Below are 144,179 nucleotides of genomic sequence, written 5' to 3'. Positions count from 1 at the left end.
GATGAGAGAAGTGCTACACCTGGTGGAGAGAGAGTGAGACAGAAATAGTTGCTTTATGCAGCAGTACGTTATGGCATGATACGTCACGATGTAACGGAGATTCAGTGTTTTTCAACTTTTCTCCAATACTATAGAGCCATTACCATGTCGATCAACGCTTGAATAGAAACCTAGTTCCCACCCCCGATTTTTCGCTATAGTCCCATTAGTTTTCTTTGTAGCCTCATTTGAATGTTGCACATTTGTACGGAATGGGGTGAGTTTACGTTAGCCAGACAACTTATTTGTCCATTCTGTTAATGAGTCTGTTTAGCAACCTTGCTTGCTAGTTAGCAGTGTCTATTAACATAAACTTAACAGTAGCTAACTTTCTCTTGTCACTTTCCCTTCCCCAATTGTGTGCACTATTGTGTTTGGCGTTACTAATTAAAATGAGAAGTTATTCTACTCTTACTGTAAACAACAGAACAAGCCTGAAAAATTATTCAAAACTGTTAACAAAACAATTGCACATGAATAAAGAAAGGTAGTTGTGGTTCAACGACTTGAACCAGCACTGAAATTTGAGCAGTGAGGTTAATTTCTTCCCCCTTGTGTCTGCTTGTTCCAGGTTGAAGAACATCTCACCCTGACACCCTGCAGATGTAAAGAACTTGTCTGGAACCTGACAGTCACCAGGATAATTACCATATCTCAGGATATTATTTAGGAGTGTGCAATATCACAATGTTAGATAGAAATAGATTCACCCATGTTATTGTTTATCATCCAGATTTGTCAGGACATTGTCATTTATGAAGCTCATTCTAAAATACAGATGTGATTTCTGTCCCAGGGGATTTCACTGTGTGCAAGTCTTCAACCTAGATCACAATGAATTGAAATGAGCTTTTAGTAAAGGGCTGGAACAAAATCTTGTAAACTGCTGTCCTGTGTATAAACCAAACCTGTGGCGGCCACAAGTACATTTGTTCTCATGTACTGAACAAGCTTATGAATGTTGGAGGTTCATCTCCCTGGCCCTCATTTGCGAAGGACTTATTTTCTACAATGGCCTGTGTTTTAAGGACTCATGCACAGATACAGGAAAACTGCTAAAAAATGTTAACATTTATTAAAAATGACAAGTATCTCCACGTTTCAGATTTTGAGGCTTGGGCACCTGGTGCCTGATGTTAATTTGTCTAAACCCCTGCAAGGAAAGACAAAGGCATCAATATTACAATGCTGTATTCATTTCATTGAATATATATTCTTGTTTGATTTGCATTTGTATAATTATATTGGACATGTTATCCTTTATCACATGCCAGTATTTGTATCCAATGCATTTAGCTTACATTAGGATGAAGTAGCCTAGGCCTTCTAATCTAGTTAGATCGCTTCGTATCTCCTTTCAATATTAGTTGTCAAAGAATATAAAACCATATTATGTTGAACATTGATGTCATTAAATAACATGCACGGGTGTGATATGTCTATGAATGAATCCAAATCTAAACCTACTCGCAGAAAAAATATTAGCAACTCTAATGCAATATTAGTTTCACAGTGAGACGTCACTATTCTGGCTAATAATCATTCTTAAACTATCTACATTTTTGATCCTGTATCATGCATGCAAGCTTACCTGTCATGTCCACAATGATGGAGCAGCAGACCAAGCAATATGTGAGAGGAGGACCCCATGCCGTAGGATAATTATGCTGGTCTGTGTCAGCTACATTCATTAACAGGCACTGAGGAGATCAATTATGTTACTTCTTATTCGTGTCAGATATCTTCCTGTTGGGATAGTTCCATTTTGGGAATTGCTAGCACTAGTTGTTCATACTGCTACAGTGGCTACAATGTAAACAAACGTCTCGTGCTCGGTGGAATGTGAATGCCGTTGTCATGTGATGTTGCCTTCAAATGTCCTGCAAAAGTGTTACCTACTAAGGTAGGCAGCTTTGGAGGCAGGTAGACAGCAGGCAGCTGCCTTTGGATTGGGACACAGCCTTTGTCAGTCTGTGTTTGTATGTGTGCACTGTGTGGGTGGGGAGGTGAATATTACAGTGTGTCAGACTGTGTTTGTATGTGTGCACTGTGTGGGTGGGGAGGTGAATATTACAGTGTGTCAGACTGCGTCTGTATGTGTGCACTGTGTGGGTGGGGAGGTGAATATTACAGTGTGTCAGACTGTGTTTGTATGTGTGCACTGTGTGGGTGGGGAGGTGAATATTACAGTGTGTCAGACTGCGTCTGTATGTGTGCACTGTGTGGGTGGGGAGGTGAATATTACAGTGTGTCAGACTGCGTCTGTATGTGTGCACTGTGTGGGTGGGGAGGTGAATATTACAGTGTGTCAGACTGCGTCTGTATGTGTGCACTGTGTGGGTGGGGAGGTGAATATTACAGTGTGTCAGACTGCGTCTGTATGTGTGCACTGTGTGGGTGGGGAGGTGAATATTACAGTGTGTCCGAGTGTGAGTGTATGCGTGTGTATAAGTGGTGTTGAAGGGGTGGATGGGGTTGTTTACACTCCTGCGCCCTTGGTCCCATTCGTCCCTCTCTCCCAGCATGCTCCAGGTGTCCCCCCACTTTGTAATTTCCCATGATGCCACGGTCAGCTCCCTGTATGATTAACACACACACAAGCACATATGTGTGCTTATGCTTGTGTGTGTGTGTGTCTCTGTGTGCGTGCCTGTGTCTGTGTCTGTGTGTACTGCACTGTGAATAAACAAAATGGTAGGACTTTACATTACAGCACAGAATTAATCTGGTCATTTGACCAGATTATGGTGTTTTAGCTAAAACTATGTGTGACTTAATTCAATGTCTGAAAAGCAGTGACAACTAAGACATGGGATCTAGTTACCACCTCAGCAATATAAAGCATTTAGCATTACGCAGGTGTGACCCATTGGGCACAGATGCCAATGCAATGTCTATTCCACGTTGATTCAACATTATTTCAGTGAAATGACATGGAAACAACGTGTGTGCCCAGTGGGGGGGTGCATGTGTGTGTTTGTGTGTTTATGTGCGCGCACGTGTTTGCATATACGTGCGGTGAGTGCATGTGTGTGTTCAAACGTGCACGTGTTTGTGTGTGTGTGTGTGGTCAGAAGGAATGCACAGGGTGCAGTAATTGAGCGATAAGATCAGTGCGGATGGCTGAGGTGCTGACAGACACTCAGGAGGAGATGAGGCCTGAGAGCGAGAGAGAGAGAGGTGGGAGAGAGACAGAGAGACAGAGAGAGGGGGGAGCGAGAGAGAGAGACAGAGAGAGGGGGGAGAGAGAGAGAGAGAGAGAGAGAGAGAGAGAGAGAGAGAGAGAGAGAGAGAGAGAGAGAGAGAGAGAGAGAGAGAGAGACAGAGAGAGGGGGAGCGACAGAGAGAGAGACAGAGAGAGGGGAGAGAGAGAGAGAGAGAGAGAGAGAGAGAGAGAGAGAGAGAGAGAGAGAGAGAGAGAGAGAGAGAGAGAGAGAGAGGGGAGAGAGACAGAGAGACAGAGAGAGGGGGGAGCGAGAGAGAGAGAGAAGACAATGAAGGGGAGAGAGAAAAGAGGAGCGAGACAGATGGACAGTTGTTGCACCCTGATAGTGGTGTGGTTATTGACAGTTTTGTTGAGGACACAGGATATCCTGCTGGTACCAGAACACCTGAAACCTGTGGTGCTGTGGGGCTACTGGCCCTATGGCTGAGGCAGCACTGAAAACCTCTGCAACCCCTGCTCCCCAAACTTCACCACTCATAAAGCGTCAACCTTAACAAGTATATAAGTTTGTATTGCTTCAGTTACTTGTGTGTGAGTGAAAGGTGACACCAGAGAGTGGAGGTGCTGTAACTCTGCTCTAATGCTTCTCTCCATCACACTCTCCTTCCCTGTTCGCCCCCCCTTCGGAATGTTGGGGAACTCAATCTTTCCTAGGATCCATATTCCTCAGGAACCCCCAGATGGAGCCCAGCCATCACCATGGAAATGGGAATAGCGGATGTGAGAATGGGGATAGTGATTTTTGAGTGGGGGTAATGAATGTGGGATATATTCACAGGGGGATGCTAAAAGAAAGGGTTTTACTATGGAGCTGCACAATTCCCTACTTAAAAGACCCATAGCAGCAGTCATGTGTGTCTGTGTGTGTGTGTGTGTGTGTGTGTGTGTGTGTGTGTGTGTGTGTGTGTGTGTGTGTGTGTGTGTGTGTGTGTGTGTGTGTGTGTGTGTGTGTGTGCGTGCGTGCGTGCGTGCGTGCGTGCGTGCGTGCGTGCGTGCGTGCGTGCGTGCGTGCGTGCGTGCGTGCGTGCGTGTGTGTGTGTGTGCATGCAAGTCCTGTGGGGGTGCTATGTTTAATAAGGCCTGGGTCAGTGCGATGAGGGGTTATGAAACCCAACGTGTGGTTGCCATGTTCTCAGATTGGAACATATTCATGTTCTAGACACGTTTCATTGGACATTGCAAGAACATTCATGTGTCCAGTTTTCTGAAGGTTCGGAGAATATTCCATCAACGTTCTACCAAACGTACACAGAACATGGTTGCATGTCTCAGAATATAAGATATTTTTCTTGACTTGTTTCATGGGAACAGTGCAAGAACAATTCTCTCCTTAGAATTGTTAGCTGGGGAAGGAGGTACTGTGAGGACTTGACCTGGGAAGAAAGGAGGGAGGAATGGAGGGGTAAGGGGGAGAGAGGGAGGGAGGGGTCAGACAGGAGGGAGAAAGGGATGAAGGAGGGAGGTGGGTGTAAATTGGTAGGAAGCAGGCAGGGGGAATGTTGGTCTTAATCCGTCTCCTCAGAGCTCAAGCTCAGGTGTCTGTGTGTCTGAATGGGCCTGTGTCACTCTGAGTATCACAGCACACACACACACACACACACACACACACACACACACACACACACACACACACACACACACACACACACACACACACACACACACACACACACACACACACACACACACACACACACACTCGACTACCAGAGAAAGGGAGAGAGGAGAAAGTTGGAGAGAGAGAGGGAGAAAGAAAGCGATTGGGAGATAGGGTTGAGAGGCAGTGTGTTGGTGGCTTTCTGAGCATTCATAATGCTTCTTGTCTCTTTAGATCTTTGTGTCTTTCTATATTTGTGTGTGTGTGTGTGTGTGTGTGTGTGTGTGTGTGTGTGTGTGTGTGTGTGTGTGTGTGTGTGTGTGTGTGTGTGTGTGTGTGTGTGTGTGTGTGTGTGTGTGTGTGTGTGTGTGTGTGTGTGTGTGTGTGTGTGTGTTTCTCTCTCCCTCTCTCTGGTCTGTCCTTCCTCACAGGCATCTCAAAACAGAGCAAGAGACAATTAGTATTGAATTAGTTTTCCTCCTTTCCTTCCCCCTCCCTCCCTCCATCCCTCTCTCCTCTCCCCCTCTCCCTCCCTGTGGGTCTCTAAGTGTGATTCCAGGCTGACAGTAATGTGCCTTTGGCGTGTTGTCATAATACCAGAGACCCAAACAAGTCATAACACACACACCGCAAATGCAGGGGGAGAGGGGAAAGGGAGAGGGGAGAGGGGAAAAGGGAGAGGGGAGAGGGGAAAAGGGAGAGGGGAGAGGGGGACGAGATGGAGGAGGACAAGGGTCTGGAAGGAGCTGTTCCTCTGTTCCTCTAATGAGTATTTGGTACATGGGCTTGGAGACTGTGCTGGGTCTTGTATACTAAAGGTTAGAGAAAGACCAACTGGAAAGATCACACTCACCAAATTCCCAGCGAGAAACCTAACCCCACCCTCCATCCCAACCCCTCTCTCTGTGTGGTGTGTTACTAATTACACTAGTGCTGTCTACAAAACAGCTCCCTCATTTTTCACCTGCAGACACTTACATTCTTACCTGACACACACACACACACACACACACACACACACACACACACACACACACACACACACACACACACACACACACACACACACACACACACACACACACACACACACACACACACACACACACACACACACACACACATTGCTGTCTCCCCTCTCCACTGCCTCTCCCTCCCTCTCTCTGTAACTCTAGTCTGATGGAGTGATATCTATCTGATCCTAAACCAGTCTCAGGTGTCCCTCAGCAACACTCACAACACATCAGTCATCCCTAAACCTGCCCCCAGCCCCAAAAAAACACACACACATGTCAATACCTTAACCAACCAAGAAAACACTGGATTGGTTAACACTAGAAAGGAAAGCAAGATGAAGCAGTGATGTACACACATTTTAGGGGGATTCCCTGGAGCTGGTTGGACCACACACACACGCACACAAACACACACACTAAGGAGAAAGGAGAGCGCAGACCTAACTAATGTGCGATCCAGTTCAAGTCTCTGGCGGAGACAGAGCTTTATTTTCCCATTTTTAAGAACATTGTTGTGCCCTTTTCTGAGAATATGAAGACACTACCATAAGGTTGGTCAATACTATTCAGCATTCCAGTCAACAGGTCTGGAGGTTGTAGAAGCTGTAGATGGAGGGTTTGGGGAGAAATTGTGTCTGAGTGAAACAGTGCCTGCGGGTCTATCAGGGGGGTCTGAGAGGGGGCAGACAGGTAATTCCATCCTGGACCCTCATAGTGACCCCAAAACACAGACCCCTGCCTCAGGCTGCAGAGGACCCAAAACACACACACACATTCACTCTCCATCCTACCCTTTAGAGAAGAGACACACCACGAAAACGAACACACACAAGTGGCATAACACCTTCAAAGATTCTAAGGACGTTACCATCAACCATCGACATCACTGCACAATTGGCTAGCATAGACTAGAACTAGGTTATCATGCTGAAGTGTTTTTCATTCCAATGAATGTGCTGACTCAGAGCCTGTCTGGGATTGTTAACGGTTCTCATCACCACAGTTTAGACTAAAAGGAGCAGAGAGCTGGCGGACAAGAGGGGTCAAAACATTTTATACAAATTAGAAACTGATTATTGGAATAGATGTCACCATCAAGATCTCATGGTTTTACCAATTTGACTTCAGATTCTGACATTTATCCCTCTTTCTCCAAACGTCAACTTTCGAAATTGCTTCAAACATAAAATGCCAAAGTGTTTTTGACAGCTTGGGTTAAGTCCTAAGTGTCATGTTTTGTCTTATATCATCTTGTCATTTTGCTTTTCCTTCTGTTCGTTTCCCCCTGCTGGTCTTATTAGGTTCGTTCCCTTTTTCTATCCCTCTCTCTCCCCCTCCCTCTCTCTCCTCTCTCTATCGTTCCGTTCCTGCTCCCAGCTGTTCCTATTCCCCTAATCATCATTTAGTCTTCCCACACCTGTTCCCGATCCTTTCCCCTGATTAGAGTCCCTATTTATTCCTTTGTGTTCCGTTCCTGTCCCGTCGGTTCCTTGTATTGTATTCACCATGCTGTGATTGCGTTTCGCCCTGTCCTGTCGTGTTTTTGCTGTGATTGTGTATCGCCCTGTCCTGTCGTGTTTTTTTTGCCTTCATCAGATGCCGCGTGTGAGCAGGTGTCTCTGTCGACTACGGCCTGCGCCTACCCGGCGACCTGCAGTCTGTGGCCGCTTCTCCAGTTATTTCCCCTCTACAAGTCTAGAGGATTTCTGTTATTCCCTGTTTGGACTTAAATAAACTCTGTTTCTGTTAAGTCGCTTTTGGGTCCTCTTTCACCTGCATGACAGAAGGAACCGACCAAGGAATGGACCCAGCGACTTCAGACGCTCGTTACACTGCCGTCAAGATCCAAGGAGCTATGCTCGGCAGACACGAGCAGGAATTGTCTGCTGCTCGCCATGCCGTGGAGAACCTGGCCGCTCAGGTTTCCGACCTCTCTGGACAGTTCCAGAGTCTACGTCTCGTGCCACCTGTTACTTCCTGGCCTGCCGAGTCTCCAGAACCTAGGGTTAATAACCCACCTTGCTACTCCGGGCAGCCCACTGAGTGCCGCTCCTTTCTCACGCAGTGTGAGATTGTGTTCTCTCTCCAACCCAACACATACTCTAGAGAGAGAGCTCGGGTTGCTTACGTCATTTCACTCCTTACTGGCCGGGCTCGAGAATGGGGCACAGCTATCTGGGAGGCAAGGGCTGATTGCTCTAACAAGTTCCAGAACTTTAAAGAGGAGATGATTCGGGTTTTTGACCGTTCAGTTTTTGGTAGGGAGGCTTCTAGGGCCCTGGCTTCATTATGCCAAGGTGAACGGTCCATAACGGATTATTCTATTGAGTTTCGCACTCTTGCTGCCTCTAGTGAGTGGAACGAGCCGGCGCTGCTCGCTCGTTTTCTGGAGGGACTCCACGCAGTGGTTAAGGATGAGATTCTCTCCCGGGAGGTTCCTTCAGATGTGGACTCTTTGATTGCTCTCGCCATCCGCATAGAACGACGGGTAGATCTTCGTCACCGGGCTCGTGGAAGAGAGCTCGCATCAACGGTGTTTCCCTGCTCCGCATCACAACCATCTCCCTCCTCTGGCTTTGAGACTGAGCCCATGCAGCTGGGAGGGATTCGCATCTCGACTAAGGAGAGGGAACGGAGGATCACCAACCGCCTGTGCCTCTATTGCGGAGTTGCTGGACATTTTGTTAATTCATGTCCAGTAAGAGGCCAGAGCCCATCAGTAAGCGGAGGGCTACTGGTGAGCGCTACTACTCAGGTCTCTTCATCTAGATCTTGTACTACTATGTCGGTCCATCTACGCTGGACCGGTTCGGGTGCTACATGCAGTGCCTTGATTGACTCTGGGGCTGAGGGTTGTTTCATGGACGAAGCATGGGTTCGGAAACATAACATTCCTTTCAGACCGTTAGACAAGCCTACGCCCATGTTTGCCTTAGATGGTAGTCATCTTCCCAGTATCAGATTTGAGACACTACCTTTAACCCTCACAGTATCTGGTAACCACAGTGAGACTATTTCTTTTTTGATTTTCCGTTCACCGTTTACACCTGTTGTTTTGGGTCATCCCTGGCTAGTATGTCATAATCCTTCTATTAATTGGTCTAGTAATTCTATCCTATCCTGGAACGTTTCTTGTCATGTGAAGTGTTTAATGTCTGCCATCCCTCCCGTTTCTTCTGTCCCTACTTCTCAGGAGGAACCTGGCGATTTGACAGGAGTGCCGGAGGAATATCATGATCTGCGCACGGTCTTCAGTCGGTCCCGAGCCAACTCCCTTCCTCCTCACCGGTCGTATGATTGTAGTATTGATCTCCTTCCGGGGACCACTCCTCCTCGAGGTAGACTATACTCTCTGTCGGCTCCCGAACGTAAGGCTCTCGAGGATTATTTATCTGTGTCTCTTGACGCCGGTACCATAGTGCCTTCTTCTTCTCCGGCCGGGGCGGGGTTCTTTTTTGTTAAGAAGAAGGACGGTACTCTGCGCCCCTGCGTGGATTATCGAGGGCTGAATGACATAACGGTTAAGAATCGTTATCCGCTTCCCCTTATGTCATCAGCCTTCGAGATTCTGCAGGGAGCCAGGTGCTTTACTGTTGGACCTTCGTAACGCTTACCATCTCGTGCGCATCAGAGAGGGGGACGAGTGGAAAACGGCGTTTAACACTCCGTTAGGGCATTTTGAGTACCGGGTTCTGCCGTTCGGTCTCGCCAATGCGCCAGCTGTTTTTCAGGCATTAGTTAATGATGTTCTGAGAGACATGCTGAACATTTTTGTTTTTGTCTATCTTGACGATATCCTGATTTTTCTCCGTCACTCGAGATTCATGTTCAGCACGTTCGACGTGTTCTACAGCGCCTTTTAGAGAATTGTCTCTACGTAAAGGCTGAGAAGTGCTCTTTTCATGTCTCCTCCGTTACTTTTCTCGGTTCCGTTATTTCCGCTGAAGGCATTCAGATGGATTCCGCTAAGGTCCAAGCTGTCAGTGATTGGCCCGTTCCAAGGTCACGTGTCGAGTTGCAGCGCTTTTTAGGTTTCGCTAATTTCTATCGGCGTTTCATTCGTAATTTCGGTCAAGTTGCTGCCCCTCTCACAGCTCTTACTTCTGTCAAGACGTGTTTTAAGTGGTCCGGTTCCGCCCAGGGAGCTTTTGATCTTCTAAAAGAACGTTTTACGTCCGCTCCTATCCTCGTTACTCCTGACGTCACTAGACAATTCATTGTCGAGGTTGACGCTTCAGAGGTAGGCGTGGGAGCCATTCTATCCCAGCGCTTCCAGTCTGACGATAAGGTTCATCCTTGCGCTTATTTTTCTCATCGCCTGTCGCCATCTGAGCGCAACTATGATGTGGGTAACCGTGAACTGCTCGCCATCCGCTTAGCCCTAGGCGAATGGCGACAGTGGTTGGAGGGGGCGACCGTTCCTTTTGTCGTTTGGACAGACCATAAGAACCTTGAGTACATCCGTTCTGCCAAACGACTTAATGCCCGTCAAGCTCGTTGGGCGTTGTTTTTCGCTCGTTTCGAGTTTGTGATTTCTTACCGTCCGGGTAGCAAGAACACCAAGCCTGATGCCTTATCCCGTCTGTTTAGTTCTTCTGTGGCTTCTACTGATCTCGAGGGATTCTTCCTTATGGGCGTGTTGTCGGGTTGACAGTCTGGGAATTGAAAGACAGGTTAAGCAAGCACTCACGCACACTGCGTCGCAGTAACCTCCTTTTCGTTCCTGTTTCCACTCGTCTGGCTGTTCTTCAGTGGGCTCACTCTGCCAAGTTAGCTGGTCATCCCGGTGTTCGAGGCACTCTTGCGTCTATTCGCCAGCGCTTTTGGTGGCCGACTCAGGAGCGTGACACGCGCCGTTTCGTGGCTGCGTGTTCAGACTGCGCGCAGAAGAAGTCTGGTAATTTTTTTTTCTGCTTCTGCTCCTGGTCTTGCTGGGTCTCAGTCTGTTCCCTGCCATCGCATCTCTCCTGTTCTTGTCCCTGCCCTTGCTGTGTCTCAGTCTGTCCCTAGTTCTCATTTTTTTTTTTAGAGTAGTACCCTAGTTTCCCTTTTATCGTTTTTTCGTTACGGTCCTGAGGAGAGGAGTTGGGTTCTTTCTCGGGACGTGCTGGACCGTTTGATCTATGATTTCCTCCGTTGCCGCCAGTGTTCCTCCTCGAGAGCGCCAGGAGGCGCTTGAGTGGGGGGTACTGTCATGTTTTGTCTTATATCATCTTGTCATTTTGCTTTTCCTTCTGTTCGTTTCCCCCTGCTGGTCTTATTAGGTTCGTTCCCTTTTTCTATCCCTCTCTCTCCCCCTCCCTCTCTCTCCTCTCTCTATCGTTCCGTTCCTGCTCCCAGCTGTTCCTATTCCCCTAATCATCATTTAGTCTTCCCACACCTGTTCCCGATCCTTTCCCCTGATTAGAGTCCCTATTTATTCCTTTGTGTTCCGTTCCTGTCCCGTCGGTTCCTTGTATTGTATTCACCATGCTGTGATTGCGTTTCGCCCTGTCCTGTCGTGTTTTTGCTGTGATTGTGTATCGCCCTGTCCTGTCGTGTTTTTTTTGCCTTCATCAGATGCCGCGTGTGAGCAGGTGTCTCTGTCGACTACGGCCTGCGCCTACCCGGAGCGACCTGCAGTCTGTGGCCGCTTCTCCAGTTATTTCCCCTCTACAAGTCTAGAGGATTTCTGTTATTCCCTGTTTGGACTTAAATAAACTCTGTTTCTGTTAAGTCGCTTTTGGGTCCTCTTTCACCTGCATGACACTAAGGTTTTGAATAGGGTTCAAACATAAAATGCCAAAGTGTTTTTGACAGCTTGGGTTAAGTCCTAAGGTTTTGAATAGGGTTCAAACATTCCGTTTAGGTATTCATTCCAAATGGTTAAGTTAAGGGTTAAGGTTTGGGATAGGGTTCAAACAAAAAAAGAAACATGTGTGTCTACCACTGGGATTGACCACACAAACTCCTGACCCAGAGACATGGGATTAAGCCTATCCCAGTCCACAATACCCTAGCAAAACCCAAGTTTACTTGATGGTAATATCGCTCACTGTTGCCCCTAGTGGCTGGTTTTGACATTTTATCAAACATTTTGAAGTCAATCTTGAGAGATCTGCCTGGATGTCACACTCTGGCCCACCTCCACCTCCACGTTTACTCTCACACTGCAGAGAAGGATGACGTTTCCCCTTGATACTGATCTACGGTCAGTTTGTTGATTTCACCCTGATTGTCAAAGCGAGTGTACGCTGATCCTAGATACAGTAACTGCCTAATGGCATGGCAACTTCTATGTGTGTGTGTGTGTGTGTGTGTGTGTGTGTGTGTGTGTGTGTGTGTGTGTGTGTGTGTGTGTGTGTGTGTGTGTGTGTGTGTGTGTGTGTGTGTGTGTGTGTGTGTGTGTGTGTGTGTGTGTGTGTGTGTGTGTGTGTGTGTGTGTGTGTGTGCCTGCATGCCTGTTTGCCTGCCTGTGTGTGATGTGTGAGTGTGTGTGTGGGTGTGGCTGGTGAGTGAGAGGGCTACTGAGGTTTTACCATTAAACTCTTCTGTCAGTCAGACTCTTGGCTGGTATGATTTTATTGGCTCCTTGTTGTTTTAAGTGATGGTTGTTTTAATCCCTGACTCTCACTCTTCAGATGATGTGTTAAGTAAGCCCCATGCAGAAAGCGTGCGCGTATGCGTGTGCGTGTGCGTGTGCGTGTGTGTGTGTGTTAAGTCCCATACAGGGAGCATTGGAGTTAGTTTAGCTTGGCGTGGAATGCTGAAATGAAAATGGTAGAAGAACAAAATAAGCTGAACAATTAACACAGCCAGAGCTCCTGTACGCCTGTCAGAACCAATCACAGTTAACAGAGAACAATATGGGAGCTCAATTACACTAGAGGGAATGAGGGTGGGAGGGGGAATGAGAATGGGCGAGAAAGAGAGAGCAAGGAGAGAAATGGAGAGAGAAGGGGGAAGAGAGAGAAAATACAGAAGCAAGGAAAGAGAGTCAGAACCCCAGATAGAGGGTGGGGTTTGGGGGTTGAGTGGTCAGATAGAGGGTGGGGTTTGGCGGTTGAGTGGTCAGATAGAGGGTGGGGTTTGGGGGTTGAGTGGTCAGATAGAGGGTGGGGTTTGGGGGTTGAGTGGTCAGATAGAGGGTGGGGTTTGGGGGTTGAGTGGTCAGATAGAGGGTGGGGTTTGGGGGTTGAGTGGTCAGATAGAGAGTGGGGTTTGGGGGTTGAGTGGTCAGATAGAGGGTGGGGTTTGGGGGTTGAGTGGTCAGATAGAGGGTGGGGTTTGGGGGTTGAGTGGTCAGATAGAGGGTGGGGTTTGGCGGTTGAGTGGTCAGATAGAGGGTGGGGTTTGGGGGTTGAGTGGTCAGATATCTTAGCTGTAGGTGGCCTCAGAGTGGTTTGGTCAAGGCCAACCTCAAAACAACAGAGAGGAATACATCCATTAATCTGACATCAGGGTATAGAGGGCAATAAGCACAGCCAGCCAGCATCAGATCCTGCTTATCCTCCCCAAGGAATGAATCCACAGCACATCTGCTCAGCATATGACCCTTCTGGGTTGCACTGGAGCAGCCAAACAATATTTGCGAAACGTTGCCATGGCGTTGTCTGATGGTTCTGGTCAACTTTTTCCACTAAATGAGATGTATGGGAGTTTGAGTTTTAACACACCTTTATTTTGCAATTAGCGGAAAGGGGAATGTCAATTACTCCCACTTTTCTCTATTTTTTAAATCTTTGTCTCTATCTCTTACCTCTCTCCTCTTTTTTTGTTCTTAACTTTTCCCGCTCTCCCCCCAGGGGTCTAAATGAGTGCCTGATGTACGGGCAAGAGACACACACTGGGAGAGGGACAATGGGATCCAGATGGGTGATAGATGGATATAGAGGATAAGCAATAAGTGATTGTAGTTTAAAGTTACTGTCTCAGGTCCATCCACTGGCTGTGTGATTAATGATGCTTTACTGGCAATGAGAGTCAACTTTTTCCACTCACACAGACACACACATACACACAAATAATCCACACTTGTACACCCTCACAAAAAACTATCACACCACCACAATCTTTTTCCCACTATCACACCACCACGATGCTAAACTGTTGGGAGGCTTGGGGCTGAAGAAACAAAGGATGATGTTTGGAGACAATGGTGTGATGTAGGGACTTTTATTTATTTTATTTAACCTTCATTTAACTAGGCACGTCAGGTAAGAACAAATTCTTGTTTACAATGACGGCCTACACCGGCCAAACCCTTCCCTAACCCGGACGACGCTAGACCAGTTGTGCGCCGCCCTATGGGACTCCCGATCACGGCCGGTTGTGATACAGCCCGGGATCAACCAGGGTCTGTAGTGACGCCTCTAGCATTGCTAGGATGAGGAAGGATAGCAGATTGATCCTGCTCTCTCCAGTAGATCACATGACCACAGTGTGTCAGATCCCTGTGGATCAGAGAGAGATCACACATACACATCTGGAACACATCTACAACAGGAAACAGAACTCTGAGACGACGGTGTTACAACGGCATCCCAGTGCTTACAAAGCTATGATAGGGCTCTCAGAACACTGCCTGGATGCTATAATGCATCACCTCTCCATCACACATTGCTGTCCTCTATCCTCTGTCCTCCCTTTCTCCCTCACCAGTTCAGCGCTCCAGCTCTTTTCTAGAACCCGTAGGGAACACAATATGTGGTCTATACTTTGCATGTACGTTTATAACTTATGGGTGGTGATAGTGGGCAGGGTATATGCAAATTAAATACTGTAGTATTTATTTACTATAGTTAAAAAAGTGTAGCGTTTTTGCGGACATTACTGTAGTATTTACTGTAGTATTCTACAACATTATATAGTAAGTACGACACATGATTGAGGGATACTACAGTGTGTAATGTACTGTAGTAGTATATAGCAACATTTATTTATTTTTTAATTTGGAATCTCTATTTGTCTATGTTGTCTCTCTGTAGCTCGATGTAATGTGAGACAGAGATGAGGACAGTCTAATGATGTCCCAGTGTTCAGCACCGCCAGGGTGACTGTCTCCACCCAGACCACACCACTCCTGAACCTCAATTCCAAATCAACCCCTTGACCGTATACCCTTTAGCACTTCCTATATCCTATATCTGAAAGGATTGGTTTATCCAATATGGCGAAACCTTCACCTAGTGTATGCTGGTGTATCAGAGGGTTAGAGGGTTAGCGGCTATGGGTAGTTTTGGAATTCAGTTCAAAGAAATCAGTTCACACAATGCTCACCAGAGCCCAGATCCAGACCCAGCAGCTGGCTCTCTCCAGCTGGACAGTGAGGCCACACATAGAAAACAGCTCAGTGAGTTAACAGTAAGTTCCACTGCATAGCTGGGATTGGTGGGGATCTCAGCACATCATCATTCCTGAGTCAACATACTGTAGCCACATACGTCCTCTCAAAGGTACCTGTGGAGTTGGTTAGCCTGGTCCCAGGTCTTTTTGTGCTGTCTTGCCAACTCCTACTGTCAGCACAAACAGGGACCAGGCTAGAAGCAATCGCTTTTCTCAAAGACCGCCAACAAGGTTCCAAGTGCAACAAATTCCCAAAATACACGTCTTCACGGTTGAGATTCAGACGCAGAATGGGACAGGAGTGGCTTTGTGTCAGTATCCAATGTGGCCATAATACGGTTGGCGCCTCCTATACAGCTTTAGCAGAGAAAACACATTTTTGAAAAGAACACCATTTTCAATGTGCTCACCTCTGGAAGACTGATATGACTTGAACAGCTTCTGATGTGTTAATGGTTTTAACATCAGTTTGTCTTAAAGGGGCAGTGCGGTTAAAAACGTGATTTACCCAATAACCATATTTCCATTCAAAGTTATTATGCGAGTAAAGTCATAGCGTATAAAAAAATGTATGACAGCTGTGATGGAAACAGGAAGTTTCGGTACAATTTTATAAATGCAGACAGATCATTTGTTCATTCGACTTGGTGGTATAAGGGCACAAGGCAAGACCCAAATGCAGACACAGGAGGCAGATGGTAGAGCTCCAATATTTATTATAACAAAGGGAGTAGGCAAAGGCAGGTCGGGGACAGCCGAGAATTCATAAACCAGGGCAGAGTCCAAACTGTAACAGATGATAGACAGTCTCGAGGTCAGGCCAGGCGGGGGTCAGAAAGTACAAAGGGATAGGCAGGATGGTAGTCAGAACAGGCAGAGTGGTCAGGCAGATGGATTCAGAGTCAGGACAGGCAAGGGTCGAAACCAGCAGGACTAGAATCAAACAGAGACTGAGAAAAATAGGAGCAAGGAAAAACGCTGGTTGACTTGGCAAACAAGACAAACTGGCACAGAAAGATAGGAAAGACAGGGATATATACACACACCGGGGATAATAAGTGAAACCTGGAGGGGGTGGAGACAATCACAAGGACAGGTGAACCAGATCAGGGTGTGACAGTACCCCCTTCTCTAGGAGCGCCACCTGGCGTCCTACCTGGGCGCATACCTGGTTGACTGGGGTGTCGGCGGTGGAAGTCGACAAGGAGGTCTGGATCCAGGATGTCCCAGTCAACCAGGTACTGGAAACCCCTGCCCTGTGGTCGAACACCCAGGAGGCGTTTTACCCTGTATGCTGGATGGCCATCAATGACACTTGGAGGGGGCGTGGGCCTGGGGACAGAAGACTGTGAGACACAAGCTTAATCCTATACACATTGAAAGTAGGGTGAATAAGGAGGGTATGGGGTAACAAGAGATGGACAGCAGTGGAACTAAGGACTCTAGAGATGGGTAAAGGAATAATGAAATGCGGGGACAGTTTGTGGGACTCTACCCGAAGGGGCAGGTCCCGTGTGGATAGCCATGCCCTATGCCCAATGTGGTAGCGGGGAGCTGGAGTCCAGCAGCGGTCCGCTTGTTGACGATACCTGGAGTTGGTCTTGAGAAGTGCTACCCGAGCTCTTCTCCAGGTACGTCGACAGCGGCGGATGAACATCTGGGACAAGGGTACGTTGACTTCCGGTTCTTGTTCTGGGAAGAGTGGAGGCTGGTACCCCATGGAGCACTCAAAAGGGGAGAGTCCCATGGCTGAACAGGGAAGGGTGTTCCGGGAATATTCCACCCAGACCAGTTGTCAGCTGCAAGTAGTGGGGTTGGTTGAGACCAGGCATATTAGGGTGGAATCCGGAGGAATCCGGAGGATAGGCTGGCCGACGCACCAATAAGGGTGCAGAAAGCCTTCCAGAACTCAGACGAGTACCCCGGTCAGAAACCATATCCACCGGGAGTCCATGGTTCCGGAAGAGGTGCTGCACCATGAGCTGGGCTGTTTCCTTGGCAGAGGGAAGTTTGGGGAGAGGGATGAAATGATTGAGAACCGATCCACCACCATCAGAATGACAGTGTTGCCATCAGACTGGGGAAGCCCAGTGACAAAGTCCAGAGAGATATGAGACCAGGGACGATGAGGGACCGGTAGTGGCTGAAGGGCAGAAGGAGCTTGCCGTGGTCTTGTTCTGAGCACACACCGTGCATGCGACGACGAAGGCAGAGACGTCAGGAACCTATGTGGGCCACCAGAAACGTCATCGGAGGAATGCTAGGGTATGGCGGGAACCTGGATGACAGGTCAGCCTGGAGGAATGAGCCCATTCCAGGACCGGACTAAGTTGGGGACAAACAGCTGGTTAGCCGGGCCCCCTTCAGGTCTAAGCTGGGAACATTGTGCCTTGCAAACCAGAGTCTCAATCCCCCAACCCGCTGAGGCTGCAAGGCATGAGATAGGGAGAATAGTTTCAGAGACAGAGATTGTGGCAGAGGAACTGTAGAGGTGGGAGAGGGCATCAGGATTCACATTTTGGACCCTGGGTGGTAAGAAATGGTGAAGTTGAATCTTGTAAACAAGAGCCCACCAGGCCTGCCTGGAGTTAATGCGATTGGCTGTATGGAGATAATCCTAATTTTTATGGTCGGTCCAGACTATTCTGCTCCTTCCAGCCAGCTCCTCCACTCTTCCAATGCCATCTTGACCGCCAGGAGTTCTTGGTTGCCTACGCCATAGTTCCTCTCTGCAGGATTGAGGAAATGGAGCAGGAAGGCACAGGGATGAAACTTTTGTTACTGGGTAGATTACTGGGACAGGATGACTCCCACTCAAACATTAGAAGCATCAACCTCTACCACAAATTGACAGGACAGGTCCAGGTGGACAAGGATGGGTGCTGTGGTGAACCGATGCTTCAGGTCCAGTAAAGCTTAGTCGACAGCTGGAGACCATGTGAACGGTACCTTGGGAGAGGTGAGTGCAGAGAGGGGGGTCGCCAGGGTATTGTAGCCCCGAATGAAATGGCGGTAGAAGTTAGCAAACCCCAGGAAACGTTGTAACTGCACCCTGGATCTAGGTTGAACCCAATCTACCACTGCTTTCACTTTTCCAGGATCCATTTTGACATTTCCCTCAGCGATGTCATATCACAGAAAGTAGATTGTCGAGCGGTGGAACTCACTCCTCACCTTTCACGGACAATTGGTTCTCCAGGAGGCGCTAAAGGACCTGTCTGACATAAAGAACATGTTCTTGGCAGGCCAGGAAAAAGACAGGATGTTGTCAAGGTAGACAAACACAAAACGGTTTAGCATGTCCCGGAGCACATCGTTTACCAGAGCCTGGAAGACAGCGGCGGCGTTGGTGAGTCCGAACGGAATGACCAGATACTCCTAATGTCCGCTGGCTGTGTTGACAGCTGTCTTACATTTACATTTACATTTAAGTCATTTAGCAGACGCTCTTCCACTCATCTCCCTCATGTATCCGAACTAGGTGGTAGGCATTCCAAAGGTCCAGCTTGGAAAAAATGGTGTTCCCCTGGAGAGGTTAGAAAGCCGAGGAGAGGAGTGGTTAGGGGGTAACGATTCTTAATTGTAATGACATTCAGACCCGGTAGTCAATGCATGGACGCAGGGTCTTGTCCTTCTTCTCCACAAAGAAAAACCCTGCGCCAGCAGGAGATGCAGACGGACGGATGCCTCCAATAGCGAGAGACTCCTCTATATACTCCTCCATGGCCTTGGTGTCCGGCCCGGATAGAGAATATAGATGACCATGAGGTGGTGTGGTGCCTGGGAGGAGATCAATGGCACAATTATAAGTACGGTGCAGTGGAAGAGAAGTAGCACGTGCCTTACTGAAAATTTCCAGGAGATCATGGTATTCAGTGGGAATGGCAGAGACATCCAAAGCCTTGCTATAATGCCCTAAGGAGGACGTCTCGGGGACGGCTGTGCTGCTTTAAGACAGTGGGAATGGCAAAATAGGCTCCAACCAAGGATGGAGCTCATGGTCCAGTCAATAACAGGGTTGTGATTTTGGAGCCTGGAAAATCCCAAGACAACAGGAACATGGACAAGACTCAATGAGGAGGAACTGGGTGGTCTCACTGTGGTTTCCTGAAACCCGTATATGAACGGGCACTGTACTATGACTATTCCAATTGAGCGGCCGTCCAGTACCCTTGCGTCCATGGGGACAGATAGAGGTTGAGTGGGAATACCAAGTTCAGAAACCATAGTCAATGAGCACTCAGATTAGTCTCCCCAGAGCAAAAGCACAAAAAAAGGATTACGGGTGATGGGAATTAGGGAACTCCCAGTCTGGCTCCCCAGAGTACTTGTACCCTCTAGAGACAAGGGTTTCCTAACAGGACAGGTAGCTATATAATGTGGTGCCCCTCCACAGTACAGACAACAGTTTGAACTTGCCTATGTGAGCGTTCCCAACCGATAACGTAGCTCTTCACAGTTGCATAGGCTCAGGAGTATCCAACTACCCCTCATTGATGATTCTCGGGGAACCTTGTGTGTTTTCAGTTCTCCTCAGAAATACACCTCTTGGGACAAGTGAACATCATCAGAAGAACGAGTGTTCCCGAGGCACAACCTTCTCTCACACCGGCGTTCTCATAGATGGCCATCAATCCTAATCAAAAGGGCGATAAGGGCATCACGGTCCAGTGGTATTTCCCGAGTTGCGAGCTCGTCCTTTATCCTCTCTGACAGTCCGTGGAGGAAGGTGTCAAATAGAGCCTCCGGATTCCAGGAACTCTCGACGGCCAATGGGCAAAAAATCTACTGCGTAGTCTGCCACACTGCAGGATTTCTGATGTACCTGCAGTAGTTTGAGCCTCCTCCCTCCCGGGCACCGGAGAATCGAAAACCTTCCTCACTTCTGCCATGAATTCCTCTTGCACACAGCAGATTGCTGCTCCCACACAGCTGTTGCCCGCTCTTCCAGACTTTAGCGTGATTAAATCAGTCCGACGGGAATGAAGAGGGCTGGAGTTCGAAGACGAAAGAGAAATGGGAAAGGAACGCCCGGCAGGTACCAGAATCGCCTGCATCACGTTCCGGAGGTGGTATGCGGGGCTCTCGGGGTAGGTTACTGGGTGGTTGGAGGTCTCACATGTGGCGTACTGCCTATGAGCTAATTCACTGATTTGCTCCATTATTGCCTTCAACTCTTGGTCGTGGCGCTCCATCAGGGAACGAAGCCCTTCCAAAAGGTCCCAAAGTAGCTCCTCATGCCTTCCAATGGTGGCTCCCTGCAGGGAGACAATGTGACGGAGCTGGTCCAAGTCTGTTGGGTCTGTCATGGCCAGTTCGTACTATAAGGACACAAGGGGAGACCCAAATGCAGACACAGGAGGCAGATGGTTGAGCTCCGATATTCATGATAACAAAAGGGGTAGACAAAGGCAGGTCAGGGACAGGCGAGAGTTCATAAACCAGGTCAGAGTCCAAACAGTACCAGATGCTAAGCAGTCTCGAGGTCAGGCCAGGCAGGGGTCAGAAACTAGATCCGAGTTCAAAACAGTACAAGGGGATAGGCAGGATGGTAGTCAGAACAGGCAGAGTGGTCAGGCAGGCGGGTTCGGAGTCAGGACAGGCACGGGTCGAAACCAGGAAGACTAGAAACAAACAGAGACTGGGAAAAATAGGAGCAAGGAAAAATGCTGGTTGACTTGGCAAACAAGACGAACTGGCACAGAAAGACAGGAAACACAGGGATATATACACCGGAGATAATAAGTGACACCTGAAGGGGGGTGGAGACAATCACAAGGACAGGTGAACCAGATCAAGGTGGGACAGGTAGGATCTTTTATTGTGTCTGTAAAATTGCAGTGGAAACGCAACATTATTTATATAATAGCCATCATATTGAAGTAAAGTTGGAGTCACGCGATGATATGATGTGTGGTCATCCACTATGATGGAAAGCATGCAGTTTATTAAGGTGGTGAAAGTGCGATGAGCTTGATGCTCTTATTCTGTTGACATGATGATCCATGCTTGACTGCCATTTTACAAATCAAAATATTCTTGTTCTTATTCATAATAACCTCACCATGTAGACTATACCCTTACAGCCTACCTGCACTGTATCTGTGAGCTCCATAATAACCTCACCATGTAGACTATACCCTTACAGCCTACCTGCACTGTATCTGTGAGCTCCATAATAACCTCACCATGTAGACTATACCCTCACAGCCTACCTGCACTGTATCTGTGAGCTCCATAATAACCTCACCATGTAGACTATACCCTCACAGCCTACCTGCACTGTATCTGTGAGCTCCATAATAACCTCACCATGTAGACTATACCCTTACAGCCTACCTGCACTGTATCTGTGAGCTCCATAATAACCTCACCATGTAGACTATACCCTCACAGCCTACCTGCACTGTATCTGTGAGCTCCATAATAACCTCACCATGTAGACTATACCCTCACAGTCTACCTGCACTGTATCTGTGAGCTCCATAATAACCTCATCATGTAGACTATACCCTCACAGTCTACCTGCACTGTATCTGTGAGCTCCATAATAACCTCACCATGTAGACTATACCCTCACAGCCTACCTGCACTGTATCTGTGAGCTCCATAATAACCTCATCATGTAGACTATACCCTCACAGTCTACCTGCACTGTATCTGTGAGCTCCATAATAACCTCATCATGTAGACTATACCCTCACAGTCTACCTGCACTGTATCTGTGAGCTCCATAATAACCTCATCATGTAGACTATACCCTCACAGTCTACCTGCATTGTATCTGTGAGCTCCATAATAACCTCACCATGTAGACTATACCCTCACAGCCTACCTGCACTGTATCTGTGAGCTCCATAATAACCTCACCATGTAGACTATACCCTCACAGCCTACCTGCACTGTATCTGTGAGCTCCATAATAACCTCACCATGTAGACTATACCCTCACAGCCTACCTGCACTGTATCTGTGAGCTCCATAATAACCTCACCATGTAGACTATACCCTCTATACCCTCACAGCAGTCTACCTGCACTGTATCTGTGAGCTCCATAATAACCTCACCATGTAGACTATACCCTCGCAGTCTACCTGCATTGTATCTGTGAGCTCCATAATAACCTCACCATGTAGACTATACCCTCGCAGTCTACCTGCACTGTATCTGTGAGCTCCATAATAACCTCACCATGTAGACTATACCCTCGCAGTCTACCTGCACTGTATCTGTGAGCTCCATAATAACCTCACCATGTAGACTATACCCTCGCAGTCTACCTGCACTGTATCTGTGAGCTCCTCCATAATAACCTCACCATGTAGACTATACCCTCGCAGTCTACCTGCACTGTATCTGTGAGCTCCATAATAACCTCACCATGTAGACTATACCCTCGCAGTCTACCTGCACTGTATCTGTGAGCTCCATAATAACCTCACCATGTAGACTATACCCTCGCAGTCTACCTGCACTGTATCTGTGAGCTCCATAATAACCTCACCATGTAGACTATACCCTCACAGTCTACCTGCATTGTATCTGTGAGCTCCATAATAACCTCACCATGTAGACTATACCCTCACAGTCTACCTGCACTGTATCTGTGAGCTCCATAATAACCTCACCATGTAGACTATACCCTCACAGCAGTCTACCTGCACTGTATCTGTGAGCTCCATAATAACCTCACCATGTAGACTATACCCTCACAGTCTACCTGCATTGTATCTGTGAGCTGTTGGCTAGAGTTCACGTGCCAAAACCACAGTAGGTATTATTGCTATTTAACACAACAGTTTTTGTGACAAAACTATCGGTGCAGTTGAAAAAGCGATGGAAACACATTGAACTTTTGATTTTATTCGGTACATGAAAACTTAAGCAAAAAATTCAATTTTGTGTGCACTACGTCATCATGGACTGAGTTTTATCCACATCAAGTCAGTTTGGTGGAAACATCACTTGAGGGAAATTCTGCATATTTTTTTACACAGATTTTTGAATATTTGCATGGAAATCTGTCGCTAATTGGATTGAAACCTACTTCATTAGGTTGAAATAACACTCTTAAATTGTGAAAATTATTATAATGCCCTTTTTGTGTAAGAGCTGTTTGAAGAAAATGCCTGTTCAGGTGGGCTGGAACTCTTGGCCCACATCATAATGTCACAATGTGATCTGATTATAATAGACCAATTATGGTTTATCTGGATAAGGTTGTGGGCTCTTGCCAATTAGGGCTGTGTATATAAATATCAGACTGAGCATCTCAAGGGCCAAAGGACGCTCATGGAAATAAATGTAAAAATATATATATTTTGGAGATATTTTCATTAAATGAACACACACAGTGATTTATTAGACATACAGTGATTATTTAAAAATATATGATTACAAAGACTGCATGGAGGCATTAACGTTAATACCTTAAACAGGTTCTAACCTACCTGTTTAAGGTATTGATCTTCACTCTTGGAAAAAAGGTGCTGTCTAGAACCTAAATGGGTTCTTCCATAGAATAATCCTTTAAATAACCCTTTTTTGGATTTAGGTAGATTTAGGTAGAGCCCTTCTGGTTCCAGGTAGAACCATTTTGGGTTCCATGTAGAACCCTTTTCACAGAGGGTTCTACAGTACCTGGAACCAAAAAGGGTTCGTCAAAGGGTTCTCTTTTTGGGACAGCCGAAGCACCCTTTTAGTAGTATCTATTATTTGAGATCATGGAAGGATGAAACAGATCATTTACTGTGAGTGTATGTGTGAGGGTTTGATCTTTGATCAGTGTGCGTCAGCAGCATATGTCTCTGTCTATAAGCATAGTGATGACTCATGCCTCTCTGCCCACCAACCCCTCTCAACACACACACACACTCTCTCCCCCCTCTGACATGTCAGATGTCCTTAGTCCTGCCCTGGCACCTCTCTTCAAGCCCCAATTATGACCACTCTTGTCCAGAATGGAGACACAAACAGACACGCAAAAACACGCTTACACCCGTACCTACACACGTGCAAACACGCACGGACACACATACACACATACACACACAGGGGTTTAGGGATCAGGTGCCTCAGACTGCATTCCCCTGTGTGATTAGGCTTAGTGAGCCATCTCCCCTCTAGAAACCTGTCGCCCGTAGCTCTGCAGCATGCTTAACACCCAAGCACTGTCTGTGGGTGACCACCGTGTGTGTGTGTGTGTGTGTGTGTGTGTGTGTGTGTGTGTGTGTGTGTGTGTGTGTGTGTGTGTGTGTGTGTGTGTGTGTGTGTGTGTGTGTGTGTGTGTGTGTGTGTGTGTGTGTGTGTGTGTGTGTGTGTGTGTGTGTGTGTGTGTGTGTGTGTGTGTGTGTGTGTGTGTGTGCGTGCGTGTGTGTCTACAATCTGTGTGTGTATATCCATGGTGTGTGCTTATCTGTGTGTCTATCCACTGTCTGCGGCCCCTAAAGCCATGTGGATTAGAAGCAGGACCCCACCAGAGCATGACAAAGTTTTTATCCCTGGAGCCCAGTGCTTTTACAAGCTGTGTGAGCGTACAGTACCAGTCAAAAGTTTGGACACATATACTAATTTTAGGGTTTTTCTTTATTTGTACTATTTTCTACATTGTAGAATAATAGTTTAGATGTCAAAACTATAAAATAAAACATGGAATCATGTATTAACCAAAAAAGTCTTAAACAAATATAAAATATATTTTAGAGTCACCTCTGTTGCAGAGGATAAGTTCATTAGAGTTACCAGCCTCAGAAATTGCAGACCAAATAAATGCTTCACAGAGTTCAAGTAACTGACACATATCAATATCAACTGTTCAGAGGAGACTGTGTGAATTAGGTCTTCATGGTTGAATTGCTGCAAAGAAACCACTACTAAAGGACACCAATAAGAAGAGACTTGCTGAGGCCTAGAAACATGAGCAAAGGACAGTTTATTTTTTTATATATTTTTTTACATGTAACCTTTATTTAACTAGTCAAGTTAAGAACAAATTCTTATTTTTTATTTTTTAAACTTATTTTTATTTATTTCACCTTTATTTAACCAGGTAGGCTAGTTGAGAACAAGTTCTCATTTACAACTGCGACCTGGCCAAGATAAAGCAAAGCAGTTCGACACAAACAACAACACAGAGTTACACATGGAGTAAAACAAACATACAGTCAATAATACAGTAAAAAAAAGTCTATATATAGTGTGTGCAAATGAGGTAGGATAAGGGAGGTAAGGCAATGAAGGCGTACCGGGGATTTACAATGACGGCCTTCTGGGGATTTACAATGACGGCCTTCTGGGGATTTACAATGACGGCCTTCTGGGGATTTACAATGACGGCCTTCTGGGGATTTACAATGACGGCCTTCTGGGGATTTACAATGACGTCCTTCTGCCGATTTACAATGACGGCCTTCTGGGGATTTACAATGATGGCGTACCGGGGATTCTGGGGAACAGTGGGGAACGGCCTTCTGGGGAACAGTGGGTTAAGAACGACAGATTTTTACCTTGTCAGTTAAAGGATCTAGCAACCTTTTGATTACTGGTGCAACGCTCTAACCACTAGGCTACCTGCTGCCCCACTAGGCTACCTGCTGCCCCACTAGGCTACCTGCTGCCCCACTAGGCTACCTGCTGCCCCACTAGGCTACCTGCCACCCCATTAGACAGGTGAAAATCTGTCCTTTGGTCTGATGAGTCCAAATTTTAGATTTTTGGTTCCAACCATGTCTTTGTGAGATGCAGAGTAGGTGAACAGATGATCTCTCTTTGTAACCTGGATCATTACAGTAGTGAGGGGCGGCAGGTTAGCCTAGTGGTTAGAGCGTTTGACTCGTAACCGGAAGGTTGCAAGTTCAAACCCCTGAGCTGTCGTTCTGCCCCTGAACAGGCAGTTCCTAGGCCGTCATTGAAAATAAGAATTTGTTCTTAACTGACTTTCCCGGTTAAATAAAGGTAAAATAAAACATGTGTGGTTTGCTCCATGAAGCATGGAAGAGGAGGTGTTATGGTGTGGGGGTGCTTTGCTGTTGACACTGTCAGTGATTTATTTAGAATTCAGGGCACACTTAACCAGCGTGGCTTCCACAGCATTCTGCAGCGATACGCCATCCCATCTGGTTTGCGTTTGAGTTTATTTTATTTTTACAGGGACAGTGCACATTAATCAACATTTCAGTAAAAGTGCCGGTTTTAGCCAGCCGGCTAATTTATGACCGCAGTCCCTGGGCAGGTTATTACAGTAAGTGGGGGAGTATCATAGATTTGAAGTACAGTTTTGCTACTTCTGTAGTCAAACAATTTCTTATAAATCGGAAATTAGCTAGGTTGAATTTGGTTATTTGAATTACCTTTTACACATGCTTTTTAAAAGAGAGGTTGGAATCAAGTATGATGCCAAGGTACTTAAAATCAGGTACCACCTGGACCTTCTCCCCTGACACATAGACATCTGGCTCAGTAGCAGCTGTTGCCCTCTGTGAAGAACATGCAAACAGTTTGTTTCACATTGAGATGCAAACGCAAGTCACTGAGCCACTTTGTAACCTGGACCATTACAGTAGTGAGTCACTGAGCCACTTTGTAACCTGGACCATTACAGTAGTGAGTCACTGAGCCACTTTGTAACCTGGACCATTACAGTAGTGAGTCACTGAGCCACTTTGTAACCTGGACCATTACAGTAGTGAGTCACTGAGCCACTGTGTAACCTGGACCATTACAGTAGTGAGTCACTGAGCCACTTTGTAACCTGGACCATTACAGTAGTGAGTCACTGAGCCACTTTGTAACCTGGACCATTACAGTAGTGAGTCACTGAGCCACTTTGTAACCTGGACCATTACAGTAGTGAGTCACTGAGCCACTTTGTAACCTGGACCATTACAGTAGTGAGTCACTGAGCCACTTTGTAACCTGGACCATTACAGTAGTGAGTCACTGAGCCACTTTGTAACCTGGACCATTACAGTAGTGAGTCACTGAGCCACTTTGTAACCTGGACCATTACAGAAGTGAGTCACTGAGCCACTTTGTAACCTGGACCATTACAGTAGTGAGTCACTGAGCCACTTTGTAACCTGGACCATTACAGTAGTGAGTCACTGAGCCACTTTGTAACCTGGACCATTACAGTAGTGAGTCACTGAGCCACTTTGTAACCTGGACCATTACAGTAGTGAGTCACTGAGCCACTTTGTAACCTGGACCATTACAGTAGTGAGTCACTGAGCCACTTTGTAACCTGGACCATTACAGTAGTGAGTCACTGAGCCACTTTGTAACCTGGACCATTACAGTAGTGAGTCACTGAGCCACTTTGTAACCTGGACCATTACAGTAGTGAGTCACTGAGCCACTTTGTAACCTGGACCATTACAGTAGTGAGTCACTGAGCCACTTTGTAACCTGGACCATTACAGTAGTGAGTCACTGAGCCACTTTGTAACCTGGACCATTACAGTAGTGAGTTCTTGTGCAGCTTGTTGTTTGCTCTTTGCATGCACATATATCAAATCAAATCAAATCAAATCAAATCACATTTATTTATATAGCCCTTCGTACATCAGCTGATATCTCAAAGTGCTGTACAGAAACCCAGCCTAAAACCCCAAACAGCAAACAATGCAGGTGTAAAAGCACGGTGGCTAGGAAAAACTCCCACACACACACACATATATCACTGTATCATCTGCATACATTTGAACTTCAGACCCAGTACAGACAGAAGGTGTGTGTGTGTGTGTGTGTGTGTGTGTGTGTGTGTGTGTGTGTGTGTGTGTGTGTGTGTGTGTGTGTGTGTGTGTGTGTGTGTGTGTGTGTGTGTGTGTGTGTGTGTGTGTGTGTGTGTGTGTGTGTGTGTGTGTGTGTGTGTGTGTGTGTGTGTGTGTGTGTGTGTGTGTGTACGTGTGTGTGTGTGTGCGTGTGTGTGTGTACGTGCATGCATGTGTTCTGCGTTTTGCATGTGATAGATTGATGATAGATAGATAGATATGTTTATTAGTCACATGCACAGGGTCGCAGATGTAATCACAGGGTACAGTGAAATTCTCATGCTCCGAGCTCCAACAAGCAGGTCAAGGAGAAGTGAATGAGACAATAATACAACATAATAATACACTGTTTATTTGACATGTTATCGGGCCACACGGAGGGCCTTGAGATAATGACAGACAACTGTGATAATCTGATCTACCCAAAGGGCCACTAGACATCTTTAAAATCCTTGAAAGATAACACTATTCTGGTAGTTTAGAGGTAAATGTATACATTTTCCAGTAATATTCCCCCCCTTTGTAACCTTACCAGTCACCACTACCCTGGTCTCTGACCCTAGCCCTGGGTGGGTGGGCCTGTCTGTGTTCTCTTCATCGTTACCTGGAGACAGCAGTTTTATATTACACTAACATTTTTATGTTGACCCCATGACCAGTCTCCCTCCTACTCATCCATTCCTCTTCCACTTCCTCACCCTCTCTCATCCTCACTTCATCCTTTCTCTACTCTCACTCCTCTACTGTTCACCTTTCAACTCCGCCCTACTCACCTTTCTGCCTCACCCACTCCTCTCCCTAGGTGATACTGACTAAGCATCATACACCTCTTTCAGTCCTGCAGTGGAGAAGATATAGGATGATGTGTATGTGTGAGGTCTCTCCCTGTTGTCTGCTAGGCTGGAGACAGACAGACCCTCAGTCCCAGGGTGCTGCTGGTAATTAGGGATGGCTGGCTGGATCGGAGCACTGTGGTTTTTCCTAAAAGTCCTAGTCCAATGGGAATACCAGAGCTGTGGCCTCACACTGCAGATATCCCTCTCTATCCCCTATGTCTGACATGTGACCAAAAATAAATAAGAGAGTGGGGAGACAGAGAGAAAGAGAGAGAGAAAATGTGTCACACCAGAGAAAGCGAGAACTTTCACTTAGTCACTCCTCTCATTCTAAAACTTACTTGTGCTGTGTCTATAAACTCTCTCGTTTTCTCTTTTTCTCTCTCATGTGACTACAAACACAAACACACACCACATTAATTAGGGCAGGGGGTAAATATAAAACATTCTAGAACAGGCAGATCGCTCAAGATTGACTTCGAAATTGAACATCTGTCCACGACCTGAGGATGTCGGGAAATGCCTCAAAACCAGCCACTAGGGGCAACAGTAAACACTACTACCATCAAGTAGGCTTGGGTTTTGCTAGGGCGCTGTGGACGGGGTTGGCAAATAGGCGTATCTGAAGGTCATGTGTTCAATAACAGTGGTAGACACTCATTAACCCTTAACTTAACCATTCGGAATGGATGCCTAAACATAATGTTTTAACCCTATCCACAAACTTAACCCTTAACTTCAAAATTTGACGTTTGGATAAATGTGGCTAAACGTCAGAATCTGAAGTCAAATTGGTAAAACTGTGTGACCTTGTTGTTCTAGTGCGGCTGGGAGGCTATCAGGCTGGGAGGCTGGAGAGGGAAAAGCCTCACCACAGGACTCTTAAAGACATCCTCTCTCATTCCTGCTCTCCACTCATTCCTACTCTCCACTCACACTGCCACTCATGCAAGTCCCTAATGTCCGGCCATGGGTGTGTGCGTGCGTGTGTGTGTGAGAGAGAGAGAGTGTGTGTGTTTGTGTATGTATGTACGTGCGTGCGCGTGTTTGTGTTTGCGTGCGGCCAGGGAGATGTCCGCCGTAAATCCGTCTGATTGAGCTGCAATGACAGTGAGGGGTGACGCGGTTCAGTGCCCCCAGAAAACAGGGGAATAAACCAAATTGAATCCAGCTGTGTGTGTGTGTGTGTGTGTGTGTGTGTGTGTGTGTGTGTGTGTGTGTGTGTGTGTGTGTGTGTGTGTGTGTGTGTGTGTGTGTGTGTGTGTGTGTGTGTGTGTGTGTGTGTGTGTGTGTGTGTGTGTGTGTGTGTGTGTGTGTACAATTTTGCATATGTCTGCCTGTGTGTGTTCGTGTTTGTGCTTCTGCGTCTGTTTGTGTGTGTGTAGCAGATAGCTCTCCAAACAGGCCCAGTGATGCTGGCTTGGACCAGAGAAACACAGCGAGGGAGGCCAGGCTGACGGGAGCTCGGCTTGTGTTGTTGTTTTTACGCTGACTGTGGTTCATGCCGAGAATACTTGTGCTAACCTTCACAGCTGGAGACAACTTTGTGATTTCCTCTCCATGAGATAAGCTTCTGATAGGTGGCTGTTCTGTATAGTCAGGAGGAGTCAACACTATATAGTCTACAGACTATTGTCTTTGGGAGGATGCCAATCATAGATACTACAGTATTTTCCTCCATGTTGGCACCAGATGTCACATGACTATAATGTTCTCATTTGCATCCCACTGGAACTTTTCCATTGAACATTTGGTGCCAACATGGCTCCCATTGAAATGTTTTATGTTAAACACTGTGTTTGCGGAACTTGTTGAACTCCGTACAGTTCCAATCAAAAGTTTGGACACACCTACTCATGCAATGGAATTTCTTTCCTTATTAATGTGTTTGAGCCAATCACTTGTGTTGTGACAAGGTAGGGTTCGTATACAGACGATAGCCCCATTTGGTAAAAGACCAAGTCCATATTATGGCAAGAATAGCTCAAATAAGCAAAGAGAAACGACAGTCAATCATTACTTTAAGACATGAAGGTCAGTCAATCCGGAAAATGTAAAGTACTTTGAAAGTTTCTTCAAGTGCAGTCGCAAAAACCATCAAACGCTATGATGAAACTGGCTCTCATGAGGACCGCCACAGGAAAGGAAGACCCAGAGTTACCTCTGCTGCAGAGGATGAGTTCATTAGAGTTATAAGCCTCAGAAATCGGCAATTAACTGCACCTCAAATTGCACCGCACAGATTTCAAGTAACAGACAGGTCTCAACATCAACTGTTCAGAGGAGACTGCGTGAATCCGGCCTTCATGGTCGAATTGCTGCAAATTACTAAAGGACACCAATAAGAAGAAGAGACTTGCTTGGGCCAAGAAACATGAGCAATGGACATCAGACTGGTAGAAATCTGTCCTTTGGTCTGATGAGACGAAATTTGAGATTTTTGGTGAGGAGGAGGTGTGATGGTGTGGGGTGCTTTGCTGGCATTGTGCAGTAATACGCCATCCCATCTGGTTTGCGCTTAGTGAGACAATAATTTGTTTTTCAACAGGACAATGACCCAAAACACACATCCAGGCTGTGTAAAGGCTATTTGACCAAGAAGGAGAGTGATGGAGTGCTGCATCAGAAGACCTGGCCTCCCCAATCACCCCACCTCAACCCAATTGAGATGAATTGGGATGAGTTGGACTGCAGAGTGAAGGAAAATCAGCCAAAAAGTGCTCAGCATATGTGGAAACTCCTTCAAGATTGTTGGAAAAGCATTCCAGGTGAAGCTGGTTGAGAGAATGCAAAACTGCCATCAAGGCAAAAGGTGGCTACTTTGAAGAATCTCAAATCTAAAATATGTTTTGATTTGTTTAACACTTTTTTGGTTGGTACATGACTCCATATCTGTTATTTAATAGTTTTGATGTCTTCACTATTGTAGAATGTAGAAAATAGTCCAAATAAAGAAAAGCCCTTGAATGAGTAGGTGTGTCCAAACTTTTGACTGTATGTCTACAGCTATAGTCTAAACACATACCTGTGGCCTATGTCATTACTGTAACAGAGTCATGGCCAGTAAAAGTGGAGAGAGATGGGGAAGGAGAGAGAGGGAGAGTGAGAGAGAGAGAGAAAGAGAGAGAGAGAGAAGTGAGAGAGAAGAGAGAGAGAGAGAGAGAGAGAGAGAGAGAGAGAGAGAGAGAGAGAGAGAGAGAGAGAGAGAGAGAGAGAGAGAGAGAGAGAGAGAGAGAGAGAGAGAGAGAGAGAGAGAGAGAGAGAAAAATGCAGAGCCTGAGAGTTCTTGTCGAGAAAAGGGTTGTTTAATACCTTTTATGTAACCCTCATTTTCCACTATACACTTTTTCCTTGCTCCACCTTCCCTTCATCTTGTTGTTAAATAACCAGATTTGACCTTTGGAGAGTGGGGTCACCAGGGAGAGTGACCCAGGAAGTGAAAGGCTTCTCTGGGGGTCACTGGAACCCCCCTCTGTGTCAGAGACCTAAAGCAGCGGCTGGGGGGGAGGTGTGTGTGTGTGTGTGTGTGTGTGTGTGTGTGTGTGTGTGTGTGTGTGTGTGTGTGTGTGTGTGTGTGTGTGTGTGTGTGTGTGTGTGTGTGTGTGTGTGTGTGTGTGTGTGTGTGTGTGTGTGTGTGTGTGTGTGTGTGTGTGTGTGTGTGTGTGTGGAATGGGGTGGTGACTTCCATTTAACAATGAATGAATGTTTGTGTGAAACTGTGTGAGGGAGATTGAAACCCCACCTCCACAGTGACTGTGGGACCATCCCTATCATCCAAGTTATGTACTCATTATTATACCTATATGCTGCTATCCAGTTGCTGACCAGTCCCTTACACCAGTTTGAATAGATAGAGAACCATAACCAGCCGGACCCTGGTTCTTAAAGATTGGGAAACCCTGGTGAAAGCACCTGTGTGTTGTGAGGGTCTGGGGATCAGGATCAGGCACACTGACAGAGCAGAGAGAGACAGCAGCACAAAGAGCAGGGTCAGAGCTACACACAATCCTATTACACCCTATTAGACCTGGACCTGGGCAAAAGAGGAGGGGGGCAGTGAATGGGGGGGGTTGTATGAGGGGGTTGAGCACAGATCATGCACAATAACCTTCAAGGAAAACTTTTCCTGAAACTCTGTGAAATGCATTTAGTGTATCTGTGGACAAATCTTTAGTAACTCTTTGTGAGTGTTTTTAGCTGCTAGATCACACCAGATAGACTTCAGTTTTCAACGTTTATCCAGGTCCCCAAGACGTCAGGAGATGCATTCAACACTGTCCAATAGGAGAAAGGTGAGGACGTATTACCATGAACCGCTCGCTTCGGCTTGGAGGATCGTGGGTTCAATCTCGTGGGTACACTAATTTTTATGTTTTATGTTTTAACCTTATCCCAATTCTTAACCCTTACCTTAACCCGTCATAATTAATGTCTAAACTTAAGCATAGTGTTTTATGCTCAACCTTCAAGTTATTCCTGTTTTATCAACCTTAACCCTTACCTACTTTCACTTCACCCATAGATGTTTACGAGACTGTGAGATCTTGTTGGTTTTAAAAGGGTGTGTGTCTGTGATTCTATTAGTGATGTTGGCACATAGCGGATGGTTGGATGGATGGATAAGAGTGTTGGCTGGCTGAAATAAGCCAAAGCTGCTCCAATCCCCTTCACAATGAACCAGCAGGGAGATGAGACTGGGTCAGGGGGCTCAGTGTAGTCCCATCATCACGCCCCCCCGGCCCTGAAGAAAAGAGTGATTAATCTGAGACCAATAGGATGTAGAGGCCACACTCAGCCCTTATGAAAGGCTTCAGAGGGCTTTAGGAGGAGGACTGACGGACAGACGGGGGAAGAGGACTCAGAAGATTCTGGAAAGGTTACAGAGGGACAGCCCTCAGAGCCCAGTCAGGTACTGACTCCCCTTTGTCTGCCATCAGGGCACTGTGCGTGTGTGTGCATGTATGCGTGTGTGTCTCTATGGGCCTCTGGGGGTCCACTGACTGACTCCCCTTTGTCTGCGGGCCCCTCCTCTCTGTCAGGGCCCTTTGTTATGACAGTTGGGCCGCTTTTATACCGACTAAATCACAGCACTCAGCTGTTCATTTACGGGCCTAACCCCTGACACCCCTCTATGCTCCTTCACCCTCTCCACTTGCTCCATCCAGCTCACCCCACTAAACTCATGGACACCATCATCACTTCATCCCAATACCTGATTCCTCTTCTGTAAATATACACCTCCTGATACAGAGCCATACCAACTTTTTACCCAGCTCCAGTGATGGTGTTTTCCACCACAGATCAGGACGTTGTTGTTAGTCTGATCTCTGGACAGAACATAGGAAGTGGCCGAGCTGCCCCCACACAGAGAAGAGAAGGAGGGATGAGTACAGGGATACGGTCAGAGAGAGGGAGAGGGGGAGGGGGGTTGACCTCTTGGCTGGGGCACAGAGGGGTCAGGGGGAGACAGAAACCGCTGTTACTGAGTAACCAACCACCTTCAACAGGCAGTGAACAGAGAGAGAGAGAGAGAGAGAGAGATTGTTTTGTTTTGAAACTTCTGTATGTGTAATGTTTACTGTTAATTTTTATTGTTTATTTCACTTTTGAAAATTATCTACCTCACTTGCAATGTTGACACGTTTCCCACACCAATAAAGCCCCTTGAATTAAATTGAGAGAGAGAGAGAGAGAGAGAGAGAGAGAGAGAGAGAGAGAGAGAGAGAGAGAGAGAGAGAGAGAGAGAGAGAGAGAGAGAGAGAGAGAGAGAGAGAGAGAGAGAGAGAGAGAGAGAGAAGAGTGAGAGGGAGTTCTGCTCACATAGTATGTGAAGAGATCCTCTGCTGATGTGGTGGAGGCACAGTTCAGCTAGGTCATGGTCATGTGGTTGTGACAGTCATGTCAAGATATAGCATCCAGTCCTGAACCATGCAAGTTGCAACCTGACACCCAAACAACTACTACACCACACACACTGCCCTGAGAGAGAGAAACATCCACAAATCTACCCAGTTGTAAAGTACTTAAGAAAAAATCCTTTAAAGTACTATTTAAGTAGGTTTTTGGGGTATACTGTATGTACTCTACTTTACTATTTATATTTTTGACAGCTTTAACTTTTACTTCACTCCATTCCAAAAGAAACAATGTACGTTTTACTCCATACATTTCCCCTGACAACCAAAAGTACTTGTTACATTTTGAATGCTTAGCAGGACAGGAAAATGGTCCAATTCAAGCACTTATCAAGAGAACATCCCTGGTAATCCTTACTGCCTCTGCTCCGACAGACTCACTAAACACATATGCTTCGTTTGTAAATGATGTCTCAGTGTTGGAGTGTTGGAGTGTACTCCTGGCTATCCGTAAATACACAAAACTAGAAAATGGTGCCGTCTGGTTTGCTTACTATAAGGAATTTGAAATTATTTATGCTTAAGTATATTTTAGCAATTACATTTACTTTTGATACTTAAGTATATTTCAACCAAATACTTTTAGACTTTTATTAAAGAAGTATTTTACTGGGTGACTTTCAACTTACTTGAGTCATTTTCTATTAAGATGTCTTTACTTTTCGCAAGTATGACAATTGGGTCCTTTTTCCACCACTGAATCTAGCACGGTCAATATTTGCAAGTGTGTGTGTGTGTGTGTGTGTGTGTGTGTGTGTGTGTGTGTGTGTGTGTGTGTGTGTGTGTGTGTGTGTGTGTGTGTGTGTGTGTGTGTGTGTGTGTGTGTGTGTGTGTGTGTGTGTGTGTGTGTGTGTGTGTGTGTGTGTGTGGAGGGGAGAATGCCCACTTAACCTGATGCGATCTTAGATAAGAGAAAGACACTTTCCCTCGTGGTCCTGTGTGTGTTTAGGGATGTGTGTCTGCGGGGGCCTGTGTTTGTGTCTAGCTCAAAGTGAATCAACCGGAAAACAGCACACCCCTTACAAAGGCTGGAAAAGAAACAGGGACTGATTCCAGAGAAATAATCAATAAATACCTGATCTCTCCTCCTCACCTGTCTCTTGCCCTACCTTTCTCATCCTCCTTTCTCGCTTTCTTTAGGCAGCAGGTGTTATGTGAGACTATGAGACAGACGAAAAGAGAGAAAGACGAGAGAGCGAGAATAAGAAAGAAAGAAAGAAAGAAAGAAAGAAAGAAAGAAAGAAAGAAAGAAAGAAAGAAAGAAAGAAAGAAAGAAAGAAAGAAAGAAAGAAAGAAAGAAAGAAAAAGAAAGTGTATGAGCAACTGAGGCTTCTATAATTATAACTCAGACAGGGTGAAGTTAATGGCGCTGGATGTCCAGACTATTGTAGTGTGTGTGTGTGTGTGTGTGTGTGTGTGTGTGTGTGTGTGTGTGTGTGTGTGTGTGTGTGTGTGTGTGTGTGTGTGTGTGTGTGTGTGCGTGTGCGTGTGCGTGTGCGTGCGTGCGTGCGCGCGTGCGTGCGTGCGCGCGTGCGTGTGTGTGTGTGAAGGTTCCAGTGGCCAGGGTCACTGAGGACAACTTCCTTGGCTTCCTCCAGGAGGAAGGCTTTGGTCTCTGGTCAGACTGGCCGGACCTCAACGACCTGTACAACTGGACTGGAGCAGAGCTCAGGTAGACACTGACTGACATGCAAACTGAGCCAGTGACTGCCTTGAGGCTTGTGTCACCCATGATGGAACATCTCATCCTACATCCAGGACAACACTCCTTGGTACCAGATAGATGCAGCCACTGCAACACTGGAATGGCCTGAGGCCTGACCAGTCTCCCAGTCCATGTACAAGAATTCTGCCATTGGCGAGGACATTCTCACCTTTACTGTGAAGGCACAGCTGCAAGTTCAACCAACAACATATAATCTAGCACTCTGCTACCTTGCAAACCATGTTGATGATGATGTGTTTTCCTGTGTGTCAAATACACCAGATATTGTTGTTGTGGAGGGAGGCCAGGGGGAGGAGCTGATTTTGTAAGTGGGCTGCTCATTGGACGGCTACATGGTGCAGGCCTTTGCCTAGAAGCTGTTTAAGTACCAGTCCCTTGTGACACGCTGGGACATCCTCGGGTGGAGGTGCAAGATGGTGGCATGGATATTCGGCATGTACACAGGCTTGCAGTGTGTGGCCTCCAGATTCTGGGCCTGACAAAACTAGGGCAAAGTAATTGGCTTTGGTACTGCTCTGTTTCAGCTGTCACAGGCAGCCTAGTTGTTTGGAGAAGGTGTTGATTATGTACCCTTGAGTGCCATGCATACAGGGACATTTGAAATGTTTGGATCCTTTTTTGTAAATGTGATTGGTGGATTCAAATAAAGTATTTAAAATGTGTGTGTGGTGTGTTTGGCATGGGACAGGGTTGAGCAAGACTTTGCCAAGAAGTGTGTGTGTGTGTGTGTGTGTGTGTGTGTGTGTGTGTGTGTGTGTGTGTGTGTGTGTGTGTGTGTGTGTGTGTGTGTGTGTGTGTGTGTGTGTGTGTGTGTGTGTGTGTGTGTGTGTGTGTGTGTGTGTGTGTGTGTGTGTGTGTGTGTGTGTTTGCAGTGCAAGGCGCCACAGTGTAGCACAACGCCAAGGTCCCTGCTTTCTCTGGTTACTCATCAGCTGTGTGTGTGACGCCCAGGGGTAAATGTTAAGGGGGTCCTGTGGCTTTGTTGTTTCCAGGGTAACGGGCCAGGTGTGTGGGCCGAGACCATATAAAACCTGTCCTCCCAGAATACCTTTGTGACGGACGGATGAGCCAGCTCATGTTGCGATGGAGAAATGCTGCAGAACTTTCTCCCAGGACCCCCTCAATTAGCTTCATCACACACACATTATCTTTGTCTCCGAGTCTCTCGCTTCCTGTATCTTTCTCCCTTCTCTTTCTCTCCATTGTTATCTCTCTCTCTCTCTGCTCACTCTGTCTCTTTCTCTCATACACACACGCACACAGAGAGACATGTGAGTGTGTGGGCTGGCAGCATGCTGGGTATAGCGAGGGTCCTTAGAGGAAAATTGTTTCTTTTCACTTAAACACACAGCAGGAGACTGGCAGCCACTTACAACATATTTACCCATGTACTTTACATAGACACAATCACACACACAGTACTGGAGGGGAGGTGATTTAAGGGTAATGGGCTGTCTGGAAACACCCCAGGGGGCATCAGATGGACACAAGGACACACACACACACACTTGCGTTATCTTGGGTAGAGTATCCCTAGGCCTAATGGTACTGTACTGTTTGGGTTTTACAGTTTTCATGGAAGCCATGTTGGCACCAACGTTCCAAGACAGTTATGTCCTCGTAAGAATAGCAATAAGAATGTACCATAGAGGACAGTTGTACGTTTTGACTCTGGTTGATAGCCTACTAGAAGAGGGGATAAATAACACACACACACAGACACTTTCACAAACACACCTCATCCCTGGCGTCTGCAGGAAAACCAATCACATGTGTATTGTTCCTGTGGGATTGTGGTATTGTCCCACGGCCAAAGACCAGTAAATCAGTTCAGCGCAATAGAACTCTGGGTAGCTGAGTGTGTGCGCGTGTGTGTGTGCTCCAGTCCCCATTACGATCCTGATCTTCAAGCAACCTCTCAACATTACTCACTGTCCCCCTCTGTTGGCCAGTCTGTTCAGAAGCTGAACGATGATCTTTCAGTCTGACTCATTTACTGCACCTTCTCACATCCCAGGTGCTGCACATGGGTTTAAGTTTTTCTAACAATGTAACCTGATCAGGAAAAACCCCTGAACCCTATGGGATGTACACTGAGTGTACAAAAACATTAAGCACACTTTCCTAATATTGACTTGCACACTCTTTTGCCCTCAGAACAACCTCAATTTGTGGGGGCATGGACTCTACAAGGTGTCAAAAGCGTTCCACAGGGATGCTGGCTTCTTTAACCCGTCTCCTCCCCTTCATCTACACGAATTGAAGTGGATTTAACAGGTGCCATCAATAAGGGATCATAGCTTTCATCTGGTCAGTCTATGTCATGGAAAGAGCAGGTGTTCCTAATGTTTTGTACACTCAGTGTATAGCCGATGGTAATTCTTAAGTACCCATTGCAGGCCGCCGACATGATGCTTGTTGTAGCCTAAATCCTCCCCCAACCCGGACGACACTGGGCCAATTGTACGCCACCTCATGGGTTTCCCAAACATGGCTGGCTGTGACACAGTCTCAAATCAAATCAAATGTTATTAGTCACATGCGCCAACTACAACAGGTGTTACAGTGAAATGCTTATTTACAATCCCCTAACCAACAATGCAGTTTCAATAAATACAGACAAGAATAACAAATAAAAGTATCAAGTAATTAAAGAGCAACAATAAAATAACAATAGCAATACTATATACAGGGGGTGCTGGTACAGTGTCCATGTTAGTTGAGGTAATATATACATGTAGGTAGAGTTATTAAAGTGACTATGCATAGATAATAACAACAGAGAGTAGCAGTGGTGTAAAAGGGGGGGGCAATGTAAATAGTCTGTTTAGCCATTTGATTAGATGTTCAGGAGTCTTATGGCTTGGAGGTAGTAGCTGTTTAGAAACCTCTTGGACCTAGACATGGCGCCGGGATCAAACCCGAGTTCGTAGTGACACCTGAGCACTGCCTAAGACCACTGCACCACTCAGGAGGCCTCATTAGTCCAGTCTTGATACAGTCCCAAAATGCTTTGCAAGTTAGTAATCAAGCATTATCCTGTGACATTTTCTATATTTTGAAAGTTATGTACAGTACATGGAAAAAGTATTCATCCCCTTTGGTGCTTCTCCTATTTTGTTGCATTATAACTAGTCATTTTAAATGATTTTTATTTGGATTTTATGAAATGGACAAACCCAAAATAGTCCAAACTGGTGAAGTGAAATGAAAAAAATGACTTGTTATTATTTATTTTTTTTAAATGCAAATGTAAAAGTGGTGTGTGCATATGTATTCACCCCCCCATATGTATTCACCCCCCATATGTATTCACCCCCCATATGTATTCACCCCCCATATGTATTCACCCCCATATGTATTCACCCCCCATATGTATTCACCCCCCCATATGTATTCACCCCCATATGTATTCACCCCCATATGTATTCACCCCCCATATGTATTCACCCCCCCATATGTATTCACCCCCATATGTATTCACCCCCCATATGTATTCACCCCCCATATGTATTCACCCCCCCATATGTATTCACCCCCCATATGTATTCACCCCCCCATATGTATTCACCCCCATATGTATTCACCCCCCCATATGTATTCACCCCCATATGTATTCACCCCCCATATGTATTCACCCCCTTTGCTATGAAGCCACTAAATATGATCTGGAAGCAACCAATTACCTTCAGAAGTCACATAATTAGTTAAATAAAGTCCGCCTGTGTGCAATCTGTGACATGATCTGTCACATGATCTCAGTATATACACACCTGTTCTGAAAGGCCCCAGAGTCTACAACAACACTAAGCAAGGGGCAACACCAAGCAAGCGACACATGAAGACCAAGGAGCTCTCCAAACAGGTCAGGGACAAAGTTGTGGAGAAGTGCAGATCAGGGTTGGGTTATAAAAAAATATCAGAAACTTTGAACTTCCCACGGAGCACCATTAAATCCATTATTTAAAAAAGGAAAGAATATGACTCCACAGCCAACCTGCCAAGAGAGGACTGCCCACCAAAACTCACGGACCAGGCAAGGAGGGCATTAATCAGAGAGGCAACAAAGAGACCAAAGATAACCCTGAAGGAGCTGCAAAGCGCCACAGAGGAGATTGGAGTATCTGTCCATATGACCACTTTAAGCTGTACACTCCATAAAGCTGATCTTTGCGGAAGAGTGACCAAATAAATATCCATTGCTTAAAGAAAATAATAAGCAAACACGTTTGGTGTTCGCCAAAAGACACGTGGGAGACTCCTGAAACATATGGAAGAAGCTACTCTGGTCAGATGAGACTAAAAGTCTGGTGCAAACCCAACACCTCTCATCACTCCGAGAACACCATCCCCAAAGTGAAGCATGGTGGTGGCAGCATCATGCTGTGGGGATGTTTTTCATCAGGGACTGGGAAACTGGTCAGAATTGAAGGAATGATGGATGAAAATAAATACAGGGAAATTCTTGAGGGAAACCTGTTTCAGTCTTCCAGCAATTTGAGACAGGGACGGAGGTCCAGCAGGACAATGATCCTAAGCATACTGCTAAAGCAACACTCGAGTGGTTTAAGGGGAAACATTTAAATGTCTTGGAATGGCCTAGTCAAAGCCCAGATCTCAATCCAATTGAGAATCTGTGGTATGACTTGAAGATTGCTGTACACCAGCGGAACCCATCCAACTTGAAGGAGCTGGAGCAGTTTTGCATGCTCAAGTTTTCAGTTTTTTTGTCTTATTTCTTGTTTGCTTCACAATAAAAAATATTTAGCATCTTCAAAGTGGTGGCATTTTGTGTAAATCGAATGATAATACCCCCCCCCCTCTTTACAGGTTGTAAAGCAACAAAATACAAAATAGGAAAAATGCCAAGGGGGGTGAATTCTTTCACTTTTGCAAGCCACTGTATCTTGAAAACTTGATTGCTGTCATGTTAACATTTGGGGAATGTATCAGCAGTGGTCTAATGAAACAAATACAAAAACGGTTTTTGTGGAATTTTCCTTTAAGACTAATGTCTGCAAATTAATATTCTGCTTTTTACATGGACATTTCTGCTGCGATAATTGGTCGGGACTTGACTGACATATCCCACAAAGACACTCCAGACTATTTGTATTACTATTTGTATTATTCATATTTGTGTTAATATTATTAGTAATAGTAGTAGCAGTAGGCCTAGTAGTAGTAGTAGTCATAATAATATTATACCTTTCAGGCTTACTATTTGTACCATTATCACCATTATTAAGGCAGTCTAAAATACAGTGATTTTCAGTGAGGCTTTAAATAGCCTTCTGACCACAGAATATTTGGCATGGGACAGGGTTGAGCAAGACTTTGCCAAGAAGTGTGTGTGTGTGTGTGTGTGTGTGTGTGTGTGTGTGTGTGTGTGTGTGTGTGTGTGTGTGTGTGTGTGTGTGTGTGTGTGTGTGTGTGTGTGTGTGTGTGTGTGTGTGTGTGTGTGTGTGTGTGTGTGTGTGTGTGTGTGTGTGTGTGTGTGTGTGTGTGTGTGTGTGTGTGTGTGTGTGGAGCGCGGTGAATGGCTGCGCTATTGCATCCTCCCAGGAGAGCTCTAAAACGGCGCAGAATACACACACACACAGAAAGAGAGAGAGAGAGAGAGAGAGAGAGAGAGAGAGAGAGAGAGAGAGAGAGAGAGAGAGAGAGAGAGAGAGAGAGAGAGAGAGGGAGAGACATACACTATACCTTCATAACGCACTGAACCCGCCTTCATCTACAAACTCACTCCCATACCTCCCCTCAGCCTCGCGCCGCCCCTCCACTAAAGTCAGCTTTCACCCTCTCTCCCCTCTCAGTGCCATCCACAAAGCAAACGCACAGTGGCAGGCTGTGAAAGATTGTGTGAAGAGTGTGTTTCGTGAATGTGTGTCTGACAACGTAAAGAGAACCAAAGCCCATCAGTTGGAATGGACCACAGTAGCAATAACACCGCAATCGAGGAGCGTCTCGAGAGCACCTGAGGGATTACAACTCCAACTCGAGAAGAAGTCGTTAAGGTTTTTACTGCCCCTCTCATTGCGCGCCCGGTGGTGTTAACGCGAAAACAGGAACGAGAGTAAACACGTGAAATAAGAAGGTTCCAATTCAGTCCCAGCCTTCCCGAGTTTGGCGCCGTGACACAGAAAAAAATCATTTCTGTGTATTTTTAGCATCCTCTCTTTTCCCTATCCTCCCATCTTTTCCTCTCTGTGTGGAGAGAGAGCAGGGGACGAACGGACCGGGTGACACAGCTGCGAGTCTCACGCCTCTCCGGTTGATCTCTGTGGATGTGTGATGATGGATTAACTGTATTTAACGGGGTCCCACGTATCTCCGGTACTTCACTAGACCACCGCCGCCAGCTCTCGTCCCTCCCCCTGGGAGCGCGTGGCAGAGATCCCTGCCATACTTTCTGTGGATTACTTAAACTGTCTTTGGGATTTTTCTCTCCTGGTAGCACTCGCGATGACCGCGGAATATGTTTTACGGTCCCTGCTGATGCTCTTCCTCGCGCTGCTCTCGGCCAACGCCAGTAACTGGCTGTAAGTGAAGTTTACGGACTCCAACTCCTCTCTCACCTCTCTGCATCTTCCCCTCTCTGCCTCCCTCCACTCTCTGCCCACCTCCTCTCCCTCGCCTCCACACCCCATCCCAAAACCTGGCCAGTCTGCACTTTCACTACTCTTTCCACTCTTCCCAAAATATCTTCCTCCATCTCTCTTCAAACCATCCCAAACCTCACATTTCCCCTGTTCCTGTCATTATCACGATGCTGTCCCTTTCTCTATCTCTGCCTGTCCCTGTCTCTGTGATCTCTGTGTGTCCATAGTGTCACAGCTCAATGCCCTGTCGTTGTTAACCCAACCACTCCACTCATCCACTCGACTGTTAGGCTATAGGCTAACAATTTTATTATAATATTATAATTGGTCTTCTGCACCTGTCAGTCAAATAAGAATAATATCTCACCTTGCCTGTTACCTCGATGAAGCTGCCAGTGTCAGTGCATCTGAGTGTGCAAGGCCCAATTCCGTTATAGGCTATTTGTCAAGGTAAAACAGTTGTCAGTCTCAGTTGTCCCCTGGGACCTGCAATGTGCAGGGTAGCCTACACTGAGTAAGTGACGAGGGCCAGACTAACTACACTATGAGCACATTGCACATTATTGCCCATTTCTCCCCGCTGCACGAGCCTCGCTGTTCGGTCACAAGTGCGTGCTTGCTCTCAGAGGTGGGAGGTGGTTAGGTGGGTCTGCATACCTCAAGGGAGACGGAGAGAGAGAGAGAGAGAGAGAGAGAGAGAGAGAGAGAGAGAGAGAGAGAGAGAGAGAGAGAGAGAGAGAGAGAGAGAGAGAGAGAGAGAGCTAAGCAACAGCTCTGGGTTTTACTGTCCTTATTTTTTAAATATAAATACAGTGTGACTAGCATTTTTATTTCAATGATTAGTGTTTGTATCGTATAACTGGTGAATATAATATCGTATATGTTGACAGAAATGGGCTCTGTGGACATGAGGATAGCCTTATCAAATGATTATGATTATTAGAGTTTATATAGCATAAGCCACCATTCAATCTTGCATTATGCATTGATAAATTGCTAATACATTGATAAGTGCATTTAGTAGCCACATGCATTACAATGTCATCAAATGATACATACATTGAACCTGTATTATTATGTTAAACATAGATAGTTGATTATTAATTGTGCTATAGGGTTTGATGGCAGCTCGTGTTTTTGGACTCAAGGTGTGGTGAGAGAGCAGGACGCGGGCGTGTGCAGACATGTTCCACGCACAGTGAAAACCCTCTCTGCTAGTCTGCTAAATATGATTATTCTGTCTGCGGGATCGACCAGGAGCATGTGCACTTCTCCCCCTCAGCCCTGAACCAAGCAGCCTCAACCCCCCTCTCCATTCTCCCGGCACCGGTATAGGAGACCTGTCAGCTGGGAGCAGCACAAGTAAAGGAGAGGGGAAACAGGGCTCAGAACAAATACTGCAGAGGAAAATTCTCTGTAGGTCAGTCAGATCATGTAAAAATTCACTGAAGATAAATGTTTTTAAAAAGCAAGTTTATAGGTCTAGCCTATTTTGCAAATATTTGATAGGTCAAGTAGATTTTGAAAGTATATGTTCATTAATCTATGTTTTATTAGAGTTTTTCAATTCGAAGGTAATAGTCTAATTTTGGCATCAATATGATGGGAATATAATTTTATGGATCTGTATTCACACAAAACTGGTCACATCTAATGAATGAATCGAATATGGTCGTATAGATTATATTGAGCATAATGCTGGAATCATTATTTTCCAATTAGTTATATTCGTATCAATATAATGTCTGGTATGCAGGTTCGTTGAATAAGAACATCGTATTTAGCCATTATTTAACGAAAAACAGATGTTTTCGATAAAATGGTCGATTTAGATTATGTTACCAAATTTTGTAGTAGACTTCCAGTTTAATTTAGTTTTTTTTCTGAAACATGTTCAACTTGTTATGGCTCACCGCATAGGCCTATTTATCTCCAAATTGTGTCTGCTAACGCAGAGCATTTTTCTCATGGTGATTTGAATGATCTTTTACATATTCGTCTTGTTCTTTGCTGAAATCGAAAAGGCCTTTAGTCAATTACAGGCGATATATCATAGAATGGTCTAATGCAGCGTTTACCAAACTCGGTCCTCGGGACCCCAAGGGGTGCACGTTTTGATTTTTGCCCTAACACTACACAGCTGATTCAAATGATCAAAACTCGACGATTAGTTTATTTGTGGAATCAGCTGTGTAGTGCTACGGCAAAATGCCTAATGGTCTGATGTCATCATGATTTCCAGGTATATCAAAGTGTTTCTGTGTTTAGCTATGTTGACATGTGTCAGCCAATTATTTGCAATATAGGCTATTCTAACATTGTCATTCTATTGAACATCTAATGAACACTATTTTTGGATAGGTAGCCTACACCCTTATTGCATGCCTTTGCCTTTTTGGTTCTTTAAAACAACATAGCACCATGAAAAAAAATGGGGGGCTAATTACAATTTAGTATACAATTTGTTTAGGCTATAATACGCCTGCCAAATCTCATGAATGTTTCAAATGAGCGATATAATTTTTGTATAAGCGATGATGCAATTCCCAGTTCGACGGGAACACTGTTGAGTGAACTATTTGTTTGTACCCTAACTCGTTTTCTTATTGCCTAATATCCCGTGTGAATTTCAATCTCCCTCTCTAAACCACTCATCGGCTACTGAGCGCTGAGTCATACTCCTAATGTCTCTCTAGAATCGGGGCTGACGGGCCTGCAGTAGACTACTACTGTTCATTATTTTTTGTCGGTCAACGCCTCCTTTTCGCCCTCGTCTCGTTCTCTTTCTCCTATCATATGGCGCGAGCGATTTCCCTGTTGCACCTGCGTGCGGCTTGAAGGGGGGGGGGGGATAGGTGCGTCATCATATAGCCTAATTGACACAATTGTGGCGTTTGTCAAAGGGAATGCAGGGGTTCGGCCTACATGTTTGTTGCTTCAGTTTAATTTATTTACTCAACATAAACCCCCGTGAATTGGCCCTGGGGAGAATATCATAATCCTGGCCTATTTGTTTTAGATTTCTCATTGAATTTGAAACGTCAAGACCGTTTAATAATTAAGCAATAAGGCAGGAGGATGTGTGGTATATGGCCTATATTCAACTGCTAAAGGCTGTTCTTATGCACAACGCAATGCGAGGATAATGCGAGGATACAGCCCTTAGCCATGGAATACTGGCCATATACCACAAACCCTGGATGTGCCTTATTGCTATTATAAACTGGTTACCAATCTAATGAGAGCACTAAAAATACATGTTTTGAAATACCTGTGGTATAGGGTCTGATATACCACGGCTGTCAGCCAATCAGCATTCAGTGCTTGAACCACCAGTTTATGATTGTTTTTTTTAAACACCCATACAGTGTTTTCATAGACAATTGCTTGACAGGATCCCATACTTTTAAGAAATAGGCCTAGCTACACATTAACTGAGTAAAGCGCATTAGCCTTTGAGGACCAATGTTTAAAAAAAACATGATTTATTTCACCTTTATTTAACCAGGTAGGCAAGTTGAGAACAAGTTCTCATTTACAATTGCGACCTGGCCAAGATAAAGCAAAGCAGTTCAACACATACAACAACACAGAGTTACACATGGACTAAAACAAACATACAGTCTATAATACAGTAGAAAAATAAGTCTATATACAATGTGAGCAAATGAGGTGAGATAAGGGAGGTAAAGGCAAAAAAAGGCTATGGTGGCGAAGTAAATACAATATAGCAAGTAAAACACTGGAATGGTAGATTTGCAGTGGAAGAATGAGATAGAAATAATGGGGTGCAGAGGAGCAAAATAAATAAATACAGTAGGGGGAGAGGTAGTTGTTTGGACTAAATTATAGATGGGCTATGTACAGGTGTAGTAATCTGTGAGTTGCTCTGACAGCTGGTGCTTATAGCTAGTGAGGGAGATAAGTGTTTCCAGTTTCAGAGATTTTTGTAGTTAGTTCCAGTCATTGGCAGCAGAGAACTGGAAGGAGAGGCGGCCAAAGGAAGAATTGTTTTTTCGGGTGCCCAGAGAGATATACCTGCTGGAGTGCGTGCTACAGGTGGGTGCTGCTATGGTGACCAGCGAGCTGAGATAAGGGGGGACTTTAGGGGGATAAGGGGGTTTTAAGGGGGGTTTGGCGACGAGTATGAAGCGAGGGCCAGCCAACGAGAGCGTACAGGTCGCAGTGGTGGGTAGTATATGGGGCTTTGGTGACAAAACGGATGGCACTGTGATAGACTGCATCTAATTTATTGAGTAGGGTATTGGAGGCTATTTTGTAAATGACATCGCCAAAGTCGAGGATCGGTAGGATGGTCTGTTTTACAAGGGTATGTTTGGCAGCATGAGTAAAGGATGCTTTGTTGTGAAATAGGAAGACAATTCTAGATTTAACTTTGGATTAGAGATGTTTGATGTGAGTCTCGAAGGAGAGTTTACAGTCTAACCAGACACGTAGGTATTGGTAGTTGTCCACATATTCTAAGTCAGAACCGTCCAGAGTAGTGATGTTGGACAGGCGGGCAGGTGCAGGCAGCGATCGGTTGAAAAGCATGCATTTAGTTTTACTCGTATTTAAGAGAAATTGGAGGCCACGGAAGGTGAGTTGTATGGCATTGAAGCTCGCCTGGAGGGTTGTTAACACAGTGTCCAAAGAAGGGCCAGAAGTATACAGAATGGTGTCGTCTGCGTAGAGGTAGATCAGAGACTCACCAGCAGCAAGAGCGACATCATTGATGTATACAGAGAAGAGAGTCAGTCCAAGAATTGAACCCTGTGGCACCCCCATAGAGACTGCCAGAGGCCAGGACAACAGGCCCTCCGATTTGACACAATGAACTCTATCAGAGAAGTAGTTGGTGAACCAGGCGAGGCAATCATTTGAGAAACCAAGGCTATCGAGTCTGCCGATGAGGATGTGGTGATTGACCGAGTCGAAAGCCTTGGCCAGGTCAATGAATACGGCTGCACAATATTTTTTCTTATCGATGGCGGTTAAGATATTGGTTAGGACCTTGCTCGTGGCTGAGGTGCACCCATGACCAGCTCTGAAACCAGATTGCATAGCGGAGAAGGTATGGTGGGATTCGAAATGGTCGGTAATCTGTTTGTTGACTTTGCTTTCAAAGACTTTAGAAAGGCAGGGTAGGATAGATATAGGTCTGTAGCAGTTTGGGTCAAGAGTATCCCCCCCTTTGAAGAGGGGGATGACCGCAGCTGCTTTCCAATCTTTAGGAATCTCAGACGACACGAAAGAGATGTTGAACAGGCTAGTAATAGGGGTGGCAACCATTTCGGCAGATAATTTTAGAAAGAAAGGGTCCAGATTGTCTAGCCCGGCTGATTTGTAGGGGTCCAGATTTTGCAGCTCTTTCAGAACATCAGCTGACTGGATTTGGGAGAAGGAGAAATGGGGAAGGCTTGGACGAGTTGCTGTGGGGGGTGCAGTGCTGTTGACCGGGGTAGGGGTAGCCAGGTGGAAAGCATGGCCAGCCGTAGAAAAATGCTTATTGAAATTCTCAATTATAGTGGATTTATCGGTGGTGACAGTGTTTCCTATCTTCAGTGCAGTGGGCAGCTGGGAGGAGGTGTTCTTATTCTCCATGGACTTTACAGTGTCCCAGAACTTTTTAGAGTTTGTGTTGCAGGAAGCAAATTTCTGCTTGAAAAAGATAGCCTTGGCTTTCTAACTGCCTGTGTAAATTGGTTTCTAGCTTCCCTGAAAAGTTGCATATCACGGGGCTGTTCGATGCTACTGCAGAACGCCATAGGATGTTTTTGTGTTGGTTAAGGGCAGTTAGACCTGGAGAGAACCAAAGGCTATATCTGTTCCTGGTTCTAAATTTCTTGAATGGGACATGCTTATTTAAGAAACTTATTTAAGATGGTGATCAAGCTTACATTGTAGGATGGCTGGGGTGTTAAGCATGTTCCAGTTTAGGTCGCCTAGCAGCACGAGCTCTGAAGATAGATGGGGGGTAATCAGTTCACATATGGTGTCCAGAGCACAGCTGGGGGCAGAGGGTGGTCTATAGCAGGCGGCAACGGTGAGAGACTTGTTTTTAGAGAGTTGTATTATTAAGAGTAGAAGTTCAAATTGTTTGGGTACAGACCTGGATGGTAGGACAGAATTCTGCAGGCTATCTCTGCAGTAGATTGCAACACCGCCCCTTTTGGCCGTTCTATCTTGTCTGAAAATGTCAGTGATTATTGAACCATGTGGACCATGAACCTGCTAATTTTTACAAATGTACTTGAAATTATGTGCTGTCATAAAAACAAATGAGAATATACAGTTGTCTGTTAAAGCTGATATATTGATACGCACTTATACATTCAAAGACAAATAAATATTGAGCTTCGTCTGTTATGATAAAAACAATATATATTTGACTTTGCACCACCAATATTCACTCTGTCAAATCATAAAACTGTACAGGATGCTCTAGCATGTCTGCCGAGGGGTTCGAAGCTTGGAGCAGCAGTGGTGTGTGTGTATTAAATAGACTATAGGCATGGTCAGTGTGTCAGGCAGGCGATAAAGAGATGGCAGCTGATGAGTAACCAGAGAAAGCAGGGACCTTGGCGTTGCGCTACACTGTGGCGCCTTGCACTGCAAACACACACACACTGCAAACACACACATACACACACCACACACACACACTGCAAACACAAATACCAGCAGTGATGAAGTGGTGATGAAGCTGTAGTCAGGTTGTCACATTCATGTTCTCCTGTCAGCGTCCTGTCCCCAGACCCCCTCCTGCTCACACTAATACACTACGGCTAACACAGGCCAACATAGATACCAGAGGAAAAGCACAACTGCATTGACTAAAAAACAGGAGGGAGGAGAAGGAGAGTGTGAGAGAGAGAGGAGAAACTTAGTGAGCGAGATGAGGAGAGAAAAGAATAGAAAGGGAAGTGGCAGAAGGTGGATGTCTGATGAAACACATACACACACACACTAAGTGGTCTTGACCTGTTGATGCCAGAGGATTAACGTACCAGGTGGGAGGTGGCTTGTATTGTCTCTCTCTCTCTCTCTCTCTTTCTCTCCATCTCTCTCTCTCTCTCTCTCTCTCTCTCTCTCTCTCTCTCTCTCTCTCTCTCTCTCTCTCTCTCTCTCTCTCTCTCTCTCTCTCTCTCTCTCTCTCTCTCTCTCTCTCTCTCTCTCTCTCTCTCTCTCTCTCTGTGTGTGTTTGTGTCAATATGCGTGTTTGTGAGTATTTTTGTGTTATCTGGTGCCTGCTCTGCTGCTGTCTCCATTAGAGCACATTTCACCCTAACCCCATGACCCCATCGCAAACACACACACACACACACACACACACACACACACACACACACACACACACACACACACACACACACACACACACACACACACACACACACACACACACACACACACACACACACACACGCACAGGCATAATGCACATACATTAGAAACTAGCTCTCATAGTCTCATGTCAAAGTTAGACGTTGATCCATGTTTCTCAAACATCAAATTCTGAAGTTCTTCCAAATTTCAAATTTAAAAGTGTTTTAAGTTTAGGCATTAGTTTAGGCATTAACTCCAAAATGTTATGGTTAGGCATTGACCCCCGAATTGTTAAGGTTAGGCATTGACCCCCGAATTGTTAAGGTTAGGCATTGACCCCCGACAGGTTAAGCGTTAAGGTTTGTGATCAGATTAAAACTATCACTGGATTTGGACTTGTAACCTTTGGAATCAGAGGCAGATGCTTACGCCCCTCGGCCATTTCCATCCACAATGCCCTAGCAGAACCGAAACCTACTTGAAGTTAACAGCACTCACTGTTGCCCCTAGTGGCCAGTTTCCATGTCATCTCACAACGTGCTCAGACATGGATTATTGTCGAATACGGACTTGTATCATGGGTGACCTGGCTGCACATTAGACCACCAAACCCCAGCCCTCATTAGTCATTAGAGTCATTCTTATCCTCTTTAGCATGCGTTCTTTCTTTGTCTCTCTTTCTGTGTGTGTGTGTGTGTGTGTGTGTGTGTGTGTGTGTGTGTGTGTGTGTGTGTGTGTGTGTGTGTGTGTGTGTGTGTGTGTGTGTGTGTGTGTGTGTGTGTGTGTGTGTGTGTGTGTGTGTGTGTGTGTGTGTGTGTGTGTGTGTGTGTGTGTGTGTGTGTGTGTGTGTGTGTGTGTGTTTGTCTGCATCATAGAGTTTTGCAATAAGGGGCCAGCTTGGAACGTGGTGTGTGTGGTTAAAGGCATGAGAGCTATTTTGAGCGTTATTCGTCACAAATTTAGATAGGGACTTAAACAATAGACTGTGGCCTCCCTACTGCTCGCTCTGTATGGTTTCAGTAAGAGGATCATGGATCTCACCATGCATCCAATGCTGCACTAGAATAGAGTTCTGTTCCTGCCAGGGAGAAGAATAGAATAGAACAAATGACTCCTAAGTCATAAATCGACGATTCTGTCAAAGATAAAATCCAATTTGGACAAACGTCAAATAATGCAATAATTAGGGACGGATAAAAATGTACAGAATCGTTACCTGGAGGAGCTTTTCCAATTTCAATCAAGGGGAGGGTTTAGTATTATTTTATGTAGTCCAAGGGAGGGTCGTGTAATTTGTAATTGATTAAATTTCAATATTTCTCATTGTTTTAGTATTCGTTACTTATTAGGCTATATATCGATGTGTGCCTGATGCCATTCCTCATCTCTGATACTCCGCTGGGTGCTCAATATTAATTGCGCCTATACTCTACTTAGTGTGGTCTCAAACGGTTTTATCCAGAGCCTAAAGGTGATATCATGCATCACAGATATATAGGTGATAGGCTACGAAGTGCATGCTCAGAGAAGCACAGAGAAAAGTTATATTTCTAAGATAGCTGCTAGGATGGTGTAAATACAACTAGATTACATTACACACTGCAATTGATATTCAAACCCGGAGCCTCGGCCTGCTCTGCTCTTACTGATCCAAACCGTTTTTGTGTGCTGCTTAACCAATGGCTGTGCTGTGTAGAGCTACAGTGGCATATCAGGAGGAGAATCAAAGGTTTCTTCCTATTCAAGAAGTCAGAGGTAGGCTTACCTGTTTGACCGAGGAAATTAGGCTATAGGATGCTATGTCCATAGATTCCTCCACCCACCATGCATTATTTAAATAGCCTACATGTCAGCATTTACGTTTTCAGGAAATCTGACCCGTATTTTATGATGCAAAACACAACATCATATGATGTCAAATGCATCATATGGGCCAAATTTCTGTTTTTGGAAAGTTACATATCTTGAAAACTTGATTGATAACATGCAAAACATTTTGGGACTATGTCAACAATGGACTAATGAAACAAACACCAAAAGATAGTTTATGGGTGGAGTTTTCCTTTAAAACCAGGGCTCAAATTGAGGGGGTATGAGAGGGTATACCATACCACCTTTAATGAAGGAAAATGGCAAAAAACACAGACCTACCCCATATTAGCTTAAGATTTTGATGAAAATAAAACGGATCCGATTATATAAAGTGGTCTAGGCCAAAACAGCGCTTTGGTCCGTGACCACTCTGGAGTGGAAAGATAAGCCTACTCTGTCTGGAGTGGAAAACTAAGCCTACTCTGTCTGGAATGGAAATGTAGGACCTACTCTGTCTGGAGTGGAAAGGTAGGACCTACTCTGTCTGGAGTGGAAAGGTAGGACTACTCTGTCTGGAGTGGAAAGGTAGGCCTACTCTGTCTGGAGTGGAAAGGTAAACCTACTCTGTCTGGAGTGGAAAGGTAAGACTACTCTGTCTGGAGTGGAAAGGTAAGACTACTCTGTCTGGAGTGGAAAGGTAAACCTACTCTGTCTGGAGTGGAAAGGTAAACCTACTCTGTCTGGAGTGGAAAGGTAAACCTACTCTGTCTGGAGTGGAAAGGTAAGACTACTCTGTCTGGAGTGGAAAGGTAAACCTACTCTGTCTGGAGTGGAAAGGTAAGACTACTCTGTCTGGAGTGGAAAGGTAAACCTACTCTGTCTGGAGTGGAAAGGTAAGCCTACTCTGTCTGGAGTGGAAAGGTAAGCCTACTCTGTCTGGAGTGGAAAGGTAAGCCTACTATGTCTGGAGTGGAAAGGTAGGCCTACTCTGTCTGGAGTGGAAAGGTAGGCCTACTCTGTTTGGAGTGGAAAGGTAGGCCTACTCTGTTTGGAGTGGAAAGGTAGGACCTACTCTGTCTGGAGTGGAAAGGTAGGCCTACTCTGTCTGGAGTGGAAAGGTAGGACCTACTCTGTCTGGAGTGGAAAGGTAGGACCTACTCTGTCTGGAGTGGAATGGTAGGCCTACTCTGTCTGGAGTGGAAAGGTAGGACCTACTCTGTCTGGAGTGGAAAGGTAAGACTACTCTGGAGTGGAAAGGTAAGACTACTCTGTCTGGAGTGGAAAGGTAAACCTACTCTGTCTGGAGTGGAAAGGTAAGACTACTCTGTCTGGAGTGGAAAGGTAAGACTACTCTGTCTGGAGTGGAAAGGTAAATCTACTCTGTCTGGAGTGGAAAGGTAAGACTACTCTGTCTGGAGTGGAAAGGTAAACCTACTCTGTCTGGAGTGGAAAGGTAAGACTACTCTGTCTGGAGTGGAAAGGTAAACCTACTCTGTCTGGAGTGGAAAGGTAAGACTACTCTGTCTGGAGTGGAAAGGTAAGACTACTCTGTCTGGAGTGGAAAGGTAAACCTACTCTGTCTGGAGTGGAAAGGTAAACCTACTCTGTCTGGAGTGGAAAGGTAAACCTACTCTGTCTGGAGTGGAAAGGTACGACTACTCTGTCTGGAGTGGAAAGGTAAACCTACTCTGTCTGGAGTGGAAAGGTAAGACTACTCTGTCTGGAGTGGAAAGGTAAACCTACTCTGTCTGGAGTGGAAAGGTAAGCCTACTCTGTCTGGAGTGGAAAGGTAAGCCTACTCTGTCTGGAGTGGAAAGGTAAGCCTACTCTGTCTGGAGTGGAAAGGTAGGCCTACTCTGTTTGGAGTGGAAAGGTAGGCCTACTCTGTTTGGAGTGGAAAGGTAGGACCTACTCTGTCTGGAGTGGAAAGGTAGGCCTACTCTGTCTGGAGTGGAAAGGTAAGCCTACTCTGTCTGGAGTGGAAATGTAAGCCTACTCTGTCTGGAGTGGAAAGGTAAGCCTACTCTGTCTGGAGTGGAAAGGTAGGCCTACTCTGTTTGGAGTGGAAAGGTAGGCCTACTCTGTTTGGAGTGGAAAGGTAGGACCTACTCTGTCTGGAGTGGAAAGGTAGGCCTACTCTGTCTGGAGTGGAAAGGTAGGACCTACTCTGTCTGGAGTGGAAAGGTAGGACCTACTCTGTCTGGAGTGGAAAGGTAGGACCTACTCTGTCTGGAGTGGAAAGGTAGGCCTACTCTGTCTGGAATGGAAAGGTAGGCCTACTCTGTCTGGAGTGGAAAGGTAGGACCTACTCTGTCTGGAGTGGAAAGGTAGGCCTACTCTGTCTGGAGTGGAAAGGTAGGCCTAACTTTTGAAAATGCTCAGATTCCTAATGGCATCTCAAATTAAATTATTTGGGACAGTTTCATTGCAAACAAGACACACTGACTTGCCATTGGAAAAATATGATAATATGAACACAGGCCTATCTCTCTGTCCATTGTTAGTCTGTAATTTCGGTAATTTGTGTGGTATAAAAAAAATATTCAGGCAATTTTTTCTCGGACCTGCAAATATGATACTAGATTCATGCAATGATTTTACTATAAAAGCGATCTTGCCAAGCCTACTCTTGTCCATGGTGGTCTGCGAACCCACAACCTTCTGGCCCACAGCCCTGTGCACTATCAAAATTCCCATGTTGACATGTAATGCTTACAGGACAAATAACTATTTCGAAAACTGCATATCTAAGGCTCTGGTCTATTATTTTAGTTATAGGGAAGGGTCACTTTTTTAAGCATTCAGGAAGAATTTAGGTCAAATTTATTTTGCTGAAGGGAGGACCATCCATTTTAATTTCAGAGAGGTCCGATTTTCTCCATGTAACCCTTTTTATAAATAACTTCACTACCTCATCTCTGTGCCCCACACATACAGTTGTCTGTAAGGTCCCTCAGTCGAGCAGTGAATTTCAAACACAGATTCAACCACAAAGACCAGGGATGTTTTCCAATCCTTCGCAAAAAAGGGCACCTTTTGATAGATGGGTAAAACAAAATTAAAAGCAGACATTGAATATCTCTTTGAGTATGGGGAAGTTATTAATTACACTTTGGATGGTGTATCAATACACCCAGTCACTACAAAAATACAGGCTTCCTTCTTAACTCAGAGTTTAATAGCTGTGATAGATGAAAACTGAGGGTGGATCAACAACAACATTGCAGTAACTCCACAATACTAACCTAATTGAGTGAAAAGAAGGAAGCCTGTACATAATACAAAATATTCCAAAACATGCATCCTGTTTGCAACAAGGCACTAAAGTAATACTGCAAAAATGTGGCATGGCAATTCACTTTTTGTCCTGAATACATTACATTTACATTTAAGTCATTTAGCAGACGCTCTTATCCAGAGCGACTTACAAATTGGTGCATTCACCTTATGACATCCAGTGGAACAGCCACTTTACAATAGTGCATCTACATATTTTAAGGGGGGGGGAGAAGGATTACTTTATCCTATCCTAGGTATTCCTTAAAGAGGTGGGGTTTCAGGTGTCTCCGGAAGGTGGTGATTGACTCCGCTGTCCTGGCGTCGTGAGGGAGTTTGTTCCACCATTGGGGAGCCAGAGCAGCGAACAGTTTTGACTGGGCTGAGCGGGAACTGTACTTCCTCAGTGGTAGGGAGGCGAGCAGGCCAGAGGTGGATGAACGCAGTGCCCTTATTTGGGTGTAGGGCCTGATCAGAGCCTGGAGGTACTGAGGTGCCGTTCCCCTCACAGCTCCGTAGGCAAGCACCATGGTCTTGTAGCGGATGCGAGCTTCAACTGGAAGCCAGTGGAGAGAGCGGAGGAGCGGGGTGACGTGAGAGAACTTGGGAAGGTTGAACACTAGACGGGCTGCGGCGTTCTGGATGAGTTGTAGGGGTTTAATGGCACAGGCAGCGAGCCCAGCCAACAGCGAGTTGCAGTAATCCAGACGGGAGATGACAAGTGCCTGGATTAGGACCTGCGCCGCTTCCTGTGTGAGGCAGGGTCGTACTCTGCGGATGTTGTAGAGCATGAACCTACAGGAACGGGCCACCGCCTTGATGTTAGTTGAGAACGACAGGGTGTTGTCCAGGATCACGCCAAGGTTCTTAGCGCTCTGGGAGGAGGACACAATGGAGTTGTCAACCGTGATGGCGAGATCATGGAACGGGCAGTCCTTCCCCGGGAGGAAGAGCAGCTCCGTCTTGTCGAAGTTCAGCTTGAGGTGGTGATCCGTCATCCACACTGATATGTCTGCCAGACATGCAGAGATGCGATTCGCCACCTGGTCATCAGAAGGGGGAAAGGAGAAGATTAATTGTGTGTCGTCTGCATAGCAATGATAGGAGAGACCAGAGAATACAAAGTGTTATGCTTGGGACAAATCCATTACAACAAATTGCTGACTACCACTCTCCATATTTTCAAGCACTGTGGTGGCTACACCATGTTATGGGTGTGCTTGTCATCATTAAGGACTGTGGATTTTTTCAGGTTAAAAAGAAACGGAATGGAGCTAAGTATAGTCAAAAATTATAGAGGAAAAGCTGGTTCAGTCTGCTTTCCAACAGACACTGGGAGATTAATTCCCCTTTTAACAGGACAATAACCTAAAACACAAGGCCAAATATACACTGGAGTTGGTAACCAAGAAGACAGTGAATGTTCCTGAGTGGCTGAGTTACAGTTTTTACTTAAATCTACTTGAAAATCTTTGTCAAGACCCAAAAATGGATGTCTAGCAATGTTCAACAACCAATTTGACAGAGCTTGAAGAGTTTTGAAAATAATAATTGGCAAATGTTGTGCACTCCAGGTGTGGAAAACTCTTAGAAACTTGCGCAGAAAGACTCACCGCTGTAATCGCTGCCAAAGGTGCATCTACAAAGTATTGACTCAGAGGTGTGAATACTTTTGGAAATGAGATATTTCTGAATTTCATTTTCAATAAATTTGCAAACATTTTTAAAACATGTTTTCACTTCATCATTATGGGGTATTGTTTGTGGATGGGTGAGAAAAAATACATATTTAATCCATTTTGCAACACAACAAAATGTGGAATAAGTCAAGGGGTATGAATACTGTCTGAATGCACTGTATGTTGACCATATTTCAGATGATGTTTGAAACAGGATGGGCTTGTTTTTGCAAACGGACCAGTAAGTTATATCTGGACAGACTAAACTTATGTTCTGGCATCACATTATGCATGTATTTAAATGGTGTACAGGCACCCTCTGTCATATTGCAAAAGCATTTCCTTTAGATCCAATCCAGTGTCTCTGTGCATGTACAGTGGGGTCCAAAATGATTGACACGCTTGATAAAGATTAGCAAAAATGACTATATAAGATAAATCATTCAAAATACTGAGCTATATTGAATGCTCCACCTTGCGAGGCTAACAGGCACTGAGCCTTTTTCTAAAATATTTTATGAATTGGAGAACACATTGGGATGATTCCCAAAGATCCACCACCATATTTTAAAGTAGGTATGAGGTTATTTTCTGCGCATGCATTTCAATGCCAAACCCACCACTGGTGTGCAAGGCCAAAGAGCTTTATTTGAATGTCATCTGACCAAAGCACCAGTTCCAATCGAAGTGCGAATGGCGTGTAGAAAACTCCAGGCGTTTACATTTGTTGGATGACATGAAAATAAGGCTCTTTGGCCACATACACCAGTGGTGGGTTTGGCATTGAAATGCATGCGCAGAAAATAACCTCATACCTACTGTAAAATATGGTGGTGGATATGTGATGTTGTTGGCGCTATTTTGCTTCCTCTGGTCCTGGGGCCCTTGTTAAGGTCAACGACATCATGAACTTCACCTAGTACCAGGACAAATTAGCCACAATCAAATCAAATAAATCTAAATCTAAATGTTTTGATCAAACGTGCCGAATGCAACAGGTGTAGATTTTACCGGGGAATGCCTACGTACGAACCCATTCCCAACAATAAAGTGTTAAAGTTGCGCTATGCAGAAGTCACTCCACCATTTCCCGGTTGTTAAAACTCTAGTAATTTGCCTAAATTCAGTTTATTTGACAAAATAAACTAGTATAGTGTAGACAATCACTGTACCATCTAACAAAACTTAAAAACGGGAAGCATAAAAATAGCGCAGATAGAACAGATCTAATGCTTCTTAGACTTTCAAATAAAATAATAGACCTATAACTCACATTTCACAGTATTTGGTTGTGTCGCTCAAAAGGTTACATACAGTGCCTTTGGAAAGTGTTCAGACTCCTTGACTATTTCCACATTTTCTTATGTTATAGCATTATTCTAAAGTTGATCAAAAATCACCAAAAAATCATCATCAATCTACACACAAGACACCATAATGACAAAGCAAAAATAGTTTTTTGGACATTTTTGCAAATTCACACCCTTAACTCAGTGCTTTGTTGAAGCACCTTTGGCAGCAATTAAAGCATTGAGTCTTGGGTATGACGTTACAAGCTTGGCACACCTGTATTTGGAGAGTTTCTCCCATTCTTCTCTGCAGATCCACTCATGCTCTGTCAGGTTCGCTGGGGAGCGTTGCTGCACAGCTATTTTCAGGTCTCTCTAGCGATGTTCGATCAGGTTCAAGTCCAGGATCTGGCTGGGCCACTCAAGGATATTGAGACTTGTCCCGAAGCCACTTCTGTCTTGTCTTGGCTGTGTGCTTAGGGTCATTGCTGTGTTGGAAGGTAAACCTTCACCCAGTCTGAGGTCCTAAGTGATCTGGAGCAGGTTTTCATCAAGGATCTCTTTGTATTTAGCTCCGTTCATCTTTACCTCAATCCTGACTAGTGTCCCTGCCCCTGTCGCTAGAAAACATTCCCACAGCATGATGCTGCCACCACCATGCTTCACCGTAGGGATGGTGTCAGGTTTCCTCCAGACGTGACGCTTCACATTCAGGCCAAAGAGTTCAATCTTGGTTTCATTAGACCAGAGAATCTTGTTTCTCATGGTCTGAGAGTCTTTAGGTGCCTTTTGGCAAACTACAAGCAGGCTGTCATGTGCCTTTTACTAAGTAGTGGCTTCCATCTGGCCACTCTACCATAAGGGCCTGATTGTTGGAGTGCTGCAGAGATGGTTGTCCTTCTGGAAGTTGCTCCCATCTCCACAGAGGAACTCTTAAGCTCGGTCAGAGTGACTATTGGGTTCTTGGTCACCTCCCTGACCAAGGCCCTTGTCCCCTGATTGCTCAGTTTGGCCGGGCAGCCAGCTCTAGGAAGAGCCTTGGTGGTTGCAAACTTCTTCCATTTAAGAATAATGGAGGCCACTGTGTTCTTGGGGACTTTCAATGCTGCAGAAATGTTTTGGTACCCTTTCCCAGATCTGTGCCTCGACACAATCCTGTTTCGGAGCTCTACGAACAATTCCTTCGACCTCATGGCTTGGTTTTTGCTCTGACATGCACTGTCAACTGTGGAACTTTGTATAGACACGTGTGTATTTCCAAATCATGACCAATCAATTGAATTTAGCACAGGAGGACTCCAATCAAGTTGTAGAAACACCTCAAGGAAGATCAATGGAAACAGGATGATACACCTGAGCTCAATATTGAGTTTCAACGCAAAGAGTCTGAATACTTATGTAAATAAAATACTGTTTACCCTTTCAATTTAATACATTTTTTAATGAGGCTGTAACGTAATAGCATGTGGAAAAAGTCAAGTGGTCTGAATGCTTTCCAAAGGCACTGTATTGCCACTTTAAAATGTAAGAAAAATATTTGCTGAATGATAAAGGAAATAGTAAAACAATAAAATAACAATAACGAGGCTATAGTTGAGGTAGTTGCGATAGCAGAGAGAACGGTCTATGACTTGAGTGGCTGGAGTCCTTGACCATTTTTAGGGCTTCCTCTGACACCTCCTGGTATAGAGGTCCTGGATAGCAGGGAGTTCCACCCCATTGATGTACTGGGCCGTACGCACCACCCTCTGTAGCACCTTGCGGTCGGGTGACGAGCAGTTGCCGTACAGTACCAAGCAGTGATGCAGCCAGTCAAGATGCTCTCAATGGTGCAGCTGTAGAACCTTTTTAGGATCTGAGGGCCCATGCCAAATCTTTTCAGCCCGCTGAGGGGGAAGAGGCGTGCTCGTGCCCTCTTCTCGACTGTCTTGGTGTGTTTGACCATGAATGTTCGGCCCTCCGTTTCCTGTAGTCCACGATCCGCTCCTTCGTTTTGTTGACGTTGAAGGCAAGGTTGCCGTCCTGGCACCACACTGCCAGGTCTCTGACCTTCTCCCTATAGGCTGTTTCATCATCGTTGGTGTTCAGGCCTACCACCATCGTGTCGTCGGCAAACTTACTGATGGTGATGGAGTCGTGTGCGGCCACGCACGACTGAGCATGCACCCCTGAGGGGCCCTTCAAGTCCAGGATCCAGTTGCTGAGGGAGGTGTTCAGTTCCAGGGTTCTTAGCTTAGTGGTGAGCTTGGAGGGCGCTATGGTGTTGAATGCTGAGCAGGAGTCAATGAACAGCATCCTCACGTAGGTGTTCCTTTTGTCCAGGAGGGAAAGGCCAGTGTGGAGTGCAATAGAGATTGCATCATCTGTGGATCTGTTGGGGCGATATGCAAATTTGGGTTGATCCAGGGTTTCTGTGATGATGGTGTTGATGTCAGCCATTACCAGTCTTTCAAAAGCACTTCATTGCTTGAGATATAAGTGCTACTGGGCGGTAACCATTTAGACAGGGACTATGCTGGTTTGCTTGAAACGTGCAGGTAATTCAGACTGGGTCACGGAGAGGTTGAAAATGTTAGTAAAGACACTTGTCCTCTGGTCAGTACATGACTGTGCCAGGTGACTGAAACTTGGCCACAAGACAATAACCCAAACACATGTCAAAATCCACAAAGAAATGGTTCATTGGCCACAAAATCAACATTTTGCAATGACCGTCTCAGTCTCCAGACTTGAAACCCACTAAATATATCAAGGATTCTGTAGGGAGGAATGGTCTAAGATCCCTCCCAATGTGTTCCCCAATTCGTAAAACATTTTAGAAATGTCTCAGTGTTGTTATCATCACAGGATTAGATATTAAAAGGTATTGGAAAGAAACATCAATAATTTGATGAAAAAAAGTATTAGTGTTTAAACAAAATATAATTATCTGAGCAATTGTAGTAGTAGAAAATACAATAATTCTCCAATTTGTTTTATAAATAAATACCTCAGCATTTGAATGATTTATTTTATACAGTCATTCAGTCATTTTTGCTCATCTTTATCAAGGGTGTCAATAATTCCGGACCCCACTGTACACAATTACCCTGCTTAATAGGAGTTATAATGGGTTCTGGGTTTAGCTTAAGTCGGACTGTCAGCAGCTGAGAGTGAAGGCCGGGGTTCATGTGTTAAGGTTAGAGTTCACTTGTAGGGTCAGTCTGAGTGAGTGTTGCTGTTGTTTGTTGGTTTGACCCGACTACTAGGCTGAGACAGTTTATGTTCTGACTGGAAGAACTTCCTATTTCCTCTCTCTCCTCCTCTGTTTCACTCCTCATTCCCCCACCTCCTCTCACCTCTCTTTTTTTTCATCTTCCTTATCTCCTCTCCGCAGCTCAGCCCATCTCCTCTGCATCTATCCAACTATCTCCTCTCCCTCGATTCCTTCCTCTTTTCCATCCCTCCTCCTTCTACTTTCCTCCCTCTAATAATCTCCTCATCCACCTTGTCTCCCTCTTCCTCTTCCTTTTCCATATTATTTATAACCTCCTAAAGAAGAACCAGCTCTTCTTTATACCTTCCCCCTGCAACAACCAGCTCTTCTTTATACCTTCCCCCTGCAACAACCAGCTCTTCTTTATACCTTCCCCCTGCAACAACCAGCTCTTCTTTATGCCTTCCTCCTGCAACAACCAGCTCTTCTTTATACCTTCCCCCTGCAACAACCAGCTCTTCTCTATGCCTTCCCCCTGCAACAACCAGCTCTTCTTTATACCTTCCCCCTGCAACAACAAGCTCTTCTTTATACCTTCCTCCTGCAACAACAAGCTCTTCTTTATACCTTCCCCCTGCAACAACCAGCTCTTCTTTATACCATCCCCCTGCAACAACAAGCTCTTCTTTATACCTTCCCCCTGCAACAACCAGCTCTTCTTTATACCATCCCCCTGCAACAACAAGCTCTTCTTTATACCCTCCCCTGCAACAACCAGCTCTTCTTTATGCCCCCTCCTGCATCAACCAGCTCTTCTTTATACCTTCCCCCTGCAACAACAACCAGCCCTTCTTTATACCCTCCCCTGCAACAACAACCAGCTCTTCTTTATACCCTCCCCTGCAACAACAAGCTCTTCTTTATACCTTCCTCCTGCAACAACCAGCTCTTCTTTATACCTTCCCCCTGCAACAACAACCAGCTCTTCTTTATACCCTCCCCTGCAACAACCAGCTCTTCTTTATGCCCTCCCCTGCAACAACCAGCTCTTCTTTATGCCTTCCCCCTGCAACAACCAGCTCTTCTTTATGCCTTCCTCCTGCAACAACCAGCTCTTCTTTATGCCTTCCTCCTGCAACAACCAGCTCTTCTTTATACCTTCCCCCTGCAACAACCAGCTCTTCTTTATACCTTCCCCCTGCAACAACAAGCTCTTCTTTATACCCTCCCCTGCAACAACCAGCTCTTCTTTATGCCCCCCTCCTGCATCAACCAGCCCTTCTTTATACCCTCATCCTGCAGCAACAGCCAGCACTTCTTTATGCCCTCCTCCTGCAACAACCAGCTCTTCTTTATGCCCCCCTCCTGCAGCAGCCAGCACTTCTTTATACTTTCCTCCTGCAGCAGCCAGCACTTCTTTATACCCTCCCCCTGCAACAACCAGTTCTTCTTTATGCCCTCCTCCTGCAACAACCAGCTCTTCTTTATACCCTCCCCCTGCAACAACCAGTTCTTCTTTATGCCCTCCTCCTGCAACAACCAGCTCTTATTTATGCTCTCCCCTTGCAACAACCAGCTCTTCTTTATGCCCTCCTCCTGCAACAACAACCAGCTCTTCTGTATGCTCTCCCTCCCCCTGCAACAACCAGCACTTCTTTATGCCCCCCTCCTGCAGCAGCCAGCACTTCTTTATACCCTCCCCCTGCAACAACCAGCTCTTCTTTATACCTTCCCTCTGCAACAACAAGCCCTTCTTTATAAAATCCTCCTGCAACAACCAGTTCTTCTTTATGCCCTCCTCCTGCAACAACCAGCTCTTCTTTATACCCTCCCCCTGCAACAACCAGTTCTTCTTTATGCCCTCCTCCTGCAACAACCAACTCTTCTTTATACCCTCCTCCTGCAACAACAACCAGCTCTTCTGTATGCTCTCCCCCTGCAACAACCAGCTCTTCTTTATGCCCCCCTCCTGCAGCAGCCAGCACTTCTTTATACCCCCCCTGCAACAACCAGCTCTTCTTTATGCCCTTCCTCCTGCAGCAGCCAGCTCTTCTTTATACCATCCTCCTGCAACAACCAGTTCTTCTTTATGCCCTCCTCCTGCAACAACCAGCTCTTCTTTATACCCTCCCCATGCAACAACCAGCTCTTCTTTATACCCTCCCCCTGCAACAACCAGCTCTTCTTTATACCCTCCCCCTGCAACAACCAGCTCTTCTTTATACCTTCCTCCTGCAACAACCAGCTCTTCTTTATGCCCCCATCCTGAAACAACCAGCTCTTCTTTATGCCCTCCTCCTGCAACAAACAGCTCTTCTTTATGCCCTCCTCCTGCAACAAACAGCTCTTCTTTATGCCCTCCTCCTGCAACAAACAGCTCTTCTTTATGCCCTCCTCCTGCAACAACCAGCTTTTCTTTATGCCCTCCTCCTGCAACAACCAGCTCTTCTTTATGCCTTCCTCATGCAACAACCAGCTCTTTTTTATGCCCTCCTCCTGCAACAACCAGCTCTTCTTTATACCCTCCCCATGCAACAACCAGCTCTTCTTTATACCCTCCCCCTGCAACAACCAGCTCTTCTTTATACCCTCCCCCTGCAACAACCAGCTCTTCTTTATACCTTCCCCCTGCAACAACCAGCTCTTCTTTATGCCCTCCTCCTGCAACAAACAGCTCTTCTTTATACCTTCCCCCTGCAACAACCAGCTCTTCTTTATGCCCCCATCCTGAAACAACCAGCTCTTCTTTATGCCCTCCTCCTGCAACAAACAGCTCTTCTTTATGCCCTCCTCCTGCAACAACCAGCTCTTCTTTATGCCCTCCTCCTGCAACAAACAGCTCTTCTTTATGCCCTCCTCCTGCAACAACCAGCTTTTCTTTATGCCCTCCTCCTGCAACAACCAGCTCTTCTTTATACCTTCCTCCTGCAACAACCAGCTCTTCTTTATACCTTCCCCCTGCAACAACCAGCTCTTCTTTATGCCCTCCTCCTGCAACAAACAGCTCTTCTTTATGCCCTCCTCCTGCAACAACCAGCTCTTCTTTATACCTTCCTCCTGCAACAACCAGCTCTTCTTTATACCTTCCCCCTGCAACAACCAGCTCTTCTTTATGCCCTCCTCCTGCAACAAACAGCTCTTCTTTATGCCCTCCTCCTGCAACAACCAGCTCTTTTTTATGCCCTCCCCCTGCAACAATCAGCTTGGATCACAAACTAAGATACCATCTTAGTTAGTTTAAATAAATACTGTGTCAATATGAGAGCAACCAAAGCATAGCAGGCACATTGATATGACGTGAGCAAAGATGAGTAAATTGTAACCAATTAGATTTAAATGAAAATAAACAATTCACCTTCTTTCAATGATAGTCCCAAAATGAAGTTCATATATAATCCTAACCAAAGTCTCAATGTCCAATGTTAATAAGGAAGTCAAAATCCAATCCAAGAACAGTTCAAGACAAATAGTCAATCTCAAAGCAAGAATGGGAAATCCCCCTTCAAAATGAATATATAACTGCAAAAAAGAAACAGTAAACAGTGTCACACTCCTATCTCCTCCTCCTCCTCTTTTCTTTCCTTTCCTTGACTTTTTCCTCCTCATCTGCATCATATTGCTGAGATTGTTATGATGGTCATTTCAATTACTATTGAAATATGTCCTTGCTGTATATTTAATTTGTACAGTACTGTAATATACTGTAGCCACAACAGCTGCACAGATTCCCATAGACTCCTATGGAGTACATCTCAATAGTCACAATAGTCTGATAACATAAGAAAAGTTCAGCCATCATGAAAGAAGCCAACCAGAACCAGTTCTTTAATTTCACTGCAAACTGAAGAAAGAAGATGAGGAGAGAAAACCACTACATTATTGAGATGCACCCATTTTCTCTACTGACAATCAGGCTCAAAATAATTGCTTATCAAATGAATCCTTGCCACTTTCCGTAAAATGTTAACATAGTTTTCTGATGAAACACATTTGCTGTCGGGGGCAGACCGTGAGTTTGTTTTTGTCAGAGTCAGTCCTTTAAGAACATTGCCTGGAAGGCACTAACATGGCTGCCAAGAAATTATGTTATGTTGTCTACGTCTCAGAGCAGCCTAAGCTTCTTGGTTGAAACCTGAAGGATAAACTTATTCTGTCTGGCTGTTGATGGTCTGGGCCTTGGGCTGTGCTGCCTCTGTGCCTCAGGGGAGACTCCTGAGAGGAGATTGAGATCAGGCTGCCCTCTGCAGGCCAGACTGGGTTCTGCAAGTGTGTCTGCTGATCTGACTCCAGTCCAGCAGAGGTTATCCCAGGTCATCATATCATACTAGCTTAGAAAGTGGTGGTACAGAGTCATCCATGCTGCTGGTATATACATGGGCCTGGAGTCTCTCTAAGAATAATCATGAATGGTTAGTTTTCTTGGAAATGCATATTTTGCTTTTAACCCAACCCCATGAGAAACACACACACGCACGCACACACACGCACACGCACACACAAACACAGAGAGAGAGGTTGGTAGCCAGCCAGTGTCAGCCGCGGTGCAGTACCGTAGGTACAACGATTTGCTATATTTTATGTGCCCATATATCTAGGTGAGGGGTTCGTCAATGTGCTGGGGCATACCACAGTATGCAGGAATCCAAAGCTTGCAATTTAGAACGGGTAATCTCTACAGACCCCTCACTGCTATTTGTGTGTGTTTGAGTATCTGCGCGTGTGCCTTGCCACAAACCTTTCCACTTACTTTCCCAATCATGCTTCCAGAATGTCTGTGGTTGTCCTGTTGGCTGGCTAAACTTTGTCCTCCACTAGCTGTGTGGTCAAAAAACAACAACATTTTTACTTACATTTCATGCACAGTGAAGCAATGAAAACTTACTATAGGATAAAACTACAGCTGAATATTGCAGTGAACACAGATAAACAGTATCTATTACTGTGTATTGTTTGCTGTGAGGAGCTTCCTAAACCTATATATACCTCCACCTGTTTACCTCTCCTGTGTACTCAGCAGAGGAAAGGTAAGCCGTGCTAGTTTAATCAACTGATATAAATACCCTGGGAGAGACAGAGACAGAGAGAGGTGTCTGGAAGAGTGTGTGAGGGCTGGTCTCTGTGACATCCTCTGTGTTAGTAGAGATTCATCTGGGGATTGATCTGTCCTCAGAGGAAGGGGTAGTTGATATAGCCAGAGCTCAGATACAGACCTATCTACCACAGATATGGTGTACAGCATGGCATCTTTAGAGCAACACACTTGTTTAGCCAGGGGGGGTTTCTCTCACCTATCTATCTCTCCTCCTTTCTCTCAGTCTCCACTCCACCCTCACCACCCTTCCTCTACAGCCCAGATACCCTTTCTCTCTCTCTCTCTCTCTCTCTCTCTCTCTCTCTCTCTCTCTCTCTCTCTCTCTCTCTCTCTCTCTCTCTCTCTCTCTCTCAATGTAGAGCTGCAGTGGTAACTGTCTGTCTCTGTTTCTGTTTCTGCAGTAAGGCTTTAGTGGAGTGGTTGCGTGCTAAGTTGCGCTGGGCTAAGCTTGTTGGAGCCAGCAGTGTTGTCAGGGCTGCGACGTGTAATGCAACACAAACACACAGTAGCCGGCGAACAAACCACACTCCAGGTGGAATGCGACCACGAACCGTCTGACTATACCTCCCAGAGAGAGAGAGAGTGAGAGAGATGGTGTGAGTGGGAGAGAAAGGAAGAAGAATGAGAGCAGGGGGAAAGAGTGGAAACAGAGGGTAACACAGCCAAATAAAGAGTTAAAGATGGAAGCACTGAACACACAAACACACACCAACATACACTAACACACATGCACACACTCCCCAAATGTCTGGGCTAGTCTTTTCCCATGCAGTAGGGTTTCACAAACACATAGACAGAACTACACCTGCGGAGAGCTTATCTGTCCTTCCCATGTGCTTTATCCAATGTTTATTAAATGTTTCCAGGGTCAGGGCTGGGCCAGTGGCATGCCAGCAACAGCAACTGGTGCTTTATGAGTACTTTCATCTCTGTGTGTGTGTTAGTGTGTGCGTCCGTGTGCGCATGTGTGTGCGTGTGCGTGTGTGGGGGTACTGAATGCTGAGGGGGACAGGTTTATGTGATAGGAGAGATGCTGAGTCTCACCAGCTGCAGTGCAGACAGACAGTGGTTCTCCAGTGTTCAGAGGTCTCAAGGTGACTTCATCACACTATCATAGCTGGATGTGTGGAGACTGTGTACCCAAACAGACAGAACACACAGCTCAAGGTCGTAGGTCTTTTTCTTGTATAGCTGTATTTGAACTTCAATGTATTTTATTGAGGGGAAGATGCGTATGTACAAATTGAGGAAGGAAATTATTTAACTGCAAATCTATCAACTTTAAAATGAAGAGAATAATGCATCCATGATTCTGAGGTGCATGAAAAAACAGTAAAAAGAAACAAGTTAATTATACAGTATCTGTTCAGATTATACAGTATCTGTTCAGATTATACAGTATATGTTCAGATTATAAAGTATACGTTTAGATTATACAGTATACGTTTAGATTATACAGTATATGTTCAGATTATACAGTATCTGTTCAGATTATAAAGTATCTGTTCAGATAATACAGTATACTTTTAGATTATACAGTATACGTTTAGATTATACAGTATACGTTTAGATTATACAGTATATGTTCAGATTATACAGTATCTGTTCAGATTATAAAGTATATGTTCAGATAATACAGTATACGTTTAGATTATACAGTATATGTTTAGATTATACAGTATACGTTTAGATTATACAGTATACATTTAGATTATACAGTATATGTTCATATTATACAGTATCTGTTCAGATTATAAAGTATCTGTTCAGATAATACAGTATACTTTTAGATTATACAGTATACGTTTAGATTATACAGTATACGTTTAGATTATACAGTATATGTTCAGATTATACAGTATCTGTTCAGATTATACAGTATATGTTCAGATAATACAGTATACGTTTAGATTATACAGTATATGTTCAGATTATACAGTATCTGTTCAGATTATAAAGTATCTGTTCAGATAATACAGTATACTTTTAGATTATACAGTATACGTTTAGATTATACAGTATACGTTTAGATTATACAGTATATGTTCAGATAATAAGGTATACGTTTAGATTATACAGTATACGTTTAGATTATACAGGATATGTTCAGATTATACAGTATCTGTTCAGATTATAAAGTATATGTTCAGATAATACAGTATACTTTTAGATTATACAGTATACGTTTAGATTATACAGTATATGTTCAGATAATACAGTATACTTTTAGATTATACAGTATACGTTTAGATTATACAGTATATGTTTAGATTATACAGTATATGTTCAGATTATACAGTATATGTTCAGATTATACAGTATATGTTTAGATTATACAGTATATGTTCAGATTATACAGTATATGTTCAGTATTTACCATTTTATCTGTTGGTGAAGACAGTTGGTTATGAACTGAGCCTGTACCATTTCATTCATAAAAAGTGATTGATTGTTGTTGTCAGACAAGCATTCAGACAGGCTGAGGGAGGAAGGCAGCAGTGCTCTGATAGTGAGGTCCCCTGCTGTATAGACAAGACTGTCGGAGGGAGGATGTGGTCGAGTGGTCATGGTCGAGGTTATCTGACTATTGAGTGGAGAGGAGATGACCATGAGAGAGAAGGAGATGGAGAGAGAGAGTGTGTGTGTGTGTGTGTGTGTGTGTGTGTGTGTGTGTGTGTGTGTGTGTGTGTGTGTGTGTGTGTGTGTGTGTGTGTGTGTGTGTGTGTGTGTGTGTGTGTGTGTGTGTGTGTGTGTGTGTGTGTGTGTGTGTGTGTGTTGAGAGGGTGTTATCTGCATGGAGAAGAGGAGGTGACTGTGTGTGAGAGAGATCATCTGGGCTATAGAGGAAAGGTGGTGAGGGCAGAAGGCTAGAAGGAGGTGTGTGGACTATCAGCCCTGGGAGAGACCCCAATCAACCTTACCTAATGATACCCTGTCAACATCGGAGAGAGAGAAGTACAGGGAGACTGACAGAGGGAGAGAGGGGGGGGGGAGTGAGGTGAGGGACAGATAGAGAGAGAGAGAGAGAGAGAGGAAGGGTGAGATGGAAGGAGAGAGAGGTGAGGGAGGGCCACCGACAAGGCCCAGACAGCCCCTCTGTCGAAAGTTCTGGTGAAGAGTATGTCTGTGATGAGCATATGAGATGGGTCTATTTCTGTAAGGTGCTTTTAGCCAAAGAGATATGGGACTGAAGGGGTGAGGAGTGACCTGTGTGCCCTGGAGTTGGTTTAGATGATACAACTATTTCCCTCTTCTCAACATGATACTGAGGCATCTGTGTCAATCACTTTCGTCTCATCATTGTTATTGGAGGGGTCATTGTGTTGTTATTTGTCTAGTTGCATATTTAATATCCCCCCTCCCTTCTTTGTGTCTCTGTCAGGTACCTGGCTAAACTGTCGTCGGTGGGCAGTATCAATGATGAGGAGACGTGTGAACGTCTGCGAGGACTCATCCATAAACAGGTACACATCTACCCTGACAAACAGTAGCAATATTTTCAGGTTCCAAGGTTGGCAGGGTATGACAGGATGGTACATATGTTATAAAAGTTACACTACCGTTCAAAAGTTTGGAGTCACGTAGAAATGTCCTTGTTTTTGAAAGAAAAGCTAATCCAAGTTTATCATTTTAAAAGACTAATTGATCATTAGAAATTCCTTTTGCAATTATGTTATAACAGCTGAAAACTGTTGTTCTGATGAAAGAAGCAATAAAACTGTCCTTCTTTAGACAAGTTGAGTATTTGGATCCTCCGCATTTATGGGTTCGATTACAGGCTCAAAATGTCCAGAAACAAAGACCTGAAACTCGTCCGTCTATTCTTGTTCTGAGAAATGAAGATTACAAGCCATAGTAATTGAATTTGAACCAGGTGCAGATCTGTAATCTATGATCATTATTATAACAAGATACAGATATGTAATGTTATGATCATTATTCTAACCAGGTGCAGATATGTAATGTTATGATCATTATTATAACCAGATACAGATCTGTAATGTTATGATCATTATTCTAACCAGATACTGATCTGTAATGTTATGATCATTATTCTAACCAGATACAGATCTGTAATGTTATGATCATTATTCTAACCAGATACCGATCTGTAATGTTATGATCATTATTATAACCAGATACTGATCTGTAATGTTATGATCATTATTCTAACCAGATACAGATCTGTAATGTTATGATCATTATTATAACCAGATACTGATCTGTAATGTTATGATCATTATTATAACCAGATACTGATCTGTAATGTTATGATCATTATTATAACCAGATACAGATCTGTAATGTTATGATCATTATTATAACCAGATACAGATCTGTAATGTTATGATCATTATTATAACCAGATACAGATCTGTAATGTTATGATCATTATTATAACCGGATACAGATCTGTAATGTTATGATCATTATTATAACCAGATACAGATCTGTAATGTTATGATCATTATTATAACCAGATACAGATCTGTAATGTTATGATCATTATTATAACCAGATACAGATCTGTAATGTTATGATCATTATTATAACCAGATACAGATCTGTAATGTTATGATCATTATTATAACCAGATACAGATCTGTAATGTTATGATCATTATTATAACCAGATACAGATCTGTAATGTTATGATCATTATTATAACCAGATACAGATCTGTAATGTTATGATCATTATTATAACCAGATACAGATCTGTAATGTTACGATCATTATTATAACCAGATACAGATCTGTAATGTTACGATCATTATTATAACCAGATACAGATCTGTAATGTTATGATCATTATTATAACCAGATACAGATCTGTAATGTTATGATCATTATTATAACCAGATACAGATCTGTAATGTTATGATCATTATTATAACCAGATACAGATCTGTAATGTTATGATCATTATTATAACCAGATACAGATCTGTAATGTTATGATCATTATTCTAACCAGATACAGATCTGTAATGTTATGATCATTATTATAACCAGATACAGATCTGTAATGTTATGATCATTATTATAACCAGATACAGATCTGTAATGTTATGATCATTATTCTAACCAGGTGCAGATCTGTAAGCGCAGTGTGGAGGTGATGGATGCTGTGCGGCACGGGGCTCAGCTAGCCATAGACGAGTGTCAGTTTCAGTTCCGGAACCGCCGATGGAACTGTTCCACACTGGACACCATGCCCGTCTTTGGCAAGGTCGTCACACAGGGTACGCCTTAGTGTCAACAACTTATCTTACAGTTAATATACTTATGAACTTCTCAGGATAAAAACATTGGCATTTCAGTTGTAGGTGTGTGTTTAACATTGACCTGTGTGTGTGTGTGTTCTTGACAGGCACTCGGGAGGCAGCCTTTGTTTATGCCATCTCAGCAGCCAGTGTGGCGTTTGCTGTGACCCGGGCCTGCAGCAGCGGAGAGCTGGAGAAATGTGGCTGCGACCACAACGTCCACGGAGTCAGTCCAGAAGGTACACACACACACACACACACACACACACACACACACACACACACACACACACACACACACACACACACACACACACACACACACACACACACACACACACACACACACACACACACACACACACACACACACACACACACACACACACACTATTTGACTGCTAACTCTCTCTCTCATCCTCCCTCCCTCCCAGGGTTCCAGTGGTCAGGCTGTAGTGATAACATTGCTTATGGAGTGGCCTTCTCTCAATCCTTTGTTGATGTGAGGGAGAGGAGTAAAGGACAGTCCCCCAGCAGAGCACTCATGAACCTACACAACAATGAGGCCGGGAGGAAGGTATGATATATCACAACCAACAACTCTGTCATAGCAAAGTCAACACCAAAGAAAAAGACAGGAGATAAAAACATGCATTATTTCTGTCTCCCTGCAGGCCATTCTGAGCCACATGCGTGTGGAGTGTAAGTGTCATGGCGTGTCAGGTTCCTGTGAGGTGAAGACCTGCTGGAAGGCCATGCCGCCATTCCGCAAGGTGGGTAACGCCATCAAGGAGAAATTTGACGGCGCCACAGAGGTGGAGCAGCGCAAGGTGGGCACCACCAAGGTCCTGGTGCCACGGAACTCCCAGTTCAAACCTCACACAGACGAAGACCTGGTCTACCTGGAGCCCAGCCCCGACTTCTGTGACCACGACCCGCGCACACCAGGCATGCTGGGTACGGCGGGGCGGCAGTGTAACCGGACGTCGAAGGCCATTGACGGCTGTGAGCTGATGTGCTGCGGCCGGGGCTTCCAGACAGAGGAGGTGGAGGTGGTAGACAGGTGCAGCTGTAAGTTCCACTGGTGCTGCTACGTCAAGTGCAAACAGTGCCGCAAGATGGTGGAGATGCACACCTGCCGGTGATCACCATGGAAATCCCCAATGGAGACCCAAACAAATGCCCCATCACACCCCACTCTCTCCTTTCTCACCTGCACAGAAGGATGGGAGGGAGGGAGAGGGGGATGGTGTTTGTGGTTGACCTTTTCCCCATTTCAAAACCATCCCTATTCCTTTTACAATAGACCCCGGGAACAGACAGACAGAGGTGGACAGAGGACATGGGCATTCCCAGTCAGTTCATACAATGTTAAAGGAAAATGACACACATGCACGGGATGTATAGAACTAAAAATATATATATCCCAACAGAGTACTTTCCCTCTCTTCATTTTGTCTCACACTCGGTTGATTTACATTGTTTTGGTTGCTTTTGTTATATCTTTTATTCATTTTCTTTTCATTTTCTTTTTTAACTTATTTGACATTGTTGTGAGCGATTCGGGGTGGATTCGGTGAGGGGAGAGTGGACTGCATGGGAGAGGGACTGAGGGTGGGGTATATTGGACCCGGGGAAAGTGGGATGGCGTAGTGGGGAAAGGGGGGGTGGAGTTTAGGAGGGGGGGGGGGGGCTGAGTTTGCCCTCTGTCTTTGCTGCTGCTTTAGGGACTCATCTAGAGTGCTGGATGTAAAGGGAGAGACACGCCTGTCTGTCGGTCTGAGAGAACCGCCCAGAGGAGGAACGCTGACCGACAGACAGACATTTATTATTTGCGGTCCAGGTGTACATGACCGTGTTGTGTTGGGGTAAAGTTGTGTGGCCATTTGTCCCTGTACAGCCCTGATACTGCTCCACTCATCAAATTAGTCACAGATTTACAGAATTACTCACCGAGTCAAATAATTACTCAGGTCTCACAGAATCACTCACAGGCCGGGATTCCATAGGCATTGCGGCTTTTAAAGGCAATGTTCCCATGTTCGCAAATTATTAATTCATGGTAAACGCTACATATGTCGGCTCAATCAGAGATTGGATTGAATCCCATCATTAGTCTGTGTCAGACAAAGGGGGAGTTTGCCCATACAGATACATACAGACAGACAGACAGACAGACAGACAGACAGACAGACAGACAGACAGACAGACAGACAGACAGACAGACAGACAGACAGACAGACAGACAGACAGACAGACAGACAGACAGACAGACAGACAGACAGACAGACAGACAGACAGACAGACAGACAGACAGACAGACAGACAGACAGACAGACAGACAGACAGACAGACAGACAGACAGACAGACAGACAGACAGACAGACAGACAGACCACACCACAAACCACCGTCCCTACAGCTTACCACATACAACGAAGTCTACACACACAATGATCCCTACAGCTTATTACACAAAACGCAATTACCACACACATCACCGTCCATACACCTTACCAAACACAAAGATGCCAACACACACAAATCATACACCAAACACACACACAAAATAGATAACGTACAACACACACTAGCCACACACACACAACACCATATTCCACACACATCATACCATACGCTACTGCCAGGGCACAGGGACTGACCTATGTATGGCTATCATGTACAACCACATAAACCCAAGCTTTTCTATAGTAACATGCTATTCATTATAGAAACATAGATCTGTAAAGACTTATACACTGAAGAAGACTATTCTGAGTATGAATGTATATTAAAATGAAATATATGCTGTGTCAAAGATTATACTCTTGTTTGTCATATTTATTTTGGACAAAAAAAAAAAAAGAGTTATGTGTGTGTGTGGGGGGGGGTGCAAGAGACGGAGAGTATTCGTTGGCTTAATATCATTCATTAAAATAACAAACATTGCAGCTGACTTGGTACCAACATCATTAAAAAACAATATCCTGTCATTATCCTGAGTCCATTTAGTTGTGCCCTGAAGCCAAACCCAGGCCTGATTCCTTCCAGGTATGTGTTTAGTAGTGGCAGGCAGGCAGGATGAATGACAGGGACCAGGGGCTGGCTGCCCACATGTGTAGACGGTTCGTTCACCAGGGAGGCCTACAGAGTCCTGCCACAGTCTGGGAGAGCTTCTCTGTGTTCATTTCCACGTTGTCAAATACATACACTAGATGTACTAAAGAGGAGAGAAAAGACAGGTATGGAGTAAACGCTAAGTAAAATGTATATGTAGACTTTACCTTATCGGTTTGTGAGAAATACAGAGATATAGTATACATGGAACAGAACAGATACATTAAACCTACATGTGTAGAGAAGAGAAGGCTAGTACTAATCTAATCTAATCTATACAATGAGTTTTTGTCTTTACTGTCACTGGAAATCCAAAGAGAAGCCTTAACAACGGGACCCTCCCTGCAGTCTGACACCCCTCACCCTCTACCCACATACAACATACACACACGTCACCACAGGACACACATTTCTATGGGAACGGTCCGTGTGTGTGTGTGTTAGGTACATTACACCCCCAGGGTCTTCCCTCCACCACTGACACGTATAATCACATGTATGTGCCATAGATCAACACATCTATCACTCCAGATATCAGGACACATATCCCCTGGCCACGGGAGCAGGCACAGTGGGTTTGGGAAGAAACAGCATAGAGGTTCATGTTTCACTGCTTCTCTGATTCTTCTCAAATCAGAAGGTAAGAAGGCCAGTATACCAGGGAGCAGGGATGCAGACCACACGGTATCACTGATATCTTTATTCTGTCCGCCTCCAATAAGGCCCTCTGATGTCCCAGATGATGTGGAGAGAGGGGAGTGGGTCGCTACAGTGATTGGCTGATAATATTCCTCATATTGAAACTGGGCATTTCTTAGGGCTCCTGTCTGTACACAGTCAGCTAGGGAAAAAAGGGGGAAGAGAGGGGAGGAGAGGGGTATCAGTAAAACCTCTCCTTCCTGTGTTTGCGGAGGCGGAGATATTGAGGCCTAATAGCTTTAGTGCTGTGTTCACTAGGGCATTTGTGCGTGTGTGTATTGTGTGTGGAGGAGCAGAGCAATGGTGAAGAGAGAAACAGTTTAGGACTTGGCTGGTTCTAGTAGTACTTCCTCGGCATACCTGTGTGACTCGGTGTGAGGGTTCAGGAGGCACCCTGGTCACATCTGAGAACCATCTGAGGTGTGAAAATATTCCATGAAATATTCCGGTGTTGCAAGTTGAGTGGGTTGGTGTTCCCACAGCGTTCCTACAATGTTTCTAGGGACAAATGTTTCCCTGTGCTTCCCTGTCATCGCCTACCAACCAGGGCTGGTAAAACCTTGAATCATTGCCATTCTAACTTCTGCGACGCATATAAGGCCCTCCTCCGCCCTCCTTTCAGAAAAGCTGACCACGACTCTATTTTGTTGCTCCCTGCCTACAGACAGAAACTAAAACAAGAAGGTCCCGCCCTCAGGTCTGTTCAACGCTGGTTCGACCAATCTGATTCCACACTCCAAGACTGCTTCCATCACGTGGATTGGGATATGTTCCGTATTGCTTCCAACAACAACATTGACGAATATGCTGATTCGGTGAGCGAGTTCATTAGAAAGTGCATTGACGATGTCGTTCCCATAGCAACGATTAAAACATTCCCAAACCAGAAAACGTGGATTGATGGCAGCATTCGTGTGAAACTGAAAGCCCGAACCACTGCTTTTAACCAGGGCAAGGTGACCGGAAACATGACCGAATACAAACAGTGTAGCTATTCCCTCCGCAAGGCAATCAAACAAGCAAAGCGTCAGTATAGAGACAAAGTAGAGTCACAATTCAACGGCTCAGACACAAGAGGTATGTGGCAGGGTCGACAGTCAATCACGGATTACAAAAACAAAACCAGCCCCGTCATGGACCAGGATGTCTTGCTCCCAGGCAGACTAAATAACTTTTTTTCCCGCTTTGAGGACAATACAGTGCCACTGACATGGCCCGCAACCAGAACCTGCGGACTCTTCTTCACTGCAGCCGATGTGAGTAAAACATTTAAAAGTGTTAACCCTCGCAAGGCTGCAGGCCCAGACGGCATCCCCAGCCGCGTCCTCAGAGCATGCTCAGACCAGCTGGCTGGTGTGTTTACGGACATATTCAATCAATCCTTATCCCAGTCTGCTGTTCCCACATGCTTCAAGAGGCCCACCATTGTCCCTATTCCCAAGAAAGCTAAGGTAACTGAGCTAAACGACTACCGCCCCGTAGCACTCACTTCCGTCATCATGAAGTGCTTTGAGAGACTAGTCAGGGACCATATCACCTCCACCCTACCTGACACCCTAGACCCACTCCAATTTGCTTACCGCCCAAATAGGTCCACAGACGACGCAATCTCAACCACATTGCACACTGCCCTAACCCATTTGGACAAGAGGAATACCTATGTGAGAATGCTGTTCATCGACTACAGCTCAGCATTTAACACCATGGTACCCTTCAAACACATCATCAAGCTCGAGACCCTGGGTCTCGACCCCGCCCTGTGCAACTGGGTACTGGACTTCCTGACGGGCCGCCCCCAGGTGGTGAGCGTAGGTAACAACATCTCCACCCCGCTGATCCTCAACACTGGGGCCCCACAAGGTTGTATTCTGAGCCCTCTCCTGTACTCCCTGTTCACTCACGACTGCGTGGCCATGCACGCCTCCAACTCACTCATCAAGTTTGCGGACAACACTACAGTGGTAGGCTTGATTACCAACAACGACCAGATGTCCTACAGGGAGGAGGTGAGGGCCCTCGGAGTGTGGTGTCAGGAAAATAACCTCACACTCAACGTCAACAAAACAAAGGAGATGATTGTAGACTTCAGGAAACAGCAGAGGGAGCACCCCCCTATCCACATCGATGGGACAGTAGTAGTAAGTAGTAAGTTTTAAGTTCCTCGGCATACACATCACAGACAAACTGAATTGGTCCACCCACACAGACCATCACTCAATCATATATTTTTATGGACTTATTCTTTATCCCTTTACACTTGTGTTTATAAGGTAGTAGTTTTGGAATTGTTAGGTTAGATTACTCGTTGGTTATTACTGCATTGTCAGAACTAGAAGCACAAGCATTTCACTACACTCGCATTAACATCTGCTAACCATGTGTATGTGACAAATAAATTTGATTTGATGAAAATACTTGCCTGCAATTTCACATTTTGGCAGGCTTCCCTAGGAAATAACATAACCATGGACCCCATGCCAGTGAGAGGGCTCTGAGCTGTTTGGCCCACTCTAGCATGGCAGTCTAGAGACTAACCTGGGCTCTGAGCTGTTTGGCCCACTTTAGCATGGCAGTCTAGTGACTAACCTGGGCTCTGAGCTGTTTGGCCCACTCCAGCATGGCAGTCTAGTGACTAACCTGGGCTCTGAGCTGTTTGGCCCACTTTAGCATGGCAGTCTAGTGACTAACCTGGGCTCTGAGCTGTTTGACCCACTCTAGCATGGCAGTCTAGTGACTAACCTGGGCTCTGAGCTGTTTGGCCCACTTTAGCATGGCAGTCTAGTGACTAACCTGGGCTCTGAGCTGTTTGGCCCACTCTAGCATGGCAGTCTAGTGACTAACCTGGGCTCTGAGCTCTTTGGCCCACTTTAGCATGGCAGTCTAGTGACTAACCTGGGCTCTGAGCTGTTTGGCCCACTTTAGCATGGCAGTCTAGTGACTATCCTGGGCTCTGAGCTGTTTGGCCCACTCTAGCATGGCAGTCTAGTGACTAACCTGGGCTCTGAGCTGTTTGGCCCACTCTAGCATGGCAGTCTAGTGACTAACCTGGGCTCTGAGCTGTTTGGCCCACTTTAGCATGGCAGTCTAGTGACTAACCTGGGCTCTGAGCTGTTTGGCCCACTCTAGCATGGCAGTCTAGAGACTAACCTGGGCTCTGAGCTGTTTGGCCCACTTTAGCATGGCAGTCTAGTGACTAACCTGGGCTCTGAGCTGTTTGGCCCACTCTAGCTGTCATGTTTGTCATTTATTATCATGTCTTGTCCCTGTGCTCCCCATTCTATTCGTTTCCCTCTGCTGGTCTTATTAGGTTCTTTCCCTCTTTCTATCCCTCTCTCTCCCCCTCCCTCTCTCACTCTCTCGCTCTCTCTTCTCTCTATCGTTCCGTTCCTGCTTCCAGCTGTTCCTATTCCCCTAATCATCATTTAGTCTTCCCACACCTGTTCCCGATCCTTTCCCCTGATTGGAGTCCCTATTTATTCCTTTGTGTTCCGTTCCTGTCCCGTCGGTTCCTTGTTTAGTATTCACCGTGCTGTGATTGTGTTTCGCCCTGTCCTGTCGTGTTTTTTGCCTTCATCAGATGCTGCGTGTGAGCAGGTGTCTCTGTCAACTACGGCCTGCGCCTACCCGAAGCGACCTGCAGTCTGTGGCCGCTTCTCTTGTTATTCCCCTGTACAGACTAGAGGATTTCTGTTATTCCCTGTTTGGACTTGAATAAACTCTGTTTCTGTTAAGTCGCTTTTGGGTCCTCTATCACCTGCATGACAGAAGGAACCGACCAAGGAATGGACCCAGCGACTTCAGACGCTCGTTACACTGCCGTCAAGATCCAAGGAGCCATGCTCGGCAGACACGAGCAGGAATTGTCTGCTGCTCGCCATGCCGTGGAGAACCTGGCCGCTCAGGTTTCCGACCTCTCTGGACAGTTCCAGAGTCTACGTCTCGTGCCACCTGTTACTTCCTGGCCTGCCGAGCCTCCAGAACCTAGGGTTAATAACCCACCTTGCTACTCCGGGCAGCCCACTGAGTGCCGCTCCTTTCTCACGCAGTGTGAGATTGTGTTCTCTCTCCAACCCAACACATACTCTAGAGAGAGAGCTCGGGTTGCTTACGTCATTTCACTCCTTACTGGCCGGGCTCGAGAATGGGGCACAGCTATCTGGGAGGCAAGGGCTGATTGCTCTAACAAGTTCCAGAACTTTAAAGAGGAGATGATTCGGGTTTTTGACCGTTCAGTTTTTGGTAGGGAGGCTTCTAGGGCCCTGGCTTCCTTATGCCAAGGTGAACGGTCCATAACGGATTATTCTATTGAGTTTCGCACTCTTGCTGCCTCTAGTGAGTGGAACGAGCCGGCGCTGCTCGCTCGTTTTCTGGAGGGACTCCACGCAGTGGTTAAGGATGAGATTCTCTCCCGGGAGGTTCCTTCAGATGTGGACTCTTGATTGCTCTCGCCATCCGCATAGAACGACGGGTAGATCTTCGTCACCGGGCTCGTGGAAGAGAGCTCGCATCAACGGCGTTTCCCTGCTCCGCATCGCAACCATCTCCCTCCTCTGGCTTTGAGACTGAGCCCATGCAGCTGGGAGGGATTCGCATCTCGACTAAAGAGAGGGAACGGAGGATCACCAACCGCCTGTGCCTCTATTGCGGAGTTGCTGGACATTTTGTTAATTCATGTCCAGTAAGAGGCCAGAGCCCATCAGTAAGCGGAGGGCTACTGGTGAGCGCTACTACTCAGGTCTCTTCATCTAGATCTTGTACTACTATGTCGGTCCATCTACGCTGGACCGGTTCGGGTGCTACATGCAGTGCCTTGATTGACTCTGGGGCTGAGGGTTGTTTCATGGACGAAGCATGGGTTCGGAAACATAACATTCCTTTCAGACCGTTAGACAAGCCTACGCCCATGTTTGCCTTAGATGGTAGTCATCTTCCCAGTATCAAATTTGAGACACTACCTTTAACTCTCACAGTATCTGGTAACCACAGTGAGACTATTTCTTTTTTGATTTTCCGTTCACCGTTTACACCTGTTGTTTTGGGTCATCCCTGGCTAGTATGTCATAATCCTTCTATTAATTGGTCTAGTAATTCTATCCTATCCTGGAACGTTTCTTGTCATGTGAAGTGTTTAATGTCTGCCATCCCTCCCGTTTCTTCTGTCCCTACTTCTCAGGAGGAACCTGGCGATTTGACAGGAGTGCCGGAGGAATATCATGATCTGCGCACGGTCTTCAGTCGGTCCCGAGCCAACTCCCTTCCTCCTCACCGGTCGTATGATTGTAGTATTGATCTCCTTCCGGGGACCACTCCTCCTCGAGGTAGACTATACTCTCTGTCGGCTCCCGAACGTAAGGCTCTCGAGGATTATTTGTCTGTGTCTCTTGACGCCGGTACCATAGTGCCTTCTTCCTCTCCGGCCGGGGCGGGGTTCTTTTTTGTTAAGAAGAAGGACGGTACTCTGCGCCCCTGCGTGGATTATCGAGGGCTGAATGACATAACGGTTAAGAATCGTTATCCGCTTCCCCTTATGTCATCAGCCTTCGAGATTCTGCAGGGAGCCAGGTGCTTTACTAAGTTGGACCTTCGTAACGCTTACCATCTCGTGCGCATCAGAGAGGGGGACGAGTGGAAAACGGCGTTTAACACTCCGTTAGGGCATTTTGAGTACCGGGTTCTGCCGTTCGGTCTCGCCAATGCGCCAGCTGTTTTTCAGGCATTAGTTAATGATGTTCTGAGAGACATGCTGAACATCTTTGTTTTTGTCTATCTTGACGATATCCTGATTTTTTCTCCGTCACTCGAGATTCATGTTCAGCACGTTCGACGTGTTCTACAGCGCCTTTTAGAGAATTGTCTCTACGTAAAGGCTGAGAAGTGTTCTTTTCATGTCTCCTCCGTTACTTTTCTCGGTTCCGTTATTTCCGCTGAAGGCATTCAGATGGATTCCGCTAAGGTCCAAGCTGTCAGTGATTGGCCCGTTCCAAGGTCACGTGTCGAGTTGCAGCGCTTTTAGGTTTCGCTAATTTCTATCGGCGTTTCATTCGTAATTTCGGTCAAGTTGCTGCCCCTCTCACAGCTCTTACTTCTGTCAAGACGTGTTTTAAGTGGTCCGGTTCCGCCCAGGGAGCTTTTGATCTTCTAAAAGAACGTTTTACGTCCGCTCCTATCCTCGTTACTCCTGACGTCACTAGACAATTCATTGTCGAGGTTGACGCTTCAGAGGTAGGCGTGGGAGCCATTCTATCCCAGCGCTTCCAGTCTGACGATAAGGTTCATCCTTGCGCTTATTTTTCTCATCGCCTGTCGCCATCTGAGCGCAACTATGATGTGGGTAACCGTGAACTGCTCGCCATCCGCTTAGCCCTAGGCGAATGGCGACAGTGGTTGGAGGGGGCGACCGTTCCTTTTGTCGTTTGGACAGACCATAAGAACCTTGAGTACATATCCGTTCTGCCAAACGACTTAATGCCCGTCAAGCTCGTTGGGCGTTGTTTTTCGCTCGTTTCGAGTTTGTGATTTCTTACCGTCCGGGTAGCAAGAACACCAAGCCTGATGCCTTATCCCGTCTGTTTAGTTCTTCTGTGGCTTCTACTGATCCCGAGGGGATTCTTCCTTATGGGCGTGTTGTCGGGTTAACAGTCTGGGGAATTGAAAGACAGGTTAAGCAAGCACTCACACACACTGCGTCGCCGCGCGCTTGTCCTAGTAACCTCCTTTTCGTTCCTGTTTCCACTCGTCTGGCTGTTCTTCAGTGGGCTCACTCTGCCAAGTTAGCTGGTCATCCCGGTGTTCGAGGCACTCTTGCGTCTATTCGCCAGCGCTTTTGGTGGCCGACTCAGGAGCGTGACACGCGCCGTTTCGTGGCTGCTTGTTCGGACTGCGCGCAGACTAAGTCGGGTAACTCTCCTCCTGCCGGTCGTCTCAGACCGCTCCCCATTCCTTCTCGACCATGGTCTCACATCGCCTTAGACTTCATTACCGGTCTGCCTTTGTCTGCGGGGGAAGACTGTGAGAGCCGCCAATAAACGCAGGATTAAGAGTCCAAGGTATTGTTGCGGCCAGAGAGTGTGGCTTTCCACTCGCAACCTTCCTCTTACGACAGCTTCTCGTAAGTTGACTCCGCGTTCATTGGTCCGTTCCGTGTCTCCCAGGTCGTCAATCCTGTCGCTGTGCGACTGCTTCTTCCGCGACATCTTCGTCGCGTCCATCCTGTCTTCCATGTCTCCTGTGTTAAGCCCTTTCTTCGCACCCCGTTCGTCTTCCCTCCCCCCTCCCGTCCTTGTCGAGCGCACCTATTTACAAGGTACATAAGATCATGGACATGCGTTCTCGGGGACGGGGTCACCAATACTTAGTGGATTGGGAGGGTTACGGTCCTGAGGAGAGGAGTTGGGTTCCGTCTCGGGACGTGCTGGACCGTTCACTCATCGATGATTTCCTCCGTTGCCGCCAGGATTCCTCCTCGAGTGCGCCAGGAGGCGCTCGGTGAGTGGGGGGTACTGTCATGTTTGTCATTTATTATCATGTCTTGTCCCTGTGCTCCCCATTCTATTCGTTTCCCTCTGCTGGTCTTATTAGGTTCTTTCCCTCTTTCTATCCCTCTCTCTCCCCTCCCTCTCTCACTCTCTCGCTCTCTCTTCTCTCTATCGTTCCGTTCCTGCTCCCAGCTGTTCCTATTCCCCTAATCATCATTTAGTCTTCCCACACCTGTTCCCGATCCTTTCCCCTGATTGGAGTCCCTATTTATTCCTTTGTGTTCCGTTCCTGTCCCGTCGGTTCCTTGTTTAGTATTCACCGTGCTGTGATTGTGTTTCGCCCTGTCCTGTCGTGTTTTTTGCCTTCATCAGATGCTGCGTGTGAGCAGGTGTCTCTGTCAACTACGGCCTGCGCCTACCCGAAGCGACCTGCAGTCTGTGGCCGCTTCTCTTGTTATTCCCCTCTACAGACTAGAGGATTTCTGTTATTCCCTGTTTGGACTTGAATAAACTCTGTTTCTGTTAAGTCGCTTTTGGGTCCTCTATCACCTGCATGACACTAGCATGGCAGTCTAGTGACTAACCTGGGCTCTGAGCTGTTTGGCCCACTCTAGCATGGCAGTCTAGAGACTAACCTGGGCTCTGAGCTGTTTGGCCCACTTTAGCATGGCAGTCTAGTGACTAACCTGGGCTCTGAGCTGTTTGGCCCACTCTAGCATGGCAGTCTAGTGACTAACCTGGGCTCTGAGCTGTTTGGCCCACTCTAGCATGGCAGTCTAGAGACTAACCTGGGCTCTGAGCTGTTTGGCCCACTTTAGCATGGCAGTCTAGTGACTAACCTGGGCTCTGAGCTGTTTGGCCCACTTTAGCATGGCAGTCTAGTGACTAACCTGGGCTCTGAGCTGTTTGGCCCACTCTAGCATGGCAGTCTAGTGACTAACCTGGACTCTGAGCTGTTTGGCCCACTCCAGCATGGCAGTCTAGTGACTAACCTGGGCTCTGAGCTGTTTGGCCCACTTTAGCATGGCAGTCTAGTGACTAACCTGGGCTCTGAGCTGTTTGGCCCACTCTAGCATGGCAGTCTAGTGACTAACCTGGGCTCTGAGCTGTTTGGCCCACTCTAGCATGGCAGTCTAGTGACTAACCTGGGCTCTGAGCTCTTTGGCCCACTTTAGCATGGCAGTCTAGTGACTAACCTGGGCTCTGAGCTGTTTGGCCCACTCTAGCATGGCAGTCTAGAGACTAACCTGGGCTCTGAGCTGTTTGGCCCACTTTAGCATGGCAGTCTAATGACTTAAATGTAAATGTAGTGACTAACCTGGGCTCTGAGCTGTTTGGCCCACTCTAGCATGGCAGTCTAGTGACTAACCTGGGCTCTGAGCTGTTTGGCCCACTCTAGCATGGCAGTCTAGAGACTAACCTGGGCTCTGAGCTGTTTGGCCCACTTTAGCATGGCAGTCTAGTGACTAACCTGGGCTCTGAGCTGTTTGGCCCACTCTAGCATGGCAGTCTAGTGACTAACCTGGACTCTGAGCTGTTTGGTCCACTCCAGCATGGCAGTCTAGTGACTAACCTGGGCTCTGAGCTGTTTGGTCCACTCTAGCATGGCAGTCTAGTGACTAACCTGGGCTCTGAGCCGTTTGGTTCACTCCAGCATGGCAGTCTAGTGACTAACCTGGGCTCTGAGCTGTTTGGCCCACTCTAGCATGGCAGTCTAGTGACTAACCTGGGCTCTGAGCCGTTTGGTTCACTCCAGCATGGCAGTCTAGTGACTAACCTGGGCTCTGAGCTGTTTGGTCCACTCTAGCATGGCAGTCTAGTGACTAACCTGGGCTCTGAGCTGTTTGGTCCACTCCAGCATGGCAGTCTAGTGACTAACCTGGGCACTTGAGTGGACACTACAGCATCTACTGGATCAGCCCAGAAAGTGTACAGCTACACAGTTATAGGTTGGCTATCCATGGTGCCTAACCTGCTATACTGGATACGTCATTGGAATGTTGCCTTTTGGCACATTACATTTACATTTACATTTAAGTCATTTAGCAGACGCTCTTATCCAGAGCGACTTACAAATTGCAAGTTAGCAGTGTGAACGACAGGAGTAACAAGAATACATACTACTGTACACTCAGGGCTTAATCACACATATGTACACCCAACCTGTCACATAAATCGTGGACAGATTTCAATTGGAGACGTGCATGTTTAGGTTACGTTACATTTGTACGTCTAGGATACAGTCCTTTTTTCTTTCACCTGTTCCTCTGTGCCTAGGTTTCACACACATACACATACACCCGTGTGTGTGTGTGTGAGGGGTGTAACAGTTAACCAGTCAAAGCCATGGTATATGAGTGAAAAAGAGAGTATGGAGGCTTTAGTTCTCAGCCCTGACCTCCCAGGCCTCTCTCTAACTCACATCTCACCAGCATATTTCTCATATTAAAAGAAAACAAGTTACACAAATGAGACAGATGGTTCTTGTTTGTGATGACAGTTGCAATTTTTGGGGTTTGAGGAGTGAGAGCCAAGTTGTGCAACACACAGAGACTGACAAAAACCCAGCGCTGAACCCCACACCCTGAGGATGCAACACCTAGCAGACCTGTACATGTTGTTAGATTTACAAGCTCTTTCTCTGTATCTGTATTTCAATTCTTCTATTTGTGTAGTAAACTAAGAGTAGTCAATTCATATTGTGAAAGGTTTGCGGTGTAGCATTATTGAAATGTAAAGGTAATTTCCAATTGAGCTGACATATGCAGAGCCCTAAGGATCAGTATGGATTCTCACCAGAAGTACTACAGTGGTTCATCCTTTAAAAGTTGCAGCGTACTACAGCTCAGCTTGCATGGTGCCACAGAATTCTATGGTACGTTATTTAAGTGCCAACCACTGGTACCATTAATGCTAGTTAGTGCTAGTTTGACCACCAGAGGGCATCTTTGAAAAGCATTTGATAGCCTTCAATAGTGGCTGTACTAGAGAATTTAAAACCTTTTTTTTAGAACATAGCATATGAGACTGATTTTAAGAAATGTTGCTTAAGTAATTTGATTCATATTATGGTGTTTCTATTCCAAGAAAAACGAAAAACCCTCTGGATTTCCTTTAGGATGGAACGGAAAATATGGCGCTGTATAACGTGACTGCCGGGCTGCAGTGCTGGGCTATTTATCTAAAGAATCCTCATGTTGTGCGGGCACGCAGGAGACCGGGGTTCAATTCCCCAATGGGGAGGAAGGAATAGGCTGTCCTTGAAAATAAGAATTTGTTCTTAACTGACTTGCCTAGTTAAATAAAGGATACACTAAGAGCGTAACATTTCTACACCCTAATTGCAGTCTAACCAATACCTAAACGGAGATTCAGTGAAAATAAAAATCTCATTGATTTATCAAGACCAGTCCCCATGCTTGTCCCAGAGCAGTGCGAACCGGTGCTAAAATAGTTGTAGGCTATTGCTTCAAATGCTATTGCTTATAACTTTAATATGCTCTTTAAATAAATAAGACCTACACCACTTTTAACAGCACATTACTCAACACTAGTGAGACTCATGTTGGCTATGGTAGGCCTACAGTACATCAAAAAATATTACATGACTCTCCGCCAATAATTACATGCAGTGGGGAGAACAAGTATTTGATAACCTGCAAAATCGGCAGTGTTTCCTACTTACAAAGCATGTAGAGGTCTGTAATTTTTATCACGGGGACACTTCAACTGCGAGAAACGGAATCTAAAGCAAAAATCCAGAAAATCACATTCTATGATTTTTAAGTAATTAATTTGCCTTTTATTGCATGACATAAGTATTTGATACATCAGAAAAGCAGAACTTAATATTTGGTCCAGAACCCTTGGTTTGCAATTACAGAGATCATATGTTTCCTGTAGTTCTTGACCAGGTTTGCACACACTGCAGCAGGGATTTTGGCCCACTCCTCCATACAGACCTCCAGATCCTTCAGGTTTCGGGGCTATCGCTGGGCAATACGGACTTTCAGCTCCCTCCAAAGATGTTCTATTGGGTTCAGGTCTGGAGACTGGCTAGGCCACTCCAGGACCTTGAGATGCTTCTTACAGAGCCACTCCTTAGTTGCCCTGGCTGTGTGTTTCAGGTCGTTGTTATGCTGGAAGACCCAGCCACGACCCATCTTCAATGGTCTTACTGAGGGAAGGAGGTTGTTGGCCAAGATCTTGCGATACATGGCCCCTTCCATCCTCCCCTCAATACAGTGCAGTCGTTCTGTCCCCTTTGCAGGAATGCATCCACAAAGAATGATGTTTCCACCTCCATGCTTCACAGTTGGGATGGTGTTCTTGGGGTTGTACTCATCCCTCTTCTTCCTCCAAACACAGCGAGTGGAGTTTAGACCAAAAAGCTCTATTTTTGTCCTATCAGACCACATGACCTTCTCCCATTCCTCCTCTGGATCATCCAGATAATTATTGGCAAACGTCAGACGGGCCTGGACATGCGCTGGCTTCAGCAGGGGGACCTTGCGTGTGCTGCAGGATTTTAATCCATGACGGCGTAGTGTGTTACTAATGGTTTCCTTTGAGACTGTGGTCCCAGCTCTCTTCAGGTCATTGACCAGGTCCTGCCGTGTAGTTCTGGGCTGATCCCTCACCTTCCTCTTATTCATTGATGCCCCACAAGGTGAGATCATGCATGGAGCCCCAGACCGAGGGTGACCGTCATCTTGAACTTCTTCCATTTTCTAATAATTGCGCTAACAGTTGTTGCCTTCTCACCAAGTTGCTTGCCTGTTGTCCTGTAGCCCATCCCAGCCTTGTGCAGGTCTACAATTTCATCCCTGATGTCCTTACACAGCTCTCTCGGGTGTTGGCCATTGTGGAGACGTTGGAGTCTGTTTGATTGAGTGTGTGGACAGGTGTCTTTTATAAAGGTAACGAGTTCAAACAGGTGCAGTTAATACAGATAATGAGTGGATCAAGCTATGGCCATAGCATCCTATAGCCTAATTTCCTCGGTCAAACAGGTAAGCCTACCTCTGACTTCTTAAATAGGAAGAAACCTTTGATTCTCCTCCTGAAATGCCACTGTAGCTCTACACAGCACAGCCATTGGTTAAGCAGCACACAAAAACGGTTTGGATCAGTAACAGCAGAGCAGGCCGAGGCTCCGGGTTGGAATATCAATTGCAGTGTGTAATGTAATCTAGTTGTATTTACACCATCCTAGCAGCTATCTTAGAAATATAACTTTTCTCTGAGCATGCACTTCGTAGCCTATCACCTATATATCTGTGATGCATGATATCACCTTTAGGCTCTGGATAAAACCGTTTGAGACCACACTAAGTAGACTATAGGCGCAATTAATATTGAGCACCCAGCGGAGTATCAGAGATGAGGAATGGCATCAGGCACACATCGATATATAGCCTAATAAGTAACGAATACTAAAACAATGAGAAATATTGAAATTTAATCAATTACAAATTACACGACCCTCCCTTGGAATACATTTAAAAAAAATACTAAACCCTCCCCTTGATTGAAATTGGAAAAGCTCCTCCAGGTAACGATTCTGTACATTTTTATCCGTCCCTAATTACTGCATTATTTGACTTTGTCCAAATTGGATTTTTATCTTTGACAGAATCGTCGATTTATGACTTAGGAGTCATTTGTTCTATTCTATTCTTCTCCCTGGCAGGAACAGAACTCTATTCTAGTGCAGCATTGGATGCATGGTGAGATCCATGATCCTCTTACTGAAACCATACAGAGCGAGCAGTAGGGAGGCCACAGTCTATTGTTTAAGTCCCTATCTAAATTTGTGATGAATAACGCTCAAAATAGCTCTCATGCCTTTAACCACACACACCACGTTCCAAGCTGGCCCCTTATTGCTCTCAAATATGCCCTCTGGTGGTCAAACTAGCACTAACTAGCATTAATGGTACCTGTGTTTGGCACCACGCAAGATTCTGAGGCAACTTTAAAGGACGAACCACTGTATGTAAGAAGTCACAGAAAACGTTGTCCATTGATTATATATTTATAATACAGTACCTTTACAAGAACCATAAATAACGTTCTAATAAATTAAAATCAAATTAAAATAATCAGGTCTGCCACCAATGATGGATAAATACAAATACACACACCACCATATTGTCTCTTCTATCATAGAACTTTAGCAATGCTCTAAAGTTCCCGGTAGTCTGCTCTGTGTTGTACTGTACCCTCTGAGGCTACGGCTGGGTTAGGATGTCCCCCTCTACAGCCTGAGGCCTACAGCTGTCACTCTGACCTAATTCTACTGCTCTAGACCCAGGGGTAAAGAGACATACTAATTCCATTTAGAGAGAAAGCTCTACTCTTGTATGGACCAACAGGTTGGAGGCTGAGACTCAATCCCTCTGCCCTTGTGCATTCCAGCTTCACTGATCTATACATGCATAAGCAATAGCTCCACCTAGCTCCTACCACGAAGCATACGGGATGTGACGTAGGTGCATGACCCACAGCATCTTAGAGCCTGCATTCCTGGCCTACCCTAGTAAACCCCTCTGGATACACACACATTGCTATGATAAACAGGATAAAGTCTGAGGCCGAGGCTGCATGGACAAATTGATGGCTCATTGTAGATCATGGATTTTGGATTGTAACGAGTCCCTGTTGGGTTAGTTAGAAACATGATTCTGTCTATTTGGTGGGCCTCAAGAAACTCTAGAGAGCTTTAAATGGATCACAGGCCCTGTACGTTAGGGAACAGACGCTCTAAAGGGACGGCACTGCTGACCTCACTCTTTCCATGAACTCAGGGAATCAGCCAGAACATGAGAGGGGAGCAAGAGAGGAGAAGAACAGAGAGAGCGAGAGAGGACAGATACTGCATCAGTGTGGCAGATGATGTTATCAGTGAGGTCACTCACCATCTCATCCCTGAGTGGATAAATCCGATAAGGTGAACAGCGTGGATCAGATAGGGAGTGAAAGTGACAGGCGTGTGGTGGACCAGAGCGTTCCAGGCACTGTGTTCATGTGGGCTGCCGGCAGTTGGCTTGGCCAGCACTGTTTATTTTGGTTCAGCTGCACTAGTTCTCTTGATGCTGGTATATCTATCTATGGGGGTTTGGACACAGTGTTGGTTCCCCTTGGCCTGCATGATGACCACCTGTCTTTCCCCCTCTCACACACACACAGCTGTGGACAGTGAATTTGTGACGACCACCTCAGGCAGGACGGTCTGTCGACACATCATACGGGGGAGGAGAGACGTGTAAGATTTTCCTCACACCTGGACAGTGCTAGCACCTGTGGGAATTCATCTGTGGTGTGGCAGGTGAGGGGAGACGGACTGTGTGTGTTTTTGTTGGTGTGTGTGTGCGTGTGGTACAGCTGAGGGGAGACGTACCATGAGTGTGTTACATGAATCTGTTAGCCGGTGGCGACTTACCGTGTCACAACAAGATGTGCTTTGACAGGAGCGCGGTATCCATGGTCTCCAAGCTGTCAAATAGCCTCTCCAACCCACACCTCAGCCACATAACTCTCTCTCTCAAATGCAAACAAATAAATATTGCCAAAATTCAGTTAGTAATGGAATTGATAGAAAATGACATCAAGTGTGGTGGGGATGTTTTGCCTTGGTATATTTATTTTCCTGGAAGTCAAAGAGATATCGATATACAGATACAGAGACATGCTGGCTCTGTTCAAATACTTCAATACTCCATTCATCCCTCCCTTCGTGGCGGTGATCACTGACCTGTGAAATAGATAGATTATGAGATGTGATTACATCAAGCAAGCAAAGAAGGATTGTAAAAGGATTCAGCCTCCAGATGAAATATAGCTTCATCACTCAGAATGGTTTATTTCCCTTTGCCATCCATGCAGCCATCTTTACCATGGCTAAATGGGCAGTGCACGCACCGAGACACAGTCAGCATACCTACACGCATGTCTCTACCCTCCCCCATCTCTCTTCCTTGATGAAAAACACATTGTCTTCCATATGTTGACAGGAGTGTCTGGCAAAAGACAGTGCAAAGATAGAGGGCTGAATACCATAATGGCTAAGTGAATAAGCCTGACACCTAGAGGCTCAGATATGACATGGAATTGTTTAATGACAGGCAATTAACGCAATAGAGACAGACAGGCAGAGAGATAAATAAGCAGACGCGCACGCATACACACATCACACTCACAAGTTTGAGCTGGCATGCCCACGCATCTCCTAGACATCGGTGGAGTGATTTACTGTATTGCTTTAATAAACTGCTAAAACTTTGACTGCTTTTCATAAGTCATCTTCTGTGGAGATCATCATAAAATGCTCGGGTCATATAATGCTGCATAGCACACGCAGTTCCAGGGTTCACCACTGCACTTCTCTCCTGGGACATGGCTCACCACCAGCTGTGTGTGTGTGTGGGGGTGTACACTACATTACCAAAAGTATGTGGACAACTGCTTGTTGAACATCTCATTGCAAAATCATGTGCATTAATATGGAGTTGGTCTCCCCTTTGCTGCTTTAACAGCCTCCACTCTTCTGGGAAGGCTTTGAACTAGATGTTGGAACATTGCTGCGGGGACTTGCTTCCATTTAGCCACAAGAGCATTCGTGAGGTTGGGCACTGATGTTGGGCGATTAGGCCTGGCTCGCAGTCTGCATTACAATTCATCCTAAAGGTGTTCGATGGGGTTGAGGTCAGGGCTCTGTGCAGGCCAGTCAAGTTCTTCCACACCAATCTCGACAAACCATTTCTGTATGGATCTTGCTTTGTACATGGGGGCATTGTTACGCTGAAACAGGAAAGTTCCACAAAGTTGGAAGCACATAATTAGTCTAGAATGTCATTGTATGGTTTAGCGTTAAGACTTCCCTTCACTGGTACTAAGGGGCCTAGCCTGAACCATGAAAATCAGTCCCAACCATTATTCTTCATCCACCAAACTTTACAGTGGACACTATGCATTCGGGCAGGTAGCGTTCTACAAGCATCCGTCAAAACAAAGATTAGTCTTTCGGACTGCCAGATGGTGAAGCGTGATTCATCACTCCAGAGGACGTGTTTTCACTGCTCCAGAATCCAATGGCGGCGAGCTTTACACCACTCCAGCCCACGCTTGGCATTGTGCATGGTGATCTTAGACTTGTGTGCGGCTGCTCAGCTATGGAAACCAATTTCATGAAGCTCCCGACAAACAGTTCTTCTGACTTTGCTTTCAGAGGCAGTTTGGAACTCGGTAGTGAGTGTTGCAACCGAGGACAGATGATTTTTATGCTCCTAGACATTTCCACTTCACAATAACAGCAATTGACTTGGATAGCTCTAAGCGGGCAGAAATTTGACAAACTGAGTTGTTGGAATGGTGGTATCCTATGACGGTGCCAAGTTTAAAATCACAGAGCTTCAGTAAGGCCATTCTACTGCCAATGTTTGTTTATGGAGATTGCATGGCTATGTGCTCGATTCTATACATCTGCCAGGAACGAGTGTGGCTGAAATAGCAGAATCCACTAATTTGAAGGGGTGTCCACATACTTTTGTATATATAGTGTGTGTGTGTCCCAGGTTGAAAGGTTTCTTTTGTGCTTCCTCAGTTATTTCTCAGCTATGATTGGTTGTCCCAGAGATGTTTAAACATCACTCAATAGTGATTGGCTGTCCCCAAGGGGACAATTAAACAGGCTTGATCTTGATTGGCTTTCCCAGAGGAGATACTTAAACATGTCTGTCAATGAGGAGCAATGGAGTCTAGTGGGACTCTCACCTCAACTTTATAGTAAGAGTGCTGAATAGAATCTCTTTTTAGATTTCTAGTTTCTATGCTCTCTCCCTACACACACACACTGCGTTAACATAGAGAGCCAGGCTCAGACAGATCACCAGCTCAGCTTTAATCCGGATGTGGAGTAATGGTGCCCATGGGGCTCTGATATGACTTATGGGAGAGTTAGAGAGTAGATACTTGTGCTGGCAAACAGTCCACAGCATATCAGAGAGTAATGAAGAAAATACTTATTTTTCTAGTTTGGCTGTGCAATGTGAAGTTTAACAAATATGGACCTTGAAAAACAGCACAGGAGCTAGTGTGCATATCAGCAGATGTTGGCATCACCACTGTACAGCCATTTGCCAACTAAGCTGTGTGCTTGTATGGAAATGCTTGGATAGTAAGTGTTCGCTGATTCTCTCTTCTGCAGGTGGTTACCCCTAGCTAACACACACACAGGAATGCCCTTAGTTCAGCCTATGGGATAATTCATGGGTCTCGGCAGCTCTTTAGCGTAAGAAGGCACCGACAGACAGCACTCCAGAAACACACAGAATGTGTGAAGGCCTCTTAGAGGTAGAGGTGTGTGTAAAGGAGCATATTTCAACACCCCTCAGGGGCAGACGATCCATGTGCATCTGTGAATGAGTGTGTGTATCACCAAGAACATAGAACCTGATACTTAAATCTTTCTGAAAAGTATTTCAATTTATTAGACGTATGCATCCATAATCAAACAGCGCTCCCTGGTGGTTAAAGGAATATCCTACACACATGCAAAAAAAAAAATATGGCATCTGGCTGAAGGGAAGACGCGCTACCTCACTCTCCAACCAAGGTGCATGAATTCAGGAGCAAACTGAAGTGAAGAGGAAATTCAACTTTTGGGCAGTGTTTAGACAGGCAGCTGATCTTTTTTCCAGTAATTGGTCTTTTGACCAACCAGATCATTTTCCAGAGGTAATCTGATTGATCAAAAGTCCAACAAGATCAGAATTGGGCTGGCTTTGTAACAGCAGCCAGAGGTCAGTGGATTTAAGCTCTTAACATAAACAGCCCAAGAGTTGCTTAATTTCTTCACTTGTGACTATACTCATGCCTGCAGGTTCCCTTCTATCTAGTATCCATGGGGCAAGATGCAGTGTCAAGTGATGTGGTAGTCAAGTCACTCCAGAGATGTGTTGACATGCCCCACACATTTACCTCCTGCACCCTCTAATTATTTTTATAAAGTAATACTTTTTAGTGAACTTCCATTTTCCTCCACAAGTGAATGGATATCTCCTACATCATGGTTGGAATGCGAGATGAGGGTAGTATACTTTTGTCTATGCAAACCACACAGAGCAGTATTGGGTATTTGACCCTTGAGCGCCACCTTGTTTTCTGTAAACTGCCTGATAAGAATGGCCAAGGAAAAAGGAGTAAAGGCAATTAAGGTATAAGTTTAATATTTTTTTTTAAAGAATGCATATACAAAGAACAGACGTCAGACAAAGCATTTGGTTTTGCACCAAAACAACGACAGGTTATAATAATAACAATATAATAAATGACTTGGGCTGCATGTCAACCCAACTCTGAGCTACCAGTCAAATCAACCAATCACGATCCAGGTTTAACAGACACTCTTCTGTCATTGGAAGGTTTAAATGAACTCCAATGAGTGTTTCTAGCTGGTGAGTCAGAGTTCAGCTGAGTTCCAGCCCCTAAAATGTAAAAGGAGAGGAAGTAACCTTTTTATAAAATCAAAAACCGCACAACTGAAAAGGAAAAAAATATTTTGGTAAAAATATCTGGAGCCTACATTGACATGTGCCAGCTTACATCATTAAATCTGTTAACCAATCATCTCAGAGACCAGGGACTCATCTACATGCATCACCAGCAGGTTCAACAACATTTCGACAACGTTAACACCATAGAATTAAAGTAATAGAACAGACAAATCCCTCAGACCACAGATGTTTTTGAGGTACACATACAGTATCATGGCAGCACCACAGCATTGCCATTGCAGCATGACAGTATGAAACACTGAGAAAAGGCACAGAATTCTGATGTGGCACAGAAATCTGATTCAATAAGCATCAATTAATTAACAATCCAAATAGGTCATAAAATATGGCCGCAGGTGTACCTACTATAGAACGTTGCTTTGAACGGGGCATGTCAGCTCTACCAATTATAATTCTATGGTTACCATAACGTTTTGACAATGTTGGACCTTAGCAACACATTAAGCACACACCACTTGTTCTGCTAACACTGTTTATGTTCCCCGCTTCAAAAGGCAAATTCCTGCATCAAGACCCATTGCTATGGGATGCCTTTAGTTTAGATATTTAGTAATGCCAGTCCCTAATTTACACCTAGCCTCTTCCCCTACAGTAGTTCTGAAAGGATTGGATAGATAAGCAATATGGTAATAAAATGTTTCCCTATCCAGTTTATTAAGATCTACAAAAGTGCCCCGGGGGTCGGGGCATATTTGAGAAATAAGTTTCTATGATCAGACTTCTGTTCTGTCATGTGGAGGGGAGACATTGGCAAAGAAAAAGGCTACTCTCAGCACTACTTCAGGTGGTTTTGGAGGTGGAGCAGCAGGATTGGGCACTTGACGTGCTCATCAAGAGGGGTGGGGATTAATAATGCAGCAGCTATTTCATTTGGGGGTGGAGCATAGGTATTTCAGAACGGCTAACTGGCCAATGGCTGCAAAGAAGATGGATGACTAAGAGCCAATCGACATCACTGACAGGGCAAGATGTCAAAGACAGTTTAAAAGTCAAAGTTCAGTTTAGCCTGATTTCCTAAATCACCTATGAGAGTTGACACTTATGAGAGCCTGTCCACCTGTGTGTTGCCGGCATGGTTCAAACCCTTTGGATAGTAAAAAGGGACATGGTCTTGGCCTTCCCTTGAGTGCAGGGCTGAATCTCAGTCTATATAGTTACTGCCCCTCCTTGTCTCCTTCCCTGAAGTTTAAAGTCAATGCTCAGTGGGCATCCATCATATTGCTTTCACTAACTTTACTGTGAGATCGGTGTAGATTAAGATGAGGAAGCCACTTTAGCCTACTGAGAGGCACTGATTACGCAGGACTGGGTTGTCTGTCACACATCTAAAGGCTCGTACTTACTGTTCTAACTGGAATAGGAGTGTGGCCATGATAGTCACGGTTACAAGCTGGGTTAGGTTCACTTCTGTCTCTCCATCCGTCGGCCCGCTGGTTTATTGCAGTCTAATCGGAAACTCGTTGTTTGTTTTTATACTTCGCTTCAGAGTAAATGGCTGTCAATCAGCCTTAGCAGAGCAAGGGATGGGATGGGCGGGTGTGTGTGAAGTGGTGTAAATGTGTGTGAGGGATGGGGTCACTCATAGCAGCACACATTTGCGTTTCTTCTTGGGCTCGGGAGGCTCCAGCGCAGCCAGTATCGCCTCATCAAACACATTCTTTAGGCCTTTCTGTGGATACAAACAAACACACAGGCTCAATGAAGGGGCAGCATATACACACACACGACCCATGAGAGCGTCCGCTGGATAAGAGCGTATGCTAAATCACTAAACTAAAAAATTAAATGATCAATGATGGGGTAACACAGACACATGAAAGGGAAAAACAATAGCATGAATACAGAAAGGCATTAAACAAAAAAAACAAAGGGTTAAATGATCAAGTGCAAACAATACATAGCATTGGCAGAAATTAAAACCCAGGATACTTCATCTTCACAGACGGAGGTGAAAATGAAGTCAAGAGCAGTTGGGGATATGATCAACCTGAATTCATTCATATCAAAGTGAGGAGCGTTCAAAACAAAGTCTGGGCAAACAAGAAAGTGGAGGTACGAGAGAATACGGGCTCAAAGAGACACATTCCGCATCTCACACATACACACACAGTGGGAAGGGACGTCAAATTAAACAACTACACCAAGCCAGACCACTCAAACAGTTTCACCAGATCACTAAAGAGCCTCTGTTAGCTGGAACTTCCCTCGGCTTGTGCTGATTAACGTGTAATTAGTTGGAGCAGCATGTTTCTGCGCTCACTGTTCGTTGGTAGAGCAGCTTAGGATAGGAAGGATGGCCTCAAGCCATGCCATGTAACGGGAGAGTGGTACAACACAGCTCTATGAGCAGAGTAGGAAGCCCCTGTATCCCTCTGTTTAAGGAAACTCAAGGAACCCTGTAGAAACAAACTATGGCAAGACATGTTTTACCCAGAGACTCTATTAAAAATTGGTCTAGGAGCCTATGTAGCAATATGACGCAGCACGATTGAGCTGCTATCCAGCTGTCCCCGTAGATGGAGGAAAAGACAGGCGGACAAAAAGGATAGCAATTTCAGTTGTCCTTTATTAATTCATGTCACAAATCATTTCACACGATTATATTAGCTTTTTATTTATTTTTACTGCCAAGATGGCTAGATATGAACTGCAGCAAATGGCACTACAGAGTGGTACATAGAGAGTTTGGCCTGTTAGAGCGGGACGGCATGGTGCTGCCTTGGAGGATTTCATTCAGGATGAATATTTGGTAGGGGTGCAACGGTTCATTAAACCCATAATTCGGTACATAGTGTGGTTTGGGGGGGTGTCACGGTACAACGGAAAAACGAAATGCCATTCACAGCGTTCAGCAATCAATGTTCCATTGTTTGTTGTGACTGGACATTGGTCATCCATTTATATATTCTTAATTCAATTTCTTTACTTAGATTTGTGTGTATTGGGTACATGTTGTGAGATTGTTAGATATTACTGCACTGTCGGAGCTAGAAAGACAAGCATTTCTCTACACCCACAATAACATCTGCTAAACACATGCATGTGACCAATACGATTTGATATGGATTGTTTTGTTGGACTTTTCACGTTTCCACTAATGCTGCATTTGTAACCATGTGGGAGGTAGGAATTTACCAGTTGTGAAGTCGTAAATACATGTGATTTGAACTCAGAGAAATGCAGATTGGCTTATGGCGAATAAGCTGTCAACCATAAACTAAAAGTACAGCTATCATGCTTGTAAACAGATTATGAAGGTCAAAAACCACATTAATAGATTGCCTTTTATTTAAAAAATGTTTTTTAACTGCGGTTAGAGGCCATTTCCATAGTAGGTGACATCAGAGGTCACCATGTGGGAGAAGTGGGTGCTCATCGTACCCAATTAGTTCCCGGCTGTAATTCACAAAAGGAAAGTTTGAAATGTGCCAAATTTGGATTACAACACGTGCATCAGCTTTAGTTGATTTAATGGAAGACTGAAGTGTTTTTTCAGCTCAGATTCACTTAAGAAAAAGGGAGATACCTAGTCCGTTGTACAACAACGCATCTTCCACATTTAACCTGAGACAGCCCTCCGCAGCTCTGATTCAATCGACATCCAAGTCTTCTGCGCCCAGGGAACAATGGGATAACTGCCTTGCTCAGGGGCAGAACAGACTTTTTTTCCCTTGTCAGCTCAGGGATTAGATCCAGCAACCTTTCAGTTACTGGCCCAACGCACCTACCAGATGCCCTGAAGAGGCATATGCCTTCAACGTAGCATAGACATGGCCTATAGGCCTAGTGTTTTATTTTGTAAATATACGTTATATATTAATTCAGGTTCACAGTGCGGACCGAACAGAGGTTACCATGCCAAACAGTTAGGTATGAATACATGTACCATTACACCCCTACTATTTGGGTTCTAGCTCTAAAATGGTTGCCTTTGCAAGTTTGGTTTTAAAGTTTTAAAATCCATGGTCTGCCATGGGTCAGTACTGCCCAAAAGGTTCCAACATGGCTGACGTGATATCAAAGAGCATTGTTGTAATGCTTCTTGGTTGAAACCGTGATGGCCAAACTCTCTGTTGCTCTGGCACAGCCCTAAATGTAAATGGTCAGACCGCAGGCTTGTCATACATCAGCAGTAGTACAAAAAACACATGAACATTAGGAATCATGGAGGCTTGTAGAATTGGTGCTTAAATCACAATGCTGTAGAGCCAAGTAAATAAGACACTCCCTTAACTCTGGACTCTCCAAATAATATAGCATGGGGAGGAGGAGAAACACTAACCAAAGGAGAAGAGACATGGGCTGTGTCTCAAATCACATGCAAACTCCCAGAAAGTACACTACTTTGTCCACTATGGTAACAGGATGTCATTTGAGATTCGCCCAGGGAGGATAAGTGATGGGATTAACCAAACCAAAACAGTCCTTCAGGCACAGTAAGGCCCATGAGGACAAGTAAACAAAAAGAGAAGGGAAGGAAGAGCAATGGGACACAATAGAAAGTAGCACTGTCATAACAGGGGAGTGGATACAGGGATTGCTTTAAGAGGTTCTGGGTTGGTTGGGTAAAACAACAGGTTTAAACTAAAAGTAAGCAGCAAACAATTTGAGAGAAAGGAAACTGATTTTAGAATATACAGCACTTCCTCTTTCTTTGCGTCTCTGGTGGCTCTAGGGCGGCTAGGATAGCTTCGTCAAATACATTCTTCAGCCCTCGCTATAACGACAAAGGAGAAGGGAGAAAATGACAGCACAGTTAGCACAGCAAACAGAGAAAGAGGAGATGAGCAGAGAAGACAAGAAAAGAGGAGAGCGGAAGAGGCAGTGGAGGAGAGATGGCAGTAGAGGCAAGAAGAAATTGAAATGGCAAAATGCAGATGAGGGCGAGTGAAGTTTGGAGAAAGAGTGCAGGCAACATTGTGTAGAAAATGTAAGGACAGAGCATTAGGAGACTAGAGCGAGGACTAGAAGATGAATCTACTGTAAAACAACGTTGGTAGAGGAGATGAGAAAGCCTCTAGAGAGATACCGCCCTGTGAAATAGGAGAGGATGAGCTTGAGATAGAAGTTTCCGTGACCAACAGATCTAGGATCAGATTACCCTATACCCCCTGTTACAACCTTCACCATGTGGATAAAACATCTGACCCCGGTCCAATGGTTAGGGGCAACTTATGTTTTGCCTACTGGGGAGACAGTCAGTCACACAGGAAACAGGATATTGCATCAGCATCTGTTACGCCAGTGGAAGCTAGTCTAGAGAGAGGAAGGAAGGCGGCAAGACGCCAGGCCAGTGTAGGAGAGAGACAAGATGGGGAGGGAGCGGGGACCTAAAACTAAACTGGGCCACAGCTCACATCCACTGGGACCCATTGTTTCCACAGTACAGCCCAACTCCCACCGCGTAACACCATCAGACAAGATGTCCGTATGAGATGGTGGTGATAGCTGTACTCCTCTTTGCAGCTTAGAAATGGACATCTCTGATATGCGCAATAGGGTGATAATGAGGACAATATTTTTCCATCTAAAATGATTAATATAATATAGACTGTTTGCCAATCTGCTTTGTTTGACTACCAAGAGTTTTGTCACTGGTGCAGCTCAAGCACACCCCTGTACCACAAGCTGATGGAAAATGTTGAATTTTGGGTGTAAAAAACAACGCCTACAAACAACTTCAACAGACCAACTTTTTATCTGCAACTAAAAATACTGCACCTTCCTGAATGAGGACTGATAGACTGCAGACAGCAGCTGCTAAACACTTTAGAGTAGGGCAATTTACATCTATAATTACCGTAAAACAATATGCATATTGACCGATTTCACCACTGTTTCTACTACTGTAGCGATTCAAAGGGAACAACCAGAGTGGGACTTGAACCAGAGACCATGTGGTTTCAAGGGTACCTAGTACCTTTGTGCCATAAAAGGTCTGGGTAAATCAAACACAGCGTATCAGATGAATACACAGACCAGAGCATGCAGTCTACCCCACTTTCTTGTTTCTGTGAGCAGTGACAGATTATATAGGGCATCTATTCAGCTGAGCAGAGAGAACACTTACCTGCAGGTGGCCTGTGTAATTCTCTAGATTGAGTGAAGATGTGTGGCAGTGTCTCATGCGGTCTTACCTCGGTGAAGACAATGTTTTTTTGTGTGTGTACAGTTGAAGTCGGAAGTTTACATACATCTTAGCCAAATACATGTAAACTTAGTTTCACTATTCCTGAAATATAATCCTAGTAAACATTCCCCATCTTACAGTCATCATATTCCCAGTGGGTCAGAAGTTTACATACACTCAATTAGTATTTCAATTAGTATTTCGTAGCATTGCCTTTTTAAAATGGTTTAACTTGGGTCAAATGTTTCAGGTTGCCTTCCACAACCTTCCCACAATAAGTTGGGTGAATTTTGGCCCATTCCTCCTGACAGAGCTGGTGTAACCGAGTCAGGTTTGTAGGCCTCCTTGCTCACACGCCTTTTCAGTTCTGCCCACAAATTTTCTATAGGATTGAGGTCATGGCTTTGTGATGGCCACTCCAATACCTTGACTTTGTTGTCCTTAAGCCAGTTGCCACAAATGTAGAAGTATGCTTGGGGTCATTGTCCATTTGGAAGAGCCATTTGCGACCAAGCTTCAACTTCTTGACTGATGGCTTGAGATGTTGCTTTAATATATCCACATAATTGACCTTCCTCACGATGCCATCTATTTTGTGAAGGGCACCAGTCAATCCTGCAGCAAAGCACTCTCACAACATGATGCTGCCATCCCTGTGCTTCACTGTTGGGGATGGTGTTCTTCGGCTTGCAAGACTCCCCCTTTCTCCTCAAAACATGACAATGTCATTATGGTCAAACAGTTATATTTTTGTTTCATCGGACCAGAGGGAATTTCTCCAAAAAGTACGATCTTTGTCCCCATGTGCAGTTGCAAACCGTAGTCTGCATTTTTGTTTTATGGCGGTTTTTCAAGCAGTGGCTTCTTTGCTGAGCAGCCTTTCAGGTTGTCGATATAGGACTCCTTTTACTGTGGATATTGATACGTTTGTACCGGTTTCCTCCAGGATCTTCACATGGTCCTTTGCTGTTGTCCTGGGATTGATATGCACTTCTCTAGGAGACAGAACGTGTCTCCTTCCTGAGCTGTATGACGGCTGCATGGTCCCATGGTGTTCATACTTGCGTACTACATTTACATTTACATTTAAGTCATTTAGCAGACGCTCTTATCCAGAGCGACTTACAAATTGGTGCGTTCACCTTATGACATCCAGTGGAGCAGCCACTTTACAATAGTGCATCTAAATCTTTTAAGGGGGGGGGGGGGTGAGAAGGATTACTTTATCCTATCCTAGGTAAAGTATGTTTGTTTGTACTATTGTTTGTAACGGATCAACATGGTACCTTTAGGGATTTGGAAATTGCTCCCAAGGATGAACTAGACTTGTGGAGGTCTACAATTTTTTTCGGAAGTCTTGGCTGATTTCTTTTGATTTTCCATGATGTCAAGCAAAGAGGCACTGAGTTTCAAGGTAGGCCTTGAAATACATCCACAGGTACACCTCCAATTGACTCAAATTATGTCAATTAGCCTATCAGAAGCTTCTAAAGCCATGACACCATTTTCTGGAATTTTGCAATCTGTTTAAAAGGCACAATCAACTTAGTGCATGTAAACTTCTGACCCACTGGAATTGTGATACAGTGAATTGTAAGTGAAATAATCTGTCTAAAAAATTGTTGGAAAAATTACTTGTCATGCACAAAGTAGATGTCCTAACAGACTTGTCAAAACTATAGTTTGTTGACAAGAAGTTTGTGGAGTGGTTGAAAAACAAGTTTTAATGACTCCAACCTACGTGTATGTAAACTTCCCACTTCAACTGTACACGACCGGGGGTCACTGAGAAATGTCCTTGTTTTTGAAAGAAAAGCAACTTTTAACCATTAAAATATCAAATTGAACAATAACAGTGTGGACATTGTTAATCTTCTAAATGGCCATTGCAGCTGGAAACGGCAGAATTTTAATGGTATATCTACATAGGTGTACAGAAGACCATTATCAGCAATCATCACTCCTGTGTTCCAATGGCACGTTGTGTTAGCTCATCCAAGTTTATCATTCAAAAAAGGCTAATTGATCATTCAATAAAACTGACTTTTAGGCTAGTTGAGTATCTGGAGCATCTGCATTTGTGAGTTCGATTACAGGCTCAAAATGGCCAGAAACAAAGTACTTTCTACTGAAACTTGTCAGTCTATTCTTGTTTTGAGAAATGAAGGCTATTCTATGCGAGAAACAGCCAAGAAACTGAAGATCTCGTACAGCGCTGTGTACTACTCCCTTCACAGAACGGTGCAAATGGGCTCTAGCCTTTTAAAATTATAAACGTGGATTTAGCTAACATAACATTCCATTGGAACACAGGAGTGATGGTTGCTGATCATCCGTTTCCAGCTACAATAGTAATTTACAACATTAACAAGGTGTACTTGATATTATTTTAATGGACCCCAAAAAAATGTTTCTTTCAAAAACAAGGATATTTCAAAGTGACCCCAAACTTTTTAACGGTAGTGTGTGTGTACATATGTGGAAGTGAGGTGGCTGGGGTGTGTTGCGTGTCTGTGTGGGATTGTATGAGAGTGTCTGGTCTTACCTGCGTGAGAGCTGAGCACTCAACGTATTTGACAGCCTTGAGGTCTCTGGCCAGTTTCTCTGCCGTCTCAGGAGTGATGGGCTTCTGCTTGTTCTTGGCCAACTTCTCTATGGTGGACGGGTCGTCTCGCAGATCTATCTGAGTCCCCACCAACAGGAACGGGGTCTTTGGACAGTGATGGGTGATCTCTGGAACCCACTGGAACACACACACACACAGGTTAGAGTGATATGTGGAGGAGGGAGAGACTAGAAGAGAGGCAGAAGGAGGATATGAGAAGAAGAGGGGGAGCGTAGACCCACCTTTTCTTTTACGTTTTCGAAGGAAGAGGGGGATACGACGGAGAAACAGACAAGGAAGACGTCTGTCTGGGGGTAACTCAGAGGCCGTAACCTGTCATAGTCCTCCTGACCTGGAGAGAAAACAAACGTTACACACACACACACACACCTGGAATGCAACATGCGTTCAAACTTTTGTAGGGTACACTAAAACACAAGCACTTCGATGCACATACCGACACACACACAAAGGGACTTTAGTGTCAGTATTCAGGCTGTCCAGAAAAGGCAGGGTGTGTCTGAGCAGACTGAGGCAGAGTCAAACCTCTCCACTGTATACAAACCAAGACTAACACCAGTCTAAAATAGCAAGGACACACACACACACACACACACACACACACACACACACACACACACACACACACACACACACACACACACACACACACACAGAAGCAGCTGATGGGAGGCTGTTTCTATAACAATACCAGTCCCTTTACTACAGCTTAGTGAACCTAGCTACCCTTAGTCATCAGTAGGACACACACGATGAGACAGGGCATTGAAGAGGAGCATACTTTACCTGCAGTGTCAAACAACCCCAGGGTGTAGGGCTCCCCTCCTATCATTACAGTTACAGCATAGTTGTCAAACACCTGCAACAGAGAGAGGGGGGAAGGGTAGAGAGAGCAAGGGGGAGGGCAAGGGGGAGGGGAGGGGGTTTGAGACAGTGCGAGAGTGTCAGTGCGAGAGTGTCAGTGCGAGAGTGTCAGTGCGAGAGTGTCAGTGTGCATAAAGTACTTACCGTGGGTACGTATTCAGAGGGGAACTTGTTTGTGGTGTAGGAGATGAGCAGACAGGTTTTACCCACAGCTCCATCCCCCACCACAACACATTTGATCGTCTGCATAGCTGTGCTTTAGAATCCTCTTTACTCATTCAAGATCTAGAGAGAAAAGGGGAGAGAATGATTAGTGACGGTCAGATAGAGCCGTGGGGGTAGCTAGTAGTGTCAAAACAACGGGCTAACATGAGCACTCCTGAGCACCCTGTTTAAACTATTCTAAAATAAGATGAAACTTGAATGAAAATTCGATTGCAGTGTTTTCCACAAGCACATGGAGTAGCCAGCCTATTTTGGTAGCCTCTGGTCCATTCAAATGCTAGATTGTATTTTCAACCAGCAACTCAGGAAATAACACTTGATAAATATATATATAAAATTAATTTTTTTAAATCACACTTTAGTGTTAGTGTCATCAGCTGTTTTACAATATAAAATAAAAAAAGAACAAATGTGTTTTGGCTGCACTGGGCCTTTAAAGAATCCTGTAGGAGTCTGCTGACTTACTAGGCTTTAAGCTTCCTTTGAAGATGCATTTTCTCAGCTACAGTGCCTTCGGAAAGTATTCAGACCATTTAACTTATTCCACATTTTGTTATGTTAGAGCATTATTAAAATTTATTTTTTTAAGTCCCCTCATCAACCCACACACACAGCGCATAATGACAAATCAAAAACTGCTTTTTGGTGTTTTTTTTACTTTAGCAAATCTATTAAAACTAATACCTTATTTAATTAAGTATTCAGATCCTTTGCTATGAGACTCAACTGAGCTCAGGTGAATCCAGTTTCCATTGATCATCCTTGAGATGTTTCTACAACTTAATTGGAGTCCACCTGTGGTAAATTCAGTTGATTGGACATGATTTGGAAAGGCACACACCTGTCTATATAAGGTCCCACAGTTGACAGTGCATGTAAAAAATAAAAATCAGGCAATGAGGTTGAAGAAATTGTTCATAGAGCTCAGGATTGTGTCGAGGCACAGATCTGGGAAAGCATAGCAAAAAATATCTGCAGCATCGAAGGTCCCCAAGAACACAGTGCCTCCATTATTCTTAAATGGAAAAAGTTTGCAACTTCCAAGACTCTTCCTAGAGTTGGCCACACAGCCAAACTGAGCAATCGGGGAGAAAGGCCTTGGTCAGGAGGTGACCAAGAACCTGATGATCACTCGGACAGATCAAGGGTCCTCTGTGGAGATGGGAGAAACTTCCAGAAGGACAACCATCTCCGCAGCACTCCACCAAATCAGGCCTTTGTGGTAGAGTGGCCAGACGGAAGCCACTCCTCAGTAAAAAAGGACTCTGACCATGAGAAATAAGATTCTGGTCTGATGAAAAAGTTAATTCTTTGGCCTGAATGCCAAGTGTCACGTCTGGAAGACACCTGGCACTATCCCTACAGTGAAGCACGGTGGTGTCAGCGTCGTGCTGTGAGGATGTTTTTCAGCGGCAGGGACTGGGAGACTAGTCTGTATCGATGGAAAGATTAACGGAGCAAAGTACAGAGATGCCTTGATGGAAACCTGCTGAACAGCGCTCAGGACCTCAGACTGGGGGCGAAGGTTCACCTTCCAACAGGACAACGACCCTAAGCACACAGCCAAGACGACACAGGAGTGGCTTCAGGACAAGTCCCTGAATGTCCTTGAGTGGCCCAGCCAGAGCCTGGACTTGAACCAAATCAAACACCTCTGGAGAGACCTGAAAATAGCTGTGCAGCAATGCTCCCCATCTTACCGGACAGAGCTTGAGAGGATTTCCAGAGAAGAATGGGAGGAACACTCCAAATACAGGTGTGCCAAGCTTGTAGCGTCATACCCAAGAAGACTCGAAGCATCTTTGGCAGCGATTACAGCCTCAACAAAGTACTGAGTAATGGGTCTGAATACATATACAGTTGAAGTTGGAAGTTTATACACTAAATTGACTGTGCATTTAAACAGTTTGGACAATTCCAGAAAATGATTTAGAAGCTTCTGATAGGCTAATTGACATAATTTGAGTCAATTGGAGGTGTACCTGTGGATGTATTTCAAGGCCTACCTTCAAACTCAGTGTCTCTTTGCTTGACATCATAGGAAAATAAAAATAAATCAAAGACCTCAGAAGAAAACAAAATTGTAGACCTCCACAAGTCTGGTTTATATTTGGGAAAAATTTCCGAACGCCTGATGGTACCACGTTCACTCAAAGATGCATATCGTTCATTCTAGCGGAAGAGGGCTCAGCATACTTTTCTCAGACTAGCAAACTGAAAAGTAGAAAAAGTACCTGGCTGAAAATGACTAATCTGCTGTATAGCCAACTGCCAGCGCTAGTGTAAAAAAACAAAATTGTCTTCATTCACATTCATTCCAAGCACTGTGGTTGGACTGCGACTGAGGTAGTGACAACATACTGTCCCCTAAATGAACACGAGAACCAGAGTTGAGGAAGATGACCGGTTGAGATCCTGATGTGCTGAAGTTCACCCAATTAAAAAGGTGAGACAGAGCTCTGCAGAGTCTGCCTGCCAGTTGGCATGTGCACGGTTATTTGAATATCCGTGTTAGTATTCAAATACTTGTAGGAGTATTCGTTTGTGAAAAATGTGTTACATAAGGGTAAAGAGACATTTAAAATTACTTTTATTAAATTAACTTCAGTGTAGTTATGATGACCACCGCATGACCCATAAAAAGAACTGTATCCTTCACGTGTAGCTTGTTTATGTTGGCAAATCAAAGCGGAAGAGGAGTACAAGTTCACTAATGCAATGCAAGATGGAATACAATTCCAAATTAAAAGCTAGCTAAATGAGGACTAGGCTACAATGAGCAACCCAACAGGCAGGCTGTTTTATCTGAATGGCATTGGGAAGAAAGCAGAGCATGTGCCCTCAATAAGCCTAGCTAGCTAGCTTCTCTAGGCTACTCCATGCAAGACAGGCATGGTTATATGGGATGATAAACAATAGTGGTTGCTACAAGTTCTCTAGTTTTGCTGTAGTCAAGTTCCCTTAGAGTCTCCCTCTCCCTCAGTCTGCTCGGCACCGACCAATACCCTCCGCAGCTGTAGCAGTAGCGCACAAGTCTCGTCTTTGCGCAGTAGCGCACAAGTCTCATCTTTGCGCAGTAGCGCACAAGTCTCATCTTTGCGCAGTAGCGCACAAGTCTCATCTTTGCGCAGTAGCGCACAAGTCTCGTCTTTGCGCAGTAGCGCACAAGTCTCATCTTTGCGCAGTCTTTCTTTGCGCAGTAGCGCACAAGTCTCATCTTTGCGCAGTAGCGCACAAGTCTCATCTTTGCGCAGTAGCGCACAAGTCTCATCTTTGCGCAGTAGCGCACAAGTCTCATCTTTGCGCAGTAGCGCACAAGTCTCATCTTTGCGCAGTAGCGCACAAGTCTCATCTTTGCGCAGTAGCGCACAAGTCTCGTCTTTGCGCAGTAGCGCACAAGTCTCGTCTTTGCGCAGTAGCGCACAAGTCTCGTCTTTGCGCAGTAGCGCACAAGTCTCGTCTTTGCGCAGTAGCGCACAAGTCTCGTCTTTGCGCAGTAGCGCACAAGTCTCGTCTTTGCGCAGTAGCGCACAAGTCTCATCTTTGCGCAGTCTTTCTTTGCGCAGTAGCGCACAAGTCTCATCTTTGCGCAGTAGCGCACAAGTCTCATCTTTGCGCAGTAGCGCACAAGTCTCATCTTTGCGCAGTAGCGCACAAGTCTCATCTTTGCGCAGTAGCGCACAAGTCTCATCTTTGCGCAGTAGCGCACAAGTCTCATCTTTGCGCAGTAGCGCACAAGTCTCATCTTTGCGCAGTAGCGCACAAGTCTCATCTTTGCGCAGTAGCGCACAAGTCTCATCTTTGCGCAGTAGCGCTCAGGTTTAAAAAAATACTTAAAAATAAATAAAAGTTTTGAATATCTGACAAAAAGTCCTGATACTATTTGAAGAGTCAAATGATTTCAAACACCCATCCCTTCCTGCCAGTCACAATTCAACTAAGCTTGGGCAGTATACCGGGCAGTATACCGAGGTATTTGGAAATAGCCACAGGGTGGTTTTTCAAATAAATTTGAAGATTTGTAGCTACTTTAAGTAAAATACTTTAAGTCAACTTCTGCAATACACGTTAGGAGATAAGGACTGCGTTCTTCATTTCACATATCACAATTTTTCATCATGACACTTACCGGTAGTTCTCAGTCGTGAGGTGTTTGTTTACAAGGTCACAATGACGAGACCAGAGCCTTGTGAGTGAGTCACTTTTATTCAGCACGCACCAGGTGATCGCGTTACAATATGGAATTCACAACCAAATGTTCGCCCGCTAGATATCTTAGCTATTAAGTTAACCGTGTAAAAATGTGCTAAATTCTCTGTAGTGGTGCATTTGGTTTGCTAATTTAGTAGCTAGTTAGCCATCTAGCTAAGTGGTTAGCTTCTTCCAAAAATCAAGCTTCACATGACAGCAGAGAATCCCCTCCCAGATCAAGAGCCTTGCTTTTTAGCATTTAATTAGCATGCTCTATGGGATTTTACATGTACTTGTGAGCATTGCTAACATTTGGATTACAAAGGCGGAGTGGGGTATCCTGGTATGGCACAAGATTGGTATGTAGGTATGACAATCTGGATACCACCCAAGCCTATATTACACAACACTCTCCCCCATTGTCTTCTGAACCATCACTCACATGCTGGTTACATACAAACTACCTACCTCTCATAACAATGCACACTATCTCCCTCTATTTCGCTACCCTCACACACACACACACACACACCTCGCTGAATACACACTCCATCTCATTACACATACACACACACACACACACACACACACCTTACGCTCTTGCTCATTACATAAACGCTGCTTTCATTACACACTCCCTCTGTCCACCTCTCATCCTCTTTATCTTGTCACGGAGACAAAATCTCAGTACAGTTAGAAATAACTGTTGGTTAAGTAGTACAACAGTGATTATTGGATGCCTAACACCCAGAGATCTCCTGTTCAATAGCCGTGAAAGGCCCGGTCTGTAAAACAACCCCTTGCACGGGACAAACTCTTCTGCATTATGGGGATGGCTTTAATAGCATTCAAATGGGTTGAATGGAACTCAGGAATATTGCTTATCCATTCATCTGATAGATCTGGGTGATGGGAAGGGAAAGGGGCGTGTACTGCAACTATACATCACACCTCCAGACACTGCCCTAATTGAGAGAACTGAGACAAGGACATTTGGGTAATTTAAATAGAGTAGTGTTCTTCACACATACACAGCAGAGCTGAGCTGCTGGCATAGGAAAATGGGCTCTGTCAGTGAGATGGAGAACACAGGGTTTTGTGAGGCTAGAGAAAACACATTGATCTTTATAGTTTATCCATCTACTCTGTACCCATAAACTGAACAAGCCCAAGGTCACAATATTGCTGACATTTTCTGTTTTACTGGGAGGGGTGGGAATCAGTAAGCACAGAGAGGAACGGGGAAGAAACAGTTTTCCTTGAGAAAAAAAAAAAGAAAAAAAAACTGAACGTTGGACACTGATGACAGCTAGACCTAGACGATGCACACTAACATCTAGAAGCAAAATCAATCTCATATTTACACATGCACAGAAAACTACACTGTCAGAGGTTATTGGCACAACACATTTGAATTAGCCCAGGCTGTCCTCTAGCCCAGGGAAACAGGCTGAATCCTCAGCCAAGTTGCATTAGTGTGACAGACGACCATTTACACCCACCCGCCGTACTATTGCTCGCCCTCCATCCGCCCTCTGACCAGCCAGCCTTCCCCTCCCCCTCCCCGTGCAGACAGTGGGTCACTGCGGCTTTAAGCTGAGGCATAACGTCATCGGTTTAGAAGCGCTGCACAGCATAGCACAGCTCAATCAGCACACATAGCTAGATCACAACAACGCACAGCATAGAATTCAAAGCCACTCACTGACATCTCACAAAAGTGATTCAGAGTACCCAGCAGCAGGTCATAACAGACACTGCCACAATGACCGTATAATCGTGTAACAGATGGTTATGATGAAGACAGTCATGAAAATAAGAACCATCATAATGGTTAGGGAACAAAAATAAAAATGGGTGTAACGAACAGCTGACAGAATTGCCAGGCATTGTTGTTGAGTCAATTTCTGCGGTTACTGTCTCAGTGCAAATACAAACGTAATTTTCTTGGCAGTAGGTAGCCTAGTGGTTAAGCGTGTTGGGCCAGTAACCGAAAGGTCACTAGTTCGAATCCCCGGGCGGTGAAAAATCTGTCAATGTGCCTTTGAGCAAGGCACTTAATCCTAATTGCGCCTGTAAGTTGCTCTGTATACAAGAGTCTGCTGAATGCTTCAAATGTAAAAATATGGTGAATGTTTAATACAATACTTTTTTTTTTAAATGGATTAAATTGAAACTGTCTATGCTAGTGAGACAATACCCCACCCATAATGTCAAAGTGGAATGTTTTTTTATATTATGTTTTTATTAAAAATGAAGTCAAGTATTCAACCCCTTTGTTATGGCAAGCCTAAATACGTTCAGGAGTAAAAATTTGCTAAGAACAAGCCACATAAGTTGCATGGGCTGTGTGCAATAGTGTTTAACATGATTTACGAATGACTACCCCATCTCTGTACTCCACACAACTACTTGTAATGTCCCGCAATAGAGTAGTGAATTTCAAAACAGAATCAACCAAAGACCAGGGATGTTATTCAATGCCTCACAAAGGGAACCTATTGGTAGATGTGTAATAAAGGGGGCAAAAGCAGACATTGAACATTCCTTTGAGCATGGTGAAGTTGATTACACTTTGGATGGTGTATAAATACATCCAGTTACTACAAAGATACAGACGCCCTTCCTAACCCAGTTGCCGGAGAGGAATGAAACCGCTCAGGGATTTCACCATGAGTTCAATGGTGACTTTAAAACAGGTACAGTTTAAATGGCTGTGATAGAAGAAAACTGAGGATGGAGCAACATTGTAGTTACTCCACAATACTAACCTAAATGACAGAGTGAAATTGAAGCCTGTACAAAATAAAAAAATTCCAAAACATGCATCATGTTGGCAATAAACTGCAAAAAAAGTGGCAAAGAAATTACCTTCGTGTCCTGATTACAAGCATTATGTTCAGGGAAAATACGTCACTGAGTACCACCTCATTTTCAAGCATTGGTGGCTGCATCATGTTATGGGTATACTTGTCAATGGCAAGGACAAAAAAAATTACTTATTAGAACTAAGCACGGGTAAAATCCTAGAGGAAAACATGGTTCAGTCTGCTTTCCAACAGACACTGGGAGACAGATTAACCTTTCAGCAGGACATTAACCTAAAACATGGCTAAATCTACACGAGCTGATTAGCAAGATGACATTGAATGTCAACTTGAGAGATTGAAGAATATTAAAAAGTGTACATATTGTACAACCCAGGTGTGCAGAGCTCTTAAGAGAAACCTACACAGCTGTAATCATGACGAAATGTGATGAACATGCATTGACTCGGGGGTGTGAATACTTATGTAAATGAGATATTTCTGCATTTCATTTTCAATACATTTCTAAAAACATGCTCTCACATAGGGTATTGTGTGTAGATGGGTGAGAGAAAAAATGCAATCCATTTTTAATTCAGGCTCTAACAACAAAATGTGGAAGAAGTCAAGGCGTAGGAATACTTTCTGAAGGCACTGAATAGGCTATATTTCCTCTTTGTAAAAATGATAATCCCCTTTTAGTGTAAGAGCTGTTTGAAAAGACCTAACATTTCAGCCTGTTTTGGTGCTAAATTAGTTAGACCAGTAAGTGAGCTCGAATCCTCTTTACCAATAACGGCTAAACTCAACAAAAAAAGAAACGTCCTCCTACTGTCAACAGCGTATATTTTTAGCAAAATTATCATGTGTAAATATTTGTATGAACATAAGATTCAACAAAAACTGAACAGCTTCCACAGACATGTGACTAACAGAAATGGAATAATGTGTCCCTGAACAAAGGGACACAAATCAAAAGTAACAGTATCTGGTGTGGCCACCAGCTGCATTAAGTACTGCAGTGCATCTCCTCCTCATGGACTGCACCTGATTTGCTAGTTCTTGCTGTGAGATGTTAGCCCCACTCCTCAACCAAGGCACCTGCAAGTTCCCGGACATTTCTTGGGGGGGGGGGGGGGGTGGCCCTAGCCCTCACCCTCCGATCCAACAGGTCCCAGACGTGCTCAATGGGATTGAGATCCAGGCTCTTCACTGGCCATGGCAGAACACTGAAAATCAGCCATTCTGCTCGTTCTGTGCGTGGTGGCAATGTCATGCTGGAGAGTCATGTCAGGATGACCCTGCAGGAAAGGTACCACATAAGGGAGGAGGATGTCTTCCCTGTAACGCACGGCGTTGAGATTGCCTGCAATGACAAGCTCAGTCCGATGATGCTGTAACACACCGCCCCAGACCATGAAGGACCCTCCACCTCCAAATTGATCCCGCTCCAGAGTACAGGCCTCGGTGTAACGGTCATTCCTTCGACGATAAACACATCCGACCATCACCCCTGATGAGACAAAAGCATGACTCGTCAGTGAAGAGCACTTTTTGCCAGTCCTGTCTGGTCCAGTGACGGTGGGTTTGTGCCCATAGGCGACGTTGTTGCCGATGTTGTCTGGTGAGGACCTGCCTTACAACAGCCCTACAAGCCCCCAATCCAAACTCTCAGCCTATTGCAGACAGTCTGAGCACTGATGGAGGGATTGTGCGTTCCTGGTGTAACTCAGGCAGTTGTTTTTGCCATCCTGTACCTGTCCCGCAGGTGTGATGTTTGGATGTACCGATCCTGTTAAGGTGTTGTTACACGTGGTCTGCCACTGCAAGGCCAATCAGCTGTCCGTCCTGTCTCCCTGTAGCGCAGTCTTAGGCGTCTCACTGTACGGACATTGCAATTTATTGCCCTGGCCAAATCTGCAGTCCTCATGCCTCCTTGCAGCATGCCTAAGGTACGTTCACACAGATGAGCAGGGACCCTGGGTATCTTCCTTATTGTGTTTTCAGAGTAGAAAGGCCTCTTTAGTGTCCTACGGTTTCATAACTGACCTTAATTGCCTACCGTCTTAACGTCCAATCCACATGTGCATGTTCATTAATTGTTTATGGTTCATTGAACAAGCATGGGAAACAGTGTTTAAACCCTTTACAATGAAGATTCTTTAAAAAAAATATATACATACAAATTAACTTTCTTTTTTTGCTGAGTTTAGTTTTCAGCTTCCCCCTCCACACTCAGACCGCTCCCAGATAGTCCTAGCAATATTCTTGCTTGAGAAATGTCTTTGCTAAGAAACATTGTTTTTAAATTAAAAATAAACAAAAATCACTTTAAGGTACTTAATTGTTACGAGAAAAACATCTGCACTGGACCTTTGACAATATGATATAGCTTTGTTGCTCCTTGCTGAAAAAGTTGTAGCAAATTAGTCATTGGTTGCTGCTGCAGCAGCACACACATAAATATAATCAATAAAACAGGCCAATCCCTGGAAATTTGACTGGTAAAGTCATGGGTACACTCGCAAAGGCTTGCCTGGTATTGTGGTGCAATAATTTTTCATGCGAATATAGAAAATGAATTCAAACGTTTACTGATGTGGCTCATGCAATGGAATGTATTTTTGTTTATATGTCAGTTGAGTTGAACTCAACAAGTCACAGCACATATTGGAAGGGTACACTTCCTGCTCTGCTCCTAGGTTGTTATCTTCAACCTAGTTTTACACCTATAGGTACAATCGCAATGCTCGCCAGTCCACCCATTATGCCATCATTGACTTGAATGGGGACGGCCATTCTATATTTCTACAGCAGTGCATGGTCAACCTGTGCATGAAAAAAAACTAAAATAGCTATTTTCCTAATTAAACTACTTTCAAATTTACCTTGAATGCATGTATGTATTTTGAAGTACAGACTACAGGTGGCCTTCCAAATGTAATATTATTGTTGCTACAACATGGGATACAAAGTCTCAAAATAAGGCTCTTCACATCAACCAGATATAACTTGCTTTGATACTCGCATCGGTCCTCCTGTGTTTATGACCAAGTTGGAAGGTTAATTTAACAATAGCAAATAAATACAAAATAATTGTCCATTGAGTGCTAGTATGTAAAATTATAATCTAGTGAAGAGAGAATGCTGATTTGGACAGGCAGTGTCACGTTCGTAAAGTTTTTGAATTAAAAGTAGCATTTCCAGTATGATTGAATGCAAATGTTCTATGCAAAGCTATCTTTCATAAAGGGCTTAGGTGATGTGTAACCGGTTGCCTTTGTCAGTACTCGTTCTAAGCGTAAAGGATGTGACAGTTAAGGATGCTTCATAACATGCTCATGATAAAATAATGATAAAATGTTCATGTACTTCCTACTGCTTCTGAAGTGTGTTTATGTTAACAAGCAGGCAATCTTAATCTATGAGATTGATCCATTTTGGGTGCACTCACATTCTCATATGAACTGCAATGCATTATGCTAACCGGAGCATTTTTTTATTTAACCAGGTAGGCCAGTTGAGAACAAGTTCTCATTTACAACTGCGACCTGACCAAGATCAAGCAAATCGACAGTTACATTGAACAAACAAACATACAGTCAATAACACAATAAAAAAGTCTATATACAGTGTGTGGAAATGAGGTAAGATTAGGGAGGTAAGGCAATAGACCATAGTGGCAAAACAATTACAATTTAGTATTAACACTGGAGTGACAGATGTGCAGAAGATGAATGTGCAAGTAGAGATACCGGGGTGCAAAAGAGGAGCAGAAAAATGGAAAGAAAGGCAGCCAAAAGAGAAGTTGGCTTTGGGGATTATCTGTGAAACTACGGGTGGGTGCTGCTATGGTTACTAGTGAACTGGGGGGGGTAAACAATGCAGCAACCTTTTTAGCTGTGGCAAAACAGGGATGACTGAATATACAGATGAAGCTGATTACATTGGACAAGACAGCAGACTCCACCCAGAAGCATCACTTGGAGGACATGTGGAAAGAAATCAGACCTGATCCAGGCCATCCATGTTGAGCACATCTCATGGGGGAAAGTGAGAGACTATTCCATCTGCATGTAAATAAGCTGAGCACAATTTTGTGCAGTGTCCTCAAGAGCAGTGTACTGCCACCTAAACACACCAATCCTCTGATTTACCAGTCCTTGTCCAGCTCCAATCGTGAACATTAAAAACAGGGACCTGCCTTCTTGTCAAATATAAAGCCACAAAATCCAACAGGCAGTTCATTGGACTGGTAACAGATATAGACTGATGCAGTTGAAATCCAGTTCTTGAGGAGTAACGACCACACAGGATGTGTACATCTTGCCAGCCAAGGAGGACAAGGGTTGGGTGGCAGCTGGTCAAGTGGTCCAGTCCATGACCTTTTGTGGACAACAGGCCTTCTGTGTTACTCAGTAGGTGGTTGATAAAAAACATTTCATCTTTGAAATAAAACATCTGTCATTAACGATCTAGAATGAAATTGCTAAAACTTTGTAAATTTGAGATAGAAGTGCAGTGTCATTTGCAGTTTCTTTTGGGACCCGTTCACATCCATAACTCTAGTTTTATGAAAATACTCAAATTTAAATAACTTTTGAGGTGTGCAACCATATAACTCAATTAAAATAAAAGGTATTCCATAAAGAATTGTAAACACATTTTTTGGTTGGTTAATACCGGACCCACGAGTGCACTTTGATAGCCTATGCAATAACTGTTCAAGATGCTGGTTATTTATTGGTTCTTTGAGGTACATTGGGCCCTATGATTTCTGTGTTGCGGAAATCACTGGCAGAATCTGGCCATAAAAATTGAATCAGCTGTAAAATGTGGAATATTGCAAAAATGTTCCAAAATTTGGCTGAAATTGATTTTTAAAAATTAAAAAAAATCTAAAGCAGGCCTAAATATTGTAGTAACCTAAATGATTTCATATAATATAATAATATATGCCATTTAGCAGACGCTTTTATCCAAAGCGACTTACAGTCATGTGTGCATACATTCTATGTATGGGTGGTCCCGGGGATCGAACCCACTACCCTGGCGTTACAAGCGCCATGCTCTACCAACTGAGCTACAGAAGGACCATTTCATAATTTAAAGATTACAGACGAGTAGGCCTAGAGAAATAATAAAGTTTTCAAATGAGGCGTTTGAGGGCAGAGCAATACCAAAAGGACTATTACGAGTAGAGGTCGACCGATTAATCGAAATGGACGATTAATTAGGGCCGATTTTAAGTTCTTCATAACAATCGGTAATCGGCATTTTTGGACACCGATTGTGGCAGATTTTTTTTTTTTTATGTTTTGCCTGTATTTACCTCGGCAAGTCAGTTAAGAACATATTCTTATTTTCAATGATGGCCTAGGAACGGTGGGTTAACTGCCTTGTTCAGGGGTAGAGCGACAGATTTTTTAACTTTGTCAGCTCGGGGATTCAATCGTGCAACCTTCCGGTTACGAGTCCAAAGCTTTAACCCCCTGCCTTACATTGCACTCCACGAGGAGCCTGCATGGCAGGCTGACTACCTGTTACGCGAGTGCTGCAAGAAGCCAAGGTAAGTTGCTACCTAGCATTAAACTTATCTTATAAAAACAAATCAACCTTCGACAATCACTAGTTAAACTAGTAATATCAACCATGGGTAGTCATCTAGCTTGTCCTGCGTTGCATAGAATCGATGCGGTGCCTGTTAATTTTCTCATCGAATCACAGCCTACTTCGACAAACGGGTGATCATTTAACAAGCACATTCACAAAAAAAAGCACTGTGTACCTAACCATAAACAATGCCTTTCGTTAAAATCAATACACAAGTATTTTAAACCTGCATATTTAGTTAATATTGCCTGCCAACATTAATTTCTTTTAACTAGGGAAATTGTGTCACTTCTCTTGTGTTCCGTGCAAGCAGTCAGGGTATATGCAGCAGTTTGGGCAGCCTGGCTCGTTGCGAACTGTGTGAAGGCCATTTATTCCTAACAAAGACAGTAAATAAATTTGCCAGAAATGTACATAATATCTAAGGTTGTACAGTGTAACAGCAATATTTAGACTTAGGGATGCCACCCGTTATATAAAATACGGAACGGTTCTGTAATTAACTGAAAGAAAAAAAGTTGTTTTCGAAATGATAGTTTCCGGATTTGACCATATTAATGACCTACGGCTCGTATTTCTGTGTGTTATTATGTTGTAATTAAGTCTACGATTTGATAGAGCAGTCTGACTGAGCGGTGGTAGGCAGCAGCAGGCTCGTAAGCATTCATTCAAACAGCACTTTCCTGCGTTTGCCAGCAGCTCTTCGCTGGGCTTCAAGCATTGAGCTGTTTATGACTTCAAGCCTATATCAACTCCAGAGATTAGGCTAGTGTAACCGATGTGAAATGGCTAGCTAGTTAGCGGGGTGCACGCTAATAGCGTTTCAATCGGTGACGTCACTCGCTCTGAGACCTTGAAGTAGTTGTTCCCCTTGCTCTGCAATGGATGTGGCATTTTTGGAGCAATGGATAACGATGCTTCGAGAGTGGCTGTTGTCAATGTATTCCTGGTTCAAGCCCAGGTAGGGGCGAGGAGAGGGACGGAAGCTATACTGTTGCAATGGCAATACTAAAGAGCCTATAAGATCATCCAAGTGTCAAAGGTACATGAAATACAAATATTAGAGAAATAGTCCTGTAATAACTACAACCTAAAACTTCTTACCTGGGAATATTGAAGACTCATGTTAAAAAGGAACCACCAGCTTTCATATGTTCTCATGTTCTGAGAAAGTAACTTAAAATTTAGTTTTTTTGTTGTTTTTTTTACATGGCACATATTGCACTTTTACTTTCTTCTCCAACACTTTGTTTTTGCATTATTTAAACCAAATTGAACATGTTTCATTATTTATTTGGGTCCAAATTAATTTTATTGATGTATTAACTTCTTGACACTACCAATAACTGTAGCGGGATATTTTCATCTGCAACCACTGAAAAGCATAGCGCAACAGTCAAATAATATTACTAGAAAATATTCATATTCATTAAATCACAAGTGCAATATTTTGATACACAGCTTAGCCTTTTGTTAAATCACCCTGTCGTCTCCGATTTTGAAATTATGCTTGGTCACGAAAATCAGAAAAGCAATCAAATGAACCATTTACCTTTGATGATCTTCGGATGTTTTCACTCACGAGACTCCCAGTTACACAGCAAATGTTCCTTTTGTTCCAGAAAGATTATTTTTATACCCAAAAGTTTCTTTGTCGCGTTATGTTCAGAAATCCACAGGACAAAGCGGTCACGACAACGCAGACGGAAATTCCAAATAGTCTTCATAATGTCCACAGAAACATGTCAAACGTTTTTTTTATAATCATTCCTCGGGTAGTTAAAATATATATTTGAAAATAAATCAACCGATGGTGTAGCTTTTTCCATAACAGCTGGAGGAACAATGGCCGCTTTACTCAATTGCACACAAACTCACATTTACATTACATTTAAGTCATTTAGCAGACGCTCTTATCCAGAGCGACTTACAGAGCCCCCACCTCTCCACTTACACAATGTGATCCTTCACGCTCATTTTTTCAAAATAAAAGCCTGAAACTAGTTCTAAAGACTGTTGACACCTTAGGGAAGCCACAGAAAAAGGAATCTGGTTGATATCTCTTTAAATAGAGGACAGGCATGCATAGGAACACAGACGTTTCAAAATAAGAGGCTCTTCCTGATTGGATTATCCTCAGGCTTTCGCCTGCAATATCAGTTGTGTTATACCCACAGACAATATTTTTCAGTTTGGGAAACAGTGTTTTCTATCCTAGTCTGTCAATTTTATGCATATTCTAGCATCTGGTCATAAGAAATAGGCCATTTACTTTGGGAACGTTATTTTTCCAAACATAAAAATAGTGCCCCCTAGCTTCAAGAGGTTAAGTTAAAATAAAAGTCCATTCAGTATTGTTGTAATTGCCGTTATTACAAATAAACAAAAACGGGCCAATTAATCGGCTTTTTTGGGTCCTCCAATCGGTATCGGCGTTGAAAAAAATCAGTCGGTCGTCCTCTAATTACAAGTCAGTTGATAAGCTGTTTGCAAATTGTCAACATACTATTGGTGGGACCTGTAAAAATACATGTGATGACCACTTAAAGTCTAAAGCCCACATGAAGAACAAGGAAAAGCACCGTCTTAGCCAGAGCATGCCCCTTCAAACGACCATTACTAGTGCAAGCGCAACTGCAGATTCAAGACGAGAATTTATTCAGGCTGTGTACACAGTCTTATATTCCCTTAGAAAAGATAAGAAAGCTACGGCCGTTTCTAGTGAAGCATTGCAAACAGGGAGGAGTGTTGGCCAAAAATGAGAGCAGCCTCCATCAAACTCACCTGCCCCATGTGTTCGACCAACACATGACTGCTGTTCTACAGAAGATCTGTTAGAAGTTGGCGGCGGTTGTGGACGAGACAACAGATGCAAGGGATTGTAGCAATCTAAACATAACTTAGCCTATTAATATACCGTTGCTATAGTCTACATTTACATTCTGCAATGTGAAATTGTCTGCACGCTAATTGTGATATTCCAAACGACAAGCTATCGTGGTGAAATATAGCGATGCATAAATGTCAGCAACTGGTCTGCCTCTCCATCTAGCGAACTATCGCTATATCTATAGTGTTTACACTTGAAATGTAAATAAAATAATAACTTTTTGTTTTAACCTATCTTTCGTTGCATGTGTTGAAAATCAATATTTTCTGGTGGATGTCATTTTCATGGACAGATGCAAAAACTCCACATTTTCCCAAGCTATACTAGCCTCCCTCCACAGCAACGATCTGAACCTGAACAATGCCTGAGCAGTGGTCACAGATAATGCTGCTACTGCCTGAAGGCATACAAGGAGGTTCTGAAAGGAGTGATGCTCAACAGCGTCCATGTAACCAGTCTCTGTCATGTCATCAATCTGGTGGGTGAGACCTGGCAGCGCTACAAATACTTCTCTGAAGTTGCATCACGTGTGACATGGATCTTATCGGTCTTCTTTAAGAAGCCTGGCAGAAAGAGGAAATGGGTGAGCTTCCTCATTATGAATGAGTTTGTGCAGGCCAAAGCTCCTCCCGAAGCAGTGAGCTCCAGATGGAATAGCTGGTTTGAGGCAGTGAAGTACCATGCAGAGCACGTTCATCACTACAGAGCGTTTGTGTTGGCAGAAAAGTCATCATCCCAGGCAGTCACAAACATCCTCAGTCAGCTAGAAACAGAGGTGATGGTGCAGGCCCTCACTGTTAAGCTAACCTTCATCGCAGAGGGCTGCTCCAAACTGATGAGAGCTCTGTCAATCCTGGAAGGAACCCGCCGTCCCACAGCAGTGTCTGCATACAACGCCATGGAGGATCTAGACTCTTACCTAGTGAATGAAATTGGCAAAAACATTTGGGTATGCTGCCAAGACAGGTGAGCTATTGAGAAAGATGGGGATTGGAGACAGGAGGGAGGTGCTTGACCATCTCCATGACGCATTCCACTTGGCCTTCAAAGTTCTCAAAGCACTGTGACACACATCCAGTCAGAGGTCTACAGGCTGGCAAGGGTGTTTGATCCTAGGCAGGTTTCAGCCATGGAAAAGTAGATTGAAGCCTACACACAATTGAAATCCATGGCAAGCCCATCAACCGAGCTCAGTGAAGAATGGATTGCCTATCAGCTGTGTGTCCAGGGAGTCCTCACCTGTTTTGGAGCTTGCTGATTACTGGAGGAGCATGAGTGCAAGATTCTCAAGAGTTGCAATGCCCTACATCTACTTCCCAGTCAACTCAGTGGACTGAGGGGAGTATCAGCAAATACACAACTCCACTCACCGAGCTCAACACAAAGAGGCTGATAATCATGTACTTATAATGGAGAGGTCTGTGATAAATGGAAACCATAGATTTAGCCTATTGCTGCATAATTTGCCTAGTGAAGCACTTTACTTCACAAAAAAAACAATGAATGTACCATTGATTTTTTACATAAGTATAACTAAGTTTTGCCTATTGCTGGCTGCATTGTTGCCTAGATTACCACATTACTTTTTTCATTTATAATGAAACACTTAACTCTGTATTGAAGCACTAGCCTTGATTTTTAAAAATTGTGCAATGTTGTGTTGCATCAATACAAATGTACTGTTATATCTTAAGTTTTTTGGGCTAGGGGGCAGTACTCGGAAGTTTGAATGACTGAGGTACCCAAAGTAAACCACCTGTTCCTCAGGCCCAGAAGCTAGGATATGCATATAATTGGTAGTATTGGATAGAAAACACTGTGCCTGTGAGTATAACAGAACAGATATAGCAGGTGAAAACCCTTGGAGAATCCATCCGGGAATTTTTTGTTGTTGAAGTGACACCATTTAAAATGCCTGTCTATGGGACAATCAAAGGAATACCTCCCAGATTGCAGTTCCTAGGGCTTCCAGTAGATGTCAACAGTCTTTAGAAAGAGTTCCAGGCTGTTTTTTTTTTTAAATGAGCTAGAATGTAGTTTTTCTAGGTGTCTCCCATTTTGGCTGTAGTATTGTGGCACGCGTGGATGAGCAAGGGCACTTCGTTTATTTATCTCCAGTAATGAACATACCATTCTATTATTTACATTTTATTATTTATTTATATATTAGAGCACCTGAGGATTGATTAGAAACCTTGTTTGGACGAAGTGTATTGGTAACTTTTGGGATTCATTTGATATGCATTTTCAATGAGGGAAACCGGTGATATACTGAGTTAAGCACGCCAACTAACCTGACTTTGGAATATAAAGGACTTTATCAAACAAAATGACCATTTCTTATGTAGCTGGGACCCTTGGGATTGCAAACAGAGGAAGGTAAGTGATTTATTTTATTGCTTTTTCTGACTTTCGTGGCACCTCTGCTTGTTTGGAAAATGTTTGTAATGCTTTTGTACACGGGGCGCTGGACTCAAATAATCGCATGGTATGATTTCGCCGTAAAGCCTTTTTGAATCAAAGCGGCTGGATTAACAAGAAGTTATGCTTTTAAACTATGTAAGACACTTGTATTTTCATGCATGTTTAATATTACGAATTTTGCATTTCACGCTCTGCAATTTCACTGGATGTTGACCAGGTGGGACGCTAGCCCAAAGAGGTAAAATTGTTGATGTTTTATGAATTCACATGCGACACTGATGATGTGTAAATCGTAAAACACAGAATTCAGAAAATTGTAAACGGATTTCATAGGGCCCAAGGTACACTGTATTTTCAGATAATTAGAAAGTAGTACGATGAAGTTTGGTGAAGAAATCTTTAAAATAATAACACTCAATTTGCAGAGTGTCACATCCATTGTGCTTCGCCAAGCCTTCCTTTTAGCCTCTAGGGTATGTGGGACGCTAGCGTCCCATCTGGCCAACATTCAGTGAGATTGCAGAGCGCCAAATTCAAGTACAGAAATGCTCATTATAAAAATTCAGAAAACAAAAACATATTTTACATAGGTTTAAAGATTAACTTCTTGTTAATCCAACCACGGTGTCAGATTTATAAAATGCTTTTCGCCGAAAGCATACCTAGCCCAGAACATACCTAGCCGACAAATTATTACAAACAGTAACCAGCCAAGCAGAAGCGTTACAAAACTCACAAATAGAGAAGAATTAATCCCTTACCTTTGATGATCTTCATATATTGGCAATCACAAGACATTCATTTACTCAATAAATGTTCCATAAAGTCTCTTTATATCCAAAAACCTCCGTTTTTTTCACCTGTTTTCTTCAGTAATCCACAGGCTCAAATGCAGTCAAAACAGGTAGACAAATCCAAATTGTATCCGTAAAGTTCATAGAAACATGTCAAACGATGTTTATATTCAATCCTCAGGTTGTTTTTAGCCCAAATGATCTATAATATTTCAACCAGACAATAACGTCGTCAATATAAAAGGTAAACAAGAAATGCACTCTCTCGAGGTTGCGCATGAAAAAGCTCTGCAACACAGTAGGGTCCACTCATTCACTGGTCTTACTCCCTCACAAGCCTGAAACAATTTATAAAGACGGTTGACATCTAGTGGAAGGCATAGGAACTGCAAATGGAGTCCTAAGTCAATGGATACTGTAATGGCATTGAATAGAAAACTACAAAAGAAAACTACTTCCTGAAAGGATTTTTCTCAAGTTTTCACCTGCCAAATCAGTTCTGTTGTACTCACACTATTTTAACAGTTTTGGAAACTTCAGAGTGTTTATCCAAATCTACCATGATCTACCAAAATTCCATGACCATCACAGTCCTAACAGAGAAGCCTCAATTCCCTGTGAGGGTTGAAGGCCCCAGGCTCCAAAAGGGCTGCAACGGGCAGTAGCCCTCTCCCCACAATTATGGTTCCACTTCCAGGAACTGACACAGCCATTCATTTTTAGCATACAAACTTCAAAATGCTGGTTATCGTGGTTATCGTCCAAACATTGAATAGCTACAAAAGTCTCTGGGGTAAACGATTAATTCAATAGTTAGGTGTCACTTTAATCCCTTACACTCTTAGAAAATGGCCTATATACACACACACACAAAAATCTAAGAACAATTTAAGATGTTTACTGAGTTACAGTTCATATAAGGATATCAGTCCATTGAAATAAATAAATTAGACCCTAATCTATGGATTTGACGACTGGGTATACAGATATGCATCTGTTGGTCACAGATTTAAAAATATATATATATAAAAAAATTAGGAGGAGTGGATTAGAAGATGCGTCAGTATCTGGTGTGACCATTTGCCTCACACAGCGTGACATCTCCTTTGCATAGAGTTGATCAGGCTGTTGATTGTGGCCTGTGGAATGTTGTCCCACCCCTCTTAAATGCCTGTGTGAAGTTGCTGGATATTGGCGGTAACTGGTATCCCGAACACGCTCAATGGGTGACATGTCTGGTAAGTATGTAGGCCATGGAAGAACTGGGACATTTTCAGCTTCCCGGAATTGTGTACAGATCCTTGCGACATGGGGCCGTGCATCATCATGCTGAAACATGAGGTGATGGCGGCAGATGAACGGCACGACAACGGGCCTCTGGATCTTGTGACGGTATCTCAGTACATTCAAATGTCCATAGAAAAGGTTCAATTGTGTTTGTTGTCCGCCACGCACACCTCCAACTCAATCGAGTTTGCAGATGACAACAGTAGTAGGCCTGAATACCAACAACGAGACAGCCTAGAGAGGAGGGCCCTGGGAGTGTGGTGTCAGAAAAATAACCTCACTCAATGTTGAAAAAACAAAGAAGCTGATCGTGGACTCCAGGAAACAGCAGAGGGAGCATGCCCCTATCCACATTGACGAAACCAAAAACCCTCAAACTTTTACAGATGCACAATTGAGAGCATCCTGTCACCGCTTGGTACGACAACTGCACCGCCTGCAACAGCAGGGCTCAAGAGGGTTGTGCGGTCTGCTCAACGCATCACTGGGGGCACACTGCCTGCCCTCCAGGACACCTACAGAACCCAATGTCACAAGAAGGCCAAAAAGTTAAAGAACAACCACCACCTGAGCCACTGCCTGTACACCCCGCTTACCATCCAGAAGGAAAAGTCAGTACAGGTGCATCAAAGCTGGGACCAAGAGACTGAAAAACAGCTCCTCTGTCAAGGACATCAGACTGTTAAATAGCCATCAGTAGCCAGCTTCCACCCGGTTACGTAACCCTGCACCTAGAGGCTGCTGCCCCATATACAGCTTAAGTCAGAAGATAACATACACTTAGGTTGGAGTAAAAAATAAAGAATAAACTCCTTTTTTCAACCACAATTTCTTGTTTTTAACAAACTATAGTTTTGGCAAGTCTATAGTTGTGCATGACACAAGTCATTTTTCCAACAATTGTTTACAGACAGATTATTTCACTTTATCACAATTCCAGTGGGTCAGAATTTCACATACACTATGTTGACTGTGCCTTTAAACAGCTTGGAAAATTCCAGAAAATTATGCCATGACTTTAGACGCTTCTGATAGGCTAATTGACATCATTTGAGTGAATTGGAGATGTACCTATGGGTGTATTTCAAGGCCTACCTTCAAACTCAATGCCTCTTTGCTTGACATCATGGAAAATCAAAAGAAATCGGCCAAGACATCAGAAAAAAAATTGTAGACCTCCACAAGCCTGGTTCATCCTTGGGAGCAATTTCCAAACACCTGAAGCTACCACGTTCCATGTGTACAAACAATAGTATGCAAGTATAAACACCATGGGACCACACAGCCGTCATACCGCTCAGGAAGGAGATGCGTTCTGTCTCCTAGAGATGAACGTACTTTGGTGCGAAAAGTGCAAATCAATCCCAGAACAGCAGCAGGGGACCTTGTGAAGATGCTGGAGAAAACAGGCACAAAAGTATCAGTAAAACGAGTCCATATCGACATAACCTGAAAGGCTGCTCAGCAAGGAAGAGGCCACTGCTCGAGAGAGAAAAAAAAAGAAAAAAAAAAAGCCAGACTACGGTTTGCAACTGCACATGGGGGACAAACAAAGATCGCACTTTTTGGAGAAATGTCCTATGGTCTGATGAAAAAAATATATAACTGTTTGGCCATAATGACCATTGTTATGTTTGGAGGAAAAAGGGAGAGGCTTGCAAGCCAAAAAGAAACACCATCCCAACTGTGAAGCACGGGCTGGAAGTATCATGTTGTGGGGGTGCTTTGCTGCAGGAGGGACTGGTGCACTTCACAAAATAGATGGCATCATGAGTTAGGAAAATTATGCGGATGTATTGAAGCAACATCTCAAGACATCAGTCAGGAAGTTAACATCTAGGATAGGGGGCAGCATTTGGAATTTTGGATGAAAAGCATGCCCAAATTCAACTGCCTGCTACTCATCCCCAGAAGATACGATTGCATATTATTAGAAAACACTGAGGTTTCTAAAACTGTTTGAATCATGTCTGAGTATAACAGAACTTATTTGGCAGGTGAAACCTGAGGACAAACCATTCAGATTTTGTTTTTGTTTTGAGGTCACTCTTTTCAATGGGTTTTCATTCAGAATCCAGATTTCTAAGGAACCTTCTTGCAGTTCCTACCACTTCCACTGGATGTCAACAGTCTATAGAAATTGGTTGAGGTTTTTCCTTTGTATAATGAAGTAACACTGTTCAGAATGAGGTTAGAGTGAAGAGGACTCTTTTAGAGGCACGTGACCTGAAAGCTAGCTAGTTTGTTTTCCTCCTGTATTGAACACAGATCATCCAGTATTCAATTGCATTGATTATTTACATAAAAAAATACAGAGAGTTGTATTACAAAAGTAGTTTTAAATGTTTTGGCAAAGTTTACAGGTAACTTCTGAGATATTTTGTAGTCCCGTTGGGCAAGTTGGAACCGGTGTTTTTCTGGATCAAACGCGCCAAATAAATTGACATTTTGGATAGATTATATATATATGGAATTAATTGAACAAAGGGACCATTTATGTTTATGGGGCATATTGGAGTGCCAACAAAAGAATCTCATCAAAAGTAAGGCATGCATTATATCTTTATTTCTGCGTTTAGTGTCGCGCTGAAATATGCTCGTCAGTGTTTGTTTACTATAGTGCTATCCTCAGATAATAGCATAGTTTGCTTTCGCCGTAAAGCCTTTTTGAAATCTGACATGTTGGCTGGATTCACAATAAGTGTAGCTTTAATTTGGTATCTTGCATGTGTGATCTCATGAAAATTAGATTTTTATAGTAATTTATTTGAATTTGGCACTCTTCATTTTCACTGGCTTTTGCCAGCTTCAACCTCCCAGAGAGGTTAAAGCTTGGCCGCAAACGGATCTTCCAAATGGACAATGACCCCAAGCATACTTCCAAAGTTGTGGCAAAACGGCGTAAGGACAACAAAGTCAAGGTACTGGAGTGGCCATCACAAAGCCCTGACCTCAATCCTATAGAACATTTTTGGGCAGAACTGAAAAAAGCGTGTGTGAGCAAGGAGGCCTACAAACCTGAATAGGCCAAAATTCACCCAACTTATTGTGAGAAGGCTGTGGAAGGCTACCTGAAACATTTGACCCTAGTTAAACCAAAGAATTTAAAGGCAATGCTACTAAATACTAATTGAGTGTATGTAAACTTCTGACCCACTGGGAATGTGATGAAAGAAATAAAAGCTGAAATAAGATTCACTACTAATATTCTGACATTTCACATTCCTAAAACTAAGTGGTGATGCTAACTGACCTAAAAACAGGGAATTTTACTAGGATTAAAATGTCAGGAATTGTGAAAAACTGAGTTTAAATGTATTTGGCTAAGGTATATGTAAACTTCCAACTTCAACTGTACATATAGTTGATATCACTAGCCACGAATAATGTTTACATAATGTTGCTTTACTCATTCATTAAACTGTATATTCTACTGTTTTAGTATATGCAACTCTAATATTTATAGATTTTTTTTTTTTTTAACAACTTTTAGGTTGTGTGTATTGATGTGAATTGTTAGATATTACTGCATTGTTGGAGCTAGAAACAAGCATTTTGCTAGACCGGCAATAAAATCTGCTAAACATGTTTATGTGACATAAAATTTGATAGTTTATGCCTGCCCAAACCCCGCCACCATGGGGCACTCTATTGACAAAGTTGGCATCAGCAAACCGCTTACCCACAACTCCATACACGTGGTCTGTGGTTGTGAGGTCGGTAGGACGTACTGCCAAATTATCTAAAAAGACATTGGAGGCAGCTTATTGTAGAGATTTGACCATTACGTTTTCTGGTAACTGCTCTGGTGGGCATTCCTGCAGTCGGCATGCCAATTGCACACTGCCTCAACTTGAGACATCTATTGTGTTGTGTGACAAAACTGCACAACAGAGGTTAGGCCACATCTTCTCCAGGCAAGGGAGTGGGGGGGCTGGCAATGGGGGCAGAGGGACGCTAGATGGGTATGTGTGGAGCCTCCGCAGAGCTCTGTAGCAATGAGGATGAGCGACAAGTATAAGGGAGAAAGAGAGCGAGGGGGAGTGAGAGAAAGCAAGACAGTGTCATATTGCAAAGTGAGCAAGAGAGTGAACGGGAGAGGGAGTGAACATAAACTAATGCACAGATGGACATCTTCCTTCCACACTCCAACAACCTGAGGATGAGGGGCTAACCATCCCTCTGTTCCAACACACACCAGCCTGATCAGGGTGTTTTCCTCCTACACTGGCTCCAAGCAGCTGGACACTGGCTGGGGTGATGTTGAGACAAAGTTAAAGAGTGATAGATAGGCATATGACCTAAACAGTGCTGACAAGAACAGACAGTGTTGCCACATCTAGCCCTTCCAAGCCTACTGCTAGACTAATTTTTACTTTATTTCACCTTTATTTAACCAGGTAAGTTCAGAACAAATTCTCATTTACAATTGCGACCTGGCCAAGATAAAGCAAAGCATTTTGACACATACAACACAGAGTTACACATGGAGTAAAACAAACATACAGTCAATAATACAGTATAAACAAGTCTATATACAATGTGAGCAAGAGGTGAGATAAGGGAGGTAAAGGCAAAAAAAAAAAAAAGGCCATGGTGGCAAAGTAAATACAATATAGCAAGTAAAACACTGGAATGGTAGATTTGCAGTGGAAGAATGTGCAAAGTAGAAATAAAAATAATGGGGTGCAAAATAAATACAGTAGGGAAAGAGGTAGTTGTTTGGGCTAAATTATAGGTGGACTATGTACAGGTGCAGTAATCTGTGAGCTGCTCTGACAGTTGGTGCTTAAAGCTAGTGAGGGAGATAAGTGTTTCCAGTTTCAGAGATTTTTGTAGTTCGTTCAAGTTATTGGCAGCAGAGAAGTGGAAGGAGAGGCGGACAAAGAAAGAATTGGTTTTGGGGGTGACTAGAGAGATATACCTGCTGGAGCGTGTGCTACAGGTGGGAGATGCTATGGTGACCAGCGAGCTGAGATAAGGGGGGACTTTACCTAGCAGGGTCTTGTAGATGAAATGGAGCCAGTGGGTTTGGCGACGAGTATGAAGCGAGGGCCAGCCAACGAGAGCGTACAGGTCGCAATGGTGGGTAGTATATGGGGCTTTGGTGACAAAACAGATTGCACTGTGATAGACTGCATCCAATTTGTTGAGTAGGGTATTGGAGGCTATTTTGTAAATGACAGTCAAAGTCGAGGATTGGTAGGATGGTCAGTTTTACAAGGGTATGTTTGGCAGCATGAGTGAAGGATGCTTTGTTGCGAAATAGGAAGACAATTCTAGATTTAACTTTAGATTGGAGATGTTTGATATGGGTCTGGAAGGAGAGTTTACAGTCTAACCAGACACCTAAGTATTTGTAGTTGTCCACGTATTCTAAGTCAGAGCCGTACAGAGTAGTGATGTTGGACAGGCGGGTGCAGGTGAAGAGCATGCATTTAGTTTTACTTGTATTTAAGAGCAATTGGAGGCCACGGAAGGAGAGTTGTATGGCATTGAAGCTTGCCTGGAGGGTTGTGTCCAAAGAAGGGCCAGAAGTATACAGAATGGTGTCGTCTGCGTAGAGGTGGATCAGAGACTCACCAGCAGCAAGAGCGACATCATTGATGTATACAGAGAAGAGAGTCGGTCCAAGAATTGAACCCTGTGGCACCCCCATAGACTGCCAGAGGTCTGGACAGCAGACCCTCCGATTTGACACACTGAACTCTATCAGAGAAGTAGTTGTTGAACCAGGCGAGGCAATCATTTGAGAAACCAAGGCTGTTGAGTCTACCGATGAGGATGTGGAGATTGACAGAGTCGAAAGCCTTGGCCAGATCAATGAATACGGCTGCACAGTAATGTTTCTTATCGATGGCGGTTAAGATATCGTTTAGGACCTTGAGCGTGGCTGAGGTGCACCCATGACCAGCTCTGAAACCAGATTGCATACCAGAGAAGGTATGGTGAGATTCATAATGCTCTGTAATCTGTTTGTTGACTTTGCTTTCGAAGACCTTAGAAAGGCAGGGTAGGATAGATATAGGTCTGTAGCAGTTTGGGTCAAGAGTGTCCCCCACTTTGAAGAGGGGGATGACCGCAGCTGCTTTCCAATCTTTGGGATTCTCAGACGACACGAAAGAGAGGTTGAACAGGCTAGTAATAGGGGTGGCAACAATTTCGGCAGATAATTTTAGAAAGAAAGGGTCCAGATTGTCTAGCCCGGCTGATTTGTAGGGGTCCAGATTTTGCAGCTCTTTCAGAACATCAGCTGAACGGATTTGGGAGGAGAAATGGGGAAGGCTTGGGCGAGTTGCTGTGGGGGGTGCAGTGCTGTTGACCGGGGTAGGAGTAGCCAGGTGGAAAGCATGGCCAGCTGTAGAAAAATGCTTATTGAAATTCTCAATTATGGTGGATTTATCAGTGGTGATAGTGTTTCCTATCTTCAGTGCAGTGGGCAGCTGGGAGGTGGTGTTCTTATTCTCCATGAACTTTACAGTGTCCCAGAACTTTTTTGAGTTCGTGTTGCAGGAAGCAAATTTCTGCTTGAAAAAGCTAGCTAGCTAATGAGAATGTTCAACCAACAGCTTGCTGGGTCTAAAATGGTGTCTTAACTTGTCACTATGTGTGACTCAACACGGTTAATGCCTACTATAATTATGATGCTTCCTGATAGCAAGAGGACAAGAGGATGAGTGACGAGTGTATGGGTTTTCAATAAACAGCCACCACCTTTGTTGCATGTAGGCCCGTGAGAACATGGAATCACATCCCGATAGAGCTGGTCATACCATATGTTCCACACACCTCTCCAAAATGTTGTCATTTTCTGTTGGCCTCTGGCCTGTTGAAAGGAAACAACTTCAATAGTTGCCAACCAATACCTAGCAATGTGGACTTATCGCCTATGTGGACTCAGATTACACCGCTCTGTCAGTCAGCTACTTTCACTGCCTTGGTTGGCCTTGTTTCAGAGTGCTGGCTGGCCTACAAACACAAATGAGTGGATTAAAGCTGATGCAATCATTATCACAACAGTAAAGTTGTGTCTCCATCTCCAAACACGCACACATGTGCCTAATGTTGAACTAATGCTAGGATGCCCAGATATTCCAAGAATGTCAATAGAAGACTCACCATCCCACCCCTTTGCAGATGCAGGGGTTCTCCCACCTAGGACACTTTTACAGAAGGGGCAGAGGGACACACAATGCAGCTGTGCAATGACTTTCAGGGACTTTCCCATCTGGGTTTACAGTACAATGCTGTGCAGTATAGACTACCAAAAGCAGCTGTATCTGCAAGGCGGTGTCTGGTATTACACCGGATTTACTCACTCTGAAAGGCTTTAGTGATCTTTCACAGCCTCCCTGTTTCCTTCCTACAGCCTATGTAGAAAACACACTGACTCACGTACTGCTAGCCAACCCACATAACCATACTTATTTTAAAGGTCTATGCCTTTTTTCTGAATGTAAGGTTAAGTCTGTCAATAAGTACAATAGACCAAACAAATGAAATCAATGTACCACAAAGTCAGGAGTTTGGTTGAATTGCTTTTCTATCAGCACCGACTGAATGGCACTGTGGAAGGGGACAAAAAAAACAAATCAGCTTTACACAACCATATACCCGATGTACCACTATCCATGTATTAACTAACCATGAGCTAACCAGCTAGCTAATTAAAGACGGCTCGTAGCTACTATTCCATGGCCTAATGTATCGGTCTGACAATTCTAAAACATTGGTAGAGAAATGGTCAACAATCAAAATAATAACACTCCTAACTAGGTAACATTACACGCTACGTTGTCGTGAAATAATGGAAACATCTATGTGCTGGCTACCATCGTTCAATCATTCCTCCTGGCTTCCTCCTGACAGTAGCGTTAACTACCCTCCCAGGCGGTTTTAAGCAGAGAGCGACCATCGCCATTCCAGCTAGCACCCTGGCTAGCTAACAGCTAGTAGTAAGTGTCAATCAACGATGAAGAAACACAGATTAACGCAACTTAATTGTTTTCATACAAACCCTGTCAGATCGATTGCTTTAAGTACATTAATCCACTAGCTCGTTTAGATAACGTTAGCTATAATTTCATTGAAAAAGTCTGATTAGCGTTGATTTAGCTAGTTAGTTTGGCTAGCGGCTTCCTTTCGCTAGTTTGCAGTAGCTACCGTAGTAAACGATGTTAGATTGGCTACCAAGCGGATGCGGTTGTTGAATGAGATGACAAAAGCAAACATTTTATCTCCAATGAAGTAAACAACCAGATACCTACGTTGATAGTGACATGTTACTTATAACACCGATAGTAACTAGCTACTATACGTGAAGAAATAATTTATTAAAAATAGTCATTTTCCGTACCGTATCCTCTTTATTTGTGTCTCTGCGGCGGGCGTTGGCAGGTTCACGCTAGGGGCTTTCTAGTCAAAAGTGCAGGGGCACGTGCGTAGAACGTAATGCGTGAGATGTTAATAAGAAATCACTTATAGCAAAATTGATTGATTGACTCCAAATGATTTACATTTCAATAACAGTGAACATGAATATATTCCCTAGTTAGAATAGTGCAGTACAATACCGGTATTATCTTACTCTGTGTTAATGCACATTAAGTTTTTTTTATGAGAAGACCTGACTTTTCCCTCTATTTGCAATCACCTGCAATAGTGATTGGGAGAATACGGACAGCTGTTTTCACAGTAATATTGCGTTCACACAATATCATTATTATTTTTACTCCACTACTCAAAGGACTGCAATACAATAGCATGCCGTTAGATGGCAGAGTACTATGTCAAAGATAATCAATATAGTGGTTTGAAAACAGATTGTGTCTTTGCTGTGAAGTGTCATCAAAAAATCTATTGACCATTTAATCAGTGTCTGCCATATGGACAGATAAGCACGGAATTGTGACCAAAAGATCTTATAGAAAAATGGTTTTGTGTCAGCTACATTAAACACTTAGCTCTAACTGAGTTCCTGGAATAAGATGCAAAACGCATTCTAACACTGTCTCCCCTCTCAGGATTATGTCCTCAAACCGGTTACCTGACCATTATCCAACCAACACTTCTACAATCTGGGACACAATGACTGCAACATAAACTATTGTGTAAAGTTATACTGTTGATGTTTACAGTGTCTCTCTTGATAGTTATTCTGATATGCTTGCTGATTGACAGAGGTCTATTACTAAACCAATACTCAAAACACAGAGCGAGAGAGAGAGACCGCCAGAAAGAGATAGAGAGACAGAGAGAATAACCCATCCAAAATAAGAATTTTAACCAGAATATTTTATCTATATTTTATCTCCCTATGCAGTTTGATTTGGTTATCAAAATGTTTTATGACAAAAGGTGCCTTCATAATAAAAGTAAAATAAAATTAGTCCAGTAAGTGGCGGAAATGCAATTTTCCAGTCACACAGCCGCTGTGTTATTCATAGTTAGATAGAGGACTCATCTTTATATCTGTACCATTGTAGTGTCTGTGACAGCTGTACCATTGTAGTGTCTGTGACAGCTGTACCATTGTAGTTTCTGTGACAGCTGTACCATTGTAGTGTCTGTGACAGCTGTACCATTGTAGTGTCTGTGACAGCTGTACCATTATAGTTTCTGTGACAGCTGTACCAATTGTAGTGTCTGTGACAGCTGTACCATTGTAGTGTCTGTGACAGCTGTACCATTGTAGTGTCTGTGACAGCTGTACCATTGTAGTGTCTGTGACAGCTGTACCATTGTAGTTTCTGTGACAGCTGTACCATTGTAGTGTCTGTGACAGCTGTACCATTGTAGTGTCTGTGACAGCTGTACCATTGTAGTGTCTGTGACAGCTGTACCATTGTAGTTTCTGTGACAGCTGTACCATTGTGGTGTCTGTGACAGCTGTACCATTGTAGTTTCTGTGACAGCTGAACCATTGTAGTGTCTGTGACAGCATGGGCAGTGGCATTGAGGCTATCTCCATTTTCAATTAGTCAATTTTCTTCTTCAAGATAGGCTGATCCCTCCTGATGACCCAGTTGGACAAGACTCAAACAGGGTCACCAGGAGGGATCAGCCAATGAAGTTGGAAGAGTTGACTAGATTAAAACGATGGAAGCCCTCAATGGCGCTGCCCATTTTAATTGGCCTTTTGGCCACTGGATGCCTCTATCATTCTCTATGGTGTTGTTTACATCTGCACCACATGTTGTGCACCATATCAGTGATCGGTATATAATGACGAGATGCTCATGTCTCCTCCCTGAGTCATTGTCCCAAAGGCGGGAAGACAGGCGAAAAGTTTAGGTCCAAAATAAAACCATAGAAACGCATTGGGTTTAATTTGGACAGATTTTGTCGACAGCGAAACATATCGCTTCGTTTCTTCCTCCCTGACCATACATACCAAGGGTTTACACTAGATAGCACAGCCACAAAGTCAGAATAGTCTTATGATGTCGTAAACGTTAATGAAAACAAAAATATGCTTTTTGTTATTAATTTTAGCAGTGTGGTTAAGTAACGATCAATTGTAGAATTTGGCGTTTTTTTTTACTTTGTGGTGTGGTAACTATTGACGAACCCCATACCGCAGTGGTTGTTTGGAAACTGCGAGAATTGAAAGAGGCTGTAGTAGTGAATGAGATTATGCTGGGTCCCAGCCCATTCGGGAGTGACCGGGAATAAAATAGTAGACCAGGTAGCCAAAATGGCTTTAAAACGAGATATAATTTATATATATTCTTGCTCCATTGGGTAGAGGTAAGGCCAAATGTAAGATTAGTGCAGTTATGATTCATGTGTGGCAGAAGAGATAGGACTCAGAGCGCAAGGGCCAGCGTTTATATGCCCTCCAAAGAAAGGTTGGTGGACGAAGATTCAAAGGTCAGATTAGGAAGGAAGAGGTGGTGTTTTCTCGGTTGCGTCTATGATATTGTACATTGAACTCTTCATTATATTTGATTAGCAAGCATGTGAAGGGTGAAACTGGCTCTCATGAGGACCGCGACAGGAAGAGGATAAATTCGAGTTAACAGCCTTAGAAATTGCAGCCCAAATAAATGCATCACAGAGATCAAGTAAGATATCAACTAGTCAGAGGAGACTGCGTGAATCAGGCCTTCATAGTCGAATTGCTGCAAAGAAACCACTACTAAAAGGACGGTCTCCACAATCCCCCAACCTCAACCCAATTGAGATGGTTTGGGCCACAGAGAAAAGGAAAAGCAGCCAACAAGTGCTCAGCATATGTGGGAACTCCTTCAAGACGGTTGGAAAAGCATTCCTCGTGAAGCTGGTTGAGAGAAGACCAAGAGTGTGCAAAGCTGTCAAAGGCAAAGGGTGGTTTCTTTGAAGAATCTAAACTAGATTTAGGTTTGTTTACCACTTTATGTACTACATGACTCCATATGTATTATTTCATAGATTTGATGTCTTCACTATTATTCTACAATGTAGAAAATAGTAAAAATAAAGAAAACCCCTTGAATGAGTAGGTGTCCAAATTTCACTGGTACTTTACATACTATATACATTTTACAAAGGGAATATGTTACATGAGTTGTCTTTTGTTTGTTTTTAGTCCCAGCCTCCAGCTACCCTCAACCCCTCCAATCTATTTCTGAAGACCATCCAGTTGAGTTTGAGCTGACATATTTTTCCCACTGCGCTGTTCCACAAAAGTTTTGAACCTTTCTATTCTCATAGTTTCTACATATTGTAAATTAAAGATAACTCTTAGCACAAATTATATTGATTGATTTGACTATGACTTTTCAAAAATCACCCAGCATTGCTATTTGTATTGCTATTTGCTCCAAGTAAATGTTGCATTTTTGGCCATTCCTGAACAATAATACAGAAAAATAAGCTACATATGGGCAGTACCAAAACAAGTGATCTCATGATTCTGTCTCTACGCAGCAAAATCTGCAGAGGACGGTTGTATCCCCCATATATAACACACATTGGTTGCAATCATTTTTTATAATGGTTTAAATTAAAAAACACAAGTGTTGAATCCACCGTCATTTTGTGTATCAGTTCATAAACCATGTGCCATGGAACCGGTAATCTCCTCCCAACTATTTTGCAACCTGTATGGCACAGCAGTCCGTTTTTTGGTCCTTAAATTAAATCTGGAATACTTAATCACAATTTTCGTTAACCAATTGGTCTTTAATGCAGGATTTCTTACCTTCCCCTTGCCTCCATTTTTGCAGTAATGCTGCAATCAATTGGTTGTAATTTGACAGAGCAGGCATTTCCATATTTTTGTTAACTGCATGTGACATAACTACACCAGTCCTACTGATATCATTTACAAAGACTACAGTAAAAAAATATATAACTTTTTATTTGATCAATTAGTATATTTGAGTTTAACCACAATATTTGTTCTGTAATTTCTGGTGGATTAAAGTGAAATTGCAACTAGCTTTCTATGGCGATATTTCTGAGATTATTTAATTTTCAAATACAGTGCCTCCAGAAAGTTTTCAGGCCCCTTGATTTTTGTTATGTTACAGCGTTATTATAAAATGTATTAAATAATGTTTTCCCCTCATCAATCCACACACACACATACACACACACACACACAATACCTCATAATAAAAAGGTAAAAATAAATGTCTGAATATTTTCTCATTTATAAAAAATGAAACTGAAATCACATTTACATAAGTGTTCAGACCCTTTACTCAGTACTTTGTTGAAGCACCTTTGGCAGTGATTAAAGCATCAAGTCTTCTTGGGTATGACGCTATAAGATTGGCACACCTATATTTGGGGGGTTTCTCCCATTCTTCTCTGAAGATACTTTCAAGCTTTGTAAGGTTAGATGGGAGCGTTGCTGCACAGCTATTTTCAGGTCTCTCCAGAGATGTTTGATCAGGTTCAAGTCCGGGCTCTGGCTGGGCAACTCGAAGACAAATTACGGACTCCTCTTTAAATCTGCGTATTCCTCCAAAGCTCAGTTGTCCTGAGTCTGCACAACTCTGCCAGGACCGAGGATCAAGAGAGACACTCAAGTGTTTTAGTACTAAATCTCTTGACACAATGATGAAAATAATCATGGCCTCTAAACCTTCAAGCTGCATAATGGACCCTATTCCAACTAAACTACTGAAAGAGCTGCTTCCTGTGCTTGGCCCTCCTATGTTGAACATAATGAACGGCTCTCTATCCACCAGATGTGTACCAAACTCACTAAAAGTGGCAGTAATAAAGCCTCTCTTGAAAAAGCCAAACATTGACCCAGAAAATATAAAAAACCATCGGCCTATATCGAATCCTCCATTCCTCTCAAATTTTTTAGAAAAAGCTGTTACGCAGCACCTCACTGCCTTCCTGAAAATAAACAATGTATACGAAATGCTTCAGTCTGGTTTTAGACCCCATCATAGCACTGAGACTGCACTTGTGAAGGTGGTAAATGGCCTTTTAATGGTGACAGACCGAGCCTCTGCATCTGTCCTCGTGCTCCTAGACCTTAGTGCTGCTTTTGATACCATCGATCACCACATTCTTTTTGAGAGATTGGAAACCCAAATTGGTCTACACGGACAAGTTCTGGACTGATTTAGATCTTATTTGTCAGAAAGATATAAGTTTGTCTCTGTGAATGGTTTGTCCTCTGACAAATCAACTGTACATTTTGGTGTTCCTCAAGGTTCCGTTTTAGGACCACTATTGTTTTCACTTTATATTTTACCTGTTGGGGATGTCATTCGAAAACATAATGTTAACCTTCACTGCTATGCGGATGACACACAGCTGTACATTTCAATGAAACATGGTGAAGCCCCAAAATTGCCCTCGCCTGTGTTTCAGACATAAGGAAATGGATGGCTGCAAACTTTCTACTTTTAAACTCGGACAAAACAGAGATGCTTGTTTTAGGTCCTAAGAAACAAAGAGATCTTCTGTTGAATCTGAAAATTAATCTTGATGGTTGTACAGTCGTCTCAAATAAAACTGTGAAGGACCTCAATGTTACTCTGGACCCTAATCTCTCTTTTGACGAACATATCAAGACTGTTTCAAGGACAGCTTTTTTCCATCTACGTAACATTGCAAATTATCTGAAACTTTCTGTCCAAAAATGATGCAGAAACATTAATCCATGCTTTTGTTACTTCTAGGTTAGACTACTGCAATGCTTTACTTTCCGGCTACCCGGATAAAGCACTAAATATACTTCATTTAGTGCTAAATACGGCTGCTAGAATACTGACTAGAACCAACAAATTTGATCATATTACTCCAGTGCTAGTCTCCCTACACTGGCTTCCTGTTAAGGCAAGGTCTGATTTCAAGGTTTTACTGCTAACCTACAAAGCATTACATGAGCTTGCTCCTACCTATCTTTCTGATTTGGTCCTGCCGTACATACCTACACGTACGCTACGGTCACAAGACGCAGGCCTTCTAATTGTGCCTAGAATTTCTAAGCAAACAGCTGGAGGCAGGGCTTTCTCATAAAGAGCTCCATTTTTATGGAATGGTCTGCCTACGCATGTGAGAGACGCAGACTCGGTCTCAACCTTTAAGGCTTTACTGAAGACTCATCTCTTCAGTGGGTCATATGATTGAGTGTAGTCTGGCCCAGGAGTGTGAAGGTGAACGGAAAGGCTCTGGAGCAACAAACCTTCCTTGCTGTCTCTGCCTGGCAAGTTCCCCTCTCTCCACTAGGATTCTCTGCCTCTAACCCTATTACAGGGGCTGAGTCACTGGCTTACTGGTGCTCTTTCATGCCGTCCCTAGGAGGGGTCACTTGAGTGGGTTGAGTCACTGACGTGTTCTTCCTGTCTGGGTAGGTGCCCCCCCTTGGGTTGTGCCGTGGCGGAGATCTTTGTGGGCTATACTCGGCATTGTCTCAGAATGGTAACTTGGTGGTTGAAGATATCCCTCTAGTGGTGTGGGGGCTGTGCTTTGGCAAAGTGAGCGGGGGTTATATCCTTCCTGATTGGCCCTGTCCGGGGGTATCATCGGTTGGGGCCACAGTGTCTCCTGACCCCTCCTGTCTCAGCCTCCAGTATTTATGCTGCAGTAGTTTATGTGTCGGGTGCTAGAGTCAGTTTGTTATATCTGGAGTGCTTCTCCTTTCTTATCCGGTGTCCTGTGTGAATTTAAGTATGCTCTCTCTATTTCTCTCTTTCTTTCTCTCTCTCGGAGGACCTGAGCCCTAGGACCATGTCTCAGGACTAACTGGCATGATGACTCCTTGCTGTCCCCAGTCCACCTGGCCGTGCTGCTGCTCCAGTTTCAACTGTTCTGCCTGCGGCTATGGAACCTTAACCTGTTCACCGGACGTGCTACCTGTCCCAGACCTGCTGTTTTCAACTCTCTAGAGACAGCAGGAGCGGTAGAGATACTCTTAATGATCGGCTATGAAAAGCCAACTGACATTTACTCCTGAGGTGCTGACTTGCTGCACCCTCGACAAATACTGTGCTTATTATTATTTGACCATGTTGGTCATTTTTGAACATTTTAACATCTTGGCCATGATCTGTTATAATCTCCACCTGGCACAGCCAGAAGAGGACTGGCCACCCCTCATAGCCTGGTTCCTCTCTAGGTTTCTTCCTAGGTTTTGGCCTTTCTAGGGAGTTTTTCCTAGCCACCGTGCTTCTACACCTGCATTACTTGCTGTTTGGGTTTTAGGCTGGGTTTCTGTACATCACTTTGAGATATCAGCTGATGTAAGACGGGCTATATAAATAAATTTGATTTGAAAGATGTTCAGAAACTTGTCCCAAAGCCACTTCTGCATTGTATTGGCTGTGTCCTTAGGGTCATTGGCCTGTTGGAAGTGGAGCCTTCACTCCTGTCGGAAGTCCTGGAGCAGGTATTCATCAAGGATCTCTCTGTACTTTGCGGCATTCATCTTTGCCTCAATCCTGACGAGTGTCCCTGTCACTGAAAAACATCCCCACAGCATGATGCTGCCACCACCATGCTTCACTGTGGGGATGGTGCCAGGTTTCCTCCAGACATGACGCTTGGCATTCAAGCCAAAGAGTTCAACCTTGGATTCATCAGACCAGACAATCTTGTTTCGCATTGTCTGAGAGTCTTTAGGTGCCTTTTGGTAAACTCCAAGCGGGATGTCATGTGCCTTTGACTGAGAAGTGGCTTCCATCTGGCCACTCTACAATAATGGCCTGATTGGTGGAGTGCTGCAGAGATGGTTGTCCTTCTATAAGATTCTCCCATCTCCACAGAGCAAGTGACCATCATGTTCTCGATCACCTCCTTGACCCCAATTGCTCAGTTTGGCTGGACGGTCAGCTCTAAGAAGAGTCTTGGTGGTTCTAAACTTCATCCATTTAAGAATGATGGAGGCCACTGTGTTCTTGGGGACTTTCAATGCTGCAGAAATGTTTTGGTAGCCTTCCCCAAATCTGTGCCTCAGCTCAAGGATGATCAGTGGAAGCAGGAGTCACCTGAGCTCAATTTCGAGACTCATAGCAAAGGGACTGAACACTTGTGTAAATAAGGTATTTCTGTATTTTTAATACATTTGCAAAATTTTCTAAAAACCTGTTTTCATTTTGTTATTGTGGGGTATTGTGTGTAGATTGCTGAGGACATTTTTCTATTTAATCCATTTTAGAATACGGCTGTAATGTAACAAAACGTGGAAAAAGTAATGGGGACGGAATATTTTCTGAAGGCACTGTAACTGAAGGTGAGAGGTGGTACTCTGAATGAAGGGGAAAATGCCATTCTTGAACACGGCGTGAAAAACGATTCGTACTAATAGTTTTTGTATGACTGAAGCCTTCAGTGAGAGGTCCAACGCTTTAATATTGAATCATTTCTGCCCTCTGAATTCATACGCATTATATAAATAGGACTGTTTAATTTTGTCTGGTTTGCCGCTCCAAGTAGTGGAATATTTGTGCTGATATAATTTTTAAAAAACAAGTCGTTAGGTTTAGGCAGGGCCAAACGTAAACAGGTAAACTGGGATATGACTAATTAATTAATTATTAGGGAGATTTTTCCACAAATAGACAGGTGTTGTCCTTTCCATGATACCAACATTTTATCTAATTTGGCTAACTTTCTATTAAAATGTATTGTAGTGAGAATTTCTTTCTTTCAGGATATGAATACTGAGTATGTCGACTTCACAGTCGGACCATTTTATTGGTAAACCAAACGTTTTTTTTTTGCGATCCAATACATAAAATTATGCATTTGATTGAAATTCGGTGGTAGTGAGTGTGTGGATAGTCCTGTGAGTTTGCAGGTCCTCCAGTTAGCCATTTTACTTTTCAGTAGTCCTATGGCTTGGGTACAGAAGCTGTCTCGGAGCCTGTTGGAGCTTGATGCTCGGATACCACTTGCCGGACGTTAACAGAGAGAAGTCTGGAAATGTTCCGAGCCATCCTCTGACACCGCGTGCTATATAGAGTTCATGGATGGCAGGAAGATCGCCCCAGTGATATACTGAGTCGTTCGCACCACCCTCTGCAGAGCTTTGCATTCGAGGGCGGTGCAGTTTCCGTACCAGACGTTTATGTAGCCATTCGATATACTCTCGATGGTAGGATCTGAGGGTCCATGCAACATCTATTGAGCCTCATGGGGAAGAAGAGGTGGTAATACATTCCTCATGAACCAGGGGAGGGGTGAAGCGTTCCCCTTCAATACAGTTCTGTGGTAAGTGCCTCCCGCCTATAGGGGCGCTGCAACTTTGAGGAGAGTCAACTCTTTGCTTGCGCACGCGGAAAGCAGGAAGCGCGCCATTGAAGAACCACAACGTGAATATTTCGAGTTTCTTGTCTTCCTTCGAGTGAAACGTATTGACAATTGTTTTTGGACAACAAAGCGTAAACCCACAAAGCTTAAACCCATAACGAGGATGGCGTACAGAGGACAAGGACAGAAAGTCCAGAAGGTTATGGTGCAGCCAATTGTATCCTTTCTTGATGAAAAACATAGTACAATATTTTGCCCTAGGCTGCGTTTCATTCATTGTTAGCTACCTACTATTAGTGGTAGTTGGCTACCTACAATTACTTTTCTGCGGCTAAACATTGGTTTGATTAACGTTAATTGCATATTTCTCAAAGCGGTTAGCTTGTCCAGGAACACAAATAGTGTAACCCATGATGCGTGCTCTATTATGTTACGTTAGCTAGCTAACAGTAACTCCAGAAAACATGTGCAGTCAAATCAGCCAATTTGCTAACTAAATGTTTGACACAGTTCCTTGACCCTATGTCCACCAGAACCTTATTTTCAGGTATCTACAGAACGTAAGTTTCATCCTTTTCATATTTTCTGCATTTGTCAATTGCAAATGTGGTAGACTTCATGCTTTTATAATACATTACAATCATTAGCAATCTCCTCAAATATAATCACAGCCTCTCTCCCTCTTCTCCCTGCAGCGCTCTCGTATCCAAGTGTGGCTGTATGAACAGGTTAACATGCGGATAGAAGGCTGCATCATCGTAAGTGATCATCCTTCGATATTTCCTCCTTTATTCTCTTAGCCAAAGCACCTGAAACTACACCAGGGCTGCTGACACCTAGCAAAATGTGTAGTTGAAAGCAACAAACCCTCTCTCTCTCTCTCTCTCTCTCTCTCTCTCTCTCTCTCTCTCTCTCTCTCTCTCTCTCTCTCTCTCTCAGGGCTTTGATGAATACATGAACCTGGTTCTGGATGATGCTGAGGAGGTTCACATGAAGACCAAGAACAGGAAGCCCTTGGGTAAGTCGGCGTGTGCTTCGCACGTGGTTGTAATGCCGCATTCATAACAAGTGGGAAACTTGGAAAAATACTACCAGTACTTGTAAGCTGGGAACAAGTTGTGTGTTTTGAAAACAAATGATCGTTTTCAAAAACCATATTAATAAATGTTTTGTTGCCTCCTGAGTGGCTCAGCGGTCTAAGGTTACAGTGCTAGAGGGGTCACTACAGACCTGGATTCAATCCCAGGCTCTATCACAGCCGGTCGTGATTGGGAGTCCCATAGGGCGGCTCACAATTAGACCAGTGTTGTCCGGGTTAGGGGAGGGTTTGGCCAGTGTTGGCCGTCATTGTAAATAAGAATTTGTTCTTAACTGACTTGCCTAGTTAAATAAAATGCAAATGCTGTTATTGAGTTCATTGCCGTATGACTTGATCATACCTACATCGTCATTACGCAAAATGGTACACTACATCATCGGGATATGCGTGCAACAAAAGTTCAATATTCACCTAATGCTACCATTTCTGTCAAGCTGTCTACGCATACAGTTTGATGCATACATTTCATAAATCCAATGTATGCACCACACAACGCACTGCAACTGCCTCTGCAATGTTGCAAGGCCAACGCAGCATTCCTTTGGAAATGAATGTACTTCTGGTGTACCAAAATGCAGTAATGCTGTTGGTGGAATCGAGGCGCTAGTCTGTGAAGTCAGAGTTGAGCATGTGGGAGAAGTCGGAGCTCAGCGACTATAGGCGGGTGCCCC

General features: G+C 44.3%; 3 protein-coding genes across 5 annotated transcripts in view; 2 read left to right on the top strand and 1 right to left on the bottom strand.

Moving 5' to 3' along the window:
* Window positions 1–42,264: 42,264 nt before the first annotated feature.
* On the top strand, window positions 42,265–73,607 carry LOC124020085 (protein Wnt-4a-like). Its single transcript, XM_046335497.1, has 6 exons — window positions 42,265–42,992; window positions 70,108–70,189; window positions 71,815–71,968; window positions 72,097–72,228; window positions 72,424–72,566; window positions 72,664–73,607. Exons 1-6 carry the CDS (start codon window positions 42,916–42,918, stop codon window positions 73,132–73,134), a joined length of 1,059 nt encoding a protein of 352 aa, XP_046191453.1. The 5' UTR covers window positions 42,265–42,915; the 3' UTR covers window positions 73,135–73,607.
* Window positions 73,608–94,481: 20,874 nt separating this feature from the next.
* cdc42 (cell division cycle 42) lies at window positions 94,482–133,158 on the bottom strand. Of its 3 annotated transcripts, XM_046342461.1 has the most exons (7): window positions 133,063–133,124; window positions 132,218–132,272; window positions 104,620–104,760; window positions 104,398–104,470; window positions 103,833–103,942; window positions 103,531–103,728; window positions 94,482–96,524 (listed from the first exon to the last, which is right to left on the bottom strand). In XM_046342461.1, exons 3-7 carry the CDS (start codon window positions 104,722–104,724, stop codon window positions 96,435–96,437), a joined length of 576 nt encoding a protein of 191 aa, XP_046198417.1. In that variant the 5' UTR covers window positions 104,725–104,760; window positions 132,218–132,272; window positions 133,063–133,124; the 3' UTR covers window positions 94,482–96,434. The 3 variants fall into 3 exon arrangements, with proteins under 3 accessions (XP_046198417.1, XP_046198415.1, XP_046198416.1); XM_046342459.1 differs by lacking the exon at window positions 132,218–132,272 and having other exon boundaries at window positions 133,063–133,158; XM_046342460.1 differs by lacking the exons at window positions 94,482–96,524; window positions 132,218–132,272 and adding an exon at window positions 96,542–99,572 and having other exon boundaries at window positions 133,063–133,158.
* Window positions 133,159–142,133: 8,975 nt separating this feature from the next.
* snrpe (small nuclear ribonucleoprotein polypeptide E) overlaps window positions 142,134–144,179 on the top strand; it is a 3,656-nt gene continuing 1,610 nt past the window's right edge. Inside the window, exons 1-4 of the mRNA XM_046342457.1 lie at window positions 142,134–142,626; window positions 142,943–142,969; window positions 143,105–143,167; window positions 143,349–143,427. Coding sequence (XP_046198413.1) covers window positions 142,573–142,626; window positions 142,943–142,969; window positions 143,105–143,167; window positions 143,349–143,427 — 223 coding nt within the window. The 5' untranslated portion in view covers window positions 142,134–142,572. The remainder of the gene's footprint in view (window positions 142,627–142,942; window positions 142,970–143,104; window positions 143,168–143,348; window positions 143,428–144,179) is intronic.

Source organism: Oncorhynchus gorbuscha, linkage group LG03, assembly GCF_021184085.1.
Source record: "Oncorhynchus gorbuscha isolate QuinsamMale2020 ecotype Even-year linkage group LG03, OgorEven_v1.0, whole genome shotgun sequence".
Taxonomy (NCBI): domain Eukaryota; kingdom Metazoa; phylum Chordata; class Actinopteri; order Salmoniformes; family Salmonidae; genus Oncorhynchus; species Oncorhynchus gorbuscha.
Note: the sequence above shows the minus strand (reverse complement) of the source record. Positions and strands in the feature narration are given on the sequence as shown.

Bases quoted from the DNA above. Each gene is read 5' to 3' on its own strand.
- LOC124020085 (XM_046335497.1), top strand. From the start codon at position 42,916: ATGACCGCGGAATATGTTTTACGGTCCCTGCTGATGCTCTTCCTCGCG. The intron at 71,969-72,096 runs GTACGCCTTAGT...TGTTCTTGACAG, and splicing joins TGGCAAGGTCGTCACACAGG to GCACTCGGGAGGCAGCCTTT. The intron at 72,229-72,423 runs GTACACACACAC...CCTCCCTCCCAG, and splicing joins CCACGGAGTCAGTCCAGAAG to GGTTCCAGTGGTCAGGCTGT.
- cdc42 (XM_046342459.1), bottom strand. From the start codon at position 104,724: ATGCAGACGATCAAATGTGTTGTGGTGGGGGATGGAGCTGTGGGTAAA. The intron at 104,471-104,619 runs GTAAGTACTTTA...TCTCTGTTGCAG, and splicing joins CCTCTGAATACGTACCCACG to GTGTTTGACAACTATGCTGT. The intron at 96,525-103,530 runs GTAAGACCAGAC...TTGTATCCACAG, and splicing joins AGTGCTCAGCTCTCACGCAG to AAAGGCCTAAAGAATGTGTT.